Source organism: Phaenicophaeus curvirostris, chromosome 8, assembly GCF_032191515.1.
Source record: "Phaenicophaeus curvirostris isolate KB17595 chromosome 8, BPBGC_Pcur_1.0, whole genome shotgun sequence".
Lineage (NCBI taxonomy): Eukaryota > Metazoa > Chordata > Aves > Cuculiformes > Cuculidae > Phaenicophaeus > Phaenicophaeus curvirostris.
In genome coordinates, this window is record NC_091399.1 from 16,769,041 (window position 1) to 16,895,278 (window position 126,238).

Here is a 126,238-nt window from a genome sequence, read left to right on the forward strand (position 1 = left end):
CGTGTCCCTGCTGGGCTCCACAGCTCGGCTCCCTGCAGCATAGAACTCTTCTTCTGTGGGGGATGAGGAGCTGCAAAGACTGCTGGGTGGGCAGCAGCCCTGTTCCCAGCTGGGGTTGCCTCCATCCCCGTGCCCTGCCTGGGATGGAGTGGGTCCTGCAGCTGCCTGGAAGTGTTGCTGGGGGCTTTTGGGGACGGCTTCCGCTGCGGCTCAGCATGGGATGTCCCGGGAAATTGGGAACGGGGAGATTCTGTCAGGGTCTGGAAGACAGGGTGCGTGGACACCAGGGGCTTCTATGTGCAGCAAGGGAGCAGCCAGCAAGTATTAAGCAGCGTCGGGACATTGCCTGTGACTTGGGAGCACCCTAACCTGCCAGTCTGGGAGGGAGGAAGCATATTCTGGGCTGTTAGCACTGCACATCACTCTTCTTGCACACTCCTGGGTACCTGTTGGAGGCGGGCGCAGGGCTCTGCTGTGCTCCCATGTACCTTTGCTGGTGCTTCGCTTGTCAGGATAGCATGTTTTCCTACAAGCTTTTGCCATTCACGTGTCTGCGAGTGCTTGAATAGTTTTCCACGCCCTTTCAATCAAGAGAAAAGGTGCATCTCAGAGCATCTCAGCTCACATTTCTCATGCCTGGCAGGTCCCTGTTTGTACATTTGTTCCTTAAGGCACTGGAACAAGAGAAAGGTGCCTCAGGGGACTGTAAAGTGACTGTGACCCCTCTGGAGATGAAACCCCCTCTGGGACCCCCAGGACCCCTCTAGGACCCCTCTTGGGTCCTGGGGGGGTCATAGAAGTATCCTGGGGTGTTCTAGAGGAGTCTTAGGGGTCCCTAGAGGAGTCCTGGAGGTCTTTACATGGATTCTGGGGGTCACTAGAGGGGTCCTGGTTGTCCCTTGAGGGGTCCTGCTGGGATCTAGAGGGGATCTGGGGGTTCTTCGAGGGATTCGGGGGCCCTGGTGGGCCCTAGAGTGGTTCTGGGGTCCCTAAAGAAATTCTGCAGGTCCCTAGAGGGGCCCTGGGGGGGGTCTTAGAAGGATCCTAGGGGATTCTAGAGGGGTCTTGGGGAATCCCTAGAGGGTTCCTGGGGGTCCTTAAAGGGGTTCTGGGGGTCCCTAGAGGGGTGCTGGTTGTCCCTGGAGTGGTCCTGTGAGGATCTCGAGGGGACTTGGGGCTTCTTAGAAGGATTTAGTGAGTCCTGGGAGTCCCTAGATTGGTCCTGGAGGGTCTAGAGAGATCCTGTGGGTCCCTAGAGGGGCCTTGGGGCCTCTTAGAGGGATTCAGGGTATCCTGCGGGGGCCTAGAGGGCTTCTGGGTGTCTGTAAAGGGGTTCTGGGGGTTCTAGAGGGATGCTCGGGGGTTCTAGAGGAGTCCTGGGGTCCCTAGAGGGGCCTTTGGGGGTTCTTCGAGGGATTCGGGGAGTTCTGGGGAGCCCTAGAGGGTTCTGCAGGGCTCTCGAGGGGTTTTGAGGAGTCTTAGAGTTATTCGGGGTGTCCTGGGGACCCCTAGAGTCGTCACGAGGATTCTAGAGGGGTCCTGTGCATCCTTAGATGGTTTCTAGGGGTCCTTAAAGGAGTTCTGGGGGTCCTCGAGGGGTCCTGGGGAGAGTGAGATGATGCAGGGAGATGGTTAAGAAAAGGTTTAATAAGAGGACACACAGAAGCCCTCTAGAGCCCCCAGGACCCCTCTATGACCCCCAAAACCCCTATAGGGAAGCCGAGGACCCCTCTAGGGACCCCCTAGGCTCCCTCTAGGACCCCTTCGAGCCCCTCTAGGAACCCCTAGAATCCCTGTGGGGATCCCAGGACCCCTCTGGAGTCCCCCAGGACCCCGTTAGGACCTCCTAGAACACCCCGGGGACCCAGAACCCCTCTAGGGCTCAACAGAACCCCTTTAGGGAACTCCAGGCCGCCTCTCGAGCTCCCCTGCAACAAGGTGGGGATCAAAGGGGAAAAGAGCGCCCCCCCAGCTCAGTGCCGCCGCCGTGTGGCCGCATCGCGGTACTGCAGGAAGGGCTGCAAGAGGGTTTTTTTTTCTTTCTAAGTTTAGGATAGAACCACCTAGAAGTTTCTAGACCCAAACAGCACATGCGCGTTACGCCTTAAAATCGCTTTATAAGGAGGTGTGGAAAGGGATTTTCCCACTGCGCATGCGACCTCCAAATCGGGCGAAGCAGTGACCGCGTGGACTGCCAGGGCCTCAGACGCTTCTTGGTATTTTTCTTTAAAAATGTTGGTGTTAGTCCCCATCTTTTATACCCTTAGCGTTATAGCATTGATTCTCGTGTTTTGCCTTTGTATACGTGTATTTTTTCCTCATGAATGTCCGCAATGTAAACTATTGTGTTGTCGTGCTGACTCGCCGGAGGCATCAGAGGCGGGCCCGGAGGCACCGACGGTCAACGAATCGGAGGTTTAAAACTGTTTTATAAGATGTTGAAGCTTTGTCGAGTTGATTAGTTTTAGGATAAGATGTTACGGTTTTGTAGGCTTAAGTAGTTTTTAAGATAAGACTTGTGGGTTTGTAAGATGTTTATATTTGTTAAGGTTGTAATATTTGTTAAGGATATTGTCAAGAAGATGCTTGTGATTGTAAAATTTGCTGGACGTTTTGTTTGTTGTTGTATTGCGCATTCTTCTGGCCTTTTTCTCTCTCTGTCCTTCTGTCTTTCACACCGCCATGAAGCCAGCGATGTTGAGCCACGGGGCGGTGTAAGGGGCCGTAACCGTTGAACTGCTTTGGCTCAACATCGCTGCCAACGCCCCCACGATCTCGTAAGGGATCTTTATTGCAATGAAGAGCCGATCTCGTGAGCGCTGCCAAACTGTCCCCAACGGAAAAACCATGACATCCACCCGAAGTGCGCTTACCGAGTGGCACCTGGGCATTCCTGAAAATGGTTGGACTATTCGGGGAAACCGTGGACTGGGGCGATAAATGGGGGAGCCTCTGGCTTCTTCGTTGCTCGGTGGGCTCGGGGTGCTCGACTTCGTCATTGCTCGGTGGGCTCAGGGTGCTTGACTTCCCCATTGCTCGGCAGGCTCGGGGTGCTGGACTCCTTCATTGCTTGCTTCTTCGTTGCTGGTGGACTCGACCTCGTGTGTGTTGCTGTGTGTGCCTTCGCCGGGCTTCCTGGAGCTTGGAACATCATCATCACCCCGTGGCTGTGTCTTCATCATCACCTGCACCGAGACCGATCCAACGGGACATCGCTGGATTCGTGGTGGTGGTAATTAGCCGCATCTCTACCGTCTTCTTGCTTAGGGGTTCTAACTTTTCCTTTCTTTTCCTCTCTGTCCTGTCGCTGTTGTCAGTTGTTAAAATAAAGCTCACAAGATTGTACGGCACCTGACCTCGTTTGTGCCTTAATCTTGGTCTCTTGGGATCGTTTAAGAACCCTCCCTGATATTGGATCGGGACGCATCTCCGAGTGTCTTGTCTGCTCCTTAAACCTTTTCTCTCTCCTTCTCTTCCTGTATCTTTCCCACCACCGATCACACTTTCTATTACCCATGATATACACACACAACAAGAAAAGTGCCTGCAGAACTAACCGCACAAGAAATTTGGGATAAAATCTTTTCTTAACGATCTCCCTGCGTAATCTCACTCTGTCCTGCGTGTCCGTGAAGGGTAAGGGCTGTGATCCAGCTCCCGGGCTCTGGCGTGGATGGACTGGGCGAGGTCTAGAGCCCCCCAGGACCCCTTTAGGACTCCTCAGGACCCCTCTAGGGGCCCCGTAGGACCTCTCCACGACCTCCAGGGCCCCTCTAGCGACCCCTAGGACCCCTATAGAGCCCTCTAGGGCCCCCACGGGGTCCCCCAGAATCCCTCACGAGCCCCGAAGGACCCCTCTTGGGACAACCAGGACCCCTCTAGAGACACCCAGGATCCCTCTAAAGCCACCAGCACCCACAGGACGTCTAAACAGCCACCCAGGACCCATTTAGTGATGTCAAGGACCCCTCTAGGGGCCACCAGGACGCCTCTAGCACCTCCAGGACCCCTTTACAGACCCTCAAGATGCCTCTCGACTCTCCAGGATGACTCTAGGACTCCCCGGGACCCCCCGAATCATTCTAAGACCTCCCTAGAGCCTTATGGGACCCCGCTAGCACTATGCAGCGCTAGAACCCCTAGGGGCCCCCAGGACCCCTCTAGGACCCCCAGAACTCCTTTAAGGACGCCTAGAAATCATCTAGGGACGCATCGGACCCCTCCAGAACCCCCGTGATGACTCTAGGGGTCCCCAGAACCGCCCAAATAACTCTAAGGCTCCTCGAGACCCCTCTAGAGCCCCTCGAGGGACCCCAGGACTCCTCTAGAACCCCCAGAAGCCCTCTAGGCCCCCGCAGGATACCCTGAATCCCTCTAAGAAGCCCCAGGGCCCCTCTAGGGATCCACAGGATCTCTCTAGACCCTCCAAGACCAATCTAAGGACTCCCAGGACCCCCTGAATCCTTCTAAGAAGCCCCAAGTCCCCTCGAGATCCTCACAGGACCACTCCAGGGACAACCAGCACCCCTCTAGGGACCCCCAGAACCCATGTAAAGATCCCCAGGACCCCTGTAGGGACCCCCAAGACTCCTCTAGAACACCCCGGGATACTTCTATGACCCTCCGCGGACCCTAGAGGGGTCCTGGGGTGGGGGGGAGTTGTGTCTCCAGAGGGGTCCTGGCCTTCCCTATAAGGATCCTGGGGTCCCTACACGGGTTATGGGGGGTCCTAGAGAGGCCCTGGGGGAGGGGGGGGCCTAGAGGATTCCTGGGCTTCCCTGTGGGCTTTTGGGGGTCCTGAAGGGGTCCTGGGGGGCCCCAGAGGGGTCCTGGTGTCCCTCGAGGGATTTGGGGGATCCTAGAGGGGACCTGAGGAGTTGCTAGAGGGGTTCTGGGGTCTCTAGAGGGTTCTGAGGGGTCATAGAGAGGGCTTGGGCAGCTCCAGAGGGCTCCTGGGATTCCCTATAGGGGTCTTTGCATCCTTAGAGTGCTTCTGGGGAGACACAGAGAGGGCTTGGGCAGCTCCAGGGGAGTTCTGGGCTTCACTCTAGGTGTTTTGGGGGTTCTAGAGGGGTCCTGGAGTCCCTAGAGGGGGCCCTGTAAACCCCACCAGCACCTTGACCCCCCACGACTCTCTTCCCCCTCCAGCCCCCCAGTTCCCCCCACACCCTTAGGGCTTCGCCCTAGCCCCGCCCCCAGGCCCCGCCGCAGCCAATGGGAGGGGCCCGTCCCCGCCGCAGCCAATGGGAGGGGCCCGTCCCCGCCGCAGCCAATGGGAGGGGCCCGTCCCCGCCGCAGCCAATGGGAGGGGCCCGTCCCCGCCGCAGCCAATGGGAGGGGCCCGTCCCCGCCCCAGCCAATCGGAGCCGCGTCCGCGCGGGTCCAACCGCCGTCGGGGGCTGCGGGAGCCCCAACCGCATCGCGGAGGTTCGGGCGGCAGCGGGTCTGGGGGAGGCAGCGAGCGGCGGGTCCGGGGGCGGCGGGGAGGGGCGCGGAGAGGGGGAGAGAGGGAGGGGAGGGAAGGGGAGAGAGAGGAGAAGGGGCAGGGGAGGAGAATGGGGGGAGAGGGGGGAGGAGGAAAGGGGAGTGGCCTCACGTGCCTCCCAGGACCCATCTAGGACCCCCAGGACCCCTCTAGGGACCCCCCAGGACCTCTCCACGACCCCCAGGATCCCTCTGGAGCCCCCCAGGCCCCATCTAGGACCCCCCCCGGCCCCGTCTCGGGACCCCCAGGACCCCTCTAGGGACCACTAGGATGCCTCTATGTCCTTCAGGACCCCTCTAGAGCCCCCCAGGACCCCGCTAGGACTCCTCAGGAGCCCTCTAGGAACCCCCTGAAGGACCTCTCCACCACCTCCAGGGCCCCCCTAGGGATCCCTAGGAGCCCCCTAGAGCCTCGGGACCCGTTTAGTGATGCCAAGGACCCCTCTAGGGACCCACAGAACCCCTATAGAACCCCAAAAACCCCTGCAGGACCCCCCAGGACCCGTCTGGGGTTCCCGCCTGGGGGAATTGGGGTGGGAAAAAGGGAGAAGGAGCAGCTTGTGGAAGAGACTCTTGCAGCCCTTCCTGCAGTACCGCGATGCGGCCACACGGCGGCGGCACTGAGCTGGGGGGGCGCTCTTTTCCCCTTTGATCCCCACCTTGTTGCAGGGGAGCTCGAGAGGCGGCCTGGAGTTCCCTAAAGGGGTTCTGTTGAGCCCTAGAGGGGTTCTGGGTCCCCGGGGTGTTCTAGGAGGTCCTAACGGGGTCCTGGGGGACTCCAGAGGGGTCCTGGGGTCCCTAGAGGGGTTCTGGGGTGTCCTATGGGTGTCTTGCGGGGGTGCCTAGAGGATTCTGGAAGTTCCCTCTAGGGGTTTGGGGGTCCCAAAGGGGTCCTGGGGGTCTCCAGAGGGGTTCTGCTGTTCCTAGAGGGATTCGTGGGGTCCTAGAGGGATCCTGGGGGGTTCCTAAAGGGATTCTGGGGGGTCCTAGAGGAGCTGTGGAGAGGGAAAGAAAGGGAGAGGAGGAGGGAAGAGAGGGAGAGCAGGGTGGGAGGGAGAGAGGGGAGAGGGAGAGGAGGGATGGGAGAGAGAGAGAAAGAGGGGAGAGGGAAGGGGCAGGAGAAGGGGGGCAGAGGGAGAGGCCGGGCCAGAGGAGGCCTCAGTGCTGAGGGTGCTGAGGATCAGCCCAGGGCCCTGGCAGCCAGGCTGCAGCCCAGTCCCGTTGCTGCCTGCGCTGACGCCCTCGCCTGCGTCCCACGTGCAGTTGATGCTCGAGGCGACCCTTCCGCTCGAGGCGATTCCCGAGGCGATTCCCGAGGCGATCCCTGCAGTGATCCCCGCGGTGCTGCTGCAGCCGCTCCCGGCGATCCCCGAGGCCCAGCAGAGCTCAGCCCCGGGCTCAGCCCCATCAGCCGCAGCTCCAGCGCGATGTGGTGCGGCGCAGCCGGTGAGCGGTGGCAGAGGGGGGTGCGGGGAGCCGAGGGGCTCTGGAGGCCGGGGGCACAGAGCTCGGCAGCCTCTAACTGGTGCGTTAGACGGGGGGCAGAGCTACGAGCGAGTTGGGCTTTGGATGGCACGAGCGCTGGGAGTCCCGCTCGTCTGCGAGGGGGGATGTGGCAAAGCGCCGGCTTGGCTGCCTCGGGAGGGCTCTCCTCTGGGCTCTTGCGTAGCTGTCAGACAATATTGATGCGTGTGAGTGCAGGTAAACGAGGATCCAAAATGCAGAGGAGCCAAACGACCGCTCGGCCAGATCGCTACATTCCCAGCCGTCGCGCTCTGAGGATGGAGGTGGCCAAGTTCCTCCTGAGCCAAGAGCAGGACCCTGCCTTGGTGTCACCCACCAAGAAGGTGAGCGTGTTGCTGAGTTGCAGGGACTGCGCTGCTCCCTCCCAAACGCCCTCGCGGCCTTTCCCAGGGAAGCAAACTGTAAGTTGTGTCGCGTGGTTGCGTGAGGCTGACAGCCCCGAGCGCCGCTGCCTCCAGCTCTGCCCTTGAGGAGCCGGGGATGAGGTTGGAGCTGTAGGGCCTGGGAATGGAACGGGGACGCGGGACCCTGAGCGAAGCTGTTCTGTAGGGTCGTGTCCCTGGGAAGAGCCTCTGGCCCTTGTGGGAGCCAAACACAGCTTTGCTCCGTTTTAAAGCCTCATCAGCCCAGGGGACAGAGCTCCTAGGCTGTGAGCCTGTGCCCAGGGACACTGCTGGCAGGAGCTGTTCCAGCACAATGTCTGCGTGGGGAGCCGCTCTGGAACGTGTCTGCTGGGTTCTGAAATCTCTGTAGGAAGCATTTGGTTCCTTGTGGCCGTGGCTTTGTCCGCTGGCCGTGAGACGCTGACCTGGCCGCTCTTCTGTGCTCAGATGTGAGCAGGAGAGCTTGCTGGTGTCTGAGGAAAAAACCCTTGGAGCTGTGTCACGGGTTAGCCCCAGCCCGGCTGATTTCAGCAGCTAAAACCGTGCAGTTGCGCTCCCAAATCCCTCCACTCCCCACACCCCTGGAAAGGGGGAAAGGGAAATGAGAGGAAAGAGACTTGTGAGTTGGAAACTAAAACCGCAGCTTTAATTAAAATTACAATAATAATAATAATAACGGTTATTGATCTTATTAGGAGTGGTAATATATATATACACAAATATCTGAGATCGCGCCCTCGATGACTCAACGTCACCACAGATCCTGCAGAGCAGAATCGAGGGAATGGCTCCACAGCCAGGAGGGAGCTGAGCTCAGGAACTGGAGTCAGGAACACGCGGGTCCAGGGTCGGGGGCAAAGAGAGAGACGAGGTCCTCAGCGGCCGTCACAGAGGAGGGGGCCGACCCTCGTGGTCTTTGGGTTTCAAAGCGAGGGTGACGTAGATGGGATGGAATCCTCCGTTGGTCGCTTTGGGGTCACCTGTCCTGTTTGACCTGCCTTGACAGGCGCGCCAGAAAGCCTGGGCAGTGAGGCTGAACGGCTTCGATGTGGAAGAGGCAAAGATCCTGAGCCTCAGTGGAAAGGCTCCGAGCCCTGCGGCAGGTGAGGGACAGGCTCTGGGTGAGTCGACTCGGCTGGAGAGCCCTGGGCAGGGGAACAGCGGCACAGAGGCTCCGCATTTGGAGGCATCGACCGGCTTCTGGGAGCTGCTGTGCACACCGGGCTCTCCCTAATCCTTAGGTGTCCAGCGGCTGAGGGGCTGTGTGACAGCTCCAGAGAACTGATTTACCAGAGCTGGTTCAGCAGTTCACCCCGGCAGTGCCGTTAGCGCCCTGCATTCCTCTGAGCGTGGCTCTGCTCTCAGGGCTGCATTTTCCCCGGGAGGGATTTCTCCTCGGGTGAGCAGGGCTTAGCTGGGAGGAAACGGGACCTCCGGTTAACAGAAGTGTTTCTCTGCACACAGGCTTTCAGAACAACGTCACAGCGCTCTGCGGGCACGAGGTGATGCCTGGGTGCGGCAGGAGGAAGGGCAGATACATTCCCTGCGCGCCAGAGCGGGTCCTGGATGCCCCAGACATCCGTGATGACTATTGTAAGTGGGCTGCGATGTCGCGTGCTGGGCATTGAGATCGTTGTGTAGCGCAGTGCGGTTCCTAGGCCAGCGTGGTCTGAGGGACTGGAGCTCTGCCTGGGCTGTTTCGGTCTCTTCTGCCCTCGGGCTGGCATGGACCACTTCTGGGGTGAAGCCTTGTAGGAGCAGTGGTCCCGAGTGCTGGGCAGGTGGCTTGGACTGGGGCTGGGGGACACGCATACCTGGTGGAGGTGGAATAGGGTTGGACTCGGTGATCCGGTGGGTCTCTTCCAACCTGGTTATTCTATGATTCTATGATGAGCACCGGTGAAGGGCAGGGCTCTCCAGGGCAGCGCAGGGTGGCCTGCATTGCATTGCTCTTCCAAACGGTAGATCTGAATCTCCTGGACTGGAGCTCTCAAAACCTCCTGGCGCTGGCTCTGGACACCACTGTCTACCTGTGGCACCACGTCTCTGGGGAGATCATCAACCTCATGGAGACGGAGCACGTAGCTGATTACGTTTCGTCTGTGTCGTGGGGTAACGGAGGCAGCTGCCTGGCTGTTGGCTTGAGCAACGGTGAGGTCCAGGTGAGTGCAGGAGTCGAGCTGGAGCTGTTTAGGGGTTGCTGGAGCTGTGGGGCCTTGGGACGAAGGCTTGGCTGGCGCTAGAAGGATGCAACGCGCTCCGACTTGCCTGGTGTGGGCTGGAGATGTCCTCCGGCAGTGAGCAGCTGCGGCAGTGAGGCAGAGCTTGGGTTTGGGGTTCCTGACCCCTGGCGTTCTCCTTCCGTTCTGCGGGCAGGAGATACAAATTGTTCCCTGCTCCCAGAGTGAGCAGGCTGAATGGCAGAGCCTGCGCGCTGCGGTTTGTAGGGCAAAGCAACGGGGCTGGCGTTTCCTGGCCCTCTGGAGAACTTGTTGTTCTGCTTCCCTAGCTGTGGGACGTGGAGCGTCGGAAACGTGTCCGCACGCTGAGCAGCCACGTGTCCCGTGTCGGGTGTCTCAGCTGGAACAGCTACATCCTGTCCAGGTAAAGCAGTGGGTGGGGTTGGAAGGGCGGAGCGGAGCCGGTGCAGATCCTTGTGGATGTGCTCGGCTCACGCCAAGAGCCCGGATCTGCCGGCAGCACCGGTGTGAAACCCTGCGGCAGGTGCAGCCGTCCTGCCCCAGCGCCAGGATGGCTTTTCCCAGCACTGTGTGCAGCCTGACCCTGTGAGCCTTCTCTCTGCAGCGGGGCTCGCAGCGGCTGCATCCAGCACCACGACGTCAGAGTCGCTCAGCACCAGGTGGCCACGCTTGCTGGTCACACGCGGGAGGTGTGTGGCCTCAAGTGGTCTCCAAACGGCCGCTTCCTCGCCAGTGGTGGTGACGACCACGTGGTGAACATCTGGCCGAGCAGCCAGGGGGGCCGTGGAGGATTTGCTCCAGCGCAGAGCTTCCGTCAGCACCAGGGTGCTGTCAAGGTGAGCGCGGGGCAGCTGTGGGCTCGCGTTTGTGTGCGAGGCAGCCGTGCGGCACTGCCTGCGCGCAGGGTGCTCGTTGCACGCCTCAGGCTGACCCCTCTTCTGGCAGGCTGTGGCGTGGTGTCCGTGGCAGCCCAGCGTTCTGGCCACTGGAGGCGGAGGCGGCGACAAACGCATCCGCCTCTGGAACGTGTCTTCTGGCACCTGCCTGGGCAATATCGATGCCCGCTCCCAGGTGAGACGTGAGCGTCGGCTTGGATGTAAACAGCTTGTGGTGGGACGCCTGAGCGGAGCTGCTGGCTCCTGAGGCCCCGAGGCAGGGCCGAGGAGGGGGCCGTGCTCCTCTCGGGGTGCTGAGCATCGGCACGAGCAGCTCGTCTTCCCTGCATTGCCGCCTCCTGCCAGGTCTGTTCCATCGTGTGGTCGACCACCTACAAGGAGCTCATTTCGGGCCACGGCTCCGCAAAGAATCAGCTGGTGATCTGGAAGTATCCAGCCATGTCCAAGGTCACTGAGCTGCAAGGTAGGCAGGGCCCTTTGCCTGGGGCAGGGAGGGCTGCTGGCGGCTGAAGGAGACGTGATCCTTGGGTGGAGCGGAGCGGTGGCCCGAGCTGGAGCTCGGCTGGTGCGGGCTGCTGAGCAGAGGCGTGTGCTGCTCGAGGGAGGCCCTCCTGGGGGCTGCTGAAGGAACGCTGTTGGTGCAAATGCCCGCCTGGGCTGTGAATTCCTGCTGCTGCAGCCCGGTGCGGGGCCAGCTCTGCGAGCTGCTGGGGTTCCCGGGGCCCACGCAGTAAACGTGAGCGTGGTGGCAGAAGCAGAGGGAGCGGGGCGTGCGCCGAGCGGCCCGTCCCTGAGCGCACACCTCCTCTTCAGGTCACACGGCGAGAGTCTTGAGCATGGCTCTGAGCCCCGATGGCGAAACAGTGGCCTCGGCTGCTGCGGATGAAACGCTGCGACTCTGGCGCTGCTTTGCGGTGGATCCCATCAGGAAGAAGGAGAGAGAGAAGGCAGACAGAGTCCAGAGCAGCTTCATTCGCCAGGCCATACGATGAGGGCATGGGGGTGGGGGGGGAGCGGGGAAACCTGGTTTCCCCTGTACATAGTTTCAATGGTTTCCCCTGTACATAGTTTCAATGGTTTCCCCTGTACGTAGTTTAAATGTTAATAAATGTTAATTAAGGTTTTAAAATTAACCAAGTGCTTTCCTTTGTCTTTTTTATGGAGTCTGCTGGAAGAGAAGGCCGTGGCTGATGGGAGCAAGCCCAGCGTGGATGCGGAGGACGAGTCCCGCGGTGTCCCAGCAGGACGGTCTCCAAGCCTGGGTCCCCTGCCTTCCTGCGCGCCGAGGAGGTTGCAGCGCCCTGCGCCCTGCGTGCTGCTCACAGAGACAGCCCTGGGGTGACGGCTGGGACGTCAGCGACTCGGGAGCGATCGCAGGGAAGCGTCTGCCGAACCGCCGAGCCCAGAGGCGTGTGGGAGCTGAGAGACCTCCTGGGAACGGCTGATGGTGTCGCCTGGGGATACCTCGTGACGGACTTGTGGTAAAGGCTCTCTAGAAGGCCCTTAAGGCCTCTGGGGAAGGGCTGCTCGTGTGGGGACCGGTGGGTCCTTTTCTAAGGAATTGAATAACGTGAGCCGGGGGTGGCCAGGGCCTGCGGGCAGCGGCGACACCAGTGCTCCTGATTCAAGGAGCTGAGAACAGCTACGGGAGGAAATGCAGCTGCCTTTCTAGGGGTAAAGGTAACAGGGGAATTACCGTATCAGGACAGCTTTCAGAAGGTAAATAGATGGATGGCCTCCAAATACGCTTTGGGGTTGGTCCGTGCCCGTGGGGCAACGTGGAAAGGAAGAGGAGTGTTAACTGCACGAGGATCCCCCGTCAAGCACCGAGAAGAAATCCTGCAGTTGCGGGAAGACGTCGGGCAACGGAGAGAAGCGGCGTTAATGCATCGCAAGGCTCCTCGGGTGGGAAAGTCCCCGATGAAGGTATGTAGTGGACTGGCAGAGCGAGCAGCTCGAGGGCAGCAGGAAAAGGTATCTTGGTATTAATCCCTTCTGTGGAGAGGGATCTGAATATCCGTTGTGGGGGGATGCGAATGCGTTTGAACAATAATCCCGTCCCTCTCAAGTGCCATTTCTAGCGATGCTGATCTGGAACTGGCAAAATCAGTGAGGGCAACAGCAAACGAGAGGGGGTGGATGGTGACCCCTACAAAAGAGGCTGTAGTTTCTCCCTGGTAGTGCTAAAATTCATTGAGAAAAAGCATCAAGAAACTCACTGGGGAGCAGAGGCTGTAATCGATGATTTAAGGGGACAAGTAGTTAGCGTGAGGATGGGCAGGCTTGCTAAATCCATTGTGGGGAGGCCTGAAATCTGTTTGAAAAATAATCCCGTCCCTCTCAAGCGCCCTCCCCTAGGAGTTGCTCGCAGAGGAAATGCCCCCGGTGATCCCTGGCAGAGAGATTTCTCTGAGCTGCCCAGACAGGGCGGATCCCGGGACCTGTGGGGACCAGGAGCCACATTTTGAGGCTGGCCAGAGGCATTGCCCTGCAGCACCGTCAAAGCAAGAGAGGTGACTCAAACCTCCTTGTAGGGAATTTGACCAAGGTTTGGAATTGCCATAGGCCTGTTGTCAGCTAGAGGTCCTCGCTTTCTGGCGGGGATTGTACAAGAGCTGAGCCGAGTCCGAGGAATAAAATGGGCCCTGCACCCGCCCTGGAGCCCCCAGAGTAGTGGGAAGGTGGAAAGGGTGAATCAAACTCTGCAGAGGGAAAAGGGTAAAATTTGTGAGGAGACTTCTTTGTGGTGGCCTCGAGCTCTTGTACTGGCTGTGCTAAGAACAAGGCTACAGCCGAGAGCTGAGACAAAGAGCAGTCTGTATGAATCAGTGTTTGGGAGGCCTTATCAAATGACCCTTTTTCCTCGAGACGTGCTGCTGGAAGGAGAAACAGAGCTAAAATCTTCTCTGCTGTTGTCGGGTAAAAGAGTGAATGACCTGGGGCGGTGCGTAACGTGTCCTGAGCCTCTCGCTTTAGATTCTCCAGGACGCCCCTTCCAGCCCGGAGACTCCGTCGACATCAAGCCGTGGGAGAGCGGAAGTTCCAGAAAGCTGGAAGGGACCCTTTCAGGTGCTGAAAACAACACGCAGCTCCAGGTCGAAGGAATCAACAGGTGGATCCGTTCCATGCGAGTCGAGTCAGCGCCGAGTTGGGAGTGGAGAACCGTCCTTGAGCCCGGGAAGCCTCTCCAGAGAAAACTGCAGAGAAGAACCAGGGACTGACATTTGAAAAGCAAGGAGGTGGGTTTTCGCCCGTGTCTGCGTTTGGTGTATGGATGCAGGCGACTTTCAGAGGTTGTTTCCACAGAGGGTTAAAGGCCAGAACGGGAGGGAACTTTTAGCCAGAGGGGTGGTAAGTAAGTCCTCCTTCTGCATGGGGTCAGGAAATCGGGTAGGAGAAATGTACAGCTCTTGGATAACAGGAGTTCCCACTCCCCTCAGCTCACTTACAAACTCTGCTTTTCTGGGGCTCCTAGAGTGTGCTCTGACAGGCTTCGCCCTGCCGAGGGTCCTTGGCGCAACATTCCTTTGCGCAGACGCCTAAAGCTCCTTCAGCACCGGGCAACTGCTGTTGCTTCCAGGGATGTAGGAAGCTTCTCTGTAGGAATGGAAAATCCCTGTGCCTCTGTTGTGGGTTACCTTAGGGAGTGAAAAATTAACTCCTGGGATTTATCCTCCTTTCTCCCCGCAGAGGGAGCAGTGGCTGTGGCAGAGGTGTTCTGTGCTGGCCAGAAGGAATCGGTTGGTGGCAGTGATCAGCCAGTGACAGGTTGTTTAACTGATGAGGGAATATTTGAACGGCTCTTTTTTTCTTCCCTTAGTAATAATTTTCTGTTAGGTCTTCCCAGAGCGAGTGCTGTAATTGGATTCAAGTGTACGGTCTTCTCCTTCCAGAGATCAAAGGCGCTCCTGTCCCCTCTCTGGATTTAGAAGACCTGAGAAACCTCTTTGGATCAGAGGTATCTGGAGACAGCATGTGGTGTTCTGTGTTGAACCAGACTGAATGAAGATCTGCTTCAAAGCTTGTCCTGAAGGAAGCAGCTATGGGTTGTTTGTGTCAATTCTGACCTCAGCCCCCAAGAAACGCCATGGGATGAGAAGCTCTGGTGATGGATGCGCCTGCAGCCCAGAAGCCAACGGTGTCCTGGGCTGCGTCCAAAGCAGTGGGACCGGCGAGGGAGGGGATTCCAGCCCTCTGCTCCGCTCTGGTGAGACCCCACCTGGAGCCCTGTGTTCAGCTCTGGAATCCCCAACGTGCCACTGACACAGACCTGTTAGAGCGAGTCCAGATGATGGATCTGAAAAATCATAGAGAATTCACCCCCAGTCTGGATCTGTGCTTATGGCTTCTGGAGGTCCATGGTGCATCATTGCCTTACACAGATGCCTAGAGCTTCCTTGGACGCAGGGCAACTGCTGTTGCCGAAAGGGATGTAGGAAGCTTCTCTGTTTGCAAGAACTGAAAATCCTTGTGCTTCTGATGCTGGTGACCTTAGCGAGTGGAAAATGAACTGCTGGGATTTACTCTCTTTTGTCCCCACAGAGGGAGCAGTGGCTGTGGCAGAGATGTTCTGTGCAGTGGGACCGGCGAGGGAGGTGACTGCGGCCCTCTGCTCCGCTCCGGTGAGACCCCACCTGGAGCCCTGTGTTCAGCTCTGGAATCCCCAACATGCCAGTGACACAGACCTGTTAGAGCGAGTCTGGACGAGGGCTACAAAGATGATGCGAGGGCTGGAGCAGCTCTGCTGTGAGGACAGGCTGAGAGAGTCGGGGTTGTTCAGCCTGGAGGAGAGAAGGCTCTGGGGAGACCCTAGAGCAGCTTCCAGAACTGAAAGGGGCTCTGGGAAAGCTGGGGAGGGACTCTTTACAGGGGCGTGGAGTGACAGTACAAGGGGGGATGGCTGTAAATTGGAGGGGGGACGATTTCGATTAGGCAGTAGGAAGAAATTCTTGGTGCTTTGGGTGGTGAGGCCCTGGCCCCGGTTGCCCAGGGAAGTGGTGGGTGTCCCATCCCTGGAGGTGTTCAAGGCCAGGTTGGAAGGGGTTTCGAGCCACGTGATCCAGTGGGAGGTGTCCCTGCCCTCGGCAGGGCGTGGAACTGGATTGTTCTGTGTCGGTGACTTACTGAGTGGAAAATTAACTGCTGGGATTCATCCTCTTTTGTCCCCACAGAGGGAGCAGTGGCTGTGGCAGAGATGTTCTGTGCAGTGGGACCGGCGAGGGAGGTGACTGCGGCCCTCTGCTCCGCTCTGGTGAGACCCCACCTGGAGCCCTGTGTTCAGCTCTGGAATCCCCAACGTGCCACTGACACAGACCTGTTAGAGCGACTCAGTCTGCTCTCCCAGGCCGAGAGGGAGGCAATATTTGAGGGCACCTCATTTCCCGCCTGTGCCGGCAGGGCTCTCTCCGCCTGGGCACATCCGAGGGATTTGTCCAGTGTGTTTGGCAGAGGCCGAGCAGGGAGGCTGTTACCTTGACTCCGGCTCAGGGCAGAAAGAATTGCTGAGCGTGGTCTGGTTTTGAGAGAAAGTAATTTTGTCTGATTTTGAGATGTGGGACAGGCTCAATATCCAGGAGGTCACTGTAACTGACTTTGTCTCCCTTGTAAGTGAGCGTTCCCTGTTGCACTCCAGAAGATCTATTTAGGGTCACCGATTTCAGGCTAGGAAAGAAATAACGTTCCAAGTGCCTTCACTGTGAGAGGCTACAGACCTTTTGTGTTTCCAGCCCAGGGCTCTCCTGCTGTCTCCAGGAGTTGTGTGAACACTGCTGACCCAGTGGTCTTGCCCGGAGGGTGTGACAGTGGTTCCTTAGGCTGCACGTTTGTTGTGGGTGAAAGCATTCCCTAGTGTCCTTTCCCAGCTGGATCCACAGCGTGGGTCAGTGTGGAGAAGGAGAAAGAATGGCGATTAAAACTTCTTCCCTTAGTCCTTCCGTGCGTCCTGTCTCTTTGACATCAAAGCGGGAGGGGAGATGAACTTTCTTATGGATGTGATACCTTGGGCATGTTTTAACTCCATGGAATTTTTAATGGATTTGCTTTGTTGTTTAGTTTTCCTTTCAGAAACGTGTTTCCAAGGAAGTCTCTCAGGAGTCAAGGCTTGGCCAGTTCCAGGGATCGAGACAAAGCAAACATTAAAGAACAGCAGTGCCCGAGTACATTCTTGGTGTCCTTTCCTAGTAGCATTGCACTCCTCGTCCCCTGCTGTTACTCCTTACCTCCTCCCCCTACAGCTCCGTGGGGTCTCAGCATCTCCGCTGCTCTTCACACACACAGAATCACACACAGAATCACCAGGTTTTATAACCAGCTGGGGAAGGGGCTGGAGAAGAGGTCTTAGGAGGAGCAGCTGAGAGAGCTGGGGTTGTTTAGCCTGGAGAAGAGGAGGCTGAGGGGAGACCTCATTGCTCTCTCCAACTACCTGAAAGGAGGTTGTAGAGAGGAGGGTGCTGGCCTCTTCTCCCAAGTGACGGGGGACAGGACGAGAGGGAATGGCCTCAAGCTCCGCCAGGGGAGATTTAGGCTGGACATTAGGAAAAAATTCTTCACAGAAAGGGTCATTGGGTGACGGAAGAAAATATGGGACAACACGCAGTGATCAATATGATCCAAGTGAAGCCATTTAATCGAAGTTCCCAACACATTTTATACCCTACTTGCTGAAGCAAGCCATTGTTTTACAAGCTGATTTGACAATTCTCCATTTGCAACAAGTAATCATTAGTTACAATACATTATTATGTTTTCCCATGAGAAATAGCTGTGTGAGCATTTCAGTCTACAAATTGATAGACTACAAAGTAACAAGTCAAGGACTACCGAGGAAAGCTTCCCCTGAGAAATGAGAGGCGTCTAGGGTAGAACGACTCTCTATTGTTGCAAAGAGAAACCTTGAAGAGAGTGTGTCATTTACAGCAGCTGCTGCTTCTGCAAAGTTAGCTTTAATTGTGGTGCAAAAGCTGTGAGGCCTTATGCTAAGGTGCCTTTGTTTCATTTAGCATAAGCTGCTCAGTGCTTGGGGTGCTCATTAAATGTCCTCTGGTTCGTAACCATCCATCAATTGGGCACTGGAACAGGCTGCCCAGGGAGGGGGTTGAGTCCCCTTCCCTGGAGGTGTTTAAGGCGCGGGTGGATGAGGTGCTAAGGGACATGGTTTAGTGTTTGATAGGAATGGTTGGACTCGATGATCCAGTGGGTCTCTTCCAACCTGGTTATTCTATGATTCTATGATTCTATGACTGGTACGTGAGGATGCCCCTGGAGCTCAGATGCTCGTGTGAGCAGAGAGACGCGAAGGGGGGGATTTTTTCCACTTCCCAGCCACTTGTGAGGGGCCTGGTTTGCGCGGTGCCCTTGCTGTGAAAAAGCCGGCAAGCACTCGCAGAGAGAGTATTATGGGAGCTCCGAGTGTTGAGGAGGCGACTCCAGGGAGCCGAGGGGTTGGTTAAATACAACGTGAGCCGGATTCCCCCTTGTCAGCTCGGTGGGAGCTGGTTCAATGGATCGCTTCTCACGCTTCGGATGCCCCTCAGCTGAGCTCTTGTCCTGCCGCACCCCCAGCGGAAGCGGGAGCAGCACAGCCTCCCTTCCCTCCAGAGAGCTGATGGACCTTGCAGGGAAGTGCCAGGCCATGAAGGCTGCCCCTTCCTCCTCTTCCCTTTCCTCTCAGCTCAGAACTAGGGACAAAATCCTTGGTTACCTGTGTGCGTTTGTGTGTGAGTGAAATCTCACGCCCGGGGCTGCACACGGGACCCAGCTTGTTCCCCTGTCCCAGGAGAACCTGCCTGTACACTGAGCCCCTTCCCGTTTCCAGGCTCACCCTGCGCCGTCCTCCTGCCTGTTGGGTTTGAGGACGGGGACGTTTATGTCTGTCCTTGCTGCGGAGGTGATGGATTGAAAGACCAGGCTCTAGGGTGTCAAGGTGCATCTGGCCCTGTGAAGGGGAAGGGATGACACCCATGTTCCCTCAGCCACTGCTCCTTACGCTCTATATTTTTCCCTTTCCAAAAAACCAGAGGCTTCTGGAACCATGCGCAACCCGCTTCACGTCACACGCCTGGGCTGCCTTCCCTCCTGCGTCCAGACCAGGACCCGCTGGTGGCTGCCAGTAGCCCAGCTCCACTCCGAGTGACCAGAGGCGGCGTGGGCCCCGTTTCTGGGACAGCTCTCAGGAATTGCATCTCCTGCTCTGGACAACAGGGGAGGGTTTCGCATGCAAAACTGCAAAGGAACATACGTGGGCTTTAATTAAGAGGCTGCTTCTGTGATGGGAAAAGGCATTAGAAGCCACTGGCCCTAAGAGGGAGCAAAGCCCTCCCGTCTCCTGTGTAGCTGTGCCTGCTTGGAGGGCACCAGCATGTGAGCTTCGGTTCCGCACGAGGAAGGGGAGTGACGCAGCTGGAGGGATCTCAGTAACCACCTTACCAGGCCCTCTGGCTTTGCCAGGAAGGAGATGCCCACGTCGGAAAACGATGGCTCTCTCATACTCCCGCACTACCTGCAGGGGAAACAAAAGCTGGATGCGCTGCAAAGGGAGGGTTTCAGCAGGTGTGAGCTGCCGGAGTTACCTGTCCCTGTGTCCCTTTACCCCCGCAGAGGACCTGACACAGAACTGCTGGCTGGCCTTGTGTGTGAGCAGAGAAGGAGCAGCCACGAGACACCCAGGATTTGGGAGAGCAGCCCATGTTAGAGGGGCCTGGGCTTTCCCAGGATGAGGCCAGCGTTCTGCTTCCTCAGAGCCTGGCCAAACTCAAACATCCTGAGCTAAAATTTTGCGTGCTGGTTGTTTGCCTCCGAGGGAACCGTGTGTGCATGTGCTCACCCCTGTGAGATCCGAGGGATGACACTGACACCCTTGTTGAGAGCAAGATTCACGTGAAATTTCCCCAGAAGTGGGAACCAAAATATGCCTACTCGTAGCCACGCTAGAAATGTGAGAAAAGGGGGAAAAGAGGGCAAATCCATCGGTACCTGAGAGACCAAACTCTCTTAACATTTTACATTCAAAACCTATTTACCTGCTGCTGCAGTGCCACTCTCTCTGGGCTGGGTGTGCTGAAGGCGATGTTTGAAAGTGAACAGACCTGCAAGCTGTTCAGCAAAAGAGAAACCTAAGCCCTTGCCTGCTGATAATTCAGCAGGAGTATTTGAGAGGTAGCGGAAGATCCCTGTGCAGCCCTTTGTTGCAGCAATGTGCGAGGAAGGAAAGTCAAAATTAACGATGGGTTGAAGAAGTGTAAATAGAACCTTAGACCCAGAAAAAGCTTTATGCTCACGTCCAAAACGTGCCGAACCAGTGAGTTACGTCCACATCAGACACCGACTACTAAGCCTGGGGAGGCCCCATGACCATTCTCACCTTCATGCAGAACCAGACAGAAACGGGGAAGGTCATTATGATGAACAGGAAAGACAAGATGGTCAGAAGCCACTCACAGACGCCCAGACCTGGAGACTTTACTCCTAGGGAGAAATACAAAAGGACCGTGTTAGCAGAGGCCAGCTCCCAAAATACCGACAGCCTGACAAGCGCCCGGGCCCGTCAGCTTCAGTGTTGGCCTTTGCCTAAACCCGGCGCGTGTGAACCATTTGCTCTCCCTGGAGCTGGCTCAGGTGAGCAGGAGCTGCCAGGATGCACCGACAGGTTTCGTCCCCGCTTTACTGCCAGAAATGGAGCCGTGCTTCCCCGTGGGGCCTCGACTAGAGAGCAGCCTTCAGGCTGAAGACCTGCAGGCACCAAGCGGTGTCCAAGGGTTTGGAAGGAGCAATTTGTTGGCTGACCTGGGAGCCCAGAAGTCCGTCGGGAGAGGTGAGCTAAGGGCAAAGAGAAAGATGGCGAATAGGAAGTTGATTTCAACGCGCACAGCCTGAAGCGCCCTTCCCTGTCAGAGGATCTCAGGCCCTTTGGAACAGGAGTTCAGTCGCATCCCAGCTCCCTGATGCGGTGGGACCGAGCCGCTGGTGCTACTGAAATCTCCCTGCGCCCTCCAGCGGTCACACCGAGGCGTGGGGGCTGACTGGGGTGCTCGGGTCAAAATGACCTTCCCCATCTCCCCAAAGCCAGGACGGGGCGTCTTGACCTGGCTGACCTTTGTTGTGAGGGAAAACCTGCAGGTGTGGCCTGGAAATAGATTCCTTCTGGGGTACCTAGACCCAGAGGGCGGACCAGCAGTGAAGTTAGCGTCCCTGCGCGTCTCCCACTTAGATCTTCTCGAGCTCTTCCCTTCTTGCCCCTTTGCCTTTGGAGCTCTCTGCAGAGCCAGCAGGTCTGGAGGGAGGTTCACATGCCAAGAACCTGCGTGATCACTCTAGCTCTACAGCACCAGGAGGCTGTGAGGCTGGCTGGGGTCTCCCGTGTCTCACCCCAAGGAAAACTGTGTCTGTGCCAGGCGGGTGCGATGGCACTCACCGTGCGGAGTTATTCTGTGGCCGTACAGGGTCAAAGAGCCCACAGCTTTCCAGCCCTTCCCCTTCCATAATCCATACCTCCCTCTTGCTGCTCACTGTCCAGCAATGCCATTGCCTCCGTTTCATTCTTTGAGGATTTACACTATTCTTTGCCTAAAACTAGTATATATACCCACTGCTTTTGTAAAGCGTGAGGCCTTTTTCTAGAAGGGCATCCAACTCAGCGCCGAATTGTAAACCAAAAATGTTATTGCCTTTGCCTCAAAGACTTGATCCTTTTCAAGGTTTTACCAGTGAATGAGCGTTTCCCACTTGGGACACAGGGGGGACTCCCCATGCCTGGGATTAGGGATGCAGGGAGCTGTGCGAGGGGCAAGGGGGCACGTGGAGCCCAGCGGGGAAGCACAGCTGGTGCTTTTTGGCCCTCGGGCTCTGCCTTTCCCCCCTCAGAAGGGGGGCTCAGGTGCCACTGACCCGCAGGGGCTGCTCCAACAGGGGAAAATTCCCGCCTCCTCCTCCCCCACCCCGCCATTTTCCCGCCAGGAGGCGGCGGCTCCGCCCTCGCGGAGGAGGAGGAGAAGGAGGGAATTAGGGGCCCAGGGAGCTCTGTGGTGAGTAGGGGAGCGCTTGGGGGTACAGGGAAGGTTCTTCATGGTCTGTGAGGGGCGAGGGTGCATCCGCCTTCCTGGAATTAAGGATGCATGGAGTTCTGTGGGGGGCAAGGGAGCACGTAGGACAGAGCAAGGAGACCCCACGCCTGGGATTAAGGGCAGGGGGGTCTCTCTGAGGGGCAGAGAATCCCCATGCCCGGGTTTAGGGGTGCAGGGAGCTCTGTGAGGGGCAAGGGAGCGCTTGGGGCTGGAATTAGGGATGCAGGGAGCTGTGTGAGGGGTACAGGGGGGACTCCCCATGCCTGGGATTAGGGATGCAGGGAGCTGTGTGAGGGGTACAGGGGGGACTCCCCATGCCTGGGATTAGGGATGCAGGGAGCTCTGCGAGGGGCAAGGGGGCACGTAGGACAGAGCAAGGAGACCCCCCGCCTGGAAGAAGGAGGTGAGGTCGCTGCTTATTACCGATAAAGAGGGTTTAACCCCAGCACAGCTGGAGAGGGGAGTACATGGCCATGATGGGCAAACCTCTCCCTCTACGTGACCTGGGCTTCCAATCCACCTTGGAGCTGGTGGCAAAAATGCCTGACGTTGTCAGAATCTGTCCTCAGGAGAAAGGCACGTTTATCCTCAAAGGTGAGGTTTTATTTCCGTAAAAGTGGAGGAGTTGTTTGGAACCTCATACTGGTATGAAGCGATGCTCTAAAACCAGGAGGTGCAGAATGAATTGCCAGAGCTGTAGGTCATGTATCTCTGTCACTCTTTTTCTCATATAGCTCTGTTTAATTTTTTTGCCGTTGATGTTTTTTACTGTGTCTTAATCTGCCTTTTTGTACTTTTCTCCTCCTTCCTCCTGGAAAATAACAGAGGCTTCCAGTTCTTTTTGTACATTTTGCACTCTGCTCTTGGTTTAGAAACTGCAGTAACGTTTCTATAGGAAGTTCAGTCTGTATCAAAGAACTTTTATTATTTTCCCAACAAAACTTGCAGCAGATGAGTTTCCTTTTGTGATCCTGTATCCAAGAATTGGACCCACCTTTCTGCTTGGATCTGGATTTCTAGGGATGAGGGTGCAGGTTGGTTCTTGGCTGTTTCATCTGGTTCATTTCAGTTCACAAAGGGAAAGTAAAAGTTACCCTGTTGGAAATGCGATCTAGCGTGATTGGTTTTGAAAGACACGCCTGCTTCTGAAGAGGGTGGGGAGAATAGGAAAGAGGAGGACCTTTGCTTGTATAAAGCTTTCAGTAGTTTGCTGTCTTGGTAATCTCATAATTTATTTCTTTCTTTCTTTCTTTGGTAGCCATTGCAGATGAGACCACCAAAGGTATTGCAAAACTGGTTGCCAGGCAGGAGGAAAGTGTTAAGTCACGAAAGAATGATGCTGTGAAGGCACGTGCTGCTTTTCCCTCTAGGAACACAAAGTGTCTCCCTCGCAGCCAGCGACTGGGAAGGCTGAGCTGCAGGATCTGCTGAGTTCCTCACCACTTCTGCTCAGGAACTTTGAGAGGGCCTATCGCAGACGCTTTGGCCGGCCGTTCCAGTATAGGTGATACGGATTTGTCTCTGTATTTCAAGTCCTTGAAAGTGTGTCCGATATCATTGTTGTTGAGCAGACAAAAGCAGGTTCCTTGCTGACCCTGAGGAAGTAGCCGGAAGGTGAGACAGCGAAGGAAGAGGTGCCGCAAGGTGGGGCGCGCAAAGAGGTGCCAGAAGGTGAGGGAGGGTATTATTTAACTGGAAGTATGTAGCTGCCAAGCAGCTGTGTTTCAAGTGATGATGCTGCCTTTCCAGTAGCTGTCGTAGTCCTGGTTTCCCTAAGCTTTAGCGCAGAAGGGCTGCGAGGTACTGTAGAAGCAGCTGTTACAAGGGTGGTGTTGTGGTAGCAGAGAGCTTAACTGGAAGTTTTCTACAGTTTGCCACTGTTTTTCAGTGCGAGGTGAAAGAAGGGATGTTAAGGCCCTTTCTGAATGCGTGTATAGGACTGGAATTTCTAGTAATTCCAGGCAACAGGTAATAAAACTAGAAGGATCTCTGGCACGTCGGCTCCGCAGGCTGGTAAAGCCTTCCAGATGCGCTTTTTGAGGCTGAAGCACTAATCTGAAAGGCATAGCTATACTGCTTCTCTGAAGAAGAGCCTGTAGATATCCTCAGCGTTCCCCTAACAACTATGAGAGAAAGCAGAGGATTGCATAAGGTTCCTGCCAAATGCCTGACTTTTCTTAGCATCATTCTAGGAATTTATTTAGTCCTTGTCATGCTTGCAAGAGCAAGTGTGTTTTATTTTGCTTGAATTTATTAGTACGGCGAAGGATGCCTCTCAAGCAAATCCCCGTGACTGTGGGTGCTACAAGAGATGAGGAAAATGGCACTAGTACTTGTACGCTTTCATGGCCAGGTGTATTCTCCTTCTGCTTAATATGTAAATAAAGAATAACAACTAAACTCTCTTTACAGCTGCACCTGCAATTGAGATGCCTCCTTTGGAACCCATCCGTGATGCCAAGTGGTTTCACCTGCCGGCAGAAGAGAAGTCAGAGCCAGTGGAAGGACAAGCACTAGATATGGGTGATGTCCTCAAACAAGTAAGTGGCAGGATGAGTGATCTGTAGCTTTGTCATGTCTTCGTCCAGGGGGTGATAATTTTTTTCACTGCTTTTGTTTTTGCTTGGTTTGTATTGTTGATGCACTGTTGCTTCCAAAAAAAAATTGTACCTAGTTTAGATGAGGCTGGAGGTGACCAGAGTCATACTGACCTGATATATAACTCTATGTGCCCTCCAGCCTAGGTCTTCTTCTTGTCTCTTTCTGGTCTTGAGATCTCTGTTGGAGATCATCCAAAGCCAGTAAAGCATAATCTTGTTCCCCAATAAGAGTGGAGACAATTCTTTTTGTGTTCTTAATAGCCTTCTTCTGAGAGTAGCTGTGTGACATTGCCCCTGCTGCAGTAGCGTGGGTTTAAGTGTCTAGCAGCTACGTGGCAGAGCTGAGGAATGGTCCTTGGAGACCTCAGTCCTGTCGTTGCCACTCTGCTCTTTGGTTGGACTTGAAAGTTTTGTTGCTGTTGTTGTGGTTTAGCAATGTATTTTTAGAAAGGGATGGAGAAGTACAGAGGCTCTGACCTGCCAGACCTGCTTGGGAGAATTTCTTTGTGCCCCCTCTATTTTTTTTTCCTCTTTTGAGCATCTTTAGGCCTTTGTTTTCTCAGGAAAGTTCTCCTGCTGCGAATTATTTCCTCTGCCAAGCTCATCTGGTGGTTCTACACAACTGTACAGTTGGAGTACCTAGACAGGGAAAGGGTTGCAGGGATTCTTTCTGAATTTGGTGTGCTGTTCACTTAATGAACTTGAAAGCTTAGGGCTACGAGTTGGATGAAGTCCGTGGGGAATTTCCCTAGATCAGACAAAGTCTGCTTGTGGGAAGGGTAGAAAAGGGAGAGAGATGGTCCACGTAGCCCCATTTTTTTCTTGTTATGTGTCGCAAAGGGAATCTGTTTAAAGATTCTAGCAGGGCGAGTCTTGGAACGTGTTTGTACAACTCGTGTTTGTCATGAAGCACCAGTTTTGCTGGTTTGTTTTAAAAGTGCCCTAGAGAGGAGGAAAGTGAGCTGGAATGTGTTTGGGTAGGCAGTGAACCAAGATTTCAAGATGCTGCAAAGTCGAGGGGAAAGATGCGACCTGATTCCTGGCCTGCTGTAAGGTATGGAAGTATCTGGTGATGAGACGCCAATAGCGGAAGCGTTGTAAGGGACAAATGAGGGACAAGGGCCGAGTCAATCTGCTCGGCCCCGAGAAGGGTCAAATATATAGAGCTGCTGCTCTTGGCAGCTTTTTCTTGCCGTGCCGAGCAGAAGGAAAGTTGTCATCCACACCACTCTTGGCAGCTGCCGCTCTGGCTTAAGGCAAGGAGTTAGCCAGTCTTACGAGCCGTGCCTCTTCTAGGGCTAGTTTTACAGTGTGTTCGGTTGTTTACCTTTTTCTTATAATTTTCTTGCTATTTTGTGAAGGTGTTTTTTAAGTAGACATTTCTACGTCTTTCAAAGGAATGTCTGTTGTCTCTGCCAACGTGTGAACTACGTGATAAACATCACGTGTGCCCGTAACAGTCTGACACGAGGAGCTTTCATGGAGCAAACCTGTCCCTTGGCAATATCACTGTTGACTGGCACTTCTGGGAGGAAATCCATGAAATGTAAGGGGATTTTAGAGGTGCTGCTGCTGCTCAGGCAAGAATTCCCTCAGGTACTCTTTAACTCAAAAATGTTAACTGCCTGGTTAACTCAATGTTTTAGTCAAAGTTTTTAACAAAAAGAATTCAAGGGTGTTCTTCCTCGCTCAGTCTGCAGGAGAGACTCTAATCTGCTTTTTTAAAAAACGGTTCGAAGGGCTAGTATTGTCTCTCGGTTGACTGTAGCCGTGTAAGCAGTGGGGTGTGCTGGAAGACAAATTTCCTGTAAGTTGTCTGGTGTGTGATGCAGTGGTAACTCGTAGCATACTCACAATGAGTAAAACTGGAATAGTTTTGACTTCTGGACGCTGGAGGAGTGCTGTTTGTTGGCACAAACCGAATCTCTGGAGGCAGTGAAAGTGGCTGATGTCTGATTAAGGTTTCCATGCACGCTGGTTCAAGTGGAATAAAGTTTACAGCAGCTAAAGAATGATGCAAAATTGCAAGCTGTGCCAAGAACTGATGTACAAATTTGCCTAGAATGAGAAAAGAATAGGATTTGTAGCGTTTGTATGTTCTTATCTTTTGGGAAATAGCTCTGGTGTGTGTGAGATGCATTTGTGCCTTCTGTGTCTTGAATTGTTTTCAGATAGTTTTTCTACTTCAGTCATGTGCTCTTTCATGGGGACAGAAGATAGAAACAGCATCTTTGGGGTAAAATCCAACAAGCAGGTGGGTTTTTTTGGTGTGAGTTTTTGATTTTTTTTTTTCTCTTTATCAGTAGCCATTCAATATCTTTGTCTAAATACCTAACGTGTCATCAGTTCCTCTTCTTTATTCCTTGAAGGAATATGAGGAAGGTATTTTTGTTGCACCACTCTTTACACAGGAGGGAGGAAAGAGAGAAGGAAGGTGGAGGGTGTGAAAATAGATGTTAGGATCCCAGGGACAGTTTTAATCCGAGTTTGCGCTATTTGTTGGGATTCTCTGATCTTCAGTAATTCATGGGTTCCCAGGAAAGCAGAACTATTTTTTTACCTTAATGCAGAGGCCAGTTATGTGTGTTCAGGGCGTAGCAAGACTTCTGAGTGCTACTTTCCTCTTGTCCCTTTGTAGTGTCAAGATTTAGATTTGAAGCTGTCAATCTTCAATCTGGCAACGACTCCAGAAATTCCCCCTGATGCTGTTCAGGACAGAAGCCTTTGCAGTTTCCCACCTTTGGAGCGCTTGTGTTTGGTGGGAGTCTTTGTGGAATGTATAATCTCTCCTAGCCGGTTCTACATCCAAGCGTGCCACGCAGAAACATCCGATAAACTCCAGGATATGATGTTTGAGATGAGGGGAGGACGTGCTATGCTGATTCTGTGCTATTACCTGGGTATTTGCACTGAGGGAACAGGGCACCCAGCTGTTTGTTACGGTCACTACAGGCTTGACTTCTGGATATGGAGATGCCAGTGCCGTACTAAATCACATAATCATAATGCTTCCCCATTCCTTTTATCTAGCAAGCAGTAAGTATCGCTAATAGTTTGGCTGTGTCCTAGACGGTCTTAAACTTTAAAAGCCTGGAAAAGTTGTGGAAAGGAACTTGAGGGTTCTGTATTGTTGACATTGCTATTGCTGATGTGCTTGGTTAAGGCTTTTACTTCCATCTCCAGCACTTACCAAAAGCAGCAGGTAATAAGCCTTAGTCATATCTATATTTGAAAGCAAAACCCCATCAGTGGGTTTGTCTGTCAGGTACGTTGTGCGTTTGGGACTCTTCCACTACGCTGCAGTTGCTGTTAGTCGTGTGCCAAAGTAAATACTGGATGTCCGTGGGGCAAACGTGTGGTCGCAGGCTGCAGACAGGTACTGTGTGTGTAAGCCAGGACTCCGGAACCTGGCTCGTAAGAAGCCCTGTGCCAAGTCAGGGTAATGTTAAAAGTGAACGACTAGAATGGCTGTATTTAGTCGCTGATTAGCGCCCATTAGTTAACTTTTTGTTGGACCCCAAGAATACCATTTAAATGTTAAAAGTTTAGGTTTGTGTATTTATTGTCACTTGGTTTAAGTAGAACAGAAACATAAACTATCTATTAGAACAACTCCTGAAAATCGGTCTCGTGGAGGCTTTGAGAAATGAGGATTCTTCTGAACCCTGAAGTGTATTTCTGTTTATCCATCTCCTGCGTCCTACCAAGCACAGTTTTTCATTGTGATCTCTGGCAGACACTGTTACTTGAGTAAACTTGTTTCTGATCGTTCTGTCATGCCTGAGTCTTCAGTACGTCCTGGACAGCTTTGCTGTGTAACGGTCTCAAAATGGTGGTACCGCGTTATCATCCACCGCGTGATCAATGACCAAGAAGCAGAGGTGTTCTACGCAGATTACGGAAACCTGGGAATCGTCCGAAGGTTTGCCTGGAAATGGTTCTCAGGATTAGCTGTTCCATCGCCTTCCCAGGGATGAGGGTGAGGCTGCTGGGCCTGTCACTCTCCAGGAAGACATCCCACCACGCAGGTTTCCTAGAAAGTGTCTATTTGGATTTTTTTTTCCCGTAGCAGTGCCTTGCAGGTACTTCCTTGCTTACATGTTAATGCGTGAGGTGACGTTAAGAACAAGATCTGCGGTGCAGATCACTCCAAGCCCTTTGCTTATCATCGCTGTGGGCTAAACCCTTTCCTCTTCCTTTATTCACTCTTGCCCCTTTCTGTCACTTTCGAGGAAGCTCCCTAATCCTCTTCCCTGAGTTTTGTGAATGGACGTAAACATCTCTTGAACAGACATCCTCCCAGTTGGGAGCATTTGTGGTGTCAGAGGTACTCGTTCTCCTCTGTAATTCAGTACCTTCCCCATATTTGCTTCTGCCCTCTCATTTGCCTCTATTCATGCCTGGCCATAGGCATTCTGTGTTTCAAAAGTGATTTTTCTCTGTCCATAACTTTCTTATCAAAAGAGGTTATGAGGAGAGGATGCTTGGGCAAGGGAAGGCATAAGGGACCGGTTGTTATTGCTATTTCTGCTGTGCCCCTTCTCTGGCTACGGAGTGTTTTCCAAAGCTGCTGTCGGGCTTTATTCGTAAGCACAAGATGCGATATGTGCCTCTCTATTCCTAAGCTGATCTTAAAACCCAGAAGAGGAGGAAGTTCTGCTCTTCTGCCTGGTTTTGCTCCTTTACTCCTGTAACAGGTTTTGGTTTTTTTTGCGTTGTAGGCGGTGCTACTTGAAGCTCCCTGCTCAGGCCATCCCGTGTTCCTTGGCGTGGGTAAAACCCGTGGGGGTACGTGCTCACATGCAGTTTTCTTTGACGTATGCATGACAGCCATCAAGTCGAGGTTGGCTTTTTCTCCTGACAAGGGCAAACCTTTGGAATAATTTGGGTCCTGCTGCTGTTACGTTCAGCGGAGTGTGACTGCCTAAGTGTCTGTCTCTGCAGGGGATTGCTCTTCCGCTGTCTGTTTTCCTTCCAGTCAGAGTATTCTTGCTCATATTGTTGCAGAAACAGATAGCTGCCGTTAAGCAAATGAACAGACTTGTTTCTTCCCCTGCCGGTAGTTCTCCCTGGTCCTTCTGAAGTCTTGCTAGCTCCAGGCCTCTGTTTTAAATCTGTCTTCTCTGACAGAGCTTTCTTTGAGTGAGTTGGTTTGATGCAGTCAGCGTAGCCAAAGGATTATAGAGGTCATAAAAAAAGTTCCTCCGTGCTGGGAAGCCTCTTGGTCAAGACACCTGAGAAATACAGTCTCTGAAGCAAAGCGCATGAGCACGGTTGATTCTTCTGCATTGTAAAGACATTATTTTAAAAAAGTTATTTCCTCTGTTTTTTTGAGGGTTAAAGAATCACAATTTTCTTTGCAGTGAAGCTTAGCAGTTTCCAAAACCTGACACTTTTAAAGTCTCTAATTATGTGATTCCAGAAATTAAAAAAGAAAGACGCAACAATATTTTAGGCAGTTGTGGTAAAAATGAGCGGTGAACACCATTGAAGCGTGTTTGAAAACAGACGTTTAGGGTGAAAGGGCTTCCCAGTGTGCCTAGCACTGCGGCCTTGGGGTAGTTTGATTTACTTCAGTGCTGGGAAGCTTGTCTGCCTGACTTCCCTGTATTTGTCCCTAGCCTGACCTGGCTTCACTGCCTTCTTGACAAGTACTCACAAGGACAAATCTCGGGCACTGGATGTTGATCTGTTTATAGTAACTTAACATTCTCGTTTCTTCTTCAGGGTTCACGGTCCAATGATGCGATTCTCCTATTCAAGAAGCTGTGTGATTCCAAGCTACTTGTGGGCGTCGTGGATGAATATGTGAATGGCATTTGTCATCTCTTCCTGTGTGACGCAGCCACTAAGGACGATATCTACTTCCACGCTGTCTTGAGCAGTAGGGGATGTGCTGACATCTGTGGGAAGAAGGTTCCTTCCCAGGTCAGGAGGGAGGCGTGTGCTTCTGACAGGAAAGGCAGGGAAAGGATTGGTTGGGTGCCTGTAGTGGAGAGATCTTTACCTTGAAGCAAGTAGTTTTGTGAAGAGCAAAACCGGTATTCCCTGCTTCCCTGCAATTTACTGTTTTGGGGCTGTATCCCACGGTGTCTACGGTGACAGCTTTCTTTTTGGGTAAGGTGGAATTCGATGATACAGCAGAGATGTTCTGGTTTAGCAGAACAAATTCTTTTCATCCTGACTTCTAAGAGTGGATTTTTAAAGTGGATTAGCTTGTTAATATTGCCGAAAAGGAAAATAGATGTTCTGAACATGAGGCCAAGCTGGGATGGAATTGAGGAGTTGTATTTGTAACTTTTCTAAACATTGTTAATTCCGGTAGGTTTTGTTAGTCATAAGTTGAGGCCTCCGAGTCATCCAGACCATGAGAGCAAGTCCATTAGATGTTACTGTCTGGCTTCAAGTAGCGCTGCATAGAATCGTAGAATTGCCAGGTTGGATCGTAGAGTCCAACCATTCCTATCTGCCGCTAAACCGTGTCCCTGAGCACCTTGTCTGCCTGTCTTTTAAACACCTCCAGGGACAGTGACTCAACCACCTCCCTGGGCAGCCTCTACCAGTGCCCGATGACCCTTTCTGTGAAATTTTTTTTGTCTGATATCCAGTCTGATATCCATTTTTTCTGCTAGCCAGTGGCACGGGCAGTTGAGTGAGGAACAGGGTAGTTAAATAAATAATTTTGGCCTTTCCTGCTCTAGGCCCCGGAGATTGGTTGTGCCGTTAAACTGAATTATAGATATGGTCTTGGCTTACAAAGTCTCTTTCTTTGCCAGTGACGTGTATAGTGCTGGACGGTGTAACCAGGGTAGATTGCATGTTGTGCCTTGAGCAGAGATTGAAGCTGTGAGCCAGCACAGAGAGCATTTATGATTTAGGCCCATCAGTGTTGCCTGAATGTCTCAGCTCCGTTTCAGCAAGAAGTCTGTGGATACGAAAACCTTTAGAAAGGTGCTGCAACAGTTTTGTATCTCAGCAGAAAGTCAGGCTTTGCAGCCCGGAGTGCTTGTATCTGTTGTTTCGTTTAGTAGATGCAGAATGCGTATTTTGGCAGGATTAAATCCAATAATTGTCTTTTTGCGTGTGCGTGTTCCATTTAGCGGGTAGGGGGCTATTGCTGGGTGATTTTATTGCTGGAGGGAGTTGATTTTCTTAGTAAGACAATTTCTCCAAGAATTCAGAGCTCACTTGTGGGTGGTGTGCTTCTTTGTAAAACCCATTAGAATTCTTTTTATTCTTTATGGTGGTGACAACTTACTTTTCTTGACTCAGCTGTTGGGGTTTTATTTGTTCGTAGGGATTTGAGGAAGTGAATCCTTCAGCCTTGTATCTTGAGCCCAGCAGAAAGCAGGAGAATGCTGAACCCGTGGAGCCACACCTTCGCTCGCAGCAGGAATCTTTGAACGTAAATAGTGACATAGCAAGCTCGAAGCTGGATGAGGATGAACTGTGGGAACAGGTGAGAGTTTGGCTGCGGTGTGACTATCGTTCAGTGGAATTGGCTCCAGGGATCAGTAGATGTGTTGGCTTAGTCCTATGCAGTGTCTTGTGGAGTGGTTTTTTTTCCTTTGCTTTTATAAAAAGCAAGCAGAACCGTGACGTAACAACAATTACACGTGGACCATAAATACGTCCGTCGCTGCTTGACCTCTGATCCCTTTGCAGACGTCAGGGAGTCTGTGCTCAGTGAGTTCTCCAACCTTCCATACGCACCATCGTTTTTGAGTTAGAGGGAAGAATGGACTCCAAGAACTCAGACCAGTACCAGATCCCTGAGATCAGTTTGACTTAGCAGTTTCCTAGTTTGCACCCCAGGAGCCAAGAGGTGGTGTGGTCTCCTCTAGTGTCTCTGGGGTTTGGCAAAGGATGTGTAATAACTCGGGGTGTCATTTACGTGTGGGAAAGGAGCAGAAGAACTAGCGATGTCTTGTTTGCCTTAAGGGTCTTGCTCATTTTAAACTTCTCCGAAAGGAATCCATTTGCAGGCTTGGTTGTTACAGGGGTTAAAGTTGTACACGACTGGAGTTTTTTTTAAAAGTTAACTCTAAAAGCGACCGATACCCAGGTCTGGATACTGCTGTACGCCTTTGATTTCAGAGCAGGTTGAAGAGAGGAGCCCTTTGCTATTATTTAATGGATGAAAAAGAATGATGAACAGAGGGGTTAAGCAGGGAGTAAAATCCAGGTCTTGGGTGCAGTCTAGCACGGTACCGTTAGAAACACCAGGGGTATTGTTTTACAGGTCACTCTCTCTACTTTTGTGTGATTTAAATTGTAGTTTTTTCATGACACATTTTACTACTGACGCCAAGTAACTGTCAGCTGTTGAAGTGTTCAGCAGTGGGCCGGCTCCAGGGCTGTTTTTCTGACATTCCTCTGAAACGTAAAAACGTAAGAGTTACTGTAGTGTCGGTAACTTGTAAAGCGGTCATTTTAGCCAGGTTTTATTTTAGCCAACTGTGTGTCTGGGCTAGGGAAACTATAAGCTGCACGTGTTGGATATTGGTGGGCTTGCACTGTCAATACATCATCTGAACTGAAGGTCCCAAACATCGTCTTTATGTGGGAGAAATGAATGTGACCGAGACTCTGCAAATCTGAGTTTATTGTGATTTTTATGGTAAAATCTGGTTAAGTGCAGCAAGATCCATGTGTGTAAACGTCAGACAGAGCTGGCAATTTGGAGACTAGAGGAATGTAAGTGCCTTCAGGTTTTCTTCTGTTTTGAAGGGTCTTAGAATCCTTTTCCAGGAACAGTAATCCTCTCTTTTCTGCTATTCTGTTTAGTTGCTCGAAACGATTCCTCTCCTCCTCGGTGCATCACCGATGTCACCATCAGTATCAACTCTAATAATTGCTCAAAGTGTTTAGAACTGGGATGAAATACGTCTGACTCTTGGTACTGCTCGGCTAGCGTTTTCTGGGAACTCCTCTTTGGCAGTGGGGAACTCCCTTTGTGTTGTCCAATCCTAGATTTGCCTTGTCAGGATTAACTCGACCCCCTCCTCTGCCCTTAAGTGCGAAATGGCTGGACGCTGAGTTGTCTCAGCTGTGCTGTGTGAAGGCACTTCTCCATGGTGAAATTCCTCAGAAGGCAGCAAGCAATAACCAGAAAAGATTGCTCAGATAAAACTGTCCTTTCCAGGTGGTAAGTTTTCCTGTGGAGTACAGAAATGAAAGTGGGAGTCAGTAGCTTTCCTTGCTTTGTCCGTCTCCTTGGCAGTGGCACCTCTCTGCTGAGGAGGAGTTAGAGGGGGATGTGTGGCCAGCTTTGGATGAAGCCAGTGTCCAAAGCACAACGGACCGAGACCCTGAACCTGCCCAGGAGGATACAAAAGAAAGTCCTCCAGAGCTCATCGCAGAGGCTAAGGTGAGAGCCCTGAGCAGAGCTATTGCAGTTGAGGAGGGTTATTCTTGGTTTTAGGTTGTGTGAATTGCTTTGACCTGTGGTTTTTGTTTTGTTTTTTTTAAAGCGTCTGGCATGGCCTCGGGGCTGTGTTTTCCTCCTTGCTGTTGTTTCTGGGTGCTCGACTAGTGCTCTGCTGGTGCATTGAGGTGTGGTGGGAAGCAGACTACTCTTCTTTCTCTTTCATGCACAGTCCTGAGGGTTACTGGGAGTCATTGTGGGGTTTTCCTGGATCACTCAGAGGTCCCCCCTGGGTTAGGGGGATGGGTTTGAGAGGGTGGCATTTTGGGCTGTGCTTTGAGGCATTGTGTGGCACCAGTAACACAACTTTACTGCTTAAATAGTGGTTAATGATAATGGTAATGAGTCTGGCCGGGCCTGCAGCATGGCCTTTGGCCTGCGCTCTCCTTTGGGTTCAGCAGGGAGCCGGTGTCACTCAGGGTTTGTCGAGTCACAGAAGGTGTTATAGAGCTGGAAATGGGAGTGTGCCTGCAAGGTTTTGGATAACCGCAGCTCCTTACCCATCTGGAGATTGAGAGTGACTGAGACAAAGCGCTTTGTAGAAGGACGAGGGGGAAGCTGGCTCTCAGATAGTCTAAAGCAGAGCTGGAAGAACTGGTGGCGCTGGGAGATGTTACCTGAAGGGGATGGAGGGAAAGCAAGCTGGAAAGGGACCTTGAGAGAACGAGAGAGGAGGGAAAACCTCTCCTAGGAAGCGTGGGGAGAAAGTACGATGAGGTGAGATGAGAAGTAGGCAGATGAGCAGATAGCAATAGGGTCCTTGTGAGCTGACTTAAGTACTTCCCCACAAGTATTAAACGGCGAGTTCCAAAGCATAGGGATTTGCTAACTGGAGCAGAGAAGGCCTGGCTACTCCCTGCTCCTCAAACACTCTCTAGGGTACCTGCTCTCATCTGCCTCTTGTGTGCTAACAGACATTTTTAGCGTCCACCCTTGCACCCTGTCTGTTTCTGCTTTGCTGTGGAGCGGCAGTGATGCTGCCTGTCCCAGTGAGGATAGCATGGGTGGCAAGAGGAGGTGATAGTCATCTTTTACATCTGTTTGGTTCTTTTTTTTTTTTTTAAACTCTTGTCCTAGCAGTTTTTATTTTTACTGCATGTCAGGTGGGGATTTTACAGTGGGCTGGTGGGTATCGAGCAGAGTCCGGTTGGTTAATTGGATTCACCTCTCACCCAAGTTATTCTGTATGGGTGTCCTATCAGCGCAGAATTTCTGCTGCCCAGCCGTGTAGCTCTCCGTGCTGCTTCAGGAGCACCTTGTGGTCCCCTGGGGAGGCCAGTTTATGTTGTTTAAATCCTTTTTTTTTTTTTGTGAAAACAATTGTTTTGTTGTGGGCTAATCCTCTGAACACACTTCCACCAAAGTGTGAAGCAGCTTTGAATGGCGATTCACCCCTTGTGAGGATGGATGGCTCTCTTCTGCTGCCTTGACAACAGAATAAGCCTAGAGAGCAAGTACCGGATTTTTGAACAGCCGTAGTTGGGCAAGGGGAATAGTTGCTTGTCTGTTGTTTCGCTATTTTTCTCGTCCGGGCTGCGTTAACAAATACAAACGTTGGCTGTATTACCTGTCTGTGGCCGAAAGGTGGGTAATCGTCCCTGGAACTTGCTTAATTTGAGAAAAAATGCAGAGCCACGGCCTCTGACTGTGTTCCCGCTCCCTTGCAGAAACTCCCTCTGCTGCCATAATTTGTTCTGCGTGGGGCTGCCGAGAGGTGAGCCAGCTGTTCGCTCTTTGCTAAGACGTGGTGATTTGTATCTTGTGCTAATGTGTCCCTCTTTCCAGCTTGCTGTGCAGGAGAGCTGCCCTTTGGCCAAAGTTGTTAGTAATTACTGGTGTTTTGTTTTTAAATTATCCAGTTGCTCTCCTTCCAATTGAGAGAGGATACAGACCAGGGCAGCCGATGAAGCGAATGTACTAATCGTGCCTTCTCATGAGTTTTTGATATACCTTTGCAGACACTTCCCTCTCTTGAAGAGTCCTCAATACCAGTTGTCTTCTTCAAGTCGGTGGAAGACGTTTATACCTACTCCAGGCAACCAAGAGGAATGAGCCAAGATGACCCTGATCGGACAGAAAGATTTCCCAACGAGGCCCAACGTCTTGCTCTGCATCCCGCTGTTCTACTTATGGCAGCGCCATTTATGCTGGACGACCATAACAGTACGAATAGATTTGTCGGTAAACTTTGAACACAGCAGAAAACTGAGCAGCCTGTAACTGTGCTGCGACTCTTGCAGTCGCTGTTGGGCACCTTGGGACTAGTGCTGCTGTTTTGCTAGAACAGGTGGAAACGTTGGTGTTCCTGTGGGGTGGAGATACGACGATAGTAAATAACCAGGTGCAATGCATCGGTTTGGTCTTTCGTGGGAACAAGTGCATTGAGGGTTATTTCTCTGATTTTTGCTGTCTTTTCTAGACTTCAGGCTGTTTTCGTGCAGAAGTCTGTTTCTCCATGCTAGCCCGTGTTCATTTCATACTGAATCTCTGACTGCCAGAGGTAAGGGACAAAAGCAGTTTTTTAACTTTGTAAGGTCCCTGTGTGGGTGTTCATCTTCCAAATGATGAATGGATCCACCAACCTGTATGAGCTTTGCCCATTTTACAAGGCCAGTTGACTTGCCAAAGGCGGCGCCTGTTGTTTGTGCCTCGGAACGGATCTGTCTGCGCTCTCTGTGGAGTGGAGGCCCGGTTCTCTGGGCAGGAGCTACTCAATTCACATGTGACTTCCCCCCTCGGGGAAACGGATGGGAAATCAGATGTGAATTGAGTAGCAGCACTGGGAGGAGAGGGAGAGAGGCTCTCAGATTATACTGCGTTGGGCTCACCGAAGAGATGTGCAGTAGAAAGCCCTCTCGCCATGACCCGGTAAGGTCTAGGCAAAAGGGACATCAGTCTAAAGTGGAGCTCTGAGAGTTGCCATTGTTGATGCCGTCTTTCTTTTCTGTGTTCCTCCTTATGCAGGGAAAGAGGAAGTGAGGAACAGACTTGCCCAGAAGTGCCGAGGTTGGCCTGTGCGGTGCCAGCGGGCTGTGTGACCAAGCGCCGTCTCTGAAACTGCTTGTCCCTCCTGTCACGCTAGCTGCCTTGTTCCCAGCTGCTCGCTTAGCCACTTGCGGTTCCTACTTGCAGTGGTTCCCCAGCCTGAGAAAGAACTTGAGAAGAGGGGAAGAAGGCTGAGCAACTGCCAAGGAAGGCTGCCTGGAGTAGCAAAAGCCACCGGTATGACCACGCTGTTATTTTCTTTGTTCAGAAATGTTTAATGTTTCAGGAAAACAGTTTGATTTGGTACTGATTTATTGCTCTTGGTTGTTGTTCTGAAGCACTGCATTAGAGTGTGACGTTGTGCTATATATCTTCTAAGTTTAGGAGAGGGAAGTGGACTACCTATCCCTCACTCCCTCAGTGCACAAGCAGTTTTGACGTTGTGTGGGGAAATGGTTTTTTGATTTTTGACTTCACGGATGCTCCACACGCTCCTTGCTCTTAGGAGAGGTGGTTGTATCCCAGCTGTGGCCTCAGTCCGTGGTGATGCTGAGAACTTGCCAAAGGAAATCTCCTTCCCCGAGAGAAGGATGCTCTGAATTGTTGATGGATCGGGATGCCAGACCTACGAAGCATCGGGAATCCCGTGGTACAGATATTGAATGAGATCTATAAAGAATCCAGTAAGAGAAGGCTTGAAGCTTGACATTGGCCTTGTTTACGTAGCTCTTTGCCTGTGGCAAGAAATCCTCTTGGGCCTGAGTTTATTAATGCAGAGAAAAGTTGTGGGAAGAGATGCGCCCTGGCTGCGAATGCTGACATTCAGCTGCTTTGCTGCTGCCTGGACTGTTCTTCAGGGCTTCAGGGGCCGCTCTGCCCACCCCGAAATGTGCCAGAGGTGTGTTTTGCTGCTGAGCCCCAAGAAAGGCTCAAGGTGGGATTTAACACGAACGCTGAAACAGTTAAAAGCCCAGCATAAGAAGTTTATTGATGGTCTGAGACGATCTTTAAAGCTGTCTTTCAACCCAAACTCTTTCAGGATGTTGTGACTATTTTGTTTTGATTTCAGCATTTGGGGGTGGATTTGGATGTGTGAAAGGCTAAAAAAAAAAAAAAAGGCAGAGAGAATCTGGGGCTTCTTAGGAGGGGAAGCTAGTGAAGGAGATGGGAGCAGAGAGGTGGGGAGCTATGGCTTGAGCAGGCAGGGGCTGTACAACCCTGTGGGGAGGTTTCTGGCTTCAGACTGGGGGCTTGTCTCACACGTTTGTCGTCCAGCGAAGGGAGCGGATGAAAGGGAGCTGAGCTTGCTCGGAGCACCGGGCGATGGGGTGTTTGTCCCAACAGCACCCTTTCTGCTGCAGCACGTGGGACCTGGGGCTGGGCTGGGGTGTCCGAAGGAGACCCGTGTGTCCTCCCCTGCTTGTCCCCACTGCTGCCGTGTCCCTGCTGGGCTCCACAGCTCGGCTCCCTGCAGCATAGAACTCTTCTTCTGTGGGGGATGAGGAGCTGCAAAGACTGCTGGGTGGGCAGCAGCCCTGTTCCCAGCTGGGGTTGCCTCCATCCCCGTGCCCTGCCTGGGATGGAGTGGGTCCTGCAGCTGCCTGGAAGTGTTGCTGGGGGCTTTTGGGGACGGCTTCCGCTGCGGCTCAGCATGGGATGTCCCGGGAAATTGGGAACGGGGAGATTCTGTCAGGGTCTGGAAGACAGGGTGCGTGGACACCAGGGGCTTCTATGTGCAGCAAGGGAGCAGCCAGCAAGTATTAAGCAGCGTCGGGACATTGCCTGTGACTTGGGAGCACCCTAACCTGCCAGTCTGGGAGGGAGGAAGCATATTCTGGGCTGTTAGCACTGCACATCACTCTTCTTGCACACTCCTGGGTACCTGTTGGAGGCGGGCGCAGGGCTCTGCTGTGCTCCCATGTACCTTTGCTGGTGCTTCGCTTGTCAGGATAGCATGTTTTCCTACAAGCTTTTGCCATTCACGTGTCTGCGAGTGCTTGAATAGTTTTCCACGCCCTTTTAATCAAGAGAAAAGGTGCATCTCAGAGCATCTCAGCTCACATTTCTCATGCCTGGCAGGTCCCTGTTTGTACATTTGTTCCTTAAGGCACTGGAACAAGAGAAAGGTGCCTCAGGGGACTGTAAAGTGACTGTGACCCCTCTGGAGATGAAACCCCCTCTGGGACCCCCAGGACCCCTCTAGGACCCCTCTTGGGTCCTGGGGGGGTCATAGAAGTATCCTGGGGTGTTCTAGAGGAGTCTTAGGGGTCCCTAGAGGAGTCCTGGAGGTCTTTACATGGATTCTGGGGGTCACTAGAGGGGTCCTGGTTGTCCCTTGAGGGGTCCAGCTGGGATCTAGAGGGGATCTGGGGGTTCTTCGAGGGATTCGGGGGCCCTGGTGAGCCCTAGAGGGGTTCTGGGGTCCCTAAAGAAATTCTGCAGGTCCCTAGAGGGGCCCTGGGGGGGTCTTAGAAGGATCCTAGGGGATTCTAGAGGGGTCTTGGGGAATCCCTAGAGGGTTCCTGGGGGTCCTTAAAGGGGTTCTGGGGGTCCCTAGAGGGGTGCTGGTTGTCCCTGGAGTGGTCCTGTGAGGATCTCGAGGGGACTTGGGGCTTCTTAGAAGGATTTAGTGAGTCCTGGGAGTCCCTAGATTGGTCCTGGAGGGTCTAGAGAGATCCTGTGGGTCCCTAGAGGGGCCTTGGGGCCTCTTAGAGGGATTCAGGGTATCCTGCGGGGGCCTAGAGGGCTTCTGGGTGTCTGTAAAGGGGTTCTGGGGGTTCTAGAGGGATGCTCGGGGGTTCTAGAGGAGTCCTGGGGTCCCTAGAGGGGCCTTTGGGGGTTCTTCGAGGGATTCGGGGAGTTCTGGGGAGCCCTAGAGGGTTCTGCAGGGCTCTCGAGGGGTTTTGAGGAGTCTTAGAGTTATTCGGGGTGTCCTGGGGACCCCTAGAGTCGTCACGAGGATTCTAGAGGGGTCCTGTGCATCCTTAGATGGTTTCTAGGGGTCCTTAAAGGAGTTCTGGGGGTCCTCGAGGGGTCCTGGGGAGAGTGAGATGATGCAGGGAGATGGTTAAGAAAAGGTTTAATAAGAGGACACACAGGACCCCTCTAGAGCCCCCAGGACCCCTCTATGACCCCCAAAACCCCTACAGGGAAGCCGAGGACCCCTCTAGGGACCCCCTAGGCTCCCTCTAGGACCCCTTCGAGCCCCTCTAGGAACCCCTAGAATGCCTGTAGGGATCCCAGGACCCCTCTGGAGTCCCCCAGGACCCCGTTAGGACCTCCTAGAACACCCCGGGGACCCAGAACCCCTCTAGGGCTCAACAGAACCCCTTTAGGGAACTCCAGGCCGCCTCTCGAGCTCCCCTGCAACAAGGTGGGGATCAAAGGGGAAAAGAGCGCCCCCCCCAGCTCAGTGCCGCCGCCGTGTGGCCGCATCGCGGTACTGCAGGAAGGGCTGCAAGAGGGTTTTTTTTTCTTTCTAAGTTTAGGATAGAACCACCTAGAAGTTTCTAGACCCAAACAGCACATGCGCGTTACGCCTTAAAATCGCTTTATAAGGAGGTGTGGAAAGGGATTTTCCCACTGCGCATGCGACCTCCAAATCGGGCGAAGCAGCGACCGCGTGGACTGCCAGGGCCTCAGACGCTTCTTGGTATTTTTCTTTAAAAATGTTGGTGTTAGTCCCCATCTTTTATACCCTTAGCGTTATAGCATTGATTCTCGTGTTTTGCCTTTGTATACGTGTATTTTTGCCTCATGAATGTCCACAATGTAAACTATTGTGTTGTCGTGCTGACTCGTCGGAGGCATCAGAGGCGGGCCCGGAGGCATCAGAGGCGGGCCCGGAGGCACCGACGGTCAACGAATCGGAGGTTTAAAACTGTTTTATAAGATGTTGAAGCTTTGTCGAGTTGATTAGTTTTAGGATAAGATGTTACGGTTTTGTAGGCTTAAGTAGTTTTTAAGATAAGGCTTGTGGGTTTGTAAGATGTTTATATTTGTTAAGGTTGTAATATTTGTTAAGGATATTGTCAAGAAGATGCTTGTGATTGTAAAATTTGCTGGACGTTTTGTTTGTTGTTGTATTGCGCATTCTTCTGGCCTTTTTCTCTCTCTGTCCTTCTGTCTTTCACACCGCCATGAAGCCAGCGATGTTGAGCCACGGGGCGGTGTAAGGGGCCGTAACCGTTGAACTGCTTTGGCTCAACATCGCTGCCAACCCCCCCACGATCTCGTAAGGGATCTTTATTGCAATGAAGAGCCGATCTCGTGAGCGCTGCCAAACTGTCCCCAACGGAAAAACCATGACATCCACCCGAAGTGCGCTTACCGAGTGGCACCTGGGCATTCCTGAAAATGGTTGGACTATTCGGGGAAACCGTGGACTGGGGCGATAAATGGGGGAGCCTCTGGCTTCTTCGTTGCTCGGTGGGCTCGGGGTGCTCGACTTCGTCATTGCTCGGCGGGCTCAGGGTGCTTGACTTCCCCATTGCTCGGCAGGCTCGGGGTGCTGGACTCCTTCATTGCTTGCTTCTTCGTTGCTGGTGGACTCGACCTCGTGTGTGTTGCTGTGTGTGCCTTCGCCGGACTTCCTGGAGCTTGGAACATCATCATCACCCCGTGGCTGTGTCTTCATCATCACCTGCACCGAGACCGATCCAACGGGACATCGCTGGATTCGTGGTGGTGGTAATTAGCCGCATCTCTACCGTCTTCTTGCTTAGGGATTCTAACTTTTCCTTTCTTTTCCTCTCTGTCCTGTCGCTGTTGTCAGTTGTTAAAATAAAGCTCACAAGATTGTACGGCACCTGACCTCGTTTGTGCCTTAATCTTGGTCTCTTGGGATCGTTTAAGAACCCTCCCTGATATTGGATCGGGACGCATCTCCGAGTGTATTGTCTGCTCCTTAAACCTTTTCTCTCTCCTTCTCTTCCTGTATCTTTCCCACCACCGATCACACTTTCTATTACCCATGATATACACACACAACAAGAAAAGTGCCTGCAGAACTAACCGCACAAGAAGTTTGGGATAAAATCTTTTCTTAACGATCTCCCTGCGTAATCTCACTCTGTCCTGCGTGTCCGTGAAGGGTAAGGGCTGTGATCCAGCTCCCGGGCTCTGGCGTGGATGGACTGGGCGAGGTCTAGAGCCCCCCAGGACCCCTTTAGGACTCCTCAGGACCCCTCTAGGGGCCCCGTAGGACCTCTCCACGACCTCCAGGGCCCCTCTAGCGACCCCTAGGACCCCTATAGAGCCCTCTAGGGCCCCCACGGGGTCCCCCAGAATCCCTCACGAGCCCCGAAGGACCCCTCCTGGGACAACCAGGACCCCTCTAGAGACACCCAGGATCCCTCTAAAGCCACCAGCACCCACAGGACGTCTAAACAGCCACCCAGGACCCATTTAGTGATGTCAAGGACCCCTCTAGGGGCCACCAGGACGCCTCTAGCACCTCCAGGACCCCTTTACAGACCCTCAAGATGCCTCTCGACTCTCCAGGATGACTCTAGGACTCCCCGGGACCCCCCGAATCATTCTAAGACCTCCCTAGAGCCTTATGGGACCCCGCTAGCACCATGCACCGCTAGAACCCCTAGGGGCCCCCAGGACCCCTCTAGGACCCCCAGAACTCCTTTAAGGACGCCTAGAAATCATCTAGGGACGCATCGGACCCCTCCAGAACCCCCGTGATGACTCTAGGGGTCCCCAGAACCGCCCAAATAACTCTAAGGCTCCTCGAGACCCCTCTAGAGCCCCTCGAGGGACCCCAGGACTCCTCTAGAACCCCCAGAAGCCCTCTAGGCCCCCGCAGGATACCCTGAATCCCTCTAAGAAGCCCCAGGGCCCCTCTAGGGATCCACAGGATCTCTCTAGACCCTCCAAGACCAATCTAAGGACTCCCAGGACCCCCTGAATCCTTCTAAGAAGCCCCAAGTCCCCTCGAGATCCTCACAGGACCACTCCAGGGACAACCAGCACCCCTCTAGGGACCCCCAGAACCCATGTAAAGATCCCCAGGACCCCTGTAGGGACCCCCAAGACTCCTCTAGAACACCCCGGGATACTTCTATGACCCTCCGCGGACCCTAGAGGGGTCCTGGGGTGGGGGGGAGTTGTGTCTCCAGAGGGGTCCTGGCCTTCCCTATAAGGATCCTGGGGTCCCTACACGGGTTATGGGGGGTCCTAGAGAGGCCCTGGGGGAGGGGGGGGCCTAGAGGATTCCTGGGCTTCCCTGTGGGCTTTTGGGGGTCCTGAAGGGGTCCTGGGGGGCCCCAGAGGGGTCCTGGTGTCCCTCGAGGGATTTGGGGGATCCTAGAGGGGACCTGAGGAGTTGCTAGAGGGGTTCTGGGGTCTCTAGAGGGTTCTGAGGGGTCATAGAGAGGGCTTGGGCAGCTCCAGAGGGCTCCTGGGATTCCCTATAGGGGTCTTTGCATCCTTAGAGTGCTTCTGGGGAGACACAGAGAGGGCTTGGGCAGCTCCAGGGGAGTTCTGGGCTTCACTCTAGGTGTTTTGGGGGTTCTAGAGGGGTCCTGGAGTCCCTAGAGGGGGCCCTGTAAACCCCACCAGCACCTTGACCCCCCACGACTCTCTTCCCCCTCCAGCCCCCCAGTTCCCCCCACACCCTTAGGGCTTCGCCCTAGCCCCGCCCCCAGGCCCCGCCGCAGCCAATGGGAGGGGCCCGTCCCCGCCGCAGCCAATGGGAGGGGCCCGTCCCCGCCCCAGCCAATGGGAGGGGCCCGTCCCCGCCCCAGCCAATGGGAGGGGCCCGTCCCCGCCCCAGCCAATCGGAGCCGCGTCCGCGCGGGTCCAACCGCCGTCGGGGGCTGCGGGAGCCCCAACCGCATCGCGGAGGTTCGGGCGGCAGCGGGTCTGGGGGAGGCAGCGAGCGGCGGGTCCGGGGGAGGCGGGGAGGGGCGCGGAGAGGGGGAGAGAGGGAGGGGAGGGAAGGGGAGAGAGAGGAGAAGGGGCAGGGGAGGAGAATGGGGGGAGAGGGGGGAGGAGGAAAGGGGAGTGGCCTCACGTGCCTCCCAGGACCCATCTAGGACCCCCAGGACCCCTCTAGGGACCCCCCAGGACCTCTCCACGACCCCCAGGATCCCTCTGGAGCCCCCCAGGCCCCATCTAGGACCCCCCCCGGCCCCGTCTCGGGACCCCCAGGACCCCTCTAGGGACCACTAGGATGCCTCTATGTCCTTCAGGACCCCTCTAGAGCCCCCCAGGACCCCGCTAGGACTCCTCAGGAGCCCTCTAGGAACCCCCTGAAGGACCTCTCCACCACCTCCAGGGCCCCCCTAGGGATCCCTAGGAGCCCCCTAGAGCCTCGGGACCCGTTTAGTGATGCCAAGGACCCCTCTAGGGACCCACAGAACCCCTATAGAACCCCAAAAACCCCTGCAGGACCCCCCAGGACCCGTCTGGGGTTCCCGCCTGGGGGAATTGGGGTGGGAAAAAGGGAGAAGGAGCAGCTTGTGGAAGAGACTCTTGCAGCCCTTCCTGCAGTACCGCGATGCGGCCACACGGCGGCGGCACTGAGCTGGGGGGCCGCTCTTTTCCCCTTTGATCCCCACCTTGTTGCAGGGGAGCTCGAGAGGCGGCCTGGAGTTCCCTAAAGGGGTTCTGTTGAGCCCTAGAGGGGTTCTGGGTCCCCGGGGTGTTCTAGGAGGTCCTAACGGGGTCCTGGGGGACTCCAGAGGGGTCCTGGGGTCCCTAGAGGGGTTCTGGGGTGTCCTATGGGTGTCTTGCGGGGGTGCCTAGAGGATTCTGGAAGTTCCCTCTAGGGGTTTGGGGGTCCCAAAGGGGTCCTGGGGGTCTCCAGAGGGGTTCTGCTGTTCCTAGAGGGATTCGTGGGGTCCTAGAGGGATCCTGGGGGGGTCCTAGAGGGATTCTGGGGGGTCCTAGAGGAGCTGTGGAGAGGGAAAGAAAGGGAGAGGAGGAGGGAAGAGAGGGAGAGCAGGGTGGGAGGGAGAGAGGGGAGAGGGAGAGGAGGGATGGGAGAGAGAGAGAAAGAGGGGAGAGGGAAGGGGCAGGAGAAGGGGGGCAGAGGGAGAGGCCGGGCCAGAGGAGGCCTCAGTGCTGAGGGTGCTGAGGATCAGCCCAGGGCCCTGGCAGCCAGGCTGCAGCCCAGTCCCGTTGCTGCCTGCGCTGACGCCCTCGCCTGCGTCCCACGTGCAGTTGATGCTCGAGGCGACCCTTCCGCTCGAGGCGATTCCCGAGGCGATTCCCGAGGCGATTCCCGAGGCGATCCCTGCAGTGATCCCCGCGGTGCTGCTGCAGCCGCTCCCGGCGATCCCCGAGGCCCAGCAGAGCTCAGCCCCGGGCTCAGCCCCATCAGCCGCAGCTCCAGCGCGATGTGGTGCGGCGCAGCCGGTGAGCGGTGGCAGAGGGGGGTGCGGGGAGCCGAGGGGCTCTGGAGGCCGGGGGCACAGAGCTCGGCAGCCTCTAACTGGTGCGTTAGACGGGGGGCAGAGCTACGAGCGAGTTGGGCTTTGGATGGCACGAGCGCTGGGAGTCCCGCTCGTCTGCGAGGGGGGATGTGGCAAAGCGCCGGCTTGGCTGCCTCGGGAGGGCTCTCCTCTGGGCTCTTGCGTAGCTGTCAGACAATATTGATGCGTGTGAGTGCAGGTAAACGAGGATCCAAAATGCAGAGGAGCCAAACGACCGCTCGGCCAGATCGCTACATTCCCAGCCGTCGCGCTCTGAGGATGGAGGTGGCCAAGTTCCTCCTGAGCCAAGAGCAGGACCCTGCCTTGGTGTCACCCACCAAGAAGGTGAGCGTGTTGCTGAGTTGCAGGGACTGCGCTGCTCCCTCCCAAACGCCCTCGCGGCCTTTCCCAGGGAAGCAAACTGTAAGTTGTGTCGCGTGGTTGCGTGAGGCTGACAGCCCCGAGCGCCGCTGCCTCCAGCTCTGCCCTTGAGGAGCCGGGGATGAGGTTGGAGCTGTAGGGCCTGGGAATGGAACGGGGACGCGGGACCCTGAGCGAAGCTGTTCTGTAGGGTCGTGTCCCTGGGAAGAGCCTCTGGCCCTTGTGGGAGCCAAACACAGCTTTGCTCCGTTTTAAAGCCTCATCAGCCCAGGGGACAGAGCTCCTAGGCTGTGAGCCTGTGCCCAGGGACACTGCTGGCGGGAGCTGTTCCAGCACAATGTCTGCGTGGGGAGCCGCTCTGGAACGTGTCTGCTGGGTTCTGAAATCTCTGTAGGAAGCATTTGGTTCCTTGTGGCTGTGGCTTTGTCCGCTGGCCGTGAGACGCTGACCTGGCCGCTCTTCTGTGCTCAAATGTGAGCAGGAGAGCTTGCTGGTGTCTGAGGAAAAACCCCTTGGAGCTGTGTCACGGGTTAGCCCCAGCCCGGCTGATTTCAGCAGCTAAAACCGTGCAGTTGCGCTCCCAAATCCCTCCACTCCCCACACCCCTGGAAAGGGGGAAAGGGAAATGAGAGGAAAGAGACTTGTGAGTTGGAAACTAAAACCGCAGCTTTAATTAAAATTACAATAATAATAATAATAATGGTTATTGATCTTATTAGGAGTGGTAATATATATATATACACACAAATATCTGAGATCGCGCCCTCGATGACTCAACGTCACCACAGATCCTGCAGAGCAGAATCGAGGGAATGGCTCCACAGCCAGGAGGGAGCTGAGCTCAGGAACTGGAGTCAGGAACACGCGGGTCCAGGGTCGGGGGCAAAGAGAGAGACGAGGTCCTCAGCGGCCGTCACAGAGGAGGGGGCCGACCCTCGTGGTCTTTGGGTTTCAAAGCGAGGGCGACGTAGATGGGATGGAATCCTCCGTTGGTCGCTTTGGGGTCACCTGTCCTGTTCGACCTGCCTTGACAGGCGCGCCAGAAAGCCTGGGCAGTGAGGCTGAACGGCTTCGATGTGGAAGAGGCAAAGATCCTGAGCCTCAGTGGAAAGGCTCCGAGCCCTGCGGCAGGTGAGGGACAGGCTCTGGGTGAGTCGACTCGGCTGGAGAGCCCTGGGGAGGGGAACAGCGGCACAGAGGCTCCGCATTTGGAGGCATCGACCGGCTTCTGGGAGCTGCTGTGCACACCGGGCTCTCCCTAATCCTTAGGTGTCCAGCGGCTGAGGGGCTGTGTGACAGCTCCAGAGAACTGATTTACCAGAGCTGGTTCAGCAGTTCACCCCGGCAGTGCTGTTAGCGCCCTGCATTCCTCTGAGCGTGGCTCTGCTCTCAGGGCTGCATTTTCCCCGGGAGGGATTTCTCCTCGGGTGAGCAGGGCTTAGCTGGGAGGAAACGGGACCTCCGGTTAACAGAAGTGTTTCTCTGCACACAGGCTTTCAGAACAACGTCACAGCGCTCTGCAGGCACGAGGTGATGCCTGGGTGCGGCAGGAGGAAGGGCAGATACATTCCCTGCGCGCCAGAGGGGGTCCTGGATGCCCCAGACATCCGTGATGACTATTGTAAGTGGGCTGCGATGTCGCGTGCTGGGCATTGAGATCGTTGTGTAGCGCAGTGCGGTTCCTAGGCCAGCGTGGTCTGAGGGACTGGAGCTCTGCCTGGGCTGTTTCGGTCTCTTCTGCCCTCGGGCTGGCATGGACCACTTCTGGGGTGAAGCCTTGTAGGAGCAGTGGTCCCGAGTGCTGGGCAGGTGGCTTGGACTGGGGCTGGGGGACACGCATACCTGGTGGAGGTGGAATAGGGTTGGACTCGGTGATCCGGTGGGTCTCTTCCAACCTGGTTATTCTATGATGAGCACCGGTGAAGGGCAGGGCTCTCCAGGGCAGCGCAGGGTGGCCTGCATTGCATTGCTCTTCCAAACGGTAGATCTGAATCTCCTGGACTGGAGCTCTCAAAACCTCCTGGCGCTGGCTCTGGACACCACTGTCTACCTGTGGCACCACGTCTCTGGGGAGATCATCAACCTCATGGAGACGGAGCACGTAGCTGATTACGTTTCGTCTGTGTCGTGGGGTAACGGAGGCAGCTGCCTGGCTGTTGGCTTGAGCAACGGTGAGGTCCAGGTGAGTGCAGGAGTCGAGCTGGAGCTGTTTAGGGGTTGCTGGAGCTGTGGGGCCTTGGGACGAAGGCTTGGCTGGCGCTAGAAGGATGCAACGCGCTCCGACTTGCCTGGTGTGGGCTGGAGATGTCCTCCGGCAGTGAGCAGCTGCGGCAGTGAGGCAGAGCTTGGGTTTGGGGTTCCTGACCCCTGGCGTTCTCCTTCCGTTCTGCGGGCAGGAGATACAAATAGTTCCCTGCTCCCAGAGTGAGCAGGCTGAATGGCAGAGCCTGCGCGCTGCGGTTTGTAGGGCAAAGCAACGGGGCTGGCGTTTCCTGGCCCTCTGGAGAACTTGTTGTTCTGCTTCCCTAGCTGTGGGACGTGGAGCGTCGGAAACGTGTCCGCACGCTGAGCAGCCACGTGTCCCGTGTCGGGTGTCTCAGCTGGAACAGCTACATCCTGTCCAGGTAAAGCAGTGGGTGGGGTTGGAAGGGCGGAGCGGAGCCGGTGCAGATCCTTGTGGATGTGCTCGGCTCACGCCAAGAGCCCGGATCTGCCGGCAGCACCGGTGTGAAACCCTGCGGCAGGTGCAGCCGTCCTGCCCCAGCGCCAGGATGGCTTTTCCCAGCACTGTGTGCAGCCTGACCCTGTGAGCCTTCTCTCTGCAGCGGGGCTCGCAGCGGCTGCATCCAGCACCACGACGTCAGAGTCGCTCAGCACCAGGTGGCCACGCTTGCTGGTCACACGCGGGAGGTGTGTGGCCTCAAGTGGTCTCCAAACGGCCGCTTCCTCGCCAGTGGTGGTGACGACCACGTGGTGAACATCTGGCCGAGCAGCCAGGGGGGCCGTGGAGGATTTGCTCCAGCGCAGAGCTTCCGTCAGCACCAGGGTGCTGTCAAGGTGAGCGCGGGGCAGCTGTGGGCTCGCGTTTGTGTGCGAGGCAGCCGTGCGGCACTGCCTGCGCGCAGGGTGCTCGTTGCACGCCTCAGGCTGACCCCTCTTCTGGCAGGCTGTGGCGTGGTGTCCGTGGCAGCCCAGCGTTCTGGCCACTGGAGGCGGAGGCGGCGACAAACGCATCCGCCTCTGGAACGTGTCTTCTGGCACCTGCCTGGGCAATATCGATGCCCGCTCCCAGGTGAGACGTGAGCGTCGGCTTGGATGTAAACAGCTTGTGGTGGGACGCCTGAGCGGAGCTGCTGGCTCCTGAGGCCCCGAGGCAGGGCCGAGGAGGGGGCCGTGCTCCTCTCGGGGTGCTGAGCATCGGCACGAGCAGCTCGTCTTCCCTGCATTGCCGCCTCCTGCCAGGTCTGTTCCATCGTGTGGTCGACCACCTACAAGGAGCTCATTTCGGGCCACGGCTCCGCAAAGAATCAGCTGGTGATCTGGAAGTATCCAGCCATGTCCAAGGTCACTGAGCTGCAAGGTAGGCAGGGCCCTTTGCCTGGGGCAGGGAGGGCTGCTGGCGGCTGAAGGAGACGTGATCCTTGGGTGGAGCGGAGCGGTGGCCCGAGCTGGAGCTCGGCTGGTGCGGGCTGCTGAGCAGAGGCGTGTGCTGCTCGAGGGAGGCCCTCCTGGGGGCTGCTGAAGGAACGCTGTTGGTGCAAATGCCCGCCTGGGCTGTGAATTCCTGCTGCTGCAGCCCGGTGCGGGGCCAGCTCTGCGAGCTGCTGGGGTTCCCGGGGCCCACGCAGTAAACGTGAGCGTGGTGGCAGAAGCAGAGGGAGCGGGGCGTGCGCCGAGCGGCCCGTCCCTGAGCGCACACCTCCTCTTCAGGTCACACGGCGAGAGTCTTGAGCATGGCTCTGAGCCCCGATGGCGAAACAGTGGCCTCGGCTGCTGCGGATGAAACGCTGCGACTCTGGCGCTGCTTTGCGGTGGATCCCATCAGGAAGAAGGAGAGAGAGAAGGCAGACATAGTCCAGAGCAGCTTCATTCGCCAGGCCATACGATGAGGGCATGGGGGTGGGGGGGGAGCGGGGAAACCTGGTTTCCCCTGTACATAGTTTCAATGGTTTCCCCTGTACGTAGTTTCAATGGTTTCCCCTGTACGTAGTTTAAATGTTAATAAATGTTAATTAAGGTTTTAAAATTAACCAAGTGCTTTCCTTTGTCTTTTTTATGGAGTCTGCTGGAAGAGAAGGCCGTGGCTGATGGGAGCAAGCCCAGCGTGGATGCGGAGGACGAGTCCCGCGGTGTCCCAGCAGGACGGTCTCCAAGCCTGGGTCCCCTGCCTTCCTGCGCGCCGAGGAGGTTGCAGCGCCCTGCGCCCTGCGTGCTGCTCACAGAGACAGCCCTGGGGTGACGGCTGGGACGTCAGCGACTCGGGAGCGATCGCAGGGAAGCGTCTGCCGAACCGCCGAGCCCAGAGGCGTGTGGGAGCTGAGAGACCTCCTGGGAACGGCTGATGGTGTCGCCTGGGGATACCTCGTGATGGACTTGTGGTAAAGGCTCTCTAGAAGGCCCTTAAGGCCTCTGGGGAAGGGCTGCTCGTGTGGGGACCGGTGGGTCCTTTTCTAAGGAATTGAATAACGTGAGCCGGGGGTGGCCAGGGCCTGCGGGCAGCGGCGACACCAGTGCTCCTGATTCAAGGAGCTGAAAACAGCTACGGGAGGAAATGCAGCTGCCTTTCTAGGGGTAAAGGTAACAGGGGAATTACCGTATCAGGACAGCTTTCAGAAGGTAAATAGATGGATGGCCTCCAAATACGCTTTGGGGTTGGTCCGTGCCCGTGGGGCAACGTGGAAAGGAAGAGGAGTGTTAACTGCACGAGGATCCCCCGTCAAGCACCGAGAAGAAATCCTGCAGTTGCGGGAAGACGTCGGGCAACGGAGAGAAGCGGCGTTAATGCATCGCAAGGCTCCTCGGGTGGGAAAGTCCCCGATGAAGGTATGTAGTGGACTGGCAGAGCGAGCAGCTCGAGGGCAGCAGGAAAAGGTATCTTGGTATTAATCCCTTCTGTGGAGAGGGATCTGAATATCCGTTGTGGGGGGATGCGAATGCGTTTGAACAATAATCCCGTCCCTCTCAAGTGCCATTTCTAGCGATGCTGATCTGGAACTGGCAAAATCAGTGAGGGCAACAGCAAACGAGAGGGGGTGGATGGTGACCCCTACAAAAGAGGCTGTAGTTTCTCCCTGGTAGTGCTAAAATTCATTGAGAAAAAGCATCAAGAAACTCACTGGGGAGCAGAGGCTGTAATCGATGATTTAAGGGGACAAGTAGTTAGCGTGAGGATGGGCAGGCTTGCTAAATCCATTGTGGGGAGGCCTGAAATCTGTTTGAAAAATAATCCCGTCCCTCTCAAGCGCCCTCCCCTAGGAGTTGCTCGCAGAGGAAATGCCCCCGGTGATCCCTGGCAGAGAGATTTCTCTGAGCTGCCCAGACAGGGCGGATCCCGGGACCTGTGGGGACCAGGAGCCACATTTTGAGGCTGGCCAGAGGCATTGCCCTGCAGCACCGTCAAAGCAAGAGAGGTGACTCAAACCTCCTTGTAGGGAATTTGACCAAGGTTTGGAATTGCCATAGGCCTGTTGTCAGCTAGAGGTCCTCGCTTTCTGGCGGGGATTGTACAAGAGCTGAGCCGAGTCCGAGGAATAAAATGGGCCCTGCACCCGCCCTGGAGCCCCCAGAGTAGTGGGAAGGTGGAAAGGGTGAATCAAACTCTGCAGAGGGAAAAGGGTAAAATTTGTGAGGAGACTTCTTTGTGGTGGCCTCGAGCTCTTGTACTGGCTGTGCTAAGAACAAGGCTACAGCCGAGAGCTGAGACAAAGAGCAGTCTGTATGAATCAGTGTTTGGGAGGCCTTATCAAATGACCCTTTTTCCTCGAGACGTGCTGCTGGAAGGAGAAACAGAGCTAAAATCTTCTCTGCTGTTGTCGGGTAAAAGAGTGAATGACCTGGGGCGGTGCGTAACGTGTCCTGAGCCTCTCGCTTTAGATTCTCCAGGACGCCCCTTCCAGCCCGGAGACTCCGTCGACATCAAGCCGTGGGAGAGCGGAAGTTCCAGAAAGCTGGAAGGGACCCTTTCAGGTGCTGAAAACAACACGCAGCTCCAGGTCGAAGGAATCAACAGGTGGATCCGTTCCATGCGAGTCGAGTCAGCGCCGAGTTGGGAGTGGAGAACCGTCCTTGAGCCCGGGAAGCCTCTCCAGAGAAAACTGCAGAGAAGAACCAGGGACTGACATTTGAAAAGCAAGGAGGTGGGTTTTCGCCCGTGTCTGCGTTTGGTGTATGGATGCAGGCGACTTTCAGAGGTTGTTTCCACAGAGGGTTAAAGGCCAGAACGGGAGGGAACTTTTAGCCAGAGGGGTGGTAAGTAAGTCCTCCTTCTGCATGGGGTCAGGAAATCGGGTAGGAGAAATGTACAGCTCTTGGATAACAGGAGTTCCCACTCCCCTCAGCTCACTTACAAACTCTGCTTTTCTGGGGCTCCTAGAGTGTGCTCTGACAGGCTTCGCCCTGCCGAGGGTCCTTGGCGCAACATTCCTTTGCGCAGACGCCTAAAGCTCCTTCAGCACCGGGCAACTGCTGTTGCTTCCAGGGATGTAGGAAGCTTCTCTGTAGGAATGGAAAATCCCTGTGCCTCTGTTGTGGGTTACCTTAGGGAGTGAAAAATTAACTCCTGGGATTTATCCTCCTTTCTCCCCGCAGAGGGAGCAGTGGCTGTGGCAGAGGTGTTCTGTGCTGGCCAGAAGGAATCGGTTGGTGGCAGTGATCAGCCAGTGACAGGTTGTTTAACTGATGAGGGAATATTTGAACGGCTCTTTTTTTCTTCCCTTAGTAATAATTTTCTGTTAGGTCTTCCCAGAGCGAGTGCTGTAATTGGATTCAAGTGTACGGTCTTCTCCTTCCAGAGATCAAAGGCGCTCCTGTCCCCTCTCTGGATTTAGAAGACCTGAGAAACCTCTTTGGATCAGAGGTATCTGGAGACAGCATGTGGTGTTCTGTGTTGAACCAGACTGAATGAAGATCTGCTTCAAAGCTTGTCCTGAAGGAAGCAGCTATGGGTTGTTTGTGTCAATTCTGACCTCAGCCCCCAAGAAACGCCATGGGATGAGAAGCTCTGGTGATGGATGCGCCTGCAGCCCAGAAGCCAACGGTGTCCTGGGCTGCGTCCAAAGCAGTGGGACCGGCGAGGGAGGGGATTCCAGCCCTCTGCTCCGCTCTGGTGAGACCCCACCTGGAGCCCTGTGTTCAGCTCTGGAATCCCCAACATGCCACTGACACAGACCTGTTAGAGCGAGTCCAGATGATGGATCTGAAAAATCATAGAGAATTCACCCCCAGTCTGGATCTGTGCTTATGGCTTCTGGAGGTCCATGGTGCATCATTGCCTTACACAGATGCCTAGAGCTTCCTTGGACGCAGGGCAACTGCTGTTGCCGAAAGGGATGTAGGAAGCTTCTCTGTTTGCAAGAACTGAAAATCCTTGTGCTTCTGATGCTGGTGACCTTAGCGAGTGGAAAATGAACTGCTGGGATTTACTCTCTTTTGTCCCCACAGAGGGAGCAGTGGCTGTGGCAGAGATGTTCTGTGCAGTGGGACCGGCGAGGGAGGTGACTGCGGCCCTCTGCTCCGCTCCGGTGAGACCCCACCTGGAGCCCTGTGTTCAGCTCTGGAATCCCCAACATGCCAGTGACACAGACCTGTTAGAGCGAGTCTGGACGAGGGCTACAAAGATGATGCGAGGGCTGGAGCAGCTCTGCTGTGAGGACAGGCTGAGAGAGTCGGGGTTGTTCAGCCTGGAGGAGAGAAGGCTCTGGGGAGACCCTAGAGCAGCTTCCAGAACTGAAAGGGGCTCTGGGAAAGCTGGGGAGGGACTCTTTACAGGGGCGTGGAGTGACAGTACAAGGGGGGATGGCTGTAAATTGGAGGGGGGACGATTTCGATTAGGCAGTAGGAAGAAATTCTTGGTGCTTTGGGTGGTGAGGCCCTGGCCCCGGTTGCCCAGGGAAGTGGTGGGTGTCCCATCCCTGGAGGTGTTCAAGGCCAGGTTGGAAGGGGTTTCGAGCCACGTGATCCAGTGGGAGGTGTCCCTGCCCTCGGCAGGGCGTGGAACTGGATTGTTCTGTGTCGGTGACTTACTGAGTGGAAAATTAACTGCTGGGATTCATCCTCTTTTGTCCCCACAGAGGGAGCAGTGGCTGTGGCAGAGATGTTCTGTGCAGTGGGACCGGCGAGGGAGGTGACTGCGGCCCTCTGCTCCGCTCTGGTGAGACCCCACCTGGAGCCCTGTGTTCAGCTCTGGAATCCCCAACGTGCCACTGACACAGACCTGTTAGAGCGACTCAGTCTGCTCTCCCAGGCCGAGAGGGAGGCAATATTTGAGGGCACCTCATTTCCCGCCTGTGCCGGCAGGGCTCTCTCCGCCTGGGCACATCCGAGGGATTTGTCCAGTGTGTTTGGCAGAGGCCGAGCAGGGAGGCTGTTACCTTGACTCCGGCTCAGGGCAGAAAGAATTGCTGAGCGTGGTCTGGTTTTGAGAGAAAGTAATTTTGTCTGATTTTGAGATGTGGGACAGGCTCAATATCCAGGAGGTCACTGTAACTGACTTTGTCTCCCTTGTAAGTGAGCGTTCCCTGTTGCACTCCAGAAGATCTATTTAGGGTCACTGATTTCAGGCTAGGAAAGAAATAACGTTCCAAGTGCCTTCACTGTGAGAGGCTACAGACCTTTTGTGTTTCCAGCCCAGGGCTCTCCTGCTGTCTCCAGGAGTTGTGTGAACACTGCTGACCCAGTGGTCTTGCCCGGAGGGTGTGACAGTGGTTCCTTAGGCTGCACGTTTGTTGTGGGTGAAAGCATTCCCTAGTGTCCTTTCCCAGCTGGATCCACAGCGTGGGTCAGTGTGGAGAAGGAGAAAGAATGGCAATTAAAACTTCTTCCCTTAGTCCTTCCGTGCGTCCTGTCTCTTTGACATCAAAGCGGGAGGGGAGATGAACTTTCTTATGGATGTGATACCTTGGGCATGTTTTAACTCCATGGAATTTTTAATGGATTTGCTTTGTTGTTTAGTTTTCCTTTCAGAAACGTGTTTCCAAGGAAGTCTCTCAGGAGTCAAGGCTTGGCCAGTTCCAGGGATCGAGACAAAGCAAACATTAAAGAACAGCAGTGCCCGAGTACATTCTTGGTGTCCTTTCCTAGTAGCATTGCACTCCTCGTCCCCTGCTGTTACTCCTTACCTCCTCCCCCTACAGCTCCGTGGGGTCTCAGCATCTCCGCTGCTCTTCACACACACAGAATCACACACAGAATCACCAGGTTTTATAACCAGCTGGGGAAGGGGCTGGAGAAGAGGTCTTAGGAGGAGCAGCTGAGAGAGCTGGGGTTGTTTAGCCTGGAGAAGAGGAGGCTGAGGGGAGACCTCATTGCTCTCTCCAACTACCTGAAAGGAGGTTGTAGAGAGGAGGGTGCTGGCCTCTTCTCCCAAGTGACGGGGGACAGGACGAGAGGGAATGGCCTCAAGCTCCGCCAGGGGAGATTTAGGCTGGACATTAGGAAAAAATTCTTCACAGAAAGGGTCATTGGGTGACGGAAGAAAATATGGGACAACACGCAGTGATCAATATGATCCAAGTGAAGCCATTTAATCGAAGTTCCCAACACATTTTATACCCTACTTGCTGAAGCAAGCCATTGTTTTACAAGCTGATTTGACAATTCTCCATTTGCAACAAGTAATCATTAGTTACAATACATTATTATGTTTTCCCATGAGAAATAGCTATGTGAGCATTTCAGTCTACAAATTGATAGCCTACAAAGTAACAAGTCAAGGACTACCGAGGAAAGCTTCCCCTGAGAAATGAGAGGCGTCTAGGGTAGAACGACTCTCTATTGTTGCAAAGAGAAACCTTGAAGGGAGTGTGTCATTTACAGCAGCTGCTGCTTCTGCAAAGTTAGCTTTAATTGTGGTGCAAAAGCTGTGAGGCCTTATGCTAAGGTGCCTTTGTTTCATTTAGCATAAGCTGCTCAGTGCTTGGGGTGCTCATTAAATGTCCTCTGGTTCGTAACCATCCATCAATTGGGCACTGGAACAGGCTGCCCAGGGAGGGGGTTGAGTCACCTTCCCTGGAGGTGTTTAAGGCGCGGGTGGATGAGGTGCTAAGGGACATGGTTTAGTGTTTGATAGGAATGGTTGGACTCGATGATCCAGTGGGTCTCTTCCAACCTGGTTATTCTATAATTCTATGATTCTATGACTGGTACGTGAGGATGCCCCTGGAGCTCAGATGCTCGTGTGAGCAGAGAGACGCGAAGGGGGGGATTTTTTCCACTTCCCAGCCACTTGTGAGGGGCCTGGTTTGCGCGGTGCCCTTGCTGTGAAAAAGCCGGCAAGCACTCGCAGAGAGAGTATTATGGGAGCTCCGAGTGTTGAGGAGGCGACTCCAGGGAGCCGAGGGGTTGGTTAAATACAACGTGAGCCGGATTCCCCCTTGTCAGCTCGGTGGGAGCTGGTTCAATGGATCGCTTCTCACGCTTCGGATGCCCCTCAGCTGAGCTCTTGTCCTGCCGCACCCCCAGCGGAAGCGGGAGCAGCACAGCCTCCCTTCCCTCCAGAGAGCTGATGGACCTTGCAGGGAAGTGCCAGGCCATGAAGGCTGCCCCTTCCTCCTCTTCCCTTTCCTCTCAGCTCAGAACTAGGGACAAAATCCTTGGTTACCTGTGTGCGTTTGTGTGTGAGTGAAATCTCACGCCCGGGGCTGCACACGGGACCCAGCTTGTTCCCCTGTCCCAGGAGAACCTGCCTGTACACTGAGCCCCTTCCTGTTTCCAGGCTCACCCTGCGCCGTCCTCCTGCCTGTTTGGTTTGAGGACGGGGACGTTTATGTCTGTCCTTGCTGCGGAGGTGATGGATTGAAAGACCAGGCTCTAGGGTGTCAAGGTGCATCTGGCCCTGTGAAGGGGAAGGGATGACACCCATGTTCCCTCAGCCACTGCTCCTTACGCTCTATATTTTTCCCTTTCCAAAAAACCAGAGGCTTCTGGAACCATGCGCAACCCGCTTCACGTCACACGCCTGGGCTGCCTTCCCTCCTGCGTCCAGACCAGGACCCGCTGGTGGCTGCCAGTAGCCCAGCTCCACTCCGAGTGACCAGAGGCGGCGTGGGCCCCGTTTCTGGGACAGCTCTCAGGAATTGCCTCTCCTGCTCTGGACAACAGGGGAGGGTTTCGCATGCAAAACTGCAAAGGAACATACGTGGGCTTTAATTAAGAGGCTGCTTCTGTGATGGGAAAAGGCATTAGAAGCCACTGGCCCTAAGAGGGAGCAAAGCCGTCCCGTCTCCTGTGTAGCTGTGCCTGCTTGGAGGGCACCAGCATGTGAGCTTCGGTTCCATACGAGGAAGGGGAGTGACGCAGCTGGAGGGATCTCAGTAACCACCTTACCAGGCCCTCTGGCTTTGCCAGGAAGGAGACGCCCACGTCGGAAAACGATGGCTCTCTCATACTCCCGCACTACCTGCAGGGGAAACAAAAGCTGGATGCGCTGCAAAGGGAGGGTTTCAGCAGGTGTGAGCTGCCGGAGTTACCTGTCCCTGTGTCCCTTTACCCCCGCAGAGGACCTGACACAGAACTGCTGGCTGGCCTTGTGTGTGAGCAGAGAAGGAGCAGCCACGAGACACCCAGGATTTGGGAGAGCAGCCCATGTTAGAGGGGCCTGGGCTTTCCCAGGATGAGGCCAGCGTTCTGCTTCCTCAGAGCCTGGCCAAACTCAAACATCCTGAGCTAAAATTTTGCGTGCTTGTTGTTTGCCTCCGAGGGAACCGTGTGTGCATGTGCTCACCCCTGTGAGATCCGAGGGATGACACTGACACCCTTGTTGAGAGCAAGATTCACGTGAAATTTCCCCAGAAGTGGGAACCAAAATATGCCTACTCGTAGCCACGCTAGAAATGTGAGAAAAGGGGGAAAAGAGGGCAAATCCATCGGTACCTGAGAGACCAAACTCTCTTAACATTTTACATTCAAAACCTATTTACCTGCTGCTGCAGTGCCACTCTCTCTGGGCTGGGTGTGCTGAAGGCGATGTTTGAAAGTGAACAGACCTGCAAGCTGTTCAGCAAAAGAGAAACCTAAGCCCTTGCCTGCTGATAATTCAGCAGGAGTATTTGAGAGGTAGCGGAAGATCCCTGTGCAGCCCTTTGTTGCAGCAATGTGCGAGGAAGGAAAGTCAAAATTAACGATGGGTTGAAGAAGTGTAAATAGAACCTTAGACCCAGAAAAAGCTTTATGCTCACGTCCAAAACGTGCCGAACCAGTGAGTTACGTCCACATCAGACACCGACTACTAAGCCTGGGGAGGCCCCATGACCATTCTCACCTTCATGCAGAACCAGACAGAAACGGGGAAGGTCATTATGATGAACAGGAAAGACAAGATGGTCAGAAGCCACTCACAGATGCCCAGACCTGGAGACTTTACTCCTAGGGAGAAATACAAAAGGACCGTGTTAGCAGAGGCCAGCTCCCAAAATACCGACAGCCTGACAAGCGCCCGGGCCCGTCAGCTTCAGTGTTGGCCTTTGCCTAAACCCGGCGCGTGTGAACCATTTGCTCTCCCTGGAGCTGGCTCAGGTGAGCAGGAGCTGCCAGGATGCACCGACAGGTTTCGTCCCCGCTTTACTGCCAGAAATGGAGCCGTGCTTCCCCGTGGGGCCTCGACTAGAGAGCAGCCTTCAGGCTGAAGACCTGCAGGCACCAAGCGGTGTCCAAGGGTTTGGAAGGAGCAATTTGTTGGCTGACCTGGGAGCCCAGAAGTTCGTCGGGAGAGGTGAGCTAAGGGCAAAGAGAAAGATGGCGAATAGGAAGTTGATTTCAACGTGCACAGCCTGAAGCGCCCTTCCCTGTCAGAGGATCTCAGGCCCTTTGGAACAGGAGTTCAGTCGCATCCCAGCTCCCTGATGCGGTGGGACCGAGCCGCTGGTGCTACTGAAATCTCCCTGCGCCCTCCAGCGGTCACACCGAGGCGTGGGGGCTGACTGGGGTGCTCGGGTCAAAATGACCTTCCCCATCTCCCCAAAGCCAGGACGGGGCGTCTTGACCTGGCTGACCTTTGTTGTGAGGGAAAACCTGCAGGTATGGCCTGGAAATAGATTCCTTCTGGGGTACCTAGACCCAGAGGGCGGACCAGCAGTGAAGTTAGCGTCCCTGCGCGTCTCCCACTTAGATCTTCTCGAGCTCTTCCCTTCTTGCCCCTTTGCCTTTGGAGCTCTCTGCAGAGCCAGCAGGTCTGGAGGGAGGTTCACATGCCAAGAACCTGCGTGATCACTCTAGCTCTACAGCACCAGGAGGCTGTGAGGCTGGCTGGGGTCTCCCGTGTCTCACCCCAAGGAAAACTGTGTCTGTGCCAGGCGGGTGCGATGGCACTCACCGTGCGGAGTTATTCTGTGGCCGTACAGGGTCAAAGAGCCCACAGCTTTCCAGCCCTTCCCCTTCCATAATCCATACCTCCCTCTTGCTGCTCACTGTCCAGCAATGCCATTGCCTCCGTTTCATTCTTTGAGGATTTACACTATTCTTTGCCTAAAACTAGTATATATACCCACTGCTTTTGTAAAGCGTGAGGCCTTTTTCTAGAAGGGCATCCAACTCAGCGCCGAATTGTAAACCAAAAATGTTATTGCCTTTGCCTCAAAGACTTGATCCTTTTCAAGGTTTTACCAGTGAATGAGTGTTTCCCACTTGGGACACAGGGGGGACTCCCCATGCCTGGGATTAGGGATGCAGGGAGCTGTGCGAGGGGCAAGGGGGCACGTGGAGCCCAGCGGGGAAGCACAGCTGGTGCTTTTTGGCCCTCGGGCTCTGCCTTCCCCCCTCAGAAGGGGGGCTCAGGTGCCACTGACCCGCAGGGGCTGCTCCAACAGGGGAAAATTCCCGCCTCCTCCTCCCCCACCCCGCCATTTTCCCGCCAGGAGGCGGCGGCTCCGCCCTCGCGGAGGAGGAGGAGAAGGAGGGAATTAGGGGCCCAGGGAGCTCTGTGGTGAGTAGGGGAGCGCTTGGGGGTACAGGGAAGGTTCTTCATGGTCTGTGAGGGGCGAGGGTGCATCCGCCTTCCTGGAATTAAGGATGCATGGAGTTCTGTGGGGGTCAAGGGAGCACGTAGGACAGAGCAAGGAGACCCCACGCCTGGGATTAAGGGCAGGGGGGTCTCTCTGAGGGGCAGAGAATCCCCATGCCCGGGTTTAGGGGTGCAGGGAGCTCTGTGAGGGGCAAGGGAGCGCTTGGGGCTGGAATTAGGGATGCAGGGAGCTGTGTGAGGGGTACAGGGGGGACTCCCCATGCCTGGGATTAGGGATGCAGGGAGCTCTGCGAGGGGCAAGGGGGCACGTAGGACAGAGCAAGGAGACCCCGCGCCTGGAAGAAGGAGGTGAGGTCGCTGCTTATTACCGATAAAGAGGGTTTAACCCCAGCACAGCTGGAGAGGGGAGTACATGGCCATGATGGGCAAACCTCTCCCTCTACGTGACCTGGGCTTCCAATCCACCTTGGAGCTGGTGGCAAAAATGCCTGACGTTGTCAGAATCTGTCCTCAGGAGAAAGGCACGTTTATCCTCAAAGGTGAGGTTTTATTTCCGTAAAAGTGGAGGAGTTGTTTGGAACCTCATACTGGTATGAAGCGATGCTCTAAAACCAGGAGGTGCAGAATGAATTGCCAGAGCTGTAGGTCATGTATCTCTGTCACTCTTTTTCTCATATAGCTCTGTTTAATTTTTTTGCCGTTGATGTTTTTTACTGTGTCTTAATCTGCCTTTTTGTACTTTTCTCCTCCTTCCTCCTGGAAAATAACAGAGGCTTCCAGTTCTTTTTGTACATTTTGCACTCTGCTCTTGGTTTAGAAACTGCAGTAACGTTTCTATAGGAAGTTCAGTCTGTATCAAAGAACTTTTATCATTTTCCCAACAAAACTTGCAGCAGATGAGTTTCCTTTTGTGATCCTGTATCCAAGAATTGGACCCGCCTTTCTGCTTGGATCTGGATTTCTAGGGATGAGGGTGCAGGTTGGTTCTTGGCTGTTTCATCTGGTTCATTTCAGTTCACAAAGGGAGAGTAAAAGTTACCCTGTTGGAAATGCGATCTAGTGTGATTGGTTTTGAAAGACACGCCTGCTTCTGAAGAGGGTGGGGAGAATAGGAAAGAGGAGGACCTTTGCTTGTATAAAGCTTTCAGTAGTTTGCTGTCTTGGTAATCTCATAATTTCTTTCTTTCTTTCTTTGGTAGCCATTGCAGATGAGACCACCAAAGGTATTGCAAAACTGGTTGCCAGGCAGGAGGAAAGTGTTAAGTCACGAAAGAGTGATGCTGTGAAGGCACGTGCTGCTTTTCCCTCTAGGAACACAAAGTGTCTCCCTCGCAGCCAGCGACTGGGAAGGCTGAGCTGCAGGATCTGCTGAGTTCCTCACCACTTCTGCTCAGGAACTTTGAGAGGGCCTATCGCAGACGCTTTGGCCGGCCGTTCCAGTATAGGCGATATGGATTTGTCTCTGTATTTCAAGTCCTTGAAAGTGTGTCCGATATCATTGTTGTTGAGCAGACAAAAGCAGGTTCCTTGCTGACCCTGAGGAAGTAGCTGGAAGGTGAGACAGCGAAGGAAGAGGTGCCGCACGGTGGGGCGCACAAAGAGGTGCCAGAAGGTGAGGGAGGGTATTATTTAACTGAAAGTATGTAGCTGCCAAGCAGCTGTGTTTCAAGTGATGTTGCTGCCTTTCCAGTAGCTGTCGTAGTCCTGGTTTCCCTAGGCTTTAGCGCAGAAGGGCTGCGAGGTACTGTAGAAGCAGCTGTTACAAGGGTGTTGTTGTGGTAGCAGAGAGCTTAACTGGAAGTTTTCTGCGGTTTGCCACTGTTTTTCAGTGCGAGGTGAAAGAAGGGATGTTAAGCCCCTTTCTGAATGCGTGTATAGGACTGGAATTTCTAGTAATTCCAGGCAACAGGTAATAAAACTAGAAGGATCTCTGGCACGTCGGCTCCGCAGGCTGGTAAAGCCTTCCAGATGGGCTTTTTGAGGCTGAAGCACTAATCTGAAAGGCATAGCTATACTGCTTCTCTGAAGAAGAGCCTGTAGATATCCTCAGCGTTCCCCTAACAACTATGAGAGAAAGCAGAGGATTGCATAAGGTTCCTGCCAAATGCCTGACTTTTCTTAGCATCATTCTAGGAATTTATTTAGCCCCTGTCATGCTTGCAAGAGCAAGTGTGTTTTATTTTGCTTGAATTTATTAGTACGGCGAAGGATGCCTCTCAAGCAAATCCCCGTGACTGTGGGTGCTACAAGAGATGAGGAAAATGGCACTAGTACTTGTACGCTTTCATGGCCAGGTGTATTCTCCTTCTGCTTAATATGTAAATAAAGAATAACAACTAAACTCTCTTTACAGCTGCACCTGCAATTGAGATGCCTCCTTTGGAACCCATCCGTGATGCCAAGTGGTTTCACCTGCCGGCAGAAGAGAAGTCAGAGCCGGTGGAAGGACAAGCACTAGATATGAGTGATGTCCTCAAACAAGTAAGTGGCAGGATGAGTGATCTGTAGCTTTGTCATGTCTTCGTCCAGGGGGTGATAATTTTTTTCACTGCTTTTGTTTTTGCTTGGTTTGTATTGTTGATGCACTGTTGCTTCCAAAAAAAAATTGTACCTAGTTTAGATGAGGCTGGAGGTGACCAGAGTCATACTGACCTGATATATAACTCTATGTGCCCTCCAGCCTAGGTCTTTTTCTTGTCTCTTTCTGGTCTTGAGATCTCTGTTGGAGATCGTCCAAAGCCAGTAAAGCATAATCTTGTTCCCCAATAAGAGTGGAGACAATTCTTTTTGTGTTCTTAATAGCCTTCTTCTGAGAGTAGCTGTGTGGCATTTCCCCTGCTGCAGTAGCATGGGTTTAAGTGTCTAGCAGCTACGTGGCAGAGCTGAGGAATGGTCCTTGGAGACCTCAGTCCTGTCGTTGCCACTCTGCTCTTTGGTTGGACTTGAAAGTTTTGTTGCTGTTGTTGTGGTTTAGCAATGTATTTTTAGAAAGGGATGGAGAAGTACAGAGGCTCTGACCTGCCAGACCTGCTTGGGAGAATTTCTTTGTGCCCCCTCTATTTTTTTTTCCTCTTTTGAGCATCTTTAGGCCTTTGTTTTCTCAGGAAAGTTCTCCTGCTGCGAATTATTTCCTCTGCCAAGCTCATCTGGTGGTTCTACACAACTGTACAGTTGGAGTACCTAGACAGGGAAAGGGTTGCAGGGATTCTTTCTGAATTTGGTGTGCTGTTCACTTAATGAACTTGAAAGCTTAGGGCTACGAGTCGGACTTTCTGCGGTGTTTCAAGAAACATACCCTTTAGAAAACTTTGGCAGGCTCTTCTGATAAGACCTTGTCGTCTGGTGGGATGAAGTCCGTGGGGAATTTCCCTAGATCAAACAAAGTCTGCTTGTGGGAAGGGTAGAAAAGGGAGAGAGATGGTCCACGTAGCCCCATTTTTTTCTTGTTATGTGTCGCAAAGGGAATCTGTTTAAAGATTCTAGCAGGGCGAGTCTTGGAACGTGTTTGTACAACTCGTGTTTGCCGTGAAGCACCAGTTTTGCTGGTTTGTTTTAAAAGTGCCCTAGAGAGGAGGAAAGTGAGCTGGAATGTGTTTGGGTAGGCAGTGAACCAAGATTTCAAGATGCTGCAAAGTCGAGGGGAAAGATGCGACCTGATTCCTGGCCTGCTGTAAGGTATGGAAGTATCTGGTGATGAGACGCCAATAGCGGAAGCGTTGTAAGGGACAAATGAGGGACAAGGGCCGAGTCAATCTGCTCGGCCCCGAGAAGGGTCAAATATCTAGAGCTGCTGCTCTTGGCAGCTTTTTCTTGCCGTGCCGAGCAGAAGGAAAGTTGTCATCCACACCACTCTTGGCAGCTGCCGCTCTGGCTTAAGGCAAGGAGTTAGCCAGTCTTACGAGCCGTGCCTCTTCTAGGGCTAGTTTTACAGTGTGTTCGGTTGTTTACCTTTTTCTTATAATTTTCTTGCTATTTTGTGAAGGTGTTTTTTAAGCAGACATTTCTACGTCTTTCAAAGAAGTGTCTGTTGTCTCTGCCAACGTGTGAACTACGTGATAAACATCACGTGTGCCCGTAACAGTCTGACACGAGGAGCTTTCATGGAGCAAACCTGTCCCTTGGCAATATCACTGTTGACTGGCACTTCTGGGAGGAAATCCATGAAATGTAAGGGGATTTTAGAGGTGCTGCTGCTGCTCAGGCAAGAATTCCCTCAGGTACTCTTTAACTCAAAAATGTTAACTGCCTGGTTAACTCAATGTTTTAGTCAAAGTTTTTAACAAAAAGAATTCAAGGGTGTTCTTCCTCGCTCAGTCTGCAGGAGAGACTCTAATCTGCTTTTTTAAGAAACGGTTCGAAGGGCTAGTATTGTCTCTCGGTTGACCGTAGCCGTGTAAGCAGTGGGGTGTGCTGGAAGACAAATTTCCTGTAAGTTGTCTGGTGTGTGATGCAGTGGTAACTCGTAGCATATTCACAATGAGTAAAACTGGAATAGTTTTGACTTCTGGACGCTGGAGGAGTGCTGTTTGTTGGCACAAACCGAATCTCTGGAGGCAGTGAAAGTAGCTGATGTCTGATTAAGGTTTCCATGCACGCTGGTTCAAGTGGAATAAAGTTTACAGCAGCTAAAGAATGATGCAAAATTGCAAGCTGTGCCAAGAACTGATGTACAAATTTGCCTAGAATGAGAAAAGAATAGGATTTGTAGCGTTTGTATGTTTTTATCTTTTGGGAAATAGCTCTGGTGTGTGTGAGATGCATTTGTGCCTTCTGTGTCTTGAATTGTTTTCAGATAGTTTTTCTACTTCAGTCATGTGCTCTTTCATGGGGACAGAAGATAGAAACAGCATCTTTGGGGTAAAATCCAACAAGCAGGTGGGTTTTTTTGGTGTGAGTTTTTGATTTTTTTTTTTTTCTCTTTATCAGTAGCCATTCAATATCTTTGTCTAAATACATAACGTGTCATCGGTTCCTCTTCTTTATTCCTTGAAGGAATATGAGGAAGGTATTTTTGTTGCACCCCTCTTTACACTGGAGGGAGGAAAGAGAGAAGGAAGGTGGAGGGTGTGAAAATAGGTGTTAGGATCCCAGGGACAGTTTTAATCCGAGTTTGCGCTATTTGTTGGGATTCTCTGATCTTCAGTAATTCATGGGTTCCCAGGAAAGCAGAACTACTTTTTTACCTTAATGCAGAGGCCAGTTATGTGTGTTCAGGGCGTAGCAAGACTTCTGAGCGCTACTTTCCTCTTGTCCCTTTGTAGTGTCAAGATTTAGATTTGAAGCTGTCAATCTTCAATCTGGCAACGACTCCAGAAATTCCCCCTGATGCTGTTCAGGACAGAAGCCTTTGCAGTTTCCCACCATTGGAGCGCTTGTGTTTGGTGGGAGTCTTTGTGGAATGTATAATCTCTCCTAGCCGGTTCTACATCCAAGCGTGCCACGCAGAAACATCCGATAAACTCCAGGATATGATGTTTGAGATGAGGTGAGGACGTGCTATGCTGATTCTGTGCTATTACCTGGGTATTTGCACTGAGGGAACAGGGCACCCGGCTGTTTGTTACCGTCACTACAGGCTTGACTTCTGGATGTGGAGATGCCAGTGCCGTACTAAATCACATAATCATAATGCTTCCCCATTCCTTTTATCTAGCAAGCAGTAAGTATCGCTAATAGTTTGGCTGTGTCCTAGACGGCCTTAAACTTTAAAAGCCTGGAAAAGTTGTGGAAAGGAACTTGAGGGTTCTGTATTGTTGACATTGCTATTGCTGATGTGCTTGGTTAAGGCTTTTACTTCCATCTCCAGCACTTACCAAAAGCAGCAGGTAATAAGCGTTAGTCATATCTATATTTGAAAGCAAAACCCCATCAGTGGGTTTGTCTGTCAGGTACGTTGTGCGTTTGGGACTCTTCCACTACGCTGCAGTTGCTGTTAGTCGTGTGCCAAAGTAAATACTGGATGTCCGTGGGGCAACCGTGTGATCGCAGGCTGCAGACAGGTACTGTGTGTGTAAGCCAGGACTCCGGAACCTGGCTCGTAAGAAGCCCTGTGCCAAGTCAGGGTAATGTTAAAAGTGAACGACTAGAATGGCTGTATTTAGTCGCTGATTAGCGCCCATTAGTTAACTTTTTGTTGGACCCCAAGAATACCATTTAAATGTTAAAAGTTTAGGTTTGTGTATTTATTGTCACTTGGTTTAAGTAGAACAGAAACATAAACTATCTATTAGAACAACTCCTGAAAATCCGTCTCGTGGAGGCTTTGAGAAATGAGGATTCTTCTGAACCCTGAAGTGTATTTCTGTTTATCCATCTCCTGCGCCCTACCAAGCACAGTTTTTCATTGTGATCTCTGGCAGACACTGTTACTTGAGTAAACTTGTTTCTGATCGTTCTGTCATGCCTGAGTCTTCAGTACGTCCTGGACAGCTTTGCTGTGTAACGGTCTCAAAATGGTGGTACCGCGTTATCATCCACCGCGTGATCAATGACCAAGAAGCAGAGGTGTTCTACGCAGATTACGGAAACCTGGGAATCGTCCGAAGGTTTGCCTGGAAATGGTTCTCAGGATTAGCTGTTCCATCGCCTTCCCAGGGATGAGGGTGAGGCTGCTGGGCCTGTCACTCTCCAGGAAGACGTCCCACCACGCGGGTTTCCTAGAAAGTGTCTATTTGGATTTTTTTTCCCCGTAGCAGTGCCTTGCAGGTACTTCCTTGCTTACATGTTAATGCGTGAGGTGACGTTAAGAACAAGATCTGCGGTGCAGATCACTCCAAGCCCTTTGCTTATCATCGCTGTGGGCTAAACCCTTTCCTCTTCCTTTATTCACTCTTGCCCCTTTCTGTCCCTTTCGAGCAAGCTCCCTAATCCTCTTCCCTGAGTTTTGTGAATGGAGGTAAACATCTCTTGAACAGACATCCTCCCAGTTGGGAGCATTTGTGGTGTCAGAGGTACTCGTTCTCCTCTGTAATTCAGTACCTTCCCCATATTTGCTTCTGCCCTCTCATTTGCCTCTATTCATGCCTGGCCATAGGCATTCTGTGTTTCAAAAGTGATTTTTCTCTGTCCATAACTTTCTTATCAAAAGAGGTTATGAGGAGAGGATGCTTGGGCAAGGGAAGGCGTAAGGGACCAGTTGTTATTGCTATTTCTGCTGTGCCCCTTCTCTGGCTACGGAGTGTTTTCCAAAGCTGCTGTCGGGCTTTATTCGTAAGCACAAAATGCGATATGTGCCTCTCTATTCCTAAGCTGATCTTAAAACCCAGAAGAGGAGGAAGTTCTGGCATTTGTCATCTCTTCCTGTGTGACGCAGCCACTAAGGACGATATCTACTTCCACGCTGTCTTGAGCAGTAGGGGATGTGCTGACATCTGTGGGAAGAAGGTTCCTTCCCAGGTCAGGAGGGAGGCGTGTGCTTCTGACAGGAAAGGCAGGGAAAGGATTGGTTGGGTGCCTGTAGTGGAGAGATCTTTACCTTGAAGCAAGTAGTTTTGTGAAGAGCAAAACCGGTATTCCCTGCTTCCCTGCAATTTACTGTTTTGGGGCTGTATCCCACGGTGTCTATGGTGACGGCTTTCTTTTTGGTTAAGGTGGAATTCGATGATACAGCAGAGATGTTCTGGTTTAGCAGAACAAACTCTTTTGATCCTGACTTCTAAGAGTGGATTTTTAAAGTGGATTAGCTTGTTAATATTGCCGAAAAGGAAAATAGATGTTCTGAACATGAGGCCAAGCTGGGATGGAATTGAGGAGTTGTATTTGTAACTTTTCTAAACATTGTTAATTCCGGTAGGTTTTGTTAGTCATAAGTTGAGGCCTCCGAGTCATCCAGACCATGAGAGCAAGTCCATTAGATGTTACTGTCTGGCTTCAAGTAGCGCTGCATAGAATCGTAGAATTGCCAGGTTGGATCGTAGAGTCCAACCATTCCTATCTGCTGCTAAACCGTGTCCCTGAGCACCTTGTCTGCCTGTCTTTTAAACACCTCCAGGGACAGTGACTCAACCACCTCCCTGGGCAGCCTCTACCAGTGCCCGATGACCCTTTCTGTGAAAATTTTTTTGTCTGATATCCAGTCTGATATCCATTTTTTCTGCTAGCCAGAGGCACGGGCAGTTGAGTGAGGAACAGGGTAGTTAAATAAATAATTTTGGCCTTTCCTGCTCTAGGCCCCGGAGATTGGTTGTGCCGTTAAACTGAATTATAGATATGGTCTTGGCTTACAAAGTCTCTTTCTTTGCCAGTGACGTGTATAGTGCTGGACGGTGTAACCAGGGTAGATTGCATGTTGTGCCTTGAGCAGAGATTGAAGCTGTGAGCCAGCACAGAGAGCATTTATGATTTAGGCCCATCAGTGTTGCCTGAATGTCTCAGCTCGGTTTCAGCAAGAAGTCTGTGGATACGAAAACCTTTAGAAAGGTGCTGCAACAGTTTTGTATCTCAGCAGAAAGTCAGGCTTTGCAGCCCGGAGTGCTTGTATCTGTTGTTTCGTTTAGTAGATATAGAATGCGTATTTTGGCAGGATTAAATCCAATAATTGTGTTTTTGCGTGTGCGTGTTCCATTTAGCGGGTAGGGGGCTATTGCTGGGTGATTTTATTGCTGGAGGGAGTTGATTTTCTTAGTAAGACAATTTCTACAAGAATTCAGAGCTCACACCACTTGTGGGTGGCATGCTTCTTTGTAAAACCCATTAGAATTCTTTTTATTCTTTATGGTGGTGACAACTTACTTTTCTTGACTCAGCTGTTGGGGTTTTATTTGTTCGTAGGGATTTGAGGAAGTGAATCCTTCAGCCTTGTATCTTGAGCCCAGCAGAAAGCAGGAGAATGCTGAACCCGTGGAGCCACACCTTCGCTCGCAGCAGGAATCTTTGAACGTAAATAGTGACATAGCAAGCTCGAAGCTGGATGAGGATGAACTGTGGGAACAGGTGAGAGTTTGGCTGCGGTGTGACTATCGTTCAGTGGAATTGGCTCCAGGGATCAGTAGATGTGTTGGCTTAGTCCTATGCAGTGTCTTGTGGAGTGGTTTTTTTTCCTTTGCTTTTATAAAAAGCAAGCAGAACCGTGACGTAACAACAATTACACGTGGACCATAAATACGTCCGTCGCTGCTTGACCTCTGATCCCTTTGCAGACGTCAGGGAGTCTGTGCTCAGTGAGTTCTCCAACCTTCCATACGCACCATCGTTTTTGAGTTAGAGGGAAGAATGGACTCCAAGAACTCAGACCAGTACCAGATCCCTGAGATCAGTTTGACTTAGCAGTTTCCTAGTTTGCACCCCAGGAGCCAAGAGGTGGTGTGGTCTCCTCTAGTGTCTCTGGGGTTTGGCAAAGGATGTGTAATAACTCGGGGTGTCATTTACGTGTGGGAAAGGAGCAGAAGAACTAGTGATGTCTTGTTTGCCTTAAGGGTCTTGCTCATTTTAAACTTCTCCGAAAGGAATCCATTTGCAGGCTTGATTGTTACAGGGGTTAAAGTTGTACACGACTGGAGTTTTTTTTAAAAGTTAACTCTAAAAGCGACCGATACCCAGGTCTGGATACTGCTGTACGCCTTTGATTTCAGAGCAGGTTGAAGAGAGGAGCCCTTTGCTATTATTTAATGGATGAAAAAGAATGATGAACAGAGGGGTTAAGCAGGGAGTAAAATCCAGGTCTTGAGTGCAGTCTAGCACGGTACCGTTAGAAACACCAGGGGTATTGTTTAACAGGTCACTCTCTCTACTTTTGTGTGATTTAAATTGTAGTTTTTTCATGACACATTTTACTACTGACGCCAAGTAACTGTCAGCTGTTGAAGTGTTCAGCAGTGGGCCGGCTCCAGGGCTGTTTTTCTGACATTCCTCTGAAACGTAAAAACGTAAGAGTTACTGTAATGTCGGTAACTTGTAAAGCGGTCATTTTAGCCAGGTTTTATTTTAGCCAACTCTGTGTCTGGGCTAGGGAAACTATAAGCTGCACGTGTTGGATATTGGTGGGCTTGCACTGTCAATACATCATCTGAACTGAAGGTCCCAAACATCGTCTTTATGTGGGAGAAATGAATGTGACCGAGACTCTGCAAATCTGAGTTTATTGTGATTTTTATGGTAAAATCTGGTTAAGTGCAGCAAGATCCATGTGTGTAAATGTCAGACAGAGCTGGCAATTTGGAGACTAGAGGAATGTTAAGTGCCTTCAGGTTTTCTTCTGTTTTGAAGGGTCTTAGAATCCTTTTCCAGGAACAGTAATCCTCTCTTTTCTGCTATTCTGTTTAGTTGCTCGAAACGATTCCTCTCCTCCTCGGTGCATCACTGATGTCACCATCAGTATCAACTCTAATAATTGCTCCAAGTGTTTAGAACTGGGATGAAATACGTCTGACTCTTGGTACTGCTCGGCTAGCGTTTTCTGGGAACTCCTCTTTGGCAGTGGGGAACTCCCTTTGTGTTGTCCAATCTTAGATTTGCCTTGTCAGGATTAACTCGACCCCCTCCTCTGCCCTTAAGTGCGAAATGGCTGGACGCCGAGTTGTCTCAGCTGTGCTGTGTGAAGGCACTTCTCCATGGTGAAATTCCTCAGAAGGCAGCAAGCAATAACCAGAAAAGATTGCTCAGATAAAACTGTCCTTTCCAGGTGGTAAGTTTTCCTGTGGAGTACAGAAATGAAAGTGGGAGTCAGTAGCTTTCCTTGCTTTGTCCGTCTCCTTGGCAGTGGCACCTCTCTGCTGAGGAGGAGTTAGAGGGGGATGTGTGGCCAGCTTTGGATGAAGCCAGTGTCCAAAGCACAAGGGACCGAGACCCTGAACCTGCCCAGGAGGATACAAAAGAAAGTCCTCCAGAGCTCATCACAGAGGCTAAGGTGAGAGCCCTGAGCAGAGCTATTGCAGTTGAGGAGGGTTATTCTTGGTTTTAGGTTGTGTGAATTGCTTTGACCTGTGGTTTTTGTTTTGTTTTTTTTTAAAGTGTCTGGCCATGAAGTAACAACTGGCTGTTAGCATGGCCTCGGGGCTGTGTTTTCCTCCTTCCTGTTGTTTCTGGTGTTACGGGTGCTCGACTAGTGATCTGCTGGTGCATTGAGGTGTGGTGGGAAGCAGACTACTCTTCTTTCTCTTTCATGCACAGTCCTGAGGGTTACTGGGAGTCATTGTGGGGTTTTCCTGGATCACTCAGAGGTCCCCCCTGGGTTAGGGGGATGGGTTTGAGAGGGTGGCATTTTGGGCTGTGCTTTGAGGCATTGTGTGGCACCAGTAACACAACTTTACTGCTTAAATAGTGGTTAATGATAATGGTAATGAGTCTGGCCGGGCCTGCAGCATGGCCTTTGGCCTGCGCTCTCCTTTGGGTTCAGCAGGGAGCCGGTGTCACTCAGGGTTTGTCGAGTCACAGAAGGTGTTATAGAGCTGGAAATGGGAGTGTGCCTGCAAGGTTTTGGATAACCGCAGCTCCTTACCCATCTGGAGATTGAGAGTGACTGAGACAAAGCGCTTTGTAGAAGGACGAGGGGGAAGTTGGCTCTCAGATAGTCTAAAGCAGAGCTGGAAGAACTGGTGGCGCTGGGAGATGTTACCTGAAGGGGATGGAGGGAAAGCAAGCTGGAAAGGGACCTTGAGAGAAGGAGAGAGGAGGGAAAACCTCTCCTAGGAAGCGTGGGGAGAAAGTACAATGAGGTGAGATGAGAAGTAGGCAGATGAGCAGATAGCAATAGGGTCCTTGTGAGCTGACTTAAGTACTTCCCCACAAGTATTAAACGGCGAGTTCCAAAGCATAGGGATTTGCTAACTGGACCAGAGAAGGCCTGGCTACTCCCTGCTCCTCAAACACTCTCTAGGGTACCTGCTCTCATCTGCCTCTTGTGTGCTAACAGACGTTTTTAGCGTCCACCCTTGCACCCTGTCTGTTTCTGCTTTGCTGTGGAGCGGCAGTGATGCTGCCTGTCCCAGTGAGGATAGCATGGGTGGCAAGAGGAGGTGATAGTCATCTTTTACATCTGTTTGGTTCTTTTTTTTTTTTTTAAACTCTTGTCCTAGCAGTTTTTATTTTTACTGCATGTCAGGTGGGGATTTTACAGTGGGCTGGTGGGTATCGAGCAGAGTCCGGTTGGTTAATTGGATTCACCTCTCACCCAAGTTATTCTGTATGGGTGTCCTATCAGCGCAGAATTTCTGCTGCCCAGCCGTGTAGCTCTCCGTGCTGCTTCAGGAGCACCTTGTGGTCCCCTGGGGAGGCCAGTTTATGTTGTTTAAATCCTTTTTTTTTTTTTGTGAAAACAATTGTTTTGTTGTGGGCTAATCCTCTGAACACACTTCCACCGAAGTGTGAAGCACCTTTGAATGGCGATTCACCCCTTGTGAGGATGGATGGCTCTCTTCTGCTGCCTTGACAACAGAAGAAGCCTAGAGAGCAAGTACCGGATTTTTGAACAGCCGTACTTGGGCAAGGGGAATAGTTGCTTGTCTGTTGTTTCGCTATTTTTCTCGTCCGGGCTGCGTTAACAAATACAGACATTGGCTGTATTACCTGTCTGTGGCCGAAAGGTGGGTAATCGTCCCTGGAACTTGCTTAATTTGAGCAAAAATGCAGAGCGACGGCCTCTGACTGTGTTCCCGCTCCCTTGCAGAAACTCCCTCTGCTGCCGTAATTTGTTCTGCGTGGGGCTGCCGAGAGGTGAGCCAGCTGTTCGCTCTTTGCTAAGACGTGGTGATTTGTATCTTGTGCTAATGTGTCCCTCTTTCCAGCTTGCTGTGCAGGAGAGCTGCCCTTTGGCCAAAGTTGTTAGTAATTACTGGTGTTTTGTTTTTAAATTATCCAGTTGCTCTCCTTCCAATTGAGAGAGGATACAGACCAGGGCAGTCGATGAAGCGAATGTACTAATCCTGCCTTCTCATGAGTTTTTGATATACCTTTGCAGACACTTCCCTCTCTTGAAGAGTCCTCAATACCCGTTGTCTTCTTCAAGTCGGTGGAAGACATTTATACCTACTCCAGGCAACCAAGAGGAATGAGCCAAGATGACCCTGATCGGACAGAAAGATTTCCCAACGAGGCCCAACGTCTTGCTCTGCATCCCGCTGTTCTACTTATGGCAGCGCCATTTATGCTGGACGACCATAACAGTACGAATAGATTTGTCGGTAAACTTTGAACACAGCAGAAAACTGAGCAGCCTGTAACTGTGCTGCGACTCTTGCAGTCGCTGTTGGGCACCTTGGGACTAGTGCTGCTGTTTTGCTAGAACAGGTGGAAACGTTGGTGTTCCTGTGGGGTGGAGATACGACGATAGTAAATAACCAGGTGCAATGCATCGGTTTGGTCTTTCGTGGGAACAAGTGCATTGAGGGTTATTTCTCTGATTTTTGCTGTCTTTTCTAGACTTCAGGCTGTTTTCGTGCAGAAGTCTGTTTCTCCATGCTAGCCCGTGTTCATTTCATACTGAATCTCTGACTGCCAGAGGTAAGGGACAAAAGCAGTTTTTTAACTTTGTAAGGTCCCTGTGTGGGTGTTCATCTTCCAAATGATGAATGGATCCACCAACCTGTATGAGCTTTGCCCATTTTACAAGGCCAGTTGACTTGCCAAAGGCGGCGCCTGTTGTTTGTGCCTCGGAACAGATCTGTCTGCACTCTCTGTGGAGTGGAGGCCCGGTTCTCTGGGCAGGAGCTACTCAATTCACATCTGACTTCCCCCCTCGGGGAAACGGATGGGAAATCAGATGTGAATTGAGTAGCAGCACTGGGAGGAGAGGGAGAGAGGCTCTCAGATTATACTGCGTTGGGCTCACCGAAGAGATGTGCAGTAGAAAGCCCTCTCGCCGTGACCCGGTAAGGTCTAGGCAAAAGGGACATCAGTCTAAAGTGGAGCTCTGAGAGTTGCCATTGTTGATGCCGTCTTTCTTTTCTGTGTTCCTCCTTGTGCAGGGAAAGAGGAAGTGAGGAACAGACTTGCCCAGAAGTGCCGAGGTTGGCCTGTGCGGTGCCAGCGGGCTGTGTGACCAAGCGCCGTCTCTGAAACTGCTTGTCCCTCCTGTCACGCTAGCTGCCTTGTTCCCAGCTGCTCGCTTAGCCACTTGCGGTTCCTACTTGCAGTGGTTCCCCAGCCTGAGAAAGAACTTGAGAAGAGGGGAAGAAGGCTGAGCAACTGCCAAGGAAGGCTGCCTGGAGTAGCAAAAGCCACCGGTATGACCACGCTGTTATTTTCTTTGTTCAGAAATGTTTAATGTTTCAGGAAAACAGTTTGATTTGGTACTGATTTATTGCTCTTGGTTGTTGTTCTGAAGCACTGCATTAGAGTGTGACGTTGTGCTATATATCTTCTAAGTTTAGGAGAGGGAAGTGGACTACCTATCCCTCACTCCCTCAGTGCACAAGCAGTTTTGACGTTGTGTGGGGAAATGGTTTTTTGATTTTTGACTTCACGGATGCTCCACACGCTCCTTGCTCTTAGGAGAGGTGGTTGTATCCCAGCTGTGGCCTCAGTCCGTGGTGATGCTGAGAACTTGCCAAAGGAAATCTCCTTCCCCGAGAGAAGGATGCTCTGAATTGTTGATGGATCGGGATGCCAGACCTACGAAGCATCGGGAATCCCGTGGTACAGATATTGAATGAGATCTATAAAGAATCCAGTAAGAGAAGGCTTGAAGCTTGACATTGGCCTTGTTTACGTAGCTCTTTGCCTGTGGCAAGAAATCCTCTTGGGCCTGAGTTTATTAATGCAGAGAAAAGTTGTGGGAAGAGATGCGCCCTGGCTGCGAATGCTGACATTCAGCTGCTTTGCTGCTGCCTGGACTGTTCTTCAGGGCTTCAGGGGCCGCTCTGCCCACCCCGAAATGTGCCAGAGGTGTGTTTTGCTGCTGAGCCCCAAGAAAGGCTCAAGGTGGGATTTAACACGAACGCTGAAACAGTTAAAAGCCCAGCATAAGAAGTTTATTGATGGTCTGAGACGATCTTTAAAGCTGTCTTTCAACCCGAACTCTTTCAGGATGTTGTGACTATTTTGTTTTGATTTCAGCATTTGGGGGTGGATTTGGATGTGTGAAAGGGCTAAAAAAAAAAAAGGCAGAGAGAATCTGGGGCTTCTTGGGAGGGGAAGCTAGTGAAGGAGATGGGAGCAGAGAGGTGGGGAGCTATGGCTTGAGCAGGCAGGGGCTGTACAACCCTGTGGGGAGGTTTCTGGCTTCAGACTGGGGGCTTGTCTCACACGTTTGTCGTCCAGCGAAGGGAGCGGATGAAAGGGAGCTGAGCTTGCTCGGAGCACCGGGCGATGGGGTGTTTGTCCCAACAGCACCCTTTCTGCTGCAGCACGTGGGACCTGGGGCTGGGCTGGGGTGTCCGAAGGAGACCCCCGTGTCCTCCCCTGCTTGTCCCCACTGCTGCCGTGTCCCTGCTGGGCTCCACAGCTCGGCTCCCTGCAGCATAGAACTCTTCTTCTGTGGGGGATGAGGAGCTGCAAAGACTGCTGGGTGGGCAGCAGCCCTGTTCCCAGCTGGGGTTGCCTCCATCCCCGTGCCCTGCCTGGGATGGAGTGGGTCCTGCAGCTGCCTGGAAGTGTTGCTGGGGGCTTTTGATTTGGTACTGATTCCAAATCCACTGCTGCTTCCACTGCTGCTCAGCATGGGATGTCCCGGGAAATTGGGAACGGGGAGATTCTGTCAGGGTCTGGAAGACAGGGTGCGTGGACACCAGGGGCTTCTATGTGCAGCAAGGGAGCAGCCAGCAAGTATTAAGCAGCGTCGGGACATTGCCTGTGACTTGGGAGCACCCTAACCTGCCAGTCTGGGAGGGAGGAAGCATATTCTGGGCTGTTAGCACTGCACATCACTCTTCTTGCACACTCCTGGGTACCTGTTGGAGGCGGGCGCAGGGCTCTGCTGTGCTCCCATGTACCTTTGCTGGTGCTTCGCTTGTCAGGATAGCATGTTTTCCTACAAGCTTTTGCCATTCACGTGTCTGCGAGTGCTTGAATAGTTTTCCACGCCCTTTCAATCAAGAGAAAAGGTGCGTGAGGAACTGAGCCTTAACCCTGAGCCTGGACCCCCTCAGCACGTGAGAGACAGAAAACCCACCCGGAGCTGCTCCCTGCTCCAGGGTGGCCTGGGCTGATCTTCCCAGCTATGTGGTGCCGTCTCCCTTCTCAGAGCATCTCAGCTCACATTTCCCATGCCTGGCAGGTCCCTGTTTGTACATTTGTTCCTTAAGGCACTGGAACAAGAGAAAGGTGCCTCAGGGGACTGTAAAGTGACTGTGACCCCTCTGGAGATGAAACCCCCTCTGGGACCCCCAGGACCCCTCTAGGACCCCTCTTGGGTCCTGGGGGGGTCATAGAAGTATCCTGGGGTGTTCTAGAGGAGTCTTAGGGGTCCCTAGAGGAGTCCTGGAGGTCTTTACATGGATTCTGGGGGTCACTAGAGGGGTCCTGGTTGTCCCTTGAGGGGTCCAGCTGGGATCTAGAGGGGATCTGGGGGTTCTTCGAGGGATTCGGGGGCCCTGGTGAGCCCTAGAGGGGTTCTGGGGTCCCTAAAGAAATTCTGCAGGTCCCTAGAGGGGCCCTGGGGGGGTCTTAGAAGGATCCTAGGGGATTCCAGAGGGGTCTTGGGGAATCCCTAGAGGGTTCCTGGGGGTCCTTAAAGGGGTTCTGGGGGTCCCTAGAGGGGTGCTGGTTGTCCCTGGAGTGGTCCTGTGAGGATCTCGAGGGGACTTGGGGCTTCTTAGAAGGATTTAGTGAGTCCTGGGAGTCCCTAGATTGGTCCTGGAGGGTCTAGAGAGATCCTGTGGGTCCCTAGAGGGGCCTTGGGGCCTCTTAGAGGGATTCAGGGTATCCTGCGGGGGCCTAGAGGGCTTCTGGGTGTCTGTAAAGGGGTTCTGGGGGTTCTAGAGGGATGCTCGGGGGTTCTAGAGGAGTCCTGGGGTCCCTAGAGGGGCCTTTGGGGGTTCTTCGAGGGATTCGGGGAGTTCTGGGGAGCCCTAGAGGGTTCTGCAGGGCTCTCGAGGGGTTTTGAGGAGTCTTAGAGTTATTCGGGGTGTCCTGGGGACCCCTAGAGTCGTCACGAGGATTCTAGAGGGGTCCTCTGCATCCTTAGATGGTTTCTAGGGGTCCTTAAAGGAGTTCTGGGGGTCCTCGAGGGGTCCTGGGGAGAGTGAGATGATGCAGGGAGATGGTTAAGAAAAGGTTTAATAAGAGGACACACAGAACCCCTCTAGAGCCCCCAGGACCCCTCTATGACCCCCAAAACCCCTATAGGGAAGCCGAGGACCCCTCTAGGGACCCCCTAGGCTCCCTCTAGGACCCCTTCGAGCCCCTCTAGGAACCCCTAGAATCCCTGTGGGGACCCCAGGACCCCTCTGGAGTCCCCCAGGACCCCGTTAGGACCTCCTAGAACACCCCGGGGACCCAGAACCCCTCTAGGGCTCAACAGAACCCCTTTAGGGAACTCCAGGCCGCCTCTCGAGCTCCCCTGCAACAAGGTGGGGATCAAAGGGGAAAAGAGCGCCCCCCCAGCTCAGTGCCGCCGCCGTGTGGCCGCATCGCGGTACTGCAGGAAGGGCTGCAAGAGGGTTTTTTTTTCTTTCTAAGTTTAGGATAGAACCACCTAGAAGTTTCTAGACTCAAACAGCACATGCGCGTTACGCCTTAAAATCGCTTTATAAGGAGGTGTGGAAAGGGATTTTCCCACTGTGCATGCGACCTCCAAATCGGGCGAAGCAGTGACCGCGTGGACTGCCAGGGCCTCAGACGCTTCTTGGTATTTTTCTTTAAAAATGTTGGTGTTAGTCCCCATCTTTTATACCCTTAGCGTTATAGCATTGATTCTCGTGTTTTGCCTTTGTATACGTGTATTTTTTCCTCATGAATGTCCGCAATGTAAACTATTGTGTTGTCGTGCTGACTCGTCGGAGGCATCAGAGGCGGGCCCGGAGGCACCGACGGTCAACGAATCGGAGGTTTAAAACTGTTTTATAAGATGTTGAAGCTTTGTCGAGTTGATTAGTTTTAGGATAAGATGTTACGGTTTTGTAGGCTTAAGTAGTTTTTAAGATAAGACTTGTGGGTTTGTAAGATGTTTATATTTGTTAAGGTTGTAATATTTGTTAAGGATATTGTCAAGAAGATGCTTGTGATTGTAAAATTTGCTGGACGTTTTGTTTGTTGTTGTATTGCGCATTCTTCTGGCCTTTTTCTCTCTCTGTCCTTCTGTCTTTCACACCGCCATGAAGCCAGCGATGTTGAGCCACGGGGCGGTGTAAGGGGCCGTAACCGTTGAACTGCTTTGGCTCAACATCGCTGCCAACGCCCCCACGATCTCGTAAGGGATCTTTATTGCAATGAAGAGCCGATCTCGTGAGCGCTGCCAAACTGTCCCCAACGGAAAAACCATGACATCCACCCGAAGTGCGCTTACCGAGTGGCACCTGGGCATTCCTGAAAATGGTTGGACTATTCGGGGAAACCGTGGACTGGGGCGATAAATGGGGGAGCCTCTGGCTTCTTCGTTGCTCGGTGGGCTCGGGGTGCTCGACTTCGTCATTGCTCGGTGGGCTCAGGGTGCTTGACTTCCCCATTGCTCGGCAGGCTCGGGGTGCTGGACTCCTTCATTGCTTGCTTCTTCGTTGCTGGTGGACTCGACCTCGTGTGTGTTGCTGTGTGTGCCTTCGCCGGGCTTCCTGGAGCTTGGAACATCATCATCACCCCGTGGCTGTGTCTTCATCATCACCTGCACCGAGACCGATCCAACGGGACATCGCTGGATTCGTGGTGGTGGTAATTAGCCGCATCTCTACCGTCTTCTTGCTTAGGGGTTCTAACTTTTCCTTTCTTTTCCTCTCTGTCCTGTCGCTGTTGTCAGTTGTTAAAATAAAGCTCACAAGATTGTACGGCATCTGACCTCGTTTGTGCCTTAATCTTGGTCTCTTGGGATCGTTTAAGAACCCTCCCTGATACTGGATCGGGACGCATCTCCGAGTGTATTGTCTGCTCCTTAAACCTTTTCTCTCTCCTTCTCTTCCTGTATCTTTCCCACCACCGATCACACTTTCTATTACCCATGATAGACACACACAACAAGAAAAGTGCCTGCAGAACTAACCGCACAAGAAATTTGGGATAAAATCTTTTCTTAACGATCTCCCTGCGTAATCTCACTCTGTCCTGCGTGTCCGTGAAGGGTAAGGGCTGTGATCCAGCTCCCGGGCTCTGGCGTGGATGGACTGGGCGAGGTCTAGAGCCCCCCAGGACCCCTTTAGGACTCCTCAGGACCCCTCTAGGGGCCCCGTAGGACCTCTCCAGGGCCCCTCTAGCGACCCCTATAGAGCCCTCTAGGGCCCCCACGGGGTCCCCCAGAATCCCTCACGAGCCCCGAAGGACCCCTCTTGGGACAACCAGGACCCCTCTAGAGACACCCAGGATCCCTCTAAAGCCACCAGCACCCACAGGACGTCTAAACAGCCACCCAGGACCCATTTAGTGATGTCAAGAACCCCTCTAGGGACCACCAGGACACCTCTAGCACCTCCAGGACCCCTTTACAGACCCCCAAGATGCCTCTCGACTCTCCAGGATGACTCTAGGTCTCCCCAGGACCCCCTGAATCATTCTAAGACCTTCCTAGAGCCTTATGGGACCCCGCTAGAACCATGCAGCAGGCCCCTAGGGGCCCCCAGGACCCCTCTAGGACCCCCAGAACTCCTTTAAGGACGCCTAGAAATCATCTAGGGATGCATAGGACCCCTCCAGAACCCCCGTGATGACTCTAGGGGTCCCCAGAACCGCCCAAATAACTCTAAGGCTCCTCGAGACCCCTCTAGAGCCCCTCGAGGGACCCCAGGACTCCTCTAGAACCCCCGAGCATCCCTCTAGAACCCCCAGAAGCCCTCTAGGCCCCCGCAGGATACCCTGAATCCTTCTAAGAAGCCCCAAGTCCCCTCGAGATCCTCACAGGACCACTCCAGGGACAACCAGCACCCCTCTAGGGACCCCCAGAACCCCTTTAAGGACCCCCAGGAACCCTCTAGGGATTCCCCAAGACCCCTCTGGAATCCCCTAGGATCCTTCTAAGACCCCCCCCAGGGCCCCTCTAGGAACCTGCAGGATTTCTTTAGGGATCCCAGAACCCCTCTAGGGCCCCCCAGGGCCCCCCTGAATCCCTCTAGGAACCCCCAAATCCCCTCTAGATCCCCGCAGGACCCCTCAAGGGACAACCAAGACCCATGTAGTGACCCCCAGAACCCATGTAAAGATCCCCAGGACCCCTCTAGGGACCCCCAAGACTCCTCTAGAACACCCCGGGATACTTCTATGACCTTCCCCGGACCCTAGAGGGGTCCTGGTGAGGGGGGGAGTTGTGTCTCCAGAGGGGTCCTGGCCTTCCCTATAAGGATCCTGGGGTCCCTACACGGGTTATGGGGGGTCCTAGAGAGGCCCTGGGGGAGGGGGGGGCCTAGAGGATTCCTGGGCTTCCCTGTGGGCTTTTGGGGGTCCTGAAGGGGTCCTGGGGGGCCCCAGAGGGGTCCTGGTGTCCCTCGAGGGATTTGGGGGATCCTAGAGGGGACCTGAGGAGTTGCTAGAGGGGTTCTGGGGTCTCTAGAGGGTTCTGAGGGGTCATAGAGAGGGCTTGGGCAGCTCCAGAGGGGTCCTGGGATTCCCTATAGGGGTCTTTGCATCCTTAGAGTGCTTCTGGGGAGACATAGAGAGGGCTTGGGCAGCTCCAGGGGAGTTCTGGGCTTCACTCTAGGTGTTTTGGGGGTTCTAGAGGGGTCCTGGAGTCCCTAGAGGGGGCCCTGTAAACCCCACCAGCACCTTGACCCCCCACGACTCTCTTCCCCCTCCAGCCCCCCAGTTCCCCCCAACACCCTTAGGGCTTCGCCCTAGCCCCGCCCCCAGGCCCCGCCGCAGCCAATGGGAGGGGCCCGTCCCCGCCGCAGCCAATGGGAGGGGCCCGTCCCCGCCGCAGCCAATGGGAGGGGCCCGTCCCCGCCCCAGCCAATGGGAGGGGCCCGTCCCCGCCGCAGCCAATGGGAGGGGCCCGTCCCCGCCCCAGCCAATCGGAGCCGCGTCCGCGCGGGTCCAACCGCCGTCGGGGCTGCGGGAGCTCCAACCGCATCGCGGAGGTTCGGGCGGCAGCGGGTCTGGGGGAGGCAGCGAGCGGCGGGTCCGGGGGAGGCGGGGAGGGGCGCGGAGAGGGGGAGAGAGGGAGGGGAGGGAAGGGGAGAGAGAGGAGAAGGGGCAGGGGAGGAGAATGGGGGGAGAGGGGGGAGGAGGAAAGGGGAGTGGCCTCACGTGCCTCCCAGGACCCATCTAGGACCCCCAGGACCCCTCTAGGGACCCCCCAGGACCTCTCCACGACCCCCAGGATCCCTCTGGAGCCCCCCAGGCCCCTTCTAGGACCCCCCCCGGCCCCGTCTCGGGACCCCCAGGACCCCTCTAGGGACCACTAGGATGCCTCTATGTCCTTCAGGACCCCTCTAGAGCCCCCCAGGACCCCGCTAGGACTCCTCAGGACCCCTCTAGGAACCCCCTGAAGGACCTCTCCACCACCTCCAGGGCCCCCCTAGGGATCCCTAGGAGCCCCCTAGAGCCTCGGGACCCATTTAGTGATGCCAAGGACCCCTCTAGGGACCCACAGAACCCCTATAGAACCCCAAAAACCCCTGCAGGACCCCCCAGGACCCGTCTGGGGTTCCCGCCTGGGGGAATTGGGGTGGGAAAAAGGGAGAAGGAGCAGCTTGTGGAAGAGACTCTTGCAGCCCTTCCTGCAGTACCGCGATGCGGCCACACGGCGGCGGCACTGAGCTGGGGGGGCGCTCTTTTCCCCTTTGATCCCCACCTTGTTGCAGGGGAGCTCGAGAGGCGGCCTGGAGTTCCCTAAAGGGGTTCTGTTGAGCCCTAGAGGGGTTCTGGGTCCCCGGGGTGTTCTAGGAGGTCCTAACGGGGTCCTGGGGGACTCCAGAGGGGTCCTGGGGTCCCTAGAGGGGTTCTGGGGTGTCCTATGGGTGTCTTGCGGGGGTGCCTAGAGGATTCTGGAAGTTCCCTCTAGGGGTTTGGGGGTCCCAAAGGGGTCCTGGGGGTCTCCAGAGGGGTTCTGCTGTTCCTAGAGGGATTCGTGGGGTCCTAGAGGAGCTGTGCAGAGGGAAAGAAAGGGAGAGGAGGAGGGAAGAGAGGGAGAGCAGGGTGGGAGGGAGAGAGGGGAGAGGGAGAGGAGGGATGGGAGAGAGAGAGAAAGAGGGGAGAGGGAAGGGGCAGGAGAAGGGGGGCAGAGGGAGAGGCCGGGCCAGAGGAGGCCTCAGTGCTGAGGGTGCTGAGGATCAGCCCAGGGCCCTGGCAGCCAGGCTGCAGCCCAGTCCCGTTGCTGCCTGCGCTGACGCCCTCGCCTGCGTCCCACGTGCAGTTGATGCTCGAGGCGACCCTTCCGCTCGAGGCGATTCCCGAAGCGATTCTCGAGGCGATTCCTGAGGCGATTCCCGAGGCGATTCCCAAGGCGATCCCTGCAGTGATCCCCGCGGCGCTGCTGCAGCCGCTCCCGGCGATCCCCGAGGCCCAGCAGAGCTCAGCCCCGGGCTCAGCCCCATCAGCCGCAGCTCCAGCGCGATGTGGTGCGGCGCAGCCGGTGAGCGGGGAGCGGTGGCAGAGGGGGGTGCGGGGAGCCGAGGGGCTCTGGAGGCCGGGGGCACAGAGCTCGGCAGCCTCTAACTGGTGCGTTAGACGGGGGGCAGAGCTACGAGCGAGTTGGGCTTTGGATGGCACGAGCGCTGGGAGTCCCGCTCGTCTGCGAGGGGGGATGTGGCAAAGCGCCGGCTTGGCTGCCTCGGGAGGGCTCTCCTCTGGGCTCTTGCGTAGCTGTCAGACAATATTGATGCATGTGAGTGCAGGTAAACGAGGATCCAAAATGCAGAGGAGCCAAACGACCGCTCGGCCAGATCGCTACATTCCCAGCCGTCGCGCTCTGAGGATGGAGGTGGCCAAGTTCCTCCTGAGCCAAGAGCAGGACCCTGCCTTGGTGTCACCCACCAAGAAGGTGAGCGTGTTGCTGAGTTGCAGGGACTGCGCTGCTCCCTCCCAAACGCCCTCGCGGCCTTTCCCAGGGAAGCAAACTGTAAGTTGTGTCGCGTGGTTGCGTGAGGCTGACAGCCCCGAGCGCCGCTGCCTCCAGCTCTGCCCTTGAGGAGCCGGGGATGAGGTTGGAGCTGTAGGGCCTGGGAATGGAACGGGGACGCGGGACCCTGAGTGAAGCTGTTCTGTAGGGTCGTGTCCCTGGGAAGAGCCTCTGGCCCTTGTGGGAGCCAAACACAGCTTTGCTCCGTTTTAAAGCCTCATCGGCCCAGGGTACAGAGCTCCTAGGCTGTGAGCCTGTGCCCAGGGACACTGCTGGCGGGAGCTGTTCCAGCACAATGTCTGCGTGGGGAGCCGCTCTGGAACGTGTCTGCTGGGTTCTGAAATCTCTGTAGGAAGCATTTGGTTCCTTGTGGCTGTGGCTTTGTCCGCTGGCCGTGAGACACTGACCTGGCCGCTCTTCTGTGCTCAGATGTGAGCAGGAGAGCTTGCTGGTGTCTGAGGAAAAACCCCTTGGAGCTGTGTCACGGGTTAGCCCCAGCCCGGCTGATTTCAGCAGCTAAAACCGTGCAGTTGCGCTCCCAAATCCCTCCACTCCCCACACCCCTGGAAAGGGGGAAAGGGAAATGAGAGGAAAGAGACTTGTGAGTTGGAAACTAAAACCGCAGCTTTAATTAAAATTACAATAATAATAATAATAACGGTTATTGATCTTATTAGGAGTGGTAATATATATATATACACAAATATCTGAGATCGCGCCCTCGATGACTCAACGTCACCACAGATCCTGCAGAGCAGAATCGAGGGAATGGCTCCACAGCCAGGAGGGAGCTGAGCTCAGGAACTGGAGTCAGGAACACGCGGGTCCAGGGTCGGGGGCAAACAGAGAGACGAGGTCCTCAGCGGCCGTCACAGAGGAGGGGGCCGACCCTCGTGGTCTTTGGGTTTCAAAGCGAGGGTGACGTAGATGGGATGGAATCCTCCGTTGGTCGCTTTGGGGTCACGTGTCCTGTTCGACCTGCCTTGACAGGCGCGCCAGAAAGCCTGGGCAGTGAGGCTGAACGGCTTCGATGTGGAAGAGGCAAAGATCCTGAGCCTCAGTGGAAAGGCTCCGAGCCCTGCGGCAGGTGAGGGACAGGCTCTGGGTGAGTCGACTCGGCTGGAGAGCCCTGGGGAGGGGAACAGCGGCACAGAGGCTCCGCATTTGGAGGCATCGACCGGCTTCTGGGAGCTGCTGTGCACACCGGGCTCTCCCTAATCCTTAGGTGTCCAGCGGCTGAGGGGCTGTGTGACAGCTCCAGAGAACTGATTTACCAGAGCTGGTTCAGCAGTTCACCCCGGCAGTGCTGTTAGCGCCCTGCATTCCTCTGAGCGTGGCTCTGCTCTCAGGGCTGCATTTTCCCCGGGAGGGATTTCTCCTCGGGTGAGCAGGGCTTAGCTGGGAGGAAACGGGACCTCCGGTTAACAGAAGTGTTTCTCTGCACACAGGCTTTCAGAACAACGTCACAGCGCTCTGCGGGCACGAGGTGATGCCTGGGTGCGGCAGGAGGAAGGGCAGATACATTCCCTGCGCGCCAGAGGGGGTCCTGGATGCCCCAGACATCCGTGATGACTATTGTAAGTGGGCTGCGATGTCGCGTGCTGGGCATTGAGATCGTTGTGTAGCGCAGTGCGGTTCCTAGGCCAGCGTGGTCTGAGGGACTGGAGCTCTGCCTGGGCTGTTTCGGTCTCTTCTGCCCTCGGGCTGGCATGGACCACTTCTGGGGTGAAGCCTTGTAGGAGCAGTGGTCCCGAGTGCTGGGCAGGTGGCTTGGACTGGGGCTGGGGGACACGCATACCTGGTGGAGGTGGAATAGGGTTGGACTCGGTGATCCGGTGGGTCTCTTCCAACCTGGTTATTCTATGATTCTATGATGAGCACCGGTGAAGGGCAGGGCTCTCCAGGGCAGCGCAGGGTGGCCTGCATTGCATTGCTCTTCCAAACGGTAGATCTGAATCTCCTGGACTGGAGCTCTCAAAACCTCCTGGCGCTGGCTCTGGACACCACTGTCTACCTGTGGCACCACGTCTCTGGGGAGATCATCAACCTCATGGAGACGGAGCACGTAGCTGATTACGTTTCGTCTGTGTCGTGGGGTAACGGAGGCAGCTGCCTGGCTGTTGGCTTGAGCAACGGTGAGGTCCAGGTGAGTGCAGGAGTCGAGCTGGAGCTGTTTAGGGGTTGCTGGAGCTGTGGGGCCTTGGGACGAAGGCTTGGCTGGCGCTAGAAGGATGCAACGCGCTCCGACTTGCCTGGTGTGGGCTGGAGATGTCCTCCGGCAGTGAGCAGCTGCGGCAGTGAGGCAGAGCTTGGGTTTGGGGTTCCTGACCCCTGGCGTTCTCCTTCCGTTCTGCGGGCAGGAGATACAAATAGTTCCCTGCTCCCAGAGTGAGCAGGCTGAATGGCAGAGCCTGCGCGCTGCGGTTTGTAGGGCAAAGCAACGGGGCTGGCGTTTCCTGGCCCTCTGGAGAACTTGTTGTTCTGCTTCCCTAGCTGTGGGACGTGGAGCGTCGGAAACGTGTCCGCACGCTGAGCAGCCACGTGTCCCGTGTCGGGTGTCTCAGCTGGAACAGCTACATCCTGTCCAGGTAAAGCAGTGGGTGGGGTTGGAAGGGCGGAGCGGAGCTGGTGCAGATCCTTGTGGATGTGCTCGGCTCACGCCAAGAGCCCGGATCTGCCGGCAGCACCGGTGTGAAACCCTGCGGCAGGTGCAGCCGTCCTGCCCCAGCGCCAGGATGGCTTTTCCCAGCACTGTGTGCAGCCTGACCCTGTGAGCCTTCTCTCTGCAGCGGGGCTCGCAGCGGCTGCATCCAGCACCACGACGTCAGAGTCGCTCAGCACCAGGTGGCCACGCTTGCTGGTCACACGCGGGAGGTGTGTGGCCTCAAGTGGTCTCCAAACGGCCGCTTCCTCGCCAGTGGTGGTGACGACCACGTGGTGAACATCTGGCCGAGCAGCCAGGGGGGCCGTGGAGGATTTGCTCCAGCGCAGAGCTTCCGTCAGCACCAGGGTGCTGTCAAGGTGAGCGCGGGGCAGCTGTGGGCTCGCGTTTGTGTGCGAGGCAGCCGTGCGGCACTGCCTGCGCGCAGGGTGCTCGTTGCACGCCTCAGGCTGACCCCTCTTCTGGCAGGCTGTGGCGTGGTGTCCGTGGCAGCCCAGCGTTCTGGCCACTGGAGGCGGAGGCGGCGACAAACGCATCCGCCTCTGGAACGTGTCTTCTGGCACCTGCCTGGGCAATATCGATGCCCGCTCCCAGGTGAGACGTGAGCGTCGGCTTGGATGTAAACAGCTTGTGGTGGGACGCCTGAGCGGAGCTGCTGGCTCCTGAGGCCCCGAGGCAGGGCCGAGGAGGGGGCCGTGCTCCTCTCGGGGTGCTGAGCATCGGCACGAGCAGCTCGTCTTCCCTGCATTGCCGCCTCCTGCCAGGTCTGTTCCATCGTGTGGTCGACCACCTACAAGGAGCTCATTTCGGGCCACGGCTCCGCAAAGAATCAGCTGGTGATCTGGAAGTATCCAGCCATGTCCAAGGTCACTGAGCTGCAAGGTAGGCAGGGCCCTTTGCCTGGGGCAGGGAGGGCTGCTGGCGGCTGAAGGAGACGTGATCCTTGGGTGGAGCGGAGCGGTGGCCCGAGCTGGAGCTCGGCTGGTGCGGGCTGCTGAGCAGAGGCGTGTGCTGCTCGAGGGAGGCCCTCCTGGGGGCTGCTGAAGGAACGCTGTTGGTGCAAATGCCCGCCTGGGCTGTGAATTCCTGCTGCTGCAGCCCGGTGCGAGGCCAGCTCTGCGAGCTGCTGGGGTTCCCGGGGCCCACGCAGTAAATGTGAGCGTGGTGGCAGAAGCAGAGGGAGCGGGGCGTGCGCCGAGCGGCCCGTCCCTGAGCGCACACCTCCTCTTCAGGTCACACGGCGAGAGTCTTGAGCATGGCTCTGAGCCCCGATGGCGAAACAGTGGCCTCGGCTGCTGCGGATGAAACGCTGCGACTCTGGCGCTGCTTTGCGGTGGATCCCATCAGGAAGAAGGAGAGAGAGAAGGCAGACAGAGTCCAGAGCAGCTTCATTCGCCAGGCCATACGATGAGGGCATGGGGGTGGGGGGGGAGCGGGGAAACCTGGTTTCCCCTGTACATAGTTTCAATGGTTTCCCCTGTACATAGTTTCAATGGTTTCCCCTGTACGTAGTTTAAATGTTAATAAATGTTAATTAAGGTTTTAAAATTAACCAAGTGCTTTCCTTTGTCTTTTTTATGGAGTCTGCTGGAAGAGAAGGCCGTGGCTGATGGGAGCAAGCCCAGCGTGGATGCGGAGGACGAGTCCCGCGGTGTCCCAGCAGGACGGTCTCCAAGCCTGGGTCCCCTGCCTTCCTGCGCGCCGAGGAGGTTGCAGCGCCCTGCGCCCTGCGTGCTGCTCACAGAGACAGCCCTGGGGTGACGGCTGGGACGTCAGCGACTCGGGAGCGATCGCAGGGAAGCGTCTGCCGAACCGCCGAGCCCAGAGGCGTGTGGGAGCTGAGAGACCTCCTGGGAACGGCTGATGGTGTCGCCTGGGGATACCTCGTGACGGACTTGTGGTAAAGGCTCTCTAGAAGGCCCTTAAGGCCTCTGGGGAAGGGCTGCTCGTGTGGGGACCGGTGGGTCCTTTTCTAAGGAATTGAATAACGTGAGCCGGGGGTGGCCAGGGCCTGCGGGCAGCGGCGACACCAGTGCTCCTGATTCAAGGAGCTGAAAACAGCTACGGGAGGAAATGCAGCTGCCTTTCTAGGGGTAAAGGTAACAGGGGAATTACCGTATCAGGACAGCTTTCAGAAGGTAAATAGATGGATGGCCTCCAAATACGCTTTGGGGTTGGTCCGTGCCCGTGGGGCAACGTGGAAAGGAAGAGGAGTGTTAACTGCACGAGGATCCCCCGTCAAGCACCGAGAAGAAATCCTGCAGTTGCGGGAAGACGTCGGGCAACGGAGAGAAGCGGCGTTAATGCATCGCAAGGCTCCTCGGGTGGGAAAGTCCCCGATGAAGGTATGTAGTGGACTGGCAGAGCGAGCAGCTCGAGGGCAGCAGGAAAAGGTATCTTGGTATTAATCCCTTCTGTGGAGAGGGATCTGAATATCCGTTGTGGGGGGATGCGAATGCGTTTGAACAATAATCCCGTCCCTCTCAAGTGCCATTTCTAGCGATGCTGATCTGGAACTGGCAAAATCAGTGAGGGCAACAGCAAACGAGAGGGGGTGGATGGTGACCCCTACAAAAGAGGCTGTAGTTTCTCCCTGGTAGTGCTAAAATTCATTGAGAAAAAGCATCAAGAAACTCACTGGGGAGCAGAGGCTGTCATCGATGATTTAAGGGGACAAGTAGTTAGCGTGAGGATGAGCAGGCTTGCTAAATCCATTGTGGGGAGGCCTGAAATCTGTTTGAAAAATAATCCCGTCCCTCTCAAGCGCCCTCCCCTAGGAGTTGCTCGCAGAGGAAATGCCCCCGGTGATCCCTGGCAGAGAGATTTCTCTGAGCTGCCCAGACAGGGCGGATCCCGGGACCTGTGGGGACCAGGAGCCACATTTTGAGGCTGGCCAGAGGCATTGCCCTGCAGCACCGTCAAAGCAAGAGAGGTGACTCAAACCTCCTTGTAGGGAATTTGACCAAGGTTTGGAATTGCCATAGGTCTGTTGTCAGCTAGAGGTCCTCGCTTTCTGGCGGGGATTGTACAAGAGCTGAGCCGAGTCCGAGGAATAAAATGGGCCCTGCACCCGCCCTGGAGCCCCCAGAGTAGTGGGAAGGTGGAAAGGGTGAATCAAACTCTGCAGAGGGAAAAGGGTAAAATTTGTGAGGAGACTTCTTTGTGGTGGCCTCGAGCTCTTGTACTGGCTGTGCTAAGAACAAGGCTACAGCCGAGAGCTGAGACAAAGAGCAGTCTGTATGAATCAGTGTTTGGGAGGCCTTATCAAATGACCCTTTTTCCTCGAGACGTGGTGCTGGAAGGAGAAACAGAGCTAAAATCTTCTCTGCTGTTGTCGGGTAAAAGAGTGAATGACCTGGGGCGGTGCGTAACGTGTCCTGAGCCTCTCGCTTTAGATTCTCCAGGACGCCCCTTCCAGCCCGGAGACTCCGTCGACATCAAGCCGTGGGAGAGCGGAAGTTCCAGAAAGCTGGAAGGGACCCTTTCAGGTGCTGAAAACAACACGCAGCTCCAGGTCGAAGGAATCAACAGGTGGATCCGTTCCATGCGAGTCGAGTCAGCGCCGAGTTGGGAGTGGAGAACCGTCCTTGAGCCCGGGAAGCCTCTCCAGAGAAAACTGCAGAGAAGAACCAGGGACTGACATTTGAAAAGCAAGGAGGTGGGTTTTCGCCCGTGTCTGCGTTTGGTGTATGGATGCAGGCGACTTTCAGAGGTTGTTTCCACAGAGGGTTAAAGGCCAGAACGGGAGGGAACTTTTAGCCAGAGGGGTGGTAAGTAAGTCCTCCTTCTGCATGGGGTCAGGAAATCGGGTAGGAGAAATGTACAGCTCTTGGATAACAGGAGTTCCCACTCCCCTCAGCTCACTTACAAACTCTGCTTTTCTGGGGCTCCTAGAGTGTGCTCTGACAGGCTTCGCCCTGCCGAGGGTCCTTGGCGCAACATTCCTTTGCGCAGACGCCTAAAGCTCCTTCAGCACCGGGCAACTGCTGTTGCTTCCAGGGATGTAGGAAGCTTCTCTGTAGGAATGGAAAATCCCTGTGCCTCTGTTGTGGGTTACCTTAGGGAGTGAAAAATTAACTCCTGGGATTTATCCTCCTTTCTCCCCGCAGAGGGAGCAGTGGCTGTGGCAGAGGTGTTCTGTGCTGGCCAGAAGGAATCGGTTGGTGGCAGTGATCAGCCAGTGACAGGTTGTTTAACTGATGAGGGAATATTTGAACGGCTCTTTTTTTCTTCCCTTAGTAATAATTTTCTGTTAGGTCTTCCCAGAGCGAGTGCTGTAATTGGATTCAAGTGTACGGTCTTCTCCTTCCAGAGATCAAAGGCGCTCCTGTCCCCTCTCTGGATTTAGAAGACCTGAGAAACCTCTTTGGATCAGAGGTATCTGGAGACAGCATGTGGTGTTCTGTGTTGAACCAGACTGAATGAAGATCTGCTTCAAAGCTTGTCCTGAAGGAAGCAGCTATGGGTTGTTTGTGTCAATTCTGACCTCAGCCCCCAAGAAACGCCATGGGATGAGAAGCTCTGGTGATGGATGCGCCTGCAGCCCAGAAGCCAACGGTGTCCTGGGCTGCGTCCAAAGCAGTGGGACCGGCGAGGGAGGGGATTCCAGCCCTCTGCTCCGCTCTGGTGAGACCCCACCTGGAGCCCTGTGTTCAGCTCTGGAATCCCCAACGTGCCACTGACACAGACCTGTTAGAGCGAGTCCAGATGATGGATCTGAAAAATCATAGAGAATTCCCCCCCAGTCTGGATCTGTGCTTATGGCTTCTGGAGGTCCATGGTGCATCATTGCCTTACACAGATGCCTAGAGCTTCCTTGGACGCAGGGCAACTGCTGTTGCCGAAAGGGATGTAGGAAGCTTCTCTGTTTGCAAGAACTGAAAATCCTTGTGCTTCTGATGCTGGTGACCTTAGCGAGTGGAAAATGAACTGCTGGGATTTACTCTCTTTTGTCCCCACAGAGGGAGCAGTGGCTGTGGCAGAGATGTTCTGTGCAGTGGGACCGGCGAGGGAGGTGACTGCGGCCCTCTGCTCCGCTCCGGTGAGACCCCACCTGGAGCCCTGTGTTCAGCTCTGGAATCCCCAACATGCCAGTGACACAGACCTGTTAGAGCGAGTCTGGACGAGGGCTACAAAGATGATGCGAGGGCTGGAGCAGCTCTGCTGTGAGGACAGGCTGAGAGAGTCGGGGTTGTTCAGCCTGGAGGAGAGAAGGCTCTGGGGAGACCCTAGAGCAGCTTCCAGAACTGAAAGGGGCTCTGGGAAAGCTGGGGAGGGACTCTTTACAGGGGCGTGGAGTGACAGTACAAGGGGGGATGGCTGTAAATTGGAGGGGGGACGATTTCGATTAGGCAGTAGGAAGAAATTCTTGGTGCTTTGGGTGGTGAGGCCCTGGCCCCGGTTGCCCAGGGAAGTGGTGGGTGTCCCATCCCTGGAGGTGTTCAAGGCCAGGTTGGAAGGGGTTTCGAGCCACGTGATCCAGTGGGAGGTGTCCCTGCCCTCGGCAGGGCGTGGAACTGGATTGTTCTGTGTCGGTGACTTACTGAGTGGAAAATTAACTGCTGGGATTCATCCTCTTTTGTCCCCACAGAGGGAGCAGTGGCTGTGGCAGAGATGTTCTGTGCAGTGGGACCGGCGAGGGAGGTGACTGCGGCCCTCTGCTCCGCTCTGGTGAGACCCCACCTGGAGCCCTGTGTTCAGCTCTGGAATCCCCAACGTGCCACTGACACAGACCTGTTAGAGCGACTCAGTCTGCTCTCCCAGGCCGAGAGGGAGGCAATATTTGAGGGCACCTCATTTCCCGCCTGTGCCGGCAGGGCTCTCTCCGCCTGGGCACATCCGAGGGATTTGTCCAGTGTGTTTGGCAGAGGCCGAGCAGGGAGGCTGTTACCTTGACTCCGGCTCAGGGCAGAAAGAATTGCTGAGCGTGGTCTGGTTTTGAGAGAAAGTAATTTTGTCTGATTTTGAGATGTGGGACAGGCTCAATATCCAGGAGGTCACTGTAACTGACTTTGTCTCCCTTGTAAGTGAGCGTTCCCTGTTGCACTCCAGAAGATCTATTTAGGGTCACTGATTTCAGGCTAGGAAAGAAATAACGTTCCAAGTGCCTTCACTGTGAGAGGCTACAGACCTTTTGTGTTTCCAGCCCAGGGCTCTCCTGCTGTCTCCAGGAGTTGTGTGAACACTGCTGACCCAGTGGTCTTGCCCGGAGGGTGTGACAGTGGTTCCTTAGGCTGCACGTTTGTTGTGGGTGAAAGCATTCCCTAGTGTCCTTTCCCAGCTGGATCCACAGCGTGGGTCAGTGTGGAGAAGGAGAAAGAATGGCGATTAAAACTTCTTCCCTTAGTCCTTCCGTGCGTCCTGTCTCTTTGACATCAAAGCGGGAGGGGAGATGAACTTTCTTATGGATGTGATACCTTGGGCATGTTTTAACTCCATGGAATTTTTAATGGATTTGCTTTGTTGTTTAGTTTTCCTTTCAGAAACGTGTTTCCAAGGAAGTCTCTCAGGAGTCAAGGCTTGGCCAGTTCCAGGGATCGAGACAAAGCAAACATTAAAGAACAGCAGTGCCCGAGTACATTCTTGGTGTCCTTTCCTAGTAGCATTGCACTCCTCGTCCCCTGCTGTTACTCCTTACCTCCTCCCCCTACAGCTCCGTGGGGTCTCAGCATCTCCGCTGCTCTTCACGCACACAGAATCACACACAGAATCACCAGGTTTTATAACCAGCTGGGGAAGGGGCTGGAGAAGAGGTCTTAGGAGGAGCAGCTGAGAGAGCTGGGGTTGTTTAGCCTGGAGAAGAGGAGGCTGAGGGGAGACCTCATTGCTCTCTCCAACTACCTGAAAGGAGGTTGTAGAGAGGAGGGTGCTGGCCTCTTCTCCCAAGTGACGGGGGACAGGACGAGAGGGAATGGCCTCAAGCTCCGCCAGGGGAGATTTAGGCTGGACATTAGGAAAAAATTCTTCACAGAAAGGGTCATTGGGTGACGGAAGAAAATATGGGACAACACGCAGTGATCAATATGATCCAAGTGAAGCCATTTAATCGAAGTTCCCAACACATTTTATACCCTACTTGCTGAAGCAAGCCATTGTTTTACAAGCTGATTTGACAATTCTCCATTTGCAACAAGTAATCATTAGTTACAATACATTATTATGTTTTCCCATGAGAAATAGCTGTGTGAGCATTTCAGTCTACAAATTGATAGACTACAAAGTAACAAGTCAAGGACTACCGAGGAAAGCTTCCCCTGAGAAATGAGAGGCGTCTAGGGTAGAACGACTCTCTATTGTTGCAAAGAGAAACCTTGAAGAGAGTGTGTCATTTACAGCAGCTGCTGCTTCTGCAAAGTTAGCTTTAATTGTGGTGCAAAAGCTGTGAGGCCTTATGCTAAGGTGCCTTTGTTTCATTTAGCATAAGCTGCTCAGTGCTTGGGGTGCTCATTAAATGTCCTCTGGTTCGTAACCATCCATCAATTGGGCACTGGAACAGGCTGCCCAGGGAGGGGGTTGAGTCACCTTCCCTGGAGGTGTTTAAGGCACGGGTGGATGAGGTGCTAAGGGACATGGTTTAGTGTTTGATAGGAATGGTTGGACTCGATGATCCAGTGGGTCTCTTCCAACCTGGTTATTCTATAATTCTATGATTCTATGACTGGTACGTGAGGATGCCCCTGGAGCTCAGATGCTCGTGTGAGCAGAGAGACGCGAAGGGGGGGATTTTTTCCACTTCCCAGCCACTTGTGAGGGGCCTGGTTTGCGCGGTGCCCTTGCTGTGAAAAAGCCGGCAAGCACTCGCAGAGAGAGTATTATGGGAGCTCCGAGTGTTGAGGAGGCGACTCCAGGGAGCCGAGGGGTTGGTTAAATACAACGTGAGCCGGATTCCCCCTTGTCAGCTCGGTGGGAGCTGGTTCAATGGATCGCTTCTCACGCTTCGGATGCCCCTCAGCTGAGCTCTTGTCCTGCCGCACCCCCAGCGGAAGCGGGAGCAGCACAGCCTCCCTTCCCTCTAGAGAGCTGATGGACCTTGCAGGGAAGTGCCAGGCCATGAAGGCTGCCCCTTCCTCCTCTTCCCTTTCCTCTCAGCTCAGAACTAGGGACAAAATCCTTGGTTACCTGTGTGCGTTTGTGTGTGAGTGAAATCTCACGCCCGGGGCTGCACACGGGACCCAGCTTGTTCCCCTGTCCCAGGAGAACCTGCCTGTACACTGAGCCCCTTCCCGTTTCCAGGCTCACCCTGCGCCGTCCTCCTGCCTGTTTGGTTTGAGGACGGGGACGTTTATGTCTGTCCTTGCTGCGGAGGTGATGGATTGAAAGACCAGGCTCTAGGGTGTCAAGGTGCATCTGGCCCTGTGAAGGGGAAGGGATGACACCCATGTTCCCTCAGCCACTGCTCCTTACGCTCTATATTTTTCCCTTTCCAAAAAACCAGAGGCTTCTGGAACCATGCGCAACCCGCTTCACGTCACACGCCTGGGCTGCCTTCCCTCCTGCGTCCAGACCAGGACCCGCTGGTGGCTGCCAGTAGCCCAGCTCCACTCCGAGTGACCAGAGGCGGCGTGGGCCCCGTTTCTGGGACAGCTCTCAGGAATTGCCTCTCCTGCTCTGGACAACAGGGGAGGGTTTCGCATGCAAAACTGCAAAGGAACATACGTGGGCTTTAATTAAGAGGCTGCTTCTGTGACGGGAAAAGGCATTAGAAGCCACTGGCCCTAAGAGGGAGCAAAGCCCTCCCGTCTCCTGTGTAGCTGTGCCTGCTTGGAGGGCACCAGCATGTGAGCTTCGGTTCCGCACGAGGAAGGGGAGTGACGCAGCTGGAGGGATCTCAGTAACCACCTTACCAGGCCCTCTGGCTTTGCCAGGAAGGAGACGCCCACGTCGGAAAACGATGGCTCTCTCATACTCCCGCACTACCTGCAGGGGAAACAAAAGCTGGATGCGCTGCAAAGGGAGGGTTTCAGCAGGTGTGAGCTGCCGGAGTTACCTGTCCCTGTGTCCCTTTACCCCCGCAGAGGACCTGACACAGAACTGCTGGCTGGCCTTGTGTGTGAGCAGAGAAGGAGCAGCCACGAGACACCCAGGATTTGGGAGAGCAGCCCATGTTAGAGGGGCCTGGGCTTTCCCAGGATGAGGCCAGCGTTCTGCTTCCTCAGAGCCTGGCCAAACTCAAACATCCTGAGCTAAAATTTTGCGTGCTGGTTGTTTGCCTCCGAGGGAACCGTGTGTGCATGTGCTCACCCCTGTGAGATCCGAGGGATGACACTGACACCCTTGTTGAGAGCAAGATTCACGTGAAATTTCCCCAGAAGTGGGAACCAAAATATGCCTACTCGTAGCCACGCTAGAAATGTGAGAAAAGGGGGAAAAGAGGGCAAATCCATCGGTACCTGAGAGACCAAACTCTCTTAACATTTTACATTCAAAACCTATTTACCTGCTGCTGCAGTGCCACTCTCTCTGGGCTGGGTGTGCTGAAGGCGATGTTTGAAAGTGAACAGACCTGCAAGCTGTTCAGCAAAAGAGAAACCTAAGCCCTTGCCTGCTGATAATTCAGCAGGAGTATTTGAGAGGTAGCGGAAGATCCCTGTGCAGCCCTTTGTTGCAGCAATGTGCGAGGAAGGAAAGTCAAAATTAACGATGGGTTGAAGAAGTGTAAATAGAACCTTAGACCCAGAAAAAGCTTTATGCTCACGTCCAAAACGTGCCGAACCAGTGAGTTACGTCCACATCAGACACCGACTACTAAGCCTGGGGAGGCCCCATGACCATTCTCACCTTCATGCAGAACCAGACAGAAACGGGGAAGGTCATTATGATGAACAGGAAAGACAAGATGGTCAGAAGCCACTCACAGATGCCCAGACCTGGAGACTTTACTCCTAGGGAGAAATACAAAAGGACCGTGTTAGCAGAGGCCAGCTCCCAAAATACCGACAGCCTGACAAGCGCCCGGGCCCGTCAGCTTCAGTGTTGGCCTTTGCCTAAACCCGGCGCGTGTGAACCATTTGCTCTCCCTGGAGCTGGCTCAGGTGAGCAGGAGCTGCCAGGATGCACCGACAGGTTTCGTCCCCGCTTTACTGCCAGAAATGGAGCCGTGCTTCCCCGTGGGGCCTCGACTAGAGAGCAGCCTTCAGGCTGAAGACCTGCAGGCACCAAGCGGTGTCCAAGGGTTTGGAAGGAGCAATTTGTTGGCTGACCTGGGAGCCCAGAAGTCCGTCGGGAGAGGTGAGCTAAGGGCAAAGAGAAAGATGGCGAATAGGAAGTTGATTTCAACGTGCACAGCCTGAAGCGCCCTTCCCTGTCAGAGGATCTCAGGCCCTTTGGAACAGGAGTTCAGTCGCATCCCAGCTCCCTGATGCGGTGGGACCGAGCCGCTGGTGCTACTGAAATCTCCCTGCGCCCTCCAGCGGTCACACCGAGGCGTGGGGGCTGACTGGGGTGCTCGGGTCAAAATGACCTTCCCCATCTCCCCAAAGCCAGGACGGGGCGTCTTGACCTGGCTGACCTTTGTTGTGAGGGAAAACCTGCAGGTATGGCCTGGAAATAGATTCCTTCTGGGGTACCTAGACCCAGAGGGCGGACCAGCAGTGAAGTTAGCGTCCCTGCGCGTCTCCCACTTAGATCTTCTCGAGCTCTTCCCTTCTTGCCCCTTTGCCTTTGGAGCTCTCTGCAGAGCCAGCAGGTCTGGAGGGAGGTTCACATGCCAAGAACCTGCGTGATCACTCTAGCTCTACAGCACCAGGAGGCTGTGAGGCTGGCTGGGGTCTCCCGTGTCTCACCCCAAGGAAAACTGTGTCTGTGCCAGGCGGGTGCGATGGCACTCACCGTGCGGAGTTATTCTGTGGCCGTACAGGGTCAAAGAGCCCACAGCTTTCCAGCCCTTCCCCTTCCATAATCCATACCTCCCTCTTGCTGCTCACTGTCCAGCAATGCCATTGCCTCCGTTTCATTCTTTGAGGATTTACACTATTCTTTGCCTAAAACTAGTATATATACCCACTGCTTTTGTAAAGCGTGAGGCCTTTTTCTAGAAGGGCATCCAACTCAGCGCCGAATTGTAAACCAAAAATGTTATTGCCTTTGCCTCAAAGACTTGATCCTTTTCAAGGTTTTACCAGTGAATGAGTGTTTCCCACTTGGGACACAGGGGGGACTCCCCATGCCTGGGATTAGGGATGCAGGGAGCTCTGCGAGGGGCAAGGGGGCACGTAGGACAGAGCAAGGAGACCCCACGCCTGGAAGAAGGAGGTGAGGTCGCTGCTTATTACCGATAAAGAGGGTTTAACCCCAGCACAGCTGGAGAGGGGAGTACATGGCCATGATGGGCAAACCTCTCCCTCTACGTGACCTGGGCTTCCAATCCACCTTGGAGCTGGTGGCAAAAATGCCTGACGTTGTCAGAATCTGTCCTCAGGAGAAAGGCACGTTTATCCTCAAAGGTGAGGTTTTATTTCCGTAAAAGTGGAGGAGTTGTTTGGAACCTCGTACTGGTATGAAGCGATGCTCTAAAACCAGGAGGTGCAGAATGAATTGCCAGAGCTGTAGGTCATGTATCTCTGTCACTCTTTTTCTCATATAGCTCTGTTTAATTTTTTTGCCGTTGATGTTTTTTGCTGTGTCTTAATCTGCCTTTTTGTACCTTTCTCCTCCTTCCTCCTGGAAAATAACAGAGGCTTCCAGTTCTTTTTGTACATTTTGCACTCTGCTCTTGGTTTAGAAACTGCAGTAACGTTTCTATAGGAAGTTCAGTCTGTATCAAAGAACTTTTATCATTTTCCCAACAAAACTTGCAGCAGATGAGTTTCCTTTTGTGATCCTGTATCCAAGAATTGGACCCGCCTTTCTGCTTGGATCTGGATTTCTAGGGATGAGGGTGCAGGTTGGTTCTTGGCTGTTTCATCTGGTTCATTTCAGTTCACAAAGGGAGAGTAAAAGTTACCCTGTTGGAAATGCGATCTAGCGTGATTGGTTTTGAAAGACACGCCTGCTTCTGAAGAGGGTGGGGAGAATAGGAAAGAGGAGGACCTTTGCTTGTATAAAGCTTTCAGTAGTTTGCTGTCTTGGTAATCTCATAATTTATTTATTTCTTTCTTTCTTTGGTAGCCATTGCAGATGAGACCACCAAAGGTATTGCAAAACTGGTTGCCAGGCAGGAGGAAAGTGTTAAGTCACGAAAGAATGATGCTGTGAAGGCACGTGCTGCTTTTCCCTCTAGGAACACAAAGTGTCTCCCTCGCAGCCAGCGACTGGGAAGGCTGAGCTGCAGGATCTGCTGAGTTCCTCACCACTTCTGCTCAGGAACTTTGAGAGGGCCTATCGCAGACGCTTTGGCCGGCCGTTCCAGTATAGGCGATATGGATTTGTCTCTGTATTTCAAGTCCTTGAAAGTGTGTCCGATATCATTGTTGTTGAGCAGACAAAAGCAGGTTCCTTGCTGACCCTGAGGAAGTAGCTGGAAGGTGAGACAGCGAAGGAAGAGGTGCCGCACGGTGGGGCGCACAAAGAGGTGCCAGAAGGTGAGGGAGGGTATTATTTAACTGGAAGTATGTAGCTGCCAAGCAGCTGTGTTTCAAGTGATGTTGCTGCCTTTCCAGTAGCTGTCGTAGTCCTGGTTTCCCTAGGCTTTAGCGCAGAAGGGCTGCGAGGTACTGTAGAAGCAGCTGTTACAAGGGTGTTGTTGTGGTAGCAGAGAGCTTAACTGGAAGTTTTCTACGGTTTGCCACTGTTTTTCAGTGCGAGGTGAAAGAAGGGATGTTAAGGCCCTTTCTGAATGCGTGTATAGGACTGGAATTTCTAGTAATTCCAGGCAACAGGTAATAAAACTAGAAGGATCTCTGGCACGTCGGCTCCGCAGGCTGGTAAAGCCTTCCAGATGCGCTTTTTGAGGCTGAAGCACTAATCTGAAAGGCATAGCTATACTGCTTCTCTGAAGAAGAGCCTGTAGATATCCTCAGCGTTCCCCTAACAACTATGAGAGAAAGCAGAGGATTGCATAAGGTTCCTGCCAAATGCCTGACTTTTCTTAGCATCATTCTAGGAATTTATTTAGCCCTTGTCATGCTTGCAAGAGCAAGTGTGTTTTATTTTGCTTGAATTTATTAGTACGGCGAAGGATGCCTCTCAAGCAAATCCCCGTGACTGTGGGTGCTACAAGAGATGAGGAAAATGGCACTAGTACTTGTACGCTTTCATGGCCAGGTGTATTCTCCTTCTGCTTAATATGTAAATAAAGAATAACAACTAAACTCTCTTTACAGCTGCACCTGCAATTGAGATGCCTCCTTTGGAACCCATCCGTGATGCCAAGTGGTTTCACCTGCCGGCAGAAGAGAAGTCAGAGCCGGTGGAAGGACAAGCACTAGATATGAGTGATGTCCTCAAACAAGTAAGTGGCAGGATGAGTGATCTGTAGCTTTGTCATGTCTTCGTCCAGGGGGTGATAATTTTTTTCACTGCTTTTGTTTTTGCTTGGTTTGTATTGTTGATGCACTGTTGCTTCCAAAAAAAAATTGTACCTAGTTTAGATGAGGCTGGAGGTGACCAGAGTCATACTGACCTGATATATAACTCTATGTGCCCTCCAGCCTAGGTCTTTTTCTTGTCTCTTTCTGGTCTTGAGATCTCTGTTGGAGATCGTCCAAAGCCAGTAAAGCATAATCTTGTTCCCCAATAAGAGTGGAGACAATTCTTTTTGTGTTCTTAATAGCCTTCTTCTGAGAGTAGCTGTGTGGCATTTCCCCTGCTGCAGTAGCATGGGTTTAAGTGTCTAGCAGCTACGTGGCAGAGCTGAGGAATGGTCCTTGGAGACCTCAGTGCTGTCGTTGCCACTCTGCTCTTTGGTTGGACTTGAAAGTTTTGTTGCTGTTGTTGTGGTTTAGCAATGTATTTTTAGAAAGGGATGGAGAAGTACAGAGGCTCTGACCTGCCAGACCTGCTTGGGAGAATTTCTTTGTGCCCCCTCTATTTTTTTTTCCTCTTTTGAGCATCTTTAGGCCTTTGTTTTCTCAGGAAAGTTCTCCTGCTGCGAATTATTTCCTCTGCCAAGCTCATCTGGTGGTTCTACACAACTGTACAGTTGGAGTACCTAGACAGGGAAAGGGTTGCAGGGATTCTTTCTGAATTTGGTGTGCTGTTCACTTAATGAACTTGAAAGCTTAGGGCTACGAGTCGGACTTTCTGCGGTGTTTCAAGAAACATACCCTTTAGAAAACTTTGGCAGGCTCTTCTGATAAGACCTTGTCGTCTGGTGGGATGAAGTCCGTGGGGAATTTCCCTAGATCAAACAAAGTCTGCTTGTGGGAAGGGTAGAAAAGGGAGAGAGATGGTCCACGTAGCCCCATTTTTTTCTTGTTATGTGTCGCAAAGGGAATCTGTTTAAAGATTCTAGCAGGGCGAGTCTTGGAACGTGTTTGTACAACTCGTGTTTGCCATGAAGCACCAGTTTTGCTGGTTTGTTTTAAAAGTGCCCTAGAGAGGAGGAAAGTGAGCTGGAATGTGTTTGGGTAGGCAGTGAACCAAGATTTCAAGATGCTGCAAAGTCGAGGGGAAAGATGCGACCTGATTCCTGGCCTGCTGTAAGGTATGGAAGTATCTGGTGATGAGACGCCAATAGCGAAAGCGTTGTAAGGGACAAATGAGGGACAAGGGCCGAGTCAATCTGCTCGGCCCCGAGAAGGGTCAAATATATAGAGCTGCTGCTCTTGGCAGCTTTTTCTTGCCGTGCCGAGCAGAAGGAAAGTTGTCATCCACACCACTCTTGGCAGCTGCCACTCTGGCTTAAGGCAAGGAGTTAGCCAGTCTTACGAGCCGTGCCTCTTCTAGGGCTAGTTTTACAGTGTGTTCGGTTGTTTACCTTTTTCTTATAATTTTCTTGCTATTTTGTGAAGGTGTTTTTTAAGCAGACATTTCTACGTCTTTCAAAGAAGTGTCTGTTGTCTCTGCCAACGTGTGAACTACGTGATAAACATCACGTGTGCCCGTAACAGTCTGACACGAGGAGCTTTCATGGAGCAAACCTGTCCCTTGGCAATATCACTGTTGACTGGCACTTCTGGGAGGAAATCCATGAAATGTAAGGGGATTTTAGAGGTGCTGCTGCTGCTCAGGCAAGAATTCCCTCAGGTACTCTTTAACTCAAAAATGTTAACTGCCTGGTTAACTCAATGTTTTAGTCAAAGTTTTTAACAAAAAGAATTCAAGGGTGTTCTTCCTCGCTCAGTCTGCAGGAGAGACTCTAATCTGCTTTTTTAAGAAACGGTTCGAAGGGCTAGTATTGTCTCTCGGTTGACTGTAGCCGTGTAAGCAGTGGGGTGTGCTGGAAGACAAATTTCCTGTAAGTTGTCTGGTGTGTGATGCAGTGGTAACTCGTAGCATATTCACAATGAGTAAAACTGGAATAGTTTTGACTTCTGGACGCTGGAGGAGTGCTGTTTGTTGGCACAAACCGAATCTCTGGAGGCAGTGAAAGTAGCTGATGTCTGATTAAGGTTTCCATGCACGCTGGTTCAAGTGGAATAAAGTTTACAGCAGCTAAAGAATGATGCAAAATTGCAAGCTGTGCCAAGAACTGATGTACAAATTTGCCTAGAATGAGAAAAGAATAGGATTTGTAGCGTTTGTATGTTTTTATCTTTTGGGAAATAGCTCTGGTGTGTGTGAGATGCATTTGTGCCTTCTGTGTCTTGAATTGTTTTCAGCTAGTTTTTCTACTTCAGTCATGTGCTCTTTCATGGGGACAGAAGATAGAAACAGCATCTTTGGGGTAAAATCCAACAAGCAGGTGGGTTTTTTTGGTGTGAGTTTTTGATTTTTTTTTTTTCTCTTTATCAGTAGCCATTCAATATCTTTGTCTAAATACATAACGTGTCATCGGTTCCTCTTCTTTATTCCTTGAAGGAATATGAGGAAGGTATTTTTGTTGCACCCCTCTTTACACTGGAGGGAGGAAAGAGAGAAGGAAGGTGGAGGGTGTGAAAATAGGTGTTAGGATCCCAGGGACAGTTTTAATCCGAGTTTGCGCTATTTGTTGGGATTCTCTGATCTTCAGTAATTCATGGGTTCCCAGGAAAGCAGAACTACTTTTTTACCTTAATGCAGAGGCCAGTTATGTGTGTTCAGGGCGTAGCAAGACTTCTGAGCGCTACTTTCCTCTTGTCCCTTTGTAGTGTCAAGATTTAGATTTGAAGCTGTCAATCTTCAATCTGGCAACGACTCCAGAAATTCCCCCTGATGCTGTTCAGGACAGAAGCCTTTGCAGTTTCCCACCATTGGAGCGCTTGTGTTTGGTGGGAGTCTTTGTGGAATGTATAATCTCTCCTAGCCGGTTCTACATCCAAGCGTGCCACGCAGAAACATCCGATAAACTCCAGGATATGATGTTTGAGATGAGGTGAGGACGTGCTATGCTGATTCTGTGCTATTACCTGGGTATTTGCACTGAGGGAACAGGGCACCCGGCTGTTTGTTACCGTCACTACAGGCTTGACTTCTGGATGTGGAGATGCCAGTGCCGTACTAAATCACATAATCATAATGCTTCCCCATTCCTTTTATCTAGCAAGCAGTAAGTATCGCTAATAGTTTGGCTGTGTCCTAGACGGCCTTAAACTTTAAAAGCCTGGAAAAGTTGTGGAAAGGAACTTGAGGGTTCTGTATTGTTGACATTGCTATTGCTGATGTGCTTGGTTAAGGCTTTTACTTCCCTCTCCAGCACTTACCAAAAGCAGCAGGTAATAAGCGTTAGTCATATCTATATTTGAAAGCAAAACCCCATCAGTGGGTTTGTCTGTCAGGTACGTTGTGCGTTTGGGACTCTTCCACTACGCTGCAGTTGCTGTTAGTCGTGTGCCAAAGTAAATACTGGATGTCCGTGGGGCAACCGTGTGATCGCAGGCTGCAGACAGGTACTGTGTGTGTAAGCCAGGACTCCGGAACCTGGCTCGTAAGAAGCCCTGTGCCAAGTCAGGGTAATGTTAAAAGTGAACGACTAGAATGGCTGTATTTAGTCGCTGATTAGCGCCCATTAGTTAACTTTTTGTTGGACCCCAAGAATACAATTTAAATGTTAAAAGTTTAGGTTTGTGTATTTATTGTCACTTGGTTTAAGTAGAACAGAAACATAAACTATCTATTAGAACAACTCCTGAAAATCCGTCTCGTGGAGGCTTTGAGAAATGAGGATTCTTCTGAACCCTGAAGTGTATTTCTGTTTATCCATCTCCTGCGCCCTACCAAGCACAGTTTTTCATTGTGATCTCTGGCAGACACTGTTACTTGAGTAAACTTGTTTCTGATCGTTCTGTCATGCCTGAGTCTTCAGTACGTCCTGGACAGCTTTGCTGTGTAACGGTCTCAAAATGGTGGTACCGCGTTATCATCCACCGCGTGATCAATGACCAAGAAGCAGAGGTGTTCTACGCAGATTACGGAAACCTGGGAATCGTCCGAAGGTTTGCCTGGAAATGGTTCTCAGGATTAGCTGTTCCATCGCCTTCCCAGGGATGAGGGTGAGGCTGCTGGGCCTGTCACTCTCCAGGAAGACGTCCCACCACACGGGTTTCCTAGAAAGTGTCTATTTGGATTTTTTTTCCCCGTAGCAGTGCCTTGCAGGTACTTCCTTGCTTACATGTTAATGCGTGAGGTGACGTTAAGAACAAGATCTGCGGTGCAGATCACTCCAAGCCCTTTGCTTATCATCGCTGTGGGCTAAACCCTTTCCTCTTCCTTTATTCACTCTTGCCCCTTTCTGTCCCTTTCGAGCAAGCTCCCTAATCCTCTTCCCTGAGTTTTGTGAATGGAGGTAAACATCTCTTGAACAGACATCCTCCCAGTTGGGAGCATTTGTGGTGTCAGAGGTACTCGTTCTCCTCTGTAATTCAGTACCTTCCCCATATTTGCTTCTGCCCTCTCATTTGCCTCTATTCATGCCTGGCCATAGGCATTCTGTGTTTCAAAAGTGATTTTTCTCTGTCCATAACTTTCTTATCAAAAGAGGTTATGAGGAGAGGATGCTTGGGCAAGGGAAGGCGTAAGGGACCAGTTGTTATTGCTATTTCTGCTGTGCCCCTTCTCTGGCTACGGAGTGTTTTCCAAAGCTGCTGTCGGGCTTTATTCGTAAGCACAAAATGCGATATGTGCCTCTCTATTCCTAAGCTGATCTTAAAACCCAGAAGAGGAGGAAGTTCTGGCATTTGTCATCTCTTCCTGTGTGACGCAGCCACTAAGGACGATATCTACTTCCACGCTGTCTTGAGCAGTAGGGGATGTGCTGACATCTGTGGGAAGAAGGTTCCTTCCCAGGTCAGGAGGGAGGCGTGTGCTTCTGACAGGAAAGGCAGGGAAAGGATTGGTTGGGTGCCTGTAGTGGAGAGATCTTTACCTTGAAGCAAGTAGTTTTGTGAAGAGCAAAACCGGTATTCCCTGCTTCCCTGCAATTTACTGTTTTGGGGCTGTATCCCACGGTGTCTATGGTGACGGCTTTCTTTTTGGTTAAGGTGGAATTCGATGATACAGCAGAGATGTTCTGGTTTAGCAGAACAAACTCTTTTCATCCTGACTTCTAAGAGTGGATTAGAAGGTTTCGGTACGGATTTTTAAAGTGGATTAGCTTGTTAATATTGCCGAAAAGGAAAATAGATGTTCTGAACATGAGGCCAAGCTGGGATGGAATTGAGGAGTTGTATTTGTAACTTTTCTAAACATTGTTAAATCCGGTAGGTTTTGTTAGTCATAAGTTGAGGCCTCCGAGTCATCCAGACCATGAGAGCAAGTCCATTAGATGTTACTGTCTGGCTTCAAGTAGCGCTGCATAGAATCGTAGAATTGCCAGGTTGGATGGTAGAGTCCAACCATTCCTATCTGCCGCTAAACCGTGTCCCTGAGCGCCTTGTCTGCCTGTCTTTTAAACACCTCCAGGGACAGTGACTCAACCACCTCCCTGGGCAGCCTCTACCAGTGCCCGATGACCCTTTCTGTGAAATTTTTTTTGTCTGATATCCAGGCTGATGTCCATTTTTTCTGCTAGCCAGTGGCACGGGCAGTTGAGTGAGGAACAGGGTAGTTAAATAAATAATTTTGGCCTTTCCTGCTCTAGGCCCCGGAGATTGGTTGTGCCGTTAAACTGAATTATAGATATGGTCTTGGCTTACAAAGTCTCTTTCTTTGCTAGTGACATGTATAGTGCTGGACGGTGTAACCAGGGTAGATTGCATGTTGTGCCTTGAGCAGAGATTGAAGCTGTGAGCCAGCACAGAGAGCATTTATGATTTAGGCCCATCAGTGTTGCCTGAATGTCTCAGCTCCGTTTCAGCAAGAAGTCTGTGGATACGAAAACCTTTAGAAAGGTGCTGCAACAGTTTTGTATCTCAGCAGAAAGTCAGGCTTTGCAGCCCGGAGTGCTCGTATCTGTTGTTTCGTTTAGTAGATGCAGAATGCGTATTTTGGCAGGATTAAATCCAATAATTGTCTTTTTGCGTGTGCGTGTTCCATTTAGCGGGTAGGGGGCTATTGCTGGGTGATTTTATTGCTGGAGGGAGTTGATTTTCTTAGTAAGACAATTTCTCCAAGAATTCAGAGCTCACTTGTGGGTGGTGTGCTTCTTTGTAAAACCCATTAGAATTCTTTTTATTCTTTATGGTGGTGACAACTTACTTTTCTTGACTCAGCTGTTGGGGTTTTATTTGTTCGTAGGGATTTGAGGAAGTGAATCCTTCAGCCTTGTATCTTGAGCCCAGCAGAAAGCAGGAGAATGCTGAACCCGTGGAGCCACACCTTCGCTCGCAGCAGGAATCTTTGAACGTAAATAGTGACATAGCAAGCTCGAAGCTGGATGAGGATGAACTGTGGGAACAGGTGAGAGTTTGGCTGCGGTGTGACTATCGTTCAGTGGAATTGGCTCCAGGGATCAGTAGATGTGTTGGCTTAGTCCTATGCAGTGACTTGTGGAGTGGTTTTTTTTCCTTTGCTTTTATAAAAAGCAAGCAGAACCGTGACGTAACAACAATTACACGTGGACCATAAATACGTCCGTCGCTGCTTGACCTCTGATCCCTTTGCAGACGTCAGGGAGTCTGTGCTCAGTGAGTTCTCCAACCTTCCATACGCACCATCGTTTTTGAGTTAGAGGGAGAATGGACTCCAAGAACTCAGACCAGTACCAGATCCCTGAGATCAGTTTGACTTAGCAGTTTCCTAGTTTGCACCCCAGGAGCCAAGAGGTGGTGTGGTCTCCTCTAGTGTCTCTGGGGTTTGGCAAAGGATGTGTAATAACTCGGGGTGTCATTTACGTGTGGGAAAGGACCAGAAGAACTAGTGATGTCTTGTTTGCCTTAAGGGTCTCGCTCATTTTAAACTTCTCCGAAAGGAATCCATTTGCAGTCTTGGTTGTTACAGGGGTTAAAGTTGTACACGACTGGAGTTTTTTTTAAAAGTTAACTCTAAAAGCGACCGCTACCCAGGTCTGGATACTGCTGTACGCCTTTGATTTCAGAGCAGGTTGAAGAGAGGAGCCCTTTGCTATTATTTAATGGATGAAAAAGAATGATGAACAGAGGGGTTAAGCAGGGAGTAAAATCCAGGTCTTGGGCGCAGTCTAGCACGGTACCGTTAGAAACACCAGGGGTATTGTTTTACAGGTCACTCTCTCTACTTTTGTGTGATTTAAATTGTAGTTTTTTCATGACACATTTTACTACTGACGCCAAGTAACTGTCAGCTGTTGAAGTGTTCAGCAGTGGGCCGGCTCCAGGGCTGTTTTTCTGACATTCCTCTGAAACGTAAAAACGTAAGAGTTACTGTAGTGTCGGTAACTTGTAAAGCGGTCATTTTAGACAGGTTTTATTTTAGCCAACTGTGTGTCTGGGCTAGGGAAACTATAAGCTGCACGTGTTGGATATTGGTGGGCTTGCACTGTCAATACATCATCTGAACTGAAGGTCCCAAACATCGTCTTTATGTGGGAGAAATGAATGTGACCGAGACTCTGCAAATCTGAGTTTATTGTGATTTTTATGGTAAAATCTGGTTAAGTGCAGCAAGATCCATGTGTGTAAACGTCAGACAGAGCTGGCAATTTGGAGACTAGAGGAATGTTAAGTGCCTTCAGGTTTTCTTCTGTTTTGAAGGGTCTTAGAATCCTTTTCCAGGAACAGTAATCCTCTCTTTTCTGCTATTCTGTTTAGTTGCTCGAAACGATTCCTCTCCTCCTCGGTGCATCACCGATGTCACCATCAGTATCAACTCTAATAATTGCTCAAAGTGTTTAGAACTGGGATGAAATACGTCTGACTCTTGGTACTGCTCGGCTAGCGTTTTCTGGGAACTCCTCTTTGGCAGTGGGGAACTCCCTTTGTGTTGTCCAATCCTAGATTTGCCTTGTCAGGATTAACTCGACCCCCTCCTCTGCCCTTAAGTGCGAAATGGCTGGACGCTGAGTTGTCTCAGCTGTGCTGTGTGAAGGCACTTCTCCATGGTGAAATTCCTCAGAAGGCAGCAAGCAATAACCAGAAAAGATTGCTCAGATAAAACTGTCCTTTCCAGGTGGTAAGTTTTCCTGTGGAGTACAGAAATGAAAGTGGGAGTCAGTAGCTTTCCTTGCTTTGTCCGTCTCCTTGGCAGTGGCACCTCTCTGCTGAGGAGGAGTTAGAGGGGGATGTGTGGCCAGCTTTGGATGAAGCCAGTGTCCAAAGCACAACGGACCGAGACCCTGAACCTGCACAGGAGGATACAAAAGAAAGTCCTCCAGAGCTCATCGCAGAAGCTAAGGTGAGAGCCCTGAGCAGAGCTATTGCAGTTGAGGAGGGTTATTCTTGGTTTTAGGTTGTGTGAATTGCTTTGACCTGTGGTTTTTGTTTTGTTTTTTTTAAAGCGTCTGGCATGGCCTCGGGGCTGTGTTTTCCTCCTTGCTGTTGTTTCTGGGTGCTCGACTAGTGCTCTGCTGGTGCATTGAGGTGTGGTGGGAAGCAGACTACTCTTCTTTCTCTTTCATGCACAGTCCTGAGGGTTACTGGGAGTCATTGTGGGGTTTTCCTGGATCACTCAGAGGTCCCCCCTGGGTTAGGGGGATGGGTTTGAGAGGGTGGCATTTTGGGCTGTGCTTTGAGGCATTGTGTGGCACCAGTAACACAACTTTACTGCTTAAATAGTGGTTAATGATAATGGTAATGAGTCTGGCCGGGCCTGCAGCATGGCCTTTGGCCTGCGCTCTCCTTTGGGTTCAGCAGGGAGCCGGTGTCACTCAGGGTTTGTCGAGTCACAGAAGGTGTTATAGAGCTGGAAATGGGAGTGTGCCTGCAAGGTTTTGGATAACCGCAGCTCCTTACCCATCTGGAGATTGAGAGTGACTGAGACAAAGCGCTTTGTAGAAGGACGAGGGGGAAGTTGGCTCTCAGATAGTCTAAAGCAGAGCTGGAAGAACTGGTGGCGCTGGGAGATGTTACCTGAAGGGGATGGAGGGAAAGCAAGCTGGAAAGGGACCTTGAGAGAACGAGAGAGGAGGGAAAACCTCTCCTAGGAAGCGTGGGGAGAAAGTACAGTGAGGTGAGATGAGAAGTAGGCAGATGAGCAGATAGCAATAGGGTCCTTGTGAGCTGACTTAAGTACTTCCCCACAAGTATTAAACGGCGAGTTCCAAAGCATAGGGATTTGCTAACTGGAGCAGAGAAGGCCTGGCTACTCCCTGCTCCTCAAACACTCTCTAGGGTACCTGCTCTCATCTGCCTCTTGTGTGCTAACAGACATTTTTAGCGTCCACCCTTGCACCCTGTCTGTTTCTGCTTTGCTGTGGAGCGGCAGTGATGCTGCCTGTCCCAGTGAGGATAGCATGGGTGGCAAGAGGAGGTGATAGTCATCTTTTACATCTGTTTGGTTCTTTTTTTTTTTTTTTAAACTCTTGTCCTAGCAGTTTTTATTTTTACTGCATGTCAGGTGGGGATTTTACAGTGGGCTGGTGGGTATCGAGCAGAGTCCGGTTGGTTAATTGGATTCACCTCTCACCCAAGTTATTCTGTATGGGTGTCCTATCAGCGCAGAATTTCTGCTGCCCAGCCGTGTAGCTCTCCGTGCTGCTTCAGGAGCACCTTGTGGTCCCCTGGGGAGGCCAGTTTATGTTGTTTAAATCCTTTTTTTTTTGTGAAAACAATTGTTTTTTTGTGGGCTAATCCTCTGAACACACTTCCACCAAAGTGTGAAGCACCTTTGAATGGCGATTCACCCCTTGTGAGGATGGATGGCTCTCTTCTGCTGCCTTGACAACAGAAGAAGCCTAGAGAGCAAGTACCGGATTTTTGAACAGCCGTACTTGGGCAAGGGGAATAGTTGCTTGTCTGTTGTTTCGCTATTTTTCTTGTCCGGGCTGCGTTAACAAATACAAATGTTGGCTGTATTACCTGTCTGTGGCCGAAAGGTGGGTAATCGTCCCTGGAACTTGCTTAATTTGAGCAAAAATGCAGAGCCACGGCCTCTGACTCTGTTCCCGCTCCCTTGCAGAAACTCCCTCTGCTGCCATAATTTGTTCTGCGTGGGGCTGCCGAGAGGTGAGCCAGCTGTTCGCTCTTTGCTAAGACATGGTGATTTGTATCTTGTGCTAATGTGTCCCTCTTTCCAGCTTGCTGTGCAGGAGAGCTGCCCTTTGGCCAAAGTTGTTAGTAATTACTGGTGTTTTGTTTTTAAATTATCCAGTTGCTCTCCTTCCAATTGAGAGAGGATACAGACCAGGGCAGCCGATGAAGCGAATGTACTAATCGTGCCTTCTCATGAGTTTTTGATATACCTTTGCAGACACTTCCCTCTCTTGAAGAGTCCTCAATACCAGTTGTCTTCTTCAAGTCGGTGGAAGACATTTATACCTGCTCCAGGCAACCAAGAGGAATGAGCCAAGATGACCCTGATCGGACAGAAAGATTTCCCAACGAGGCCCAACGTCTTGCTCTGCATCCCGCTGTTCTACTTATGGCAGCGCCATTTATGCTGGACGACCATAACAGTACGAATAGATTTGTCAGTAAACTTTGAACACAGCAGAAAACTGAGCAGCCTGTAACTGTGCTGCGACTCTTGCAGTCGCTGTTGGGCACCTTGGGACTAGTGCTGCTGTTTTGCTAGAACAGGTGGAAACGTTGGTGTTCCTGTGGGGTGGAGATACGACGATAGTAAATAACCAGGTGCAATGCATCGGTTTGGTCTTTCGTGGGAACAAGTGCATTGAGGGTTATTTCTCTGATTTTTGCTGTCTTTTCTAGACTTCAGGCTGTTTTCGTGCAGAAGTCTGTTTCTCCATGCTAGCCCGTGTTCATTTCATACTGAATCTCTGACTGCCAGAGGTAAGGGACAAAAGCAGTTTTTTAACTTTGTAAGGTCCCTGTGTGGGTGTTCGTCTTCCAAATGATGAAAGGATCCACCAACCTGTATGAGCTTTGCCCATTTTACAAGGCCAGTTGACTTGCCAAAGGCGGCGCCTGTTGTTTGTGCCTTGGAACGGATCTGTCTGCGCTCTCTGTGGAGTGGAGGCCCGGTTCTCTGGGCAGGAGCTACTCAATTCACATGTGACTTCCCCCCTCGGGGAAACGGATGGGAAATCAGATGTGAATTGAGTAGCAGCACTGGGAGGAGAGGGAGAGAGGCTCTCAGATTATACTGCGTTGGGCTCACCGAAGAGATGTGCAGTAGAAAGCCCTCTCGCCATGACCCGGTAAGGTCTAGGCAAAAGGGACATCAGTCTAAAGTGGAGCTCTGAGAGTTGCCATTGTTGATGCCGTCTTTCTTTTCTGTGTTCCTCCTTATGCAGGGAAAGAGGAAGTGAGGAACAGACTTGCCCAGAAGTGCCGAGGTTGGCCTGTGCGGTGCCAGCGGGCTGTGTGACCAAGCGCCGTCTCTGAAACTGCTTGTCCCTCCTGTCACGCTAGCTGCCTTGTTCCCAGCTGCTCGCTTAGCCACTTGCGGTTCCTACTTGCAGTGGTTCCCCAGCCTGAGAAAGAACTTGAGAAGAGGGGAAGAAGGCTGAGCAACTGCCAAGGAAGGCTGCCTGGAGTAGCAAAAGCCAGCGGTATGACCACGCTGTTATTTTCTTTGTTCAGAAGTGTTTAATGTTTCAGGAAAACAGTTTGATTTGGTACTGATTTATTGCTCTTGGTTGTTGTTCTGAAGCACTGCGTTAGAGTGTGACGTTGTGCTATATATCTTCTAAGTTTAGGAGAGGGAAGTGGACTACCTATCCCTCACTCCCTCAGTGCACAAGCAGTTTTGACGTTGTGTGGGGAAATGTTTTTTTGATTTTTGACTTCACGGATGCTCCACACGCTCCTTGCTCTTAGGAGAGGTGGTTGTATCCCAGCTGTGGCCTCAGTCCGTGGTGATGCTGAGAACTTGCCAAAGGAAATCTCCTTCCCCGAGAGAAGGATGCTCTGAATTGTTGATGGATCGGGATGCCACACCTACGAAGCATCGGGAATCCCGTGGTACAGATATTGAATGAGATCTATAAAGAATCCAGTAAGAAAAGGCTTGAAGCTTGACATTGGCCGTGTTTTTGTAGCTCTTTGCCTGTGGCAAGAAATCCTCTTGGGCCTGAGTTTATTAATGCAGAGAAAAGTTGTGGGAAGAGATGCGCCCTGGCTGCGAATGCTGACATTCAGCTGCTTTGCTGCTGCCTGGACTGTTCTTCAGGGCTTCAGGGGCCGCTCTGCCCACCCCGAAATGTGCCAGAGGTGTGTTTTGCTGCTGAGCCCCAAGAAAGGCTCAAGGTGGGATTTAACACGAACGCTGAAACAGTTAAAAGCCCAGCATAAGAAGTTTATTGATGGTCTGAGACGATCTTTAAAGCTGTCTTTCAACCCAAACTCTTTCAGGATGTTGTGACTATTTTGTTTTGATTTCAGCATTTGGGGGTGGATTTGGATGTGTGAAAGGGCTAAAAAAAAAAAAAGGCAGAGAGAATCTGGGGCTTCTTGGGAGGGGAAGCTAGTGAAGGAGATGGGAGCAGAGAGGTGGGGAGCTATGGCTTGAGCAGGCAGGGGCTGTACAACCCTGTGGGGAGGTTTCTGGCTTCAGACTGGGGGCTTGTCTCACACGTTTGTCGTCCAGCGAAGGGAGCGGATGAAAGGGAGCTGAGCTTGCTCGGAGCACCGGGCGATGGGGTGTTTGTCCCAACAGCACCCTTTCTGCTGCAGCACGTGGGACCTGGGGCTGGGCTGGGGTGTCCGAAGGAGACCCCCGTGTCCTCCCCTGCTTGTCCCCACTGCTGCCGTGTCCCTGCTGGGCTCCACAGCTCGGCTCCCTGCAGCATAGAACTCTTCTTCTGTGGGGGATGAGGAGCTGCAAAGACTGCTGGGTGGGCAGCAGCCCTGTTCCCAGCTGGGGTTGCCTCCATCCCCGTGCCCTGCCTGGGATGGAGTGGGTCCTGCAGCTGCCTGGAAGTGTTGCTGGGGGCTTTTGGGGACGGCTTCCGCTGCGGCTCAGCATGGGATGTCCCGGGAAATTGGGAACGGGGAGATTCTGTCAGGGTCTGGAAGACAGGGTGCGTGGACACCAGGGGCTTCTATGTGCAGCAAGGGAGCAGCCAGCAAGTATTAAGCAGCGTCGGGACATTGCCTGTGACTTGGGAGCACCCTAACCTGCCAGTCTGGGAGGGAGGAAGCATATTCTGGGCTGTTAGCACTGCACATCACTCTTCTTGCACACTCCTGGGTACCTGTTGGAGGCGGGCGCAGGGCTCTGCTGTGCTCCCATGTACCTTTGCTGGTGCTTCGCTTGTCAGGATAGCATGTTTTCCTACAAGCTTTTGCCATTCACGTGTCTGCGAGTGCTTGAATAGTTTTCCACGCCCTTTCAATCAAGAGAAAAGGTGCATCTCAGAGCATCTCAGCTCACATTTCTCATGCCTGGCAGGTCCCTGTTTGTACATTTGTTCCTTAAGGCACTGGAACAAGAGAAAGGTGCCTCAGGGGACTGTAAAGTGACTGTGACCCCTCTGGAGATGAAACCCCCTCTGGGACCCCCAGGACCCCTCTAGGACCCCTCTTGGGTCCTGGGGGGGTCATAGAAGTATCCTGGGGTGTTCTAGAGGAGTCTTAGGGGTCCCTAGAGGAGTCCTGGAGGTCTTTACATGGATTCTGGGGGTCACTAGAGGGGTCCTGGTTGTCCCTTGAGGGGTCCTGCTGGGATCTAGAGGGGATCTGGGGGTTCTTCGAGGGATTCGGGGGCCCTGGTGGGCCCTAGAGTGGTTCTGGGGTCCCTAAAGAAATTCTGCAGGTCCCTAGAGGGGCCCTGGGGGGGGTCTTAGAAGGATCCTAGGGGATTCTAGAGGGGTCTTGGGGAATCCCTAGAGGGTTCCTGGGGGTCCTTAAAGGGGTTCTGGGGGTCCCTAGAGGGGTGCTGGTTGTCCCTGGAGTGGTCCTGTGAGGATCTCGAGGGGACTTGGGGCTTCTTAGAAGGATTTAGTGAGTCCTGGGAGTCCCTAGATTGGTCCTGGAGGGTCTAGAGAGATCCTGTGGGTCCCTAGAGGGGCCTTGGGGCCTCTTAGAGGGATTCAGGGTATCCTGCGGGGGCCTAGAGGGCTTCTGGGTGTCTGTAAAGGGGTTCTGGGGGTTCTAGAGGGATGCTCGGGGGTTCTAGAGGAGTCCTGGGGTCCCTAGAGGGGCCTTTGGGGGTTCTTCGAGGGATTCGGGGAGTTCTGGGGAGCCCTAGAGGGTTCTGCAGGGCTCTCGAGGGGTTTTGAGGAGTCTTAGAGTTATTCGGGGTGTCCTGGGGACCCCTAGAGTCGTCACGAGGATTCTAGAGGGGTCCTGTGCATCCTTAGATGGTTTCTAGGGGTCCTTAAAGGAGTTCTGGGGGTCCTCGAGGGGTCCTGGGGAGAGTGAGATGATGCAGGGAGATGGTTAAGAAAAGGTTTAATAAGAGGACACACAGAAGCCCTCTAGAGCCCCCAGGACCCCTCTATGACCCCCAAAACCCCTATAGGGAAGCCGAGGACCCCTCTAGGGACCCCCTAGGCTCCCTCTAGGACCCCTTCGAGCCCCTCTAGGAACCCCTAGAATCCCTGTGGGGATCCCAGGACCCCTCTGGAGTCCCCCAGGACCCCGTTAGGACCTCCTAGAACACCCCGGGGACCCAGAACCCCTCTAGGGCTCAACAGAACCCCTTTAGGGAACTCCAGGCCGCCTCTCGAGCTCCCCTGCAACAAGGTGGGGATCAAAGGGGAAAAGAGCGCCCCCCCAGCTCAGTGCCGCCGCCGTGTGGCCGCATCGCGGTACTGCAGGAAGGGCTGCAAGAGGGTTTTTTTTTCTTTCTAAGTTTAGGATAGAACCACCTAGAAGTTTCTAGACCCAAACAGCACATGCGCGTTACGCCTTAAAATCGCTTTATAAGGAGGTGTGGAAAGGGATTTTCCCACTGCGCATGCGACCTCCAAATCGGGCGAAGCAGTGACCGCGTGGACTGCCAGGGCCTCAGACGCTTCTTGGTATTTTTCTTTAAAAATGTTGGTGTTAGTCCCCATCGTTTATACCCTTAGCGTTATAGCATTGATTCTCGTGTTTTGCCTTTGTATACGTGTATTTTTTCCTCATGAATGTCCGCAATGTAAACTATTGTGTTGTCGTGCTGACTCGCCGGAGGCATCAGAGGCGGGCCCGGAGGCACCGACGGTCAACGAATCGGAGGTTTAAAACTGTTTTATAAGATGTTGAAGCTTTGTCGAGTTGATTAGTTTTAGGATAAGATGTTACGGTTTTGTAGGCTTAAGTAGTTTTTAAGATAAGACTTGTGGGTTTGTAAGATGTTTATATTTGTTAAGGTTGTAATATTTGTTAAGGATATTGTCAAGAAGATGCTTGTGATTGTAAAATTTGCTGGACGTTTTGTTTGTTGTTGTATTGCGCATTCTTCTGGCCTTTTTCTCTCTCTGTCCTTCTGTCTTTCACACCGCCATGAAGCCAGCGATGTTGAGCCACGGGGCGGTGTAAGGGGCCGTAACCGTTGAACTGCTTTGGCTCAACATCGCTGCCAACGCCCCCACGATCTCGTAAGGGATCTTTATTGCAATGAAGAGCCGATCTCGTGAGCGCTGCCAAACTGTCCCCAACGGAAAAACCATGACATCCACCCGAAGTGCGCTTACCGAGTGGCACCTGGGCATTCCTGAAAATGGTTGGACTATTCGGGGAAACCGTGGACTGGGGCGATAAATGGGGGAGCCTCTGGCTTCTTCGTTGCTCGGTGGGCTCGGGGTGCTCGACTTCGTCATTGCTCGGTGGGCTCAGGGTGCTTGACTTCCCCATTGCTCGGCAGGCTCGGGGTGCTGGACTCCTTCATTGCTTGCTTCTTCGTTGCTGGTGGACTCGACCTCGTGTGTGTTGCTGTGTGTGCCTTCGCCGGGCTTCCTGGAGCTTGGAACATCATCATCACCCCGTGGCTGTGTCTTCATCATCACCTGCACCGAGACCGATCCAACGGGACATCGCTGGATTCGTGGTGGTGGTAATTAGCCGCATCTCTACCGTCTTCTTGCTTAGGGGTTCTAACTTTTCCTTTCTTTTCCTCTCTGTCCTGTCGCTGTTGTCAGTTGTTAAAATAAAGCTCACAAGATTGTACGGCACCTGACCTCGTTTGTGCCTTAATCTTGGTCTCTTGGGATCGTTTAAGAACCCTCCCTGATATTGGATCGGGACGCATCTCCGAGTGTCTTGTCTGCTCCTTAAACCTTTTCTCTCTCCTTCTCTTCCTGTATCTTTCCCACCACCGATCACACTTTCTATTACCCATGATATACACACACAACAAGAAAAGTGCCTGCAGAACTAACCGCACAAGAAATTTGGGATAAAATCTTTTCTTAACGATCTCCCTGCGTAATCTCACTCTGTCCTGCGTGTCCGTGAAGGGTAAGGGCTGTGATCCAGCTCCCGGGCTCTGGCGTGGATGGACTGGGCGAGGTCTAGAGCCCCCCAGGACCCCTTTAGGACTCCTCAGGACCCCTCTAGGGGCCCCGTAGGACCTCTCCAGGGCCCCTCTAGCGACCCCTATAGAGCCCTCTAGGGCCCCCACGGGGTCCCCCAGAATCCCTCACGAGCCCCGAAGGACCCCTCTTGGGACAACCAGGACCCCTCTAGAGACACCCAGGATCCCTCTAAAGCCACCAGCACCCACAGGACGTCTAAACAGCCACCCAGGACCCATTTAGTGATGTCAAGAACCCCTCTAGGGACCACCAGGACACCTCTAGCACCTCCAGGACCCCTTTACAGACCCCCAAGATGCCTCTCGACTCTCCAGGATGACTCTAGGTCTCCCCAGGACCCCCTGAATCATTCTAAGACCTTCCTAGAGCCTTATGGGACCCCGCTAGAACCATGCAGCAGGCCCCTAGGGGCCCCCAGGACCCCTCTAGGACCCCCAGAACTCCTTTAAGGACGCCTAGAAATCATCTAGGGATGCATAGGACCCCTCCAGAACCCCCGTGATGACTCTAGGGGTCCCCAGAACCGCCCAAATAACTCTAAGGCTCCTCGAGACCCCTCTAGAGCCCCTCGAGGGACCCCAGGACTCCTCTAGAACCCCCGAGCATCCCTCTAGAACCCCCAGAAGCCCTCTAGGCCCCCGCAGGATACCCTGAATCCTTCTAAGAAGCCCCAAGTCCCCTCGAGATCCTCACAGGACCACTCCAGGGACAACCAGCACCCCTCTAGGGACCCCCAGAACCCCTTTAAGGACCCCCAGGAACCCTCTAGGGATTCCCCAAGACCCCTCTGGAATCCCCTAGGATCCTTCTAAGACCCCCCCCAGGGCCCCTCTAGGAACCTGCAGGATTTCTTTAGGGATCCCAGAACCCCTCTAGGGCCCCCCAGGGCCCCCCTGAATCCCTCTAGGAACCCCCAAATCCCCTCTAGATCCCCGCAGGACCCCTCAAGGGACAACCAAGACCCATGTAGTGACCCCCAGAACCCATGTAAAGATCCCCAGGACCCCTCTAGGGACCCCCAAGACTCCTCTAGAACACCCCGGGATACTTCTATGACCTTCCCCGGACCCTAGAGGGGTCCTGGTGAGGGGGGGAGTTGTGTCTCCAGAGGGGTCCTGGCCTTCCCTATAAGGATCCTGGGGTCCCTACACGGGTTATGGGGGGTCCTAGAGAGGCCCTGGGGGAGGGGGGGGCCTAGAGGATTCCTGGGCTTCCCTGTGGGCTTTTGGGGGTCCTGAAGGGGTCCTGGGGGGCCCCAGAGGGGTCCTGGTGTCCCTCGAGGGATTTGGGGGATCCTAGAGGGGACCTGAGGAGTTGCTAGAGGGGTTCTGGGGTCTCTAGAGGGTTCTGAGGGGTCATAGAGAGGGCTTGGGCAGCTCCAGAGGGGTCCTGGGATTCCCTATAGGGGTCTTTGCATCCTTAGAGTGCTTCTGGGGAGACATAGAGAGGGCTTGGGCAGCTCCAGGGGAGTTCTGGGCTTCACTCTAGGTGTTTTGGGGGTTCTAGAGGGGTCCTGGAGTCCCTAGAGGGGGCCCTGTAAACCCCACCAGCACCTTGACCCCCCACGACTCTCTTCCCCCTCCAGCCCCCCAGTTCCCCCCAACACCCTTAGGGCTTCGCCCTAGCCCCGCCCCCAGGCCCCGCCGCAGCCAATGGGAGGGGCCCGTCCCCGCCGCAGCCAATGGGAGGGGCCCGTCCCCGCCGCAGCCAATGGGAGGGGCCCGTCCCCGCCCCAGCCAATGGGAGGGGCCCGTCCCCGCCGCAGCCAATGGGAGGGGCCCGTCCCCGCCCCAGCCAATCGGAGCCGCGTCCGCGCGGGTCCAACCGCCGTCGGGGCTGCGGGAGCTCCAACCGCATCGCGGAGGTTCGGGCGGCAGCGGGTCTGGGGGAGGCAGCGAGCGGCGGGTCCGGGGGAGGCGGGGAGGGGCGCGGAGAGGGGGAGAGAGGGAGGGGAGGGAAGGGGAGAGAGAGGAGAAGGGGCAGGGGAGGAGAATGGGGGGAGAGGGGGGAGGAGGAAAGGGGAGTGGCCTCACGTGCCTCCCAGGACCCATCTAGGACCCCCAGGACCCCTCTAGGGACCCCCCAGGACCTCTCCACGACCCCCAGGATCCCTCTGGAGCCCCCCAGGCCCCTTCTAGGACCCCCCCCGGCCCCGTCTCGGGACCCCCAGGACCCCTCTAGGGACCACTAGGATGCCTCTATGTCCTTCAGGACCCCTCTAGAGCCCCCCAGGACCCCGCTAGGACTCCTCAGGACCCCTCTAGGAACCCCCTGAAGGACCTCTCCACCACCTCCAGGGCCCCCCTAGGGATCCCTAGGAGCCCCCTAGAGCCTCGGGACCCATTTAGTGATGCCAAGGACCCCTCTAGGGACCCACAGAACCCCTATAGAACCCCAAAAACCCCTGCAGGACCCCCCAGGACCCGTCTGGGGTTCCCGCCTGGGGGAATTGGGGTGGGAAAAAGGGAGAAGGAGCAGCTTGTGGAAGAGACTCTTGCAGCCCTTCCTGCAGTACCGCGATGCGGCCACACGGCGGCGGCACTGAGCTGGGGGGGCGCTCTTTTCCCCTTTGATCCCCACCTTGTTGCAGGGGAGCTCGAGAGGCGGCCTGGAGTTCCCTAAAGGGGTTCTGTTGAGCCCTAGAGGGGTTCTGGGTCCCCGGGGTGTTCTAGGAGGTCCTAACGGGGTCCTGGGGGACTCCAGAGGGGTCCTGGGGTCCCTAGAGGGGTTCTGGGGTGTCCTATGGGTGTCTTGCGGGGGTGCCTAGAGGATTCTGGAAGTTCCCTCTAGGGGTTTGGGGGTCCCAAAGGGGTCCTGGGGGTCTCCAGAGGGGTTCTGCTGTTCCTAGAGGGATTCGTGGGGTCCTAGAGGAGCTGTGCAGAGGGAAAGAAAGGGAGAGGAGGAGGGAAGAGAGGGAGAGCAGGGTGGGAGGGAGAGAGGGGAGAGGGAGAGGAGGGATGGGAGAGAGAGAGAAAGAGGGGAGAGGGAAGGGGCAGGAGAAGGGGGGCAGAGGGAGAGGCCGGGCCAGAGGAGGCCTCAGTGCTGAGGGTGCTGAGGATCAGCCCAGGGCCCTGGCAGCCAGGCTGCAGCCCAGTCCCGTTGCTGCCTGCGCTGACGCCCTCGCCTGCGTCCCACGTGCAGTTGATGCTCGAGGCGACCCTTCCGCTCGAGGCGATTCCCGAAGCGATTCTCGAGGCGATTCCTGAGGCGATTCCCGAGGCGATTCCCAAGGCGATCCCTGCAGTGATCCCCGCGGCGCTGCTGCAGCCGCTCCCGGCGATCCCCGAGGCCCAGCAGAGCTCAGCCCCGGGCTCAGCCCCATCAGCCGCAGCTCCAGCGCGATGTGGTGCGGCGCAGCCGGTGAGCGGGGAGCGGTGGCAGAGGGGGGTGCGGGGAGCCGAGGGGCTCTGGAGGCCGGGGGCACAGAGCTCGGCAGCCTCTAACTGGTGCGTTAGACGGGGGGCAGAGCTACGAGCGAGTTGGGCTTTGGATGGCACGAGCGCTGGGAGTCCCGCTCGTCTGCGAGGGGGGATGTGGCAAAGCGCCGGCTTGGCTGCCTCGGGAGGGCTCTCCTCTGGGCTCTTGCGTAGCTGTCAGACAATATTGATGCATGTGAGTGCAGGTAAACGAGGATCCAAAATGCAGAGGAGCCAAACGACCGCTCGGCCAGATCGCTACATTCCCAGCCGTCGCGCTCTGAGGATGGAGGTGGCCAAGTTCCTCCTGAGCCAAGAGCAGGACCCTGCCTTGGTGTCACCCACCAAGAAGGTGAGCGTGTTGCTGAGTTGCAGGGACTGCGCTGCTCCCTCCCAAACGCCCTCGCGGCCTTTCCCAGGGAAGCAAACTGTAAGTTGTGTCGCGTGGTTGCGTGAGGCTGACAGCCCCGAGCGCCGCTGCCTCCAGCTCTGCCCTTGAGGAGCCGGGGATGAGGTTGGAGCTGTAGGGCCTGGGAATGGAACGGGGACGCGGGACCCTGAGTGAAGCTGTTCTGTAGGGTCGTGTCCCTGGGAAGAGCCTCTGGCCCTTGTGGGAGCCAAACACAGCTTTGCTCCGTTTTAAAGCCTCATCGGCCCAGGGTACAGAGCTCCTAGGCTGTGAGCCTGTGCCCAGGGACACTGCTGGCGGGAGCTGTTCCAGCACAATGTCTGCGTGGGGAGCCGCTCTGGAACGTGTCTGCTGGGTTCTGAAATCTCTGTAGGAAGCATTTGGTTCCTTGTGGCTGTGGCTTTGTCCGCTGGCCGTGAGACACTGACCTGGCCGCTCTTCTGTGCTCAGATGTGAGCAGGAGAGCTTGCTGGTGTCTGAGGAAAAACCCCTTGGAGCTGTGTCACGGGTTAGCCCCAGCCCGGCTGATTTCAGCAGCTAAAACCGTGCAGTTGCGCTCCCAAATCCCTCCACTCCCCACACCCCTGGAAAGGGGGAAAGGGAAATGAGAGGAAAGAGACTTGTGAGTTGGAAACTAAAACCGCAGCTTTAATTAAAATTACAATAATAATAATAATAACGGTTATTGATCTTATTAGGAGTGGTAATATATATATATACACAAATATCTGAGATCGCGCCCTCGATGACTCAACGTCACCACAGATCCTGCAGAGCAGAATCGAGGGAATGGCTCCACAGCCAGGAGGGAGCTGAGCTCAGGAACTGGAGTCAGGAACACGCGGGTCCAGGGTCGGGGGCAAACAGAGAGACGAGGTCCTCAGCGGCCGTCACAGAGGAGGGGGCCGACCCTCGTGGTCTTTGGGTTTCAAAGCGAGGGTGACGTAGATGGGATGGAATCCTCCGTTGGTCGCTTTGGGGTCACGTGTCCTGTTCGACCTGCCTTGACAGGCGCGCCAGAAAGCCTGGGCAGTGAGGCTGAACGGCTTCGATGTGGAAGAGGCAAAGATCCTGAGCCTCAGTGGAAAGGCTCCGAGCCCTGCGGCAGGTGAGGGACAGGCTCTGGGTGAGTCGACTCGGCTGGAGAGCCCTGGGGAGGGGAACAGCGGCACAGAGGCTCCGCATTTGGAGGCATCGACCGGCTTCTGGGAGCTGCTGTGCACACCGGGCTCTCCCTAATCCTTAGGTGTCCAGCGGCTGAGGGGCTGTGTGACAGCTCCAGAGAACTGATTTACCAGAGCTGGTTCAGCAGTTCACCCCGGCAGTGCTGTTAGCGCCCTGCATTCCTCTGAGCGTGGCTCTGCTCTCAGGGCTGCATTTTCCCCGGGAGGGATTTCTCCTCGGGTGAGCAGGGCTTAGCTGGGAGGAAACGGGACCTCCGGTTAACAGAAGTGTTTCTCTGCACACAGGCTTTCAGAACAACGTCACAGCGCTCTGCGGGCACGAGGTGATGCCTGGGTGCGGCAGGAGGAAGGGCAGATACATTCCCTGCGCGCCAGAGGGGGTCCTGGATGCCCCAGACATCCGTGATGACTATTGTAAGTGGGCTGCGATGTCGCGTGCTGGGCATTGAGATCGTTGTGTAGCGCAGTGCGGTTCCTAGGCCAGCGTGGTCTGAGGGACTGGAGCTCTGCCTGGGCTGTTTCGGTCTCTTCTGCCCTCGGGCTGGCATGGACCACTTCTGGGGTGAAGCCTTGTAGGAGCAGTGGTCCCGAGTGCTGGGCAGGTGGCTTGGACTGGGGCTGGGGGACACGCATACCTGGTGGAGGTGGAATAGGGTTGGACTCGGTGATCCGGTGGGTCTCTTCCAACCTGGTTATTCTATGATTCTATGATGAGCACCGGTGAAGGGCAGGGCTCTCCAGGGCAGCGCAGGGTGGCCTGCATTGCATTGCTCTTCCAAACGGTAGATCTGAATCTCCTGGACTGGAGCTCTCAAAACCTCCTGGCGCTGGCTCTGGACACCACTGTCTACCTGTGGCACCACGTCTCTGGGGAGATCATCAACCTCATGGAGACGGAGCACGTAGCTGATTACGTTTCGTCTGTGTCGTGGGGTAACGGAGGCAGCTGCCTGGCTGTTGGCTTGAGCAACGGTGAGGTCCAGGTGAGTGCAGGAGTCGAGCTGGAGCTGTTTAGGGGTTGCTGGAGCTGTGGGGCCTTGGGACGAAGGCTTGGCTGGCGCTAGAAGGATGCAACGCGCTCCGACTTGCCTGGTGTGGGCTGGAGATGTCCTCCGGCAGTGAGCAGCTGCGGCAGTGAGGCAGAGCTTGGGTTTGGGGTTCCTGACCCCTGGCGTTCTCCTTCCGTTCTGCGGGCAGGAGATACAAATAGTTCCCTGCTCCCAGAGTGAGCAGGCTGAATGGCAGAGCCTGCGCGCTGCGGTTTGTAGGGCAAAGCAACGGGGCTGGCGTTTCCTGGCCCTCTGGAGAACTTGTTGTTCTGCTTCCCTAGCTGTGGGACGTGGAGCGTCGGAAACGTGTCCGCACGCTGAGCAGCCACGTGTCCCGTGTCGGGTGTCTCAGCTGGAACAGCTACATCCTGTCCAGGTAAAGCAGTGGGTGGGGTTGGAAGGGCGGAGCGGAGCTGGTGCAGATCCTTGTGGATGTGCTCGGCTCACGCCAAGAGCCCGGATCTGCCGGCAGCACCGGTGTGAAACCCTGTGGCAGGTGCAGCCGTCCTGCCCCAGCGCCAGGATGGCTTTTCCCAGCACTGTGTGCAGCCTGACCCTGTGAGCCTTCTCTCTGCAGCGGGGCTCGCAGCGGCTGCATCCAGCACCACGACGTCAGAGTCGCTCAGCACCAGGTGGCCACGCTTGCTGGTCACACGCGGGAGGTGTGTGGCCTCAAGTGGTCTCCAAACGGCCGCTTCCTCGCCAGTGGTGGTGACGACCACGTGGTGAACATCTGGCCGAGCAGCCAGGGGGGCCGTGGAGGATTTGCTCCAGCGCAGAGCTTCCGTCAGCACCAGGGTGCTGTCAAGGTGAGCGCGGGGCAGCTGTGGGCTCGCGTTTGTGTGCGAGGCAGCCGTGCGGCACTGCCTGCGCGCAGGGTGCTCGTTGCACGCCTCAGGCTGACCCCTCTTCTGGCAGGCTGTGGCGTGGTGTCCGTGGCAGCCCAGCGTTCTGGCCACTGGAGGCGGAGGCGGCGACAAACGCATCCGCCTCTGGAACGTGTCTTCTGGCACCTGCCTGGGCAATATCGATGCCCGCTCCCAGGTGAGACGTGAGCGTCGGCTTGGATGTAAACAGCTTGTGGTGGGACGCCTGAGCGGAGCTGCTGGCTCCTGAGGCCCCGAGGCAGGGCCGAGGAGGGGGCCGTGCTCCTCTCGGGGTGCTGAGCATCGGCACGAGCAGCTCGTCTTCCCTGCATTGCCGCCTCCTGCCAGGTCTGTTCCATCGTGTGGTCGACCACCTACAAGGAGCTCATTTCGGGCCACGGCTCCGCAAAGAATCAGCTGGTGATCTGGAAGTATCCAGCCATGTCCAAGGTCACTGAGCTGCAAGGTAGGCAGGGCCCTTTGCCTGGGGCAGGGAGGGCTGCTGGCGGCTGAAGGAGACGTGATCCTTGGGTGGAGCGGAGCGGTGGCCCGAGCTGGAGCTCGGCTGGTGCGGGCTGCTGAGCAGAGGCGTGTGCTGCTCGAGGGAGGCCCTCCTGGGGGCTGCTGAAGGAACGCTGTTGGTGCAAATGCCCGCCTGGGCTGTGAATTCCTGCTGCTGCAGCCCGGTGCGGGGCCAGCTCTGCGAGCTGCTGGGGTTCCCGGGGCCCACGCAGTAAATGTGAGCGTGGTGGCAGAAGCAGAGGGAGCGGGGCGTGCGCCGAGCGGCCCGTCCCTGAGCGCACACCTCCTCTTCAGGTCACACGGCGAGAGTCTTGAGCATGGCTCTGAGCCCCGATGGCGAAACAGTGGCCTCGGCTGCTGCGGATGAAACGCTGCGACTCTGGCGCTGCTTTGCGGTGGATCCCATCAGGAAGAAGGAGAGAGAGAAGGCAGACAGAGTCCAGAGCAGCTTCATTCGCCAGGCCATACGATGAGGGCATGGGGGTGGGGGGGGAGCGGGGAAACCTGGTTTCCCCTGTACATAGTTTCAATGGTTTCCCCTGTACATAGTTTCAATGGTTTCCCCTGTACGTAGTTTAAATGTTAATAAATGTTAATTAAGGTTTTAAAATTAACCAAGTGCTTTCCTTTGTCTTTTTTATGGAGTCTGCTGGAAGAGAAGGCCGTGGCTGATGGGAGCAAGCCCAGCGTGGATGCGGAGGACGAGTCCCGCGGTGTCCCAGCAGGACGGTCTCCAAGCCTGGGTCCCCTGCCTTCCTGCGCGCCGAGGAGGTTGCAGCGCCCTGCGCCCTGCGTGCTGCTCACAGAGACAGCCCTGGGGTGACGGCTGGGACGTCAGCGACTCGGGAGCGATCGCAGGGAAGCGTCTGCCGAACCGCCGAGCCCAGAGGCGTGTGGGAGCTGAGAGACCTCCTGGGAACGGCTGATGGTGTCGCCTGGGGATACCTCGTGACGGACTTGTGGTAAAGGCTCTCTAGAAGGCCCTTAAGGCCTCTGGGGAAGGGCTGCTCGTGTGGGGACCGGTGGGTCCTTTTCTAAGGAATTGAATAACGTGAGCCGGGGGTGGCCAGGGCCTGCGGGCAGCGGCGACACCAGTGCTCCTGATTCAAGGAGCTGAAAACAGCTACGGGAGGAAATGCAGCTGCCTTTCTAGGGGTAAAGGTAACAGGGGAATTACCGTATCAGGACAGCTTTCAGAAGGTAAATAGATGGATGGCCTCCAAATACGCTTTGGGGTTGGTCCGTGCCCGTGGGGCAACGTGGAAAGGAAGAGGAGTGTTAACTGCACGAGGATCCCCCGTCAAGCACCGAGAAGAAATCCTGCAGTTGCGGGAAGACGTCGGGCAACGGAGAGAAGCGGCGTTAATGCATCGCAAGGCTCCTCGGGTGGGAAAGTCCCCGATGAAGGTATGTAGTGGACTGGCAGAGCGAGCAGCTCGAGGGCAGCAGGAAAAGGTATCTTGGTATTAATCCCTTCTGTGGAGAGGGATCTGAATATCCGTTGTGGGGGGATGCGAATGCGTTTGAACAATAATCCCGTCCCTCTCAAGTGCCATTTCTAGCGATGCTGATCTGGAACTGGCAAAATCAGTGAGGGCAACAGCAAACGAGAGGGGGTGGATGGTGACCCCTACAAAAGAGGCTGTAGTTTCTCCCTGGTAGTGCTAAAATTCATTGAGAAAAAGCATCAAGAAACTCACTGGGGAGCAGAGGCTGTCATCGATGATTTAAGGGGACAAGTAGTTAGCGTGAGGATGGGCAGGCTTGCTAAATCCATTGTGGGGAGGCCTGAAATCTGTTTGAAAAATAATCCCGTCCCTCTCAAGCGCCCTCCCCTAGGAGTTGCTCGCAGAGGAAATGCCCCCGGTGATCCCTGGCAGAGAGATTTCTCTGAGCTGCCCAGACAGGGCGGATCCCGGGACCTGTGGGGACCAGGAGCCACATTTTGAGGCTGGCCAGAGGCATTGCCCTGCAGCACCGTCAAAGCAAGAGAGGTGACTCAAACCTCCTTGTAGGGAATTTGACCAAGGTTTGGAATTGCCATAGGCCTGTTGTCAGCTAGAGGTCCTCGCTTTCTGGCGGGGATTGTACAAGAGCTGAGCCGAGTCCGAGGAATAAAATGGGCCCTGCACCCGCCCTGGAGCCCCCAGAGTAGTGGGAAGGTGGAAAGGGTGAATCAAACTCTGCAGAGGGAAAAGGGTAAAATTTGTGAGGAGACTTCTTTGTGGTGGCCTCGAGCTCTTGTACTGGCTGTGCTAAGAACAAGGCTACAGCCGAGAGCTGAGACAAAGAGCAGTCTGTATGAATCAGTGTTTGGGAGGCCTTATCAAATGACCCTTTTTCCTCGAGACGTGGTGCTGGAAGGAGAAACAGAGCTAAAATCTTCTCTGCTGTTGTCGGGTAAAAGAGTGAATGACCTGGGGCGGTGCGTAACGTGTCCTGAGCCTCTCGCTTTAGATTCTCCAGGACGCCCCTTCCAGCCCGGAGACTCCGTCGACATCAAGCCGTGGGAGAGCGGAAGTTCCAGAAAGCTGGAAGGGACCCTTTCAGGTGCTGAAAACAACACGCAGCTCCAGGTCGAAGGAATCAACAGGTGGATCCGTTCCATGCGAGTCGAGTCAGCGCCGAGTTGGGAGTGGAGAACCGTCCTTGAGCCCGGGAAGCCTCTCCAGAGAAAACTGCAGAGAAGAACCAGGGACTGACATTTGAAAAGCAAGGAGGTGGGTTTTCGCCCGTGTCTGCGTTTGGTGTATGGATGCAGGCGACTTTCAGAGGTTGTTTCCACAGAGGGTTAAAGGCCAGAACGGGAGGGAACTTTTAGCCAGAGGGGTGGTAAGTAAGTCCTCCTTCTGCATGGGGTCAGGAAATCGGGTAGGAGAAATGTACAGCTCTTGGATAACAGGAGTTCCCACTCCCCTCAGCTCACTTACAAACTCTGCTTTTCTGGGGCTCCTAGAGTGTGCTCTGACAGGCTTCGCCCTGCCGAGGGTCCTTGGCGCAACATTCCTTTGCGCAGACGCCTAAAGCTCCTTCAGCACCGGGCAACTGCTGTTGCTTCCAGGGATGTAGGAAGCTTCTCTGTAGGAATGGAAAATCCCTGTGCCTCTGTTGTGGGTTACCTTAGGGAGTGAAAAATTAACTCCTGGGATTTATCCTCCTTTCTCCCCGCAGAGGGAGCAGTGGCTGTGGCAGAGGTGTTCTGTGCTGGCCAGAAGGAATCGGTTGGTGGCAGTGATCAGCCAGTGACAGGTTGTTTAACTGATGAGGGAATATTTGAACGGCTCTTTTTTTCTTCCCTTAGTAATAATTTTCTGTTAGGTCTTCCCAGAGCGAGTGCTGTAATTGGATTCAAGTGTACGGTCTTCTCCTTCCAGAGATCAAAGGCGCTCCTGTCCCCTCTCTGGATTTAGAAGACCTGAGAAACCTCTTTGGATCAGAGGTATCTGGAGACAGCATGTGGTGTTCTGTGTTGAACCAGACTGAATGAAGATCTGCTTCAAAGCTTGTCCTGAAGGAAGCAGCTATGGGTTGTTTGTGTCAATTCTGACCTCAGCCCCCAAGAAACGCCATGGGATGAGAAG

General features: G+C 53.6%; 6 protein-coding genes and 1 pseudogene across 6 annotated transcripts; all 7 read left to right on the forward strand.

Annotated features, from left to right (window-relative positions):
• The first annotated feature begins 5,301 nt into the window (after positions 1–5,301).
• On the forward strand, positions 5,302–11,480 carry LOC138723328 (cell division cycle protein 20 homolog). The gene is made up of 11 exons (XM_069862274.1): positions 5,302–5,468; positions 5,861–5,937; positions 7,183–7,331; positions 8,398–8,494; positions 8,856–8,984; positions 9,357–9,553; positions 9,901–9,995; positions 10,197–10,428; positions 10,538–10,663; positions 10,834–10,951; positions 11,302–11,480. Exons 1-11 carry the CDS (start codon positions 5,302–5,304, stop codon positions 11,478–11,480), a joined length of 1,566 nt encoding a protein of 521 aa, XP_069718375.1.
• Positions 11,481–19,832: 8,352 nt separating this feature from the next.
• Positions 19,833–36,752, forward strand: LOC138723329 (tudor domain-containing protein 5-like; annotated as a pseudogene).
• A 6,534-nt stretch (positions 36,753–43,286) lies between these two features.
• On the forward strand, positions 43,287–49,473 carry LOC138723330 (cell division cycle protein 20 homolog). Its single transcript, XM_069862275.1, has 11 exons — positions 43,287–43,453; positions 43,846–43,922; positions 45,180–45,328; positions 46,399–46,495; positions 46,857–46,985; positions 47,350–47,546; positions 47,894–47,988; positions 48,190–48,421; positions 48,531–48,656; positions 48,827–48,944; positions 49,295–49,473. Exons 1-11 carry the CDS (start codon positions 43,287–43,289, stop codon positions 49,471–49,473), a joined length of 1,566 nt encoding a protein of 521 aa, XP_069718376.1.
• An 8,352-nt stretch (positions 49,474–57,825) lies between these two features.
• Positions 57,826–73,509, forward strand: LOC138723331 (tudor domain-containing protein 5-like). The gene is given in 15 exon segments (XM_069862277.1): positions 57,826–58,093; positions 58,149–58,289; positions 59,431–59,498; positions 59,880–59,942; positions 59,944–60,076; positions 60,737–60,868; positions 60,871–61,149; positions 61,891–62,018; positions 64,799–65,022; positions 65,897–66,082; positions 66,803–66,932; positions 68,307–68,474; positions 70,234–70,380; positions 72,430–72,652; positions 73,436–73,509. Coding segments are annotated over 15 exon segments (2,364 nt in total).
• A 5,204-nt stretch (positions 73,510–78,713) lies between these two features.
• LOC138723332 (cell division cycle protein 20 homolog) lies at positions 78,714–86,672 on the forward strand. The gene is made up of 11 exons (XM_069862278.1): positions 78,714–78,722; positions 78,852–78,969; positions 82,373–82,521; positions 83,590–83,686; positions 84,048–84,176; positions 84,549–84,745; positions 85,093–85,187; positions 85,389–85,620; positions 85,730–85,855; positions 86,026–86,143; positions 86,494–86,672. The coding sequence occupies exons 1-11, from the start codon at positions 78,714–78,716 to the stop codon at positions 86,670–86,672; spliced, it is 1,449 nt and encodes a 482-aa protein (XP_069718379.1).
• Positions 86,673–95,024: 8,352 nt separating this feature from the next.
• On the forward strand, positions 95,025–110,729 carry LOC138723333 (tudor domain-containing protein 5-like). Its single transcript, XM_069862279.1, is given in 15 exon segments — positions 95,025–95,292; positions 95,348–95,488; positions 96,049–96,110; positions 96,506–96,568; positions 96,570–96,702; positions 97,367–97,498; positions 97,501–97,779; positions 98,521–98,648; positions 101,428–101,651; positions 102,526–102,711; positions 103,432–103,561; positions 104,951–105,118; positions 106,877–107,023; positions 109,037–109,241; positions 110,569–110,729. Coding segments are annotated over 15 exon segments (2,427 nt in total).
• A 4,442-nt stretch (positions 110,730–115,171) lies between these two features.
• Positions 115,172–123,130, forward strand: LOC138723334 (cell division cycle protein 20 homolog). Its single transcript, XM_069862280.1, has 11 exons — positions 115,172–115,180; positions 115,310–115,427; positions 118,831–118,979; positions 120,048–120,144; positions 120,506–120,634; positions 121,007–121,203; positions 121,551–121,645; positions 121,847–122,078; positions 122,188–122,313; positions 122,484–122,601; positions 122,952–123,130. Exons 1-11 carry the CDS (start codon positions 115,172–115,174, stop codon positions 123,128–123,130), a joined length of 1,449 nt encoding a protein of 482 aa, XP_069718381.1.
• The last annotated feature ends 3,108 nt before the right edge of the window (positions 123,131–126,238 follow it).

What these genes read in the sequence shown, in the direction of transcription:
- LOC138723330 (XM_069862275.1), top strand. Translation starts at nt 43,287, where the DNA reads ATGGGAGGGGCCCGTCCCCGCCCCAGCCAATGGGAGGGGCCCGTCCCC. An exon ending in ATATCGATGCCCGCTCCCAG is followed by an intron (nt 48,657 to 48,826) that starts GTGAGACGTGAG and finishes GCCTCCTGCCAG; the next exon opens with GTCTGTTCCATCGTGTGGTC. An exon ending in CAAGGTCACTGAGCTGCAAG is followed by an intron (nt 48,945 to 49,294) that starts GTAGGCAGGGCC and finishes CCTCCTCTTCAG; the next exon opens with GTCACACGGCGAGAGTCTTG.
- LOC138723334 (XM_069862280.1), top strand. An exon ending in AGCACCAGGGTGCTGTCAAG is followed by an intron (nt 122,079 to 122,187) that starts GTGAGCGCGGGG and finishes CTCTTCTGGCAG; the next exon opens with GCTGTGGCGTGGTGTCCGTG. An exon ending in ATATCGATGCCCGCTCCCAG is followed by an intron (nt 122,314 to 122,483) that starts GTGAGACGTGAG and finishes GCCTCCTGCCAG; the next exon opens with GTCTGTTCCATCGTGTGGTC.
- LOC138723328 (XM_069862274.1), top strand. Translation starts at nt 5,302, where the DNA reads ATGGGAGGGGCCCGTCCCCGCCGCAGCCAATGGGAGGGGCCCGTCCCC. An exon ending in TGGTGTCACCCACCAAGAAG is followed by an intron (nt 7,332 to 8,397) that starts GTGAGCGTGTTG and finishes CTGCCTTGACAG; the next exon opens with GCGCGCCAGAAAGCCTGGGC. An exon ending in GGCTCCGAGCCCTGCGGCAG is followed by an intron (nt 8,495 to 8,855) that starts GTGAGGGACAGG and finishes CTCTGCACACAG; the next exon opens with GCTTTCAGAACAACGTCACA.
- LOC138723332 (XM_069862278.1), top strand. An exon ending in TGGTGTCACCCACCAAGAAG is followed by an intron (nt 82,522 to 83,589) that starts GTGAGCGTGTTG and finishes CTGCCTTGACAG; the next exon opens with GCGCGCCAGAAAGCCTGGGC. An exon ending in AACAGCTACATCCTGTCCAG is followed by an intron (nt 85,188 to 85,388) that starts GTAAAGCAGTGG and finishes TTCTCTCTGCAG; the next exon opens with CGGGGCTCGCAGCGGCTGCA.